The 121896-nt window shown below is 37.2% G+C and overlaps 12 protein-coding genes and 1 pseudogene across 27 annotated transcripts; 8 read left to right on the top strand and 5 right to left on the bottom strand.

Annotated features, from left to right (window-relative positions):
* The first annotated feature begins 6619 nt into the window (after positions 1–6619).
* On the top strand, positions 6620–8505 carry LOC135644879 (large ribosomal subunit protein P3-like). Its single transcript, XM_065162825.1, has 2 exons — positions 6620–6890; positions 8209–8505. The coding sequence occupies exons 1-2, from the start codon at positions 6693–6695 to the stop codon at positions 8380–8382; spliced, it is 372 nt and encodes a 123-aa protein (XP_065018897.1). The 5' UTR covers positions 6620–6692; the 3' UTR covers positions 8383–8505.
* Positions 8506–8655: 150 nt separating this feature from the next.
* On the bottom strand, positions 8656–11271 carry LOC135644223 (uncharacterized). Its single transcript, XM_065161695.1, has 4 exons — positions 10062–11271; positions 9417–9830; positions 8995–9188; positions 8656–8901 (listed from the first exon to the last, which is right to left on the bottom strand). Exons 1-4 carry the CDS (start codon positions 10492–10494, stop codon positions 8656–8658), a joined length of 1287 nt encoding a protein of 428 aa, XP_065017767.1. The 5' UTR covers positions 10495–11271.
* Positions 11272–20762: 9491 nt separating this feature from the next.
* On the top strand, positions 20763–25591 carry LOC103995167 (uncharacterized). Its single transcript, XM_009415694.3, has 5 exons — positions 20763–21364; positions 21998–22101; positions 22595–22771; positions 23140–24998; positions 25357–25591. The coding sequence occupies exons 1-5, from the start codon at positions 21195–21197 to the stop codon at positions 25504–25506; spliced, it is 2460 nt and encodes an 819-aa protein (XP_009413969.2). The 5' UTR covers positions 20763–21194; the 3' UTR covers positions 25507–25591.
* Positions 25592–31911: 6320 nt separating this feature from the next.
* On the top strand, positions 31912–45074 carry LOC135644097 (pathogenesis-related homeodomain protein-like). Of its 4 annotated transcripts, XM_065161542.1 has the most exons (12): positions 31912–32172; positions 32920–33457; positions 34212–34377; positions 34496–34613; positions 36096–36208; positions 36302–36688; positions 38827–39039; positions 40846–40935; positions 42170–42220; positions 44119–44168; positions 44311–44400; positions 44498–44637. In XM_065161542.1, the coding sequence occupies exons 2-11, from the start codon at positions 32964–32966 to the stop codon at positions 44357–44359; spliced, it is 1731 nt and encodes a 576-aa protein (XP_065017614.1). In that variant the 5' UTR covers positions 31912–32172; positions 32920–32963; the 3' UTR covers positions 44360–44400; positions 44498–44637. The 4 variants fall into 4 exon arrangements, with proteins under 4 accessions (XP_065017614.1, XP_065017613.1, XP_065017611.1 ...); XM_065161541.1 differs by lacking the exon at positions 44119–44168 and having other exon boundaries at positions 32904–33457; positions 44498–45074; XM_065161539.1 differs by lacking the exon at positions 44119–44168 and having other exon boundaries at positions 44498–45074.
* Positions 45075–47168: 2094 nt separating this feature from the next.
* On the top strand, positions 47169–52730 carry LOC135644224 (GATA transcription factor 20-like; annotated as a pseudogene).
* Positions 52731–53905: 1175 nt separating this feature from the next.
* On the top strand, positions 53906–58896 carry LOC135644652 (zinc finger CCCH domain-containing protein 40-like). The gene is made up of 4 exons (XM_065162424.1): positions 53906–54085; positions 55162–55431; positions 56844–57067; positions 57945–58896. The coding sequence occupies exons 1-4, from the start codon at positions 53981–53983 to the stop codon at positions 58771–58773; spliced, it is 1428 nt and encodes a 475-aa protein (XP_065018496.1). The 5' UTR covers positions 53906–53980; the 3' UTR covers positions 58774–58896.
* Positions 58897–59516: 620 nt separating this feature from the next.
* On the bottom strand, positions 59517–65648 carry LOC103995163 (histone-lysine N-methyltransferase, H3 lysine-9 specific SUVH1). Of its 3 annotated transcripts, none has more exons than XM_009415688.3 (3): positions 65321–65648; positions 62353–64572; positions 59517–59874 (listed from the first exon to the last, which is right to left on the bottom strand). In XM_009415688.3, the coding sequence occupies exons 1-2, from the start codon at positions 65484–65486 to the stop codon at positions 62399–62401; spliced, it is 2340 nt and encodes a 779-aa protein (XP_009413963.2). In that variant the 5' UTR covers positions 65487–65648; the 3' UTR covers positions 59517–59874; positions 62353–62398. The 3 variants fall into 3 exon arrangements, with proteins under 3 accessions (XP_009413963.2, XP_009413964.2, XP_065018495.1); XM_009415689.3 differs by having other exon boundaries at positions 65213–65486; XM_065162423.1 differs by having other exon boundaries at positions 65184–65463.
* Positions 65649–66252: 604 nt separating this feature from the next.
* On the bottom strand, positions 66253–73688 carry LOC135645067 (uncharacterized). Of its 2 annotated transcripts, none has more exons than XM_065163127.1 (5): positions 73488–73688; positions 69338–69498; positions 67682–67768; positions 67281–67439; positions 66253–66579 (listed from the first exon to the last, which is right to left on the bottom strand). In XM_065163127.1, the coding sequence occupies exons 1-5, from the start codon at positions 73591–73593 to the stop codon at positions 66481–66483; spliced, it is 612 nt and encodes a 203-aa protein (XP_065019199.1). In that variant the 5' UTR covers positions 73594–73688; the 3' UTR covers positions 66253–66480. The 2 variants fall into 2 exon arrangements, with proteins under 2 accessions (XP_065019199.1, XP_065019200.1); XM_065163128.1 differs by having other exon boundaries at positions 66471–66608; positions 73488–73662.
* Positions 73689–75208: 1520 nt separating this feature from the next.
* On the top strand, positions 75209–90963 carry LOC103995161 (alpha-L-arabinofuranosidase 1). Its single transcript, XM_009415685.3, has 18 exons — positions 75209–75540; positions 76076–76272; positions 76729–76783; positions 78734–78945; positions 79438–79559; positions 79653–79806; positions 81787–81856; positions 83316–83461; positions 83650–83695; positions 83774–83826; positions 84307–84451; positions 87232–87350; positions 87468–87539; positions 87659–87762; positions 88097–88153; positions 88581–88782; positions 90341–90481; positions 90657–90963. The coding sequence occupies exons 2-18, from the start codon at positions 76096–76098 to the stop codon at positions 90777–90779; spliced, it is 1998 nt and encodes a 665-aa protein (XP_009413960.2). The 5' UTR covers positions 75209–75540; positions 76076–76095; the 3' UTR covers positions 90780–90963.
* A 1727-nt stretch (positions 90964–92690) lies between these two features.
* Positions 92691–99106, bottom strand: LOC135645248 (proteasome subunit alpha type-3-like). Its single transcript, XM_065163437.1, has 10 exons — positions 98880–99106; positions 98692–98731; positions 98527–98610; positions 97516–97589; positions 97325–97411; positions 97122–97206; positions 96763–96809; positions 96515–96580; positions 93999–94089; positions 92691–93054 (listed from the first exon to the last, which is right to left on the bottom strand). The coding sequence occupies exons 1-10, from the start codon at positions 98981–98983 to the stop codon at positions 92983–92985; spliced, it is 750 nt and encodes a 249-aa protein (XP_065019509.1). The 5' UTR covers positions 98984–99106; the 3' UTR covers positions 92691–92982.
* A 5722-nt stretch (positions 99107–104828) lies between these two features.
* LOC103995158 (G2/mitotic-specific cyclin S13-7) lies at positions 104829–107957 on the top strand. Of its 2 annotated transcripts, XM_018830906.2 has the most exons (10): positions 104829–104986; positions 105874–105982; positions 106067–106102; positions 106203–106254; positions 106329–106517; positions 106596–106721; positions 106798–107046; positions 107113–107271; positions 107347–107525; positions 107606–107957. In XM_018830906.2, exons 1-10 carry the CDS (start codon positions 104923–104925, stop codon positions 107766–107768), a joined length of 1326 nt encoding a protein of 441 aa, XP_018686451.2. In that variant the 5' UTR covers positions 104829–104922; the 3' UTR covers positions 107769–107957. The 2 variants fall into 2 exon arrangements, with proteins under 2 accessions (XP_018686451.2, XP_009413958.2); XM_009415683.3 differs by lacking the exon at positions 106067–106102.
* Positions 107958–109066: 1109 nt separating this feature from the next.
* LOC135644103 (transcription factor bHLH106-like) lies at positions 109067–110655 on the bottom strand. Its single transcript, XM_065161548.1, has 2 exons — positions 110300–110655; positions 109067–109963 (listed from the first exon to the last, which is right to left on the bottom strand). Exons 1-2 carry the CDS (start codon positions 110561–110563, stop codon positions 109508–109510), a joined length of 720 nt encoding a protein of 239 aa, XP_065017620.1. The 5' UTR covers positions 110564–110655; the 3' UTR covers positions 109067–109507.
* A 796-nt stretch (positions 110656–111451) lies between these two features.
* On the top strand, positions 111452–121056 carry LOC135644372 (hydroxymethylglutaryl-CoA lyase, mitochondrial-like). Of its 9 annotated transcripts, none has more exons than XM_065161881.1 (9): positions 111452–111734; positions 113805–114060; positions 114954–115137; positions 116255–116434; positions 116879–116959; positions 117058–117221; positions 120015–120151; positions 120382–120497; positions 120582–121056. In XM_065161881.1, the coding sequence occupies exons 2-9, from the start codon at positions 113894–113896 to the stop codon at positions 120828–120830; spliced, it is 1278 nt and encodes a 425-aa protein (XP_065017953.1). In that variant the 5' UTR covers positions 111452–111734; positions 113805–113893; the 3' UTR covers positions 120831–121056. The 9 variants fall into 9 exon arrangements, with proteins under 9 accessions (XP_065017953.1, XP_065017952.1, XP_065017957.1 ...); XM_065161880.1 differs by having other exon boundaries at positions 113855–114060; XM_065161885.1 differs by having other exon boundaries at positions 113956–114060.
* Positions 121057–121896: the final 840 nt, after the last annotated feature.

Raw genomic sequence — 121896 nt, forward strand, 5'->3', positions numbered from 1 at the left:
ACTGGCTTAGCTTTCAGTAGGCAGTAATATTCCCCATGCAGTTAAAGGATATGGAATCAGATTACACTTGGAATATGAGTCTTGTTAGGCACCTAAATGCTTTTAGAAATAAAAAACATCATAATTGCAAAAAGAAAAAAGAGCATGAGATAGTCATGATTGTCTTAAGCATCATATACTGATAATGAGGGCAAAAAGTACTGGAATGATGTTTGTAGACTTTTCAGAATAAGATACTTCAAAACCAAAAGCTAAGCATGAAGACATTATATACATTTCTATCATTTTCAGTTTTTATTGATAAACAAAAAAGATAAAAGCTCTATAACATCAGATATGAGAATTTTGATGAGGTTCCTTGGGCTAAACTTGGAAGAACAGTTGATTTAGTCCTGGGGTTTTAGTGGCTCAGAAAATACCACAAGGCAAAGTTTCATACCATCCATCCTATGCATTCAATTCTGGATGTTGTATGCTGCAATATAGATCTTCTCATCATGTAGCCATCTATAGCCATATGTGAACCCTTCACCTACCAACCATGTCATGTCCAATACCACCAGTTTCAACTACTTTTCCATTTGAAGCTAGCATTGCTGCCATTAGACAATATTGGACACAAATGCCCCTATATGTCCCATGATGCTATCCAATGCATTTAATATCTGTTCACCATGGTTATTCTGTATAATGAGTCACCATGTATGTGCATATCAGAGTGACACTACTGGATATACTTGACAGTACAGTATAAGAAATCACAGCTTTCCAAATGAACTTGTGGAGAGTAACTACAAAGATGAAATCCTTTAGAATTCAGATGCTTCAACTAAATAGTGTTTTCTGGAGACTATGGTTTCTTTTCTCAGAACAGGCTTAGTTGATCTTGACTTTATTTCTGACACTGAAAAGCCATCCACATCATTACATGTGGCTGAAATTGTGATTTGTATTTATAATTATAAAAGATGAAACATTTTCAAATGCATTACAGGAACTTCAAGCAAGTAGATAGCTGAAGTAATTGGATCTCTCAAGTCAAATCTATACATACTTTTCAACACCATCATTGATGATTGCTGTTTTTTGTGGTGCATTTTGCAATCACATTTTTTAGTTGTTAAACTGATTGAAAGAACTAAGATGGCTTTAAATTAAAAATATACACATACACAACTTTTACTAGATATCTACAAGTAGATTAGACTCCATTATTGCAGAGTCATATACAACAAGACTATTTTGAATCATCCAAGATCTAAAAGCATTATTTTGCAGATAACCAAAGCAGAATACATGTATCAGTTGATTACATGAACTAGGTCCATAATAAGTATGGAAAAAAGGGATCTACTATTTGTTACCATCAACACAAGTTAGCATTTTCAACAATATGGTGTGACCAATGGCCTCAGGGATCAACAAGAAGCCTACTAATTCCTTTGATTCAGGCAATTTGATCAAATTACAAATTAAATAGATCTCTCTGCTGTTCTGGATTCATCTGAAAAGTTGGATTTGGTGTATCAAGCAGAAGATTAAAGGCAACATGATACTTCATTTTATATTAAGTTTAGTTAATAAGCTTTAGATAATAAGGAGCATTAGAAGTTAAAGACATTAATAAATCTGATAGGTACTTGCTGATAACACAAACCTTAAACTGTATAAAATATTACCTTAAAGAGCTATTTGATAAAGAGTAGCTTCCAAATTTAAACAAAACATCTCAGTTAGTGGTTGTTGGCAACTTATTTTGCTGATGCAGAATCAGGTTGGCCACCATAAATACCAACAGGAGATTTAAAAAAAAAATGAAGACCAACAAGCTTAATCCATAGGTGCTACCATCTGATCTACACTAAAACTTTTGGAATGTGGTTGAACAACAGTTTTCTATATATTGTATCACCAGCTAGGATGTTTAGTATCCCTAGGACTTAGAGAATCCATTGGTTCAATAGACAGGTCTCTTGTCTTCTGGGTGTTCCTCAGGGAACACTTAAGTATAGCATGTCTCTTGAAATGAGACCTCATTGTTACCAGTCCTCAGCTGGTACAACAAACCCTGGAGCATGGAAGAAGTTGACCAAATGCAGAATCAGAGAGAGAGAAAAAAAGGCAGGAATCCTCCTCTTCAAATTATGGATCAAGTTGGTGAGAATATTGTACTATGGGGCTTTATAGATTGTGTTTTTTACCAGTCCTTTTGAACCTCTCTGTCCAATTAGTTTGTTCTTTTCTTAGCCATCAGAGTTTGGAATATGATGATAAAACTGAAGGCAGAACATTGTATTTAACACTTGAATTTGCATTTACATCACAGATGAGTTTAGAGATAAAGAGGGGGTGACAAATTCTCTTACTGTAAAAGAACAAGTTCTTAGTTAAATGTAATATATTGAAGAGCACATGCAATGAGATGAATAATGAGTGAATCAAGTGCTGACATTTGTAAATTAGATGGCCTGACATGATCATAGACCCTGGAAGGTGAGGGGAAAGACTCCTTTGATTCATCTATTAACATCACATCAAATTATAAGGACTGCACCTTAGGACCACCTTGTGCTAAAAGGGACTGACCTCTTCTGTGGCATATCCTAAAACTGATTAAAGGAGGCTATTGAGAAAGTGAAGTAAAAAGAATATGCATGGGGAATAAATTCAATAGGTAAATAAACCTATTATCTCTTTTTAAGCAAAGCAATCTCTTAATTGTTTCTTAATTATCTTTTGTCATTATTGTTTAATAAATTATAGCTTCTTAAAGGCATTCTTCTCTTTGAGTGAACAATGTTGACCTTTGAAACTCTGTGGATTGATTATTTGAATTTTCTGAGAGTGTCAGTTGTTAATGCTTGAAAATAATTGAGGTGATAGCGGCTGGCAAAATAGAACATTCCTTGAAAATGCAAGGATCAAGCTTTAATGATTACAGCAGAAGGAAAAAGTTGATGCTGCATATTTCAGAACAGCTTAATCTGGTTGTAGACTGCATAAATTTCTTTGTGAACCTAGCAAGAGCTACAGTGCATTAATTTAGATACTTCTTGAACTCAAAAGAGAAAGCAGAACAGGAGAAAGAATTCAATAAACAAATGCATTTAACTGAGTACTATGGCAGTTTGTTCAAATCATGTGTGACTAAAGAATTCAATAAACAAATGCATTTAACTGAGTACTATGACAGTTTGTTCAAATCATGTGTGACTAAAGAATCATGACATTTTTTAAGGTCAGTTCCTTGAGTATACTGAGTTCTGAAAGTTAATTTGCAGTCTTTTTTTACTCGCTTGAAGAACAGTTGTTTTATAATGTCTAATGACTTTTAATCGAAACTAACAGCTTAATAAAAGCAAGTTACAATTTTTCTAGTGATAGGTACCGGAGTATTCAGGGTCAATATATGCAGTCTTAACTATTCTTTTTATGACTTAAACTTTGATGCTTCATGCCATAAACAATCTTACTATCAAACTAAGTCTCCTAAAGAGGATGATTTAATATATTACTATTGAAAGATGGGTCAGTACCTTCTTTTTTCTTTTAAGCATAAAGGATAGAGATCCCTGGTATTTTATAAGAAGTGAAGGATTTATTGGATGTTTTATTTGTTCAGATTATGCTTTCAAATTAATATTTTTAATTAAAGAGCATAAGCTTTAATATAACAGAAAGATTGTTCTCTTACGATATGAAAGATCAGGTTTTTGAGTCATAAAATTAATTAAAAAAAAAAAACTAAGATAGTGTATATTAATCCTCCCCAAACTTTTCATCGGCGAAAATCTGGTGCATGGATATGTTCTTTTTAATTGATGATCAAAAGAGCCAATCAAAAACATACATCCTTTTCCATTAAATCCTTCTCTTTCTTTTTCATGTTGTCTTTATCTTTTGTCCTAGCTATTTATTCTGGTCCCTCAATTCTTCAAAATTGTACAGTCTCTGTAACAACAAACTGATATACATAAATCCCTTTTACCTTATATTTCCAAAACAGAAAAAAAGAATAAAGAAAAAAATGTCAAATGAGGTCTGGTCCTTTTTGAAAAGTCCAACTTTTGCTTTTAAGACTCACTACTTTTGTACTTTGACATGATTAACTATTCTATAACACATAAAACACTATCGAGTGTGCACAAAAGCACAATTATGTATTGTGACTCAGCATCTCTATTATACCTAGAAAAACTAGAGTATGTATTGATTACACATGCACCACAGACAGCAAATAAAGTTATAATCTATTATATGATATCATTCTCATACTTGGGATCTTCCTCTTTTGTTTTCTTCACTCTCTCTTTTTGTTGGTATAACAAAATTTACACTATTTTATGTGCTCAAAAAGATGCACAGAAGAAAAACCCAAAGTCCATTAAATGCAAGATCTAAGCACCATACATTCATCATTCATCCACCCAACTCCACAAGAGCCAGCTCACTTGACTCAGACCACAATGACACCACATCACCTAAGGGCTGGTTAGCAAGTAGGGCATCTTCCCTACCTGTTGAAGTGGACATTTCATGTTCTTGTGACATTGAATAGGGCCTGAAAAGAATGAAGACAGACCAGGTTCTGTCCCACCTGATTGGTTGATCCCCATCTTTCTTCATCCTCTACAGCAGGAGATCAGCTGGATTAGGTTGATCAGGGGAAATAATAATCATAATGTGTGAAGAGAAAAAGATGCTAGATGTTCAGTTTGTGATTGAGGACATCCATTATGTAGGACAAGCTGGTCAAGAACTAACAAAGCCTTTTCTTTTGTAATAATAGAGGAACGAAAATAAGAAGATAATAAGGAGTTATTTCAGGCAAACAACTCCCTAAAACAAATATCGTATTGCATCATTCCATCTACCTTTTTTGTTCTTTGAAGGGGATAGATTTTCATTCTTGTAGAGATACAATCTTTGATCAAAATCAAATTTGATTTGTTCCTTTTTATATATGTTTGTTTCCTTTCTAATCTAAAATATTAGATCAGAATTATTCTAAACATTCTCATGTGAAAACTAAAACTAACAGAAATCTTCCAATTGATCTACAGTGGCCTTCTGCTGCAATTGGACAGCTGTTTAAAGGCAATTTTGAATGAGGATTTGATTATTTTTTTCACATCAAAATGCACATACAACTTGATCATGTGGAATTCAAGAGCTCAAGAACTCAAGCAGAATCTGATCCTTGTTTTTCCTCACTTTTTATTTTCTGATAATAAACCATTGATCTAATGCTCCACAGGGGTGAATGCAAAAATCTAGTGATAAAGACCCAACACCTGCAATAAACAAGATTGTGACAAGCCATAATCAAGTCATAAATGCCTAACACCAACAACAAAACCACCATATCAGCCAATTCACCATCATGCTATCCTCATTAATTTGCTCATATGCTACCCTGCTGTCCATCTTGTATGTATTCACCAGCATTCTCTAAAAATAATCAGAATATCCATGTAATTATCCAAAACTCAGAAATATCTGCAGAGTGATAGTGACTTGCCTGACAATTTTGCAATCAACTAAAATGAATGCATGAGATGTAATGATATGGTAAATAACAGAGCAAACAACACCTGGATGAGAGTAGCTTTAGCTGATAATGAGGGGGAGAAGCAGTATGGGTTCCTCCCTCTGATGTCTAAAAGATGCAAGGATTGGATGTCACATGAGATAATATTGCAGTGGCCTTCATTATCTGCAGTGGCCTTCTGCTGCAAGCAATAATCTCACATGAGACTTCATTCCAAAACCTCTAAATTAGGTAATATTGCTTAAAAAAATATTAGATAAAGTTTCGAACCTTCAATCCATAATAATTATTAGGTGTATCTAAAACTTCATCCGATAAATTTAGATTCAAAGTTTGAAGAACTTGGAGTTATGATTTGGGCTAAAATATGAACTTTGATTTGGGTTTGAACTGAGCTTGCAGTTTAGACTTGGGCTTCTCCGAGGACCAAGATAATTTTTTTGATATATATACATATATATATATATATATATATATATATATATATATATATATATATATATATATGCACACGAAATGATTTATTTTTGTATCTAATCATCTAAATTTACAGTGGTCCTCTCTCAACTTTATTTGTTTGCACATTTTGATAGGAGGATAATTTTTGTATTTTTCTTCTATAAAATATTTTTTTCTAATTTAGTAAAAATAATATCTATAGCTGAACACAAAGATAGCAACAGGATCAACTCAATACCTCAGTTGAAGAATAGGGGCACATGTGCATCAAATCAAGTCGACGGCTGTGATTACATGATGTTTCTGGTAGCATTTGAGATCAAGTCCAAGTGCTCGCCAAGATTAGCGCCTCGAAGTGATCTGGACTCGTATGTATCTTTGATGTATACACGTTGGCCAATGGTCAATCTAACGACCCATCATATGAATCATGATGTGGTCCATCAAATCAGCAACGCATGATCGATCCGGTCCAATTCAAGTCCCCTAACCAAATCTTCTGTCACGTGATCTGCACGTGGTCGAACTGTATCGGCGAAGAAACTATAATGTGATGGGCTTTTTTGTCCATTCAGTATGGTGCGTCTACTATAAAAGGGGAGAGGTGGGATGACGAGGGCCCGTCCATTCCTAGGGTTTGTACAGCTTCCAGTCGGCGCGAGTGAGGAGACGCGGAAGGGCGATGGGCGTGTTCACCTTCGTGTGCCGCAGCTCCGGCGGCGAGTGGAGCGCGAAGCAGCTCTCCGGGGACCTGGAGGCGTCGGCCGCTTCGACTTTCGACCTCCAGCGGCTGCTCGTCCAGGAGGCGCTCGCAGTTGACTCCACTGGCGGCGTCCAGTCTTCTTTCTCCATGGTCTCCCCCTCTTCGGCCGTCTTCCAGGTGAGAGGCCTTTCCTTGATTTCGCCTAATGTGTGTCTCTACTCGTCGTTGATCGCGAATTAATCTTTATCATAGATAGGCTTACAACAAGTTCTTATCTTCCTTATTTCTTGTGATCAATTATGTTATTAGATTTTTTTCTCTTTTGTAGTCGGGAGGTCATGAGATATGTATCATGTCATTGTATTTAGGGAAAGGTTCGTCCTTTGAGCAAGAGAGGTAAGGTGGGAAGAGGTTTGAGAAAGCTTGAAAGGGCAAATTATCTGGAAGATGCACTATATGTACAGTAAGAATGATCTTAAATTAGTGATGGTTTTGCGATAAGTAAATGCTATCTGGAAGGAGTATGCTGGATTCCTCTATTATAGATATATACTTATTGTATGTTCCAGAGCAACCAGAGATCGAGCTGGGAATTATTGTAATGCTTAAATATGTGTTATTAGTGGCAAAGCGTAGGAGACAGTTTACACTTCCTGAAAGCATACATCTTTGGTTCTTTGAGGCCTTACTCCATCAGTGCTTATCCTAATCTAAGGACGCATCAACCTTTCCTACGCATTATATGTTATATTGGAAGATCAATGGTTTGTCACTCCGAAGATATTACTCTTGGGTTCTTCTTTTTGATAATTATCAAAGTTAATTTTGCCTAGTAGCTGGTTACTGCTTTTTTTATTGGTGTCATGGATCATATCATCCAGCAAATTATTATCCAACCTAAATAAGATTTAAGAAGATTGGTATGTGAACTTGGTTGCTTTACTAATGATTTTTTGTACTGCTTGCTTCTACAGTCTTATAAAATAAATGCCTTACATATGCTGTGTGTTAAGGTTCCTTTTGGTTGCTTGCACGCATTCGCCGAAGTGGGTTCATTCTTGTCTGATCATGTCCGATCACTCAGCCAATTGTATAAAGAATCACAATTTGGATAGTATACTTCAAGCGGCAATGGTGTCCGACCTGTAAAAGCCATGTTGGCTTACTTCTGACAAAATCTTCAAATCAAATAAGTGACAAATCGAAACAGTAGAAAGTTCTTTTTGCTTATTCAAGAGTCTTCTTTTATGCCTAGTGCCGATGGTGATGCCCGCAAGATGTCTCTTTTTATCTTGTGAATCTCTTTTTCACGTGCTCTTGTATGGGCATGTTAAACAATGTTAGAAGCATGAGCTAATTTTGTATGTGTGCTTCTGTTCATCATCATGTTCAGCTCTACTGTGGGCAGGTTGTGTTGAGAGTAATATAAGTTGCTTCATTACAGATATCAGTTTGTGTATCTCCTCTCACGGTTATTTTGCTTCTGGACGTACAGGTAATAATTGGGGGAGGTGGTGGTGGAGCATTTATCGGAGCTGGTGCTCCAGGTGGCCCAGCTGCAGGATCTAGTGGCGGTGCTGCTGCTCCAGATGCACCTCCCACTCCCGAGGAAAAGAAGGAAGAGAAAGAGGAGAGCGACGATGATATGGGGTTCTCCCTCTTTGATTAGTTTACCAGTTTGGATGCTGTGCTATTTTTTATCTTTTGAAAAATTCTTGATTGCTACCTTAGAAAATTAATGAGCGATGTTATGCTTTGATTTATCAATATCAGTCAATAATAAATTTTTGAACTGTCGTAGTATTGATTTATTATTACTATTGTATCATAGTATGTGTCACAATTGGAAGGCCACTACTGCACTTTACAGATCAAAGGTTGATATATTGTCTGATACATGTAGTAATAGAAGCACACGAGGAAAAATAAGCAAAGCGCACTATCAACAGGGGAAGAGGAGCAGCGAGCCATCCCTGCAGAGTCTGTTGCCCGATAGATCGAGCTTGCTCATCTTTTCTTCACACCATAGCAACTGTTCCTTGCTGAGCCGTGCCATCCTCAGAACCCTCGATATGACTTTGATGTCGATGAGAGCAAATAGCAGTTCCACTTCCTCCGTGGTGGTCGGCCAGGTTCTCTTCCTCCACCCTTTCTTCTTTTTGAACAGTTCCTTCACTCTCATCTCCTTCTGCAATTCAAAGCCATGAATCACCAATTTATAATATTTCTACTGATCATTTAATTTGCAGCATGCATCTATCTTCGATCATGTGGCATATACCTTATCAAGTGAGGCTTGCACTTGATGAAGGGAGCTCCGAGGGCTGTGAGCTCGAAAGAAGCTACCTGTTCTTTTCTTGTCCATCTTCAGAAAAAGGCGGAAGGTTAGGATGGAATCCTCCATTATCTTAACTAAGTCGGCCGCAAGAATTGGCAAGTCCGTATAATTCTCCACATTTACTTTCTGATCTATATCTGAAAGGAAAGCAAAAGCATATCGAAGAACAGAATATTGGATTTGAGGTTAGTGTTCTTGCATGATAATACCTATTGTTCTGTCTAAAAGATGATAACCTAGAGATCACTCAGTTTCCACCACATATTATGTAAAAGACAAGGTGTAAAGCACAGATTCTTTAATCTCACAAATGGAATGTGATTGAAACGACTGAAGAGAAGTTTAACGGAGTTGCTTATTTTTACCTAGAAAATTCGGCACCTGAAGCAACTTAGACAGCCAACTCCGGCCATGGGCATAAACCTCCACCCTAGATCCTTGCTCAAATGGCTCATTCTCAATAAATCTCTGCAACAAAACCTGGAACTGCTGAAACAATTGCGCAGCATAGCCATAGGAAGCACCATCCTCCGGCTGCGACGAAATCTTCACTCTCAGTTGCATGTACTGACCATGAAGTGCCTCCCAACTTAAAGAAACCTGCGCTACATAAGCAGCTTCAAGGATTCGGCACCGCTCGTCTTCCTGCTGCGGCAGCTGTGGTTGTTCGCGGTCGTCTGGGTGTTCGTCTTGCCCCTTCTTGAAACGGAGCTTTCGAAGGGCCAAATCTAACTTCTTCGACACAGATCTGAGTGATCGCTGTGAGGTACTCCGAGATCCTGTAACATGTATGTCGTAAACTTGTATGAAACTTGACAGAAGTAGCTCGGATTAGGATCAAACTAATGCCACTAATAAGAGAGGAACATTAGATCAAAGTTAAGAACATGATGTGATACAGAGGCAAAATGCACTTGACGCTCATCATCAAGTATTAAAATACATATCTCTATGGATAATAATATGATTGCAGAATCTTTGAGATGCAGATGCATTTGTTGATGCCATACCAGCTTCATTTAGATGCCGGGATATCAACCTGTCAAAGAACAGCATCCGGTCGCAGTACTGGTCATAAAATGTGTCGAACCCACAACAGGAATACCCAGCACTGGCTTCTGAGGCCCCCCACCCACTCGAGCTGCTCTCCTCCTCTTTCTCTTCCTCTTCCTGCTCTCCCGGATGGCCTTCTTCTGGTATGAGGACCATGAAGCTGTTCTTTCTCAGTTCCTTCAGCCGCCTCTTCACGTCGTTTGTGATGAAATCGTCGTCGTCGTCGTCGTCTCCCCCATCCGGAGCGGTAGCCGACTTCGGCATTGCGTCCAAGGTCTCATCTTTGAGCTCCTCCGAGGACAAGGACAACTGTTCTCGGTCCTGATCTGGGTTTTTTACCCCCTTCAACTTACCAACACGACTTGGAAACCTTGTCTTGAGGAATTCCATTAAGTCCCTTGAGGAATCGGTTGATTCTGAAGCTAAAAGCCCAAACAGATCCCCTCTCGTTCCCCAGACTCACTCAAGGAGAAGGCGAGAGAGAGCGACGAGGCCAAGGAAACCGAAGAGCACGAGAGATAAGAGGAACAAGAAGAAGGCCAAGAGGAACAGCAGCAGAAGCAGGAAGAAATCGCCGGAGAGCCGGAAATCCGCAGCGCGATCGGACCCACGGCTCATCAAACAAAGAACGGGAAGCAAGACGGTGATGAGTTGCAGCTCCCCGGGAGCCCTAAGAGGCCGACGATCCACCGCGTTGGAGACGAAGGAAGAGAGAGGACGAGCGGGCTTAGGGATGGGGCTCGGGGTTTGGGGGCGAGGAAATGGCGACCCGCTCCCGGCACGCTGAGGAGGTCCGGAGGACAGCACGGGGGCCTCGGAAACATCGCCAATTTATCGGGTGGCGGGAAAACAATCTAAATTTAAATAAAGCCGAGAAATTGGGCTTTGTTGGGGCTTCAGAATCGCGAGGAAAAGATTCGGCGATTATTTGACGTAGGCGTCGGAGTTCGCGCGGGGACGTAGTACCGACTACCGACCGTCTGCGTGAAGAGAACGAGAGAGAGAGAGAGAGAGAGAGAGACCCAACTTGGAAGTCCTAAAATGCCCTCGAGCCCTTTCATCTGGACGGTTCATTTGACCCTCTGACTGATTGATTGATTGATTGATGTTTTGCAAGGATCTGCTGCACTTTCCGGTTCAAGATTCAGCCTTCAAGCGGATACGTCACCAGATAAGCTGGACCCTGATTGACGCGAGACAGACGAGCCTCACGCCAGGTGATTAAGGTAAGAAAGAGATTTTGCACACATATCCTTTGAAAATTAGCTTTATATATATATAATGGGCCCCTTCCTTCCTTTTTCGATAATATATATAAAAAGATTAATCACTTTTAAATATGATTAATGCTAAGTAGTTTGAGTTATATACGTGTAATTATATAATAAGTAAATTACTCAATATGTTTAAAGGATATTAGTATCAATTAAAGTTTTCAGATTTTATAACTCATGATATTTTCCTCATTATATAAGGATATCTCTGTACTAGGAGAGAAATCCTCTAATCTGTTGAGTAAAATTCTTCCTATAAATAGGAATACAATTAAGTTTCTTCAATAATTTCTTTTCTATCTCTTTTCTAACATTGTATCATAGCCTTTTCCCTTACAAAGGCAATTCGACTTCTGCTGCTCCTCTAGGTGTCGTTGTGGAAGCTGGAAGGACTGGTGTTGACTTCCTTCCTCCACTGCAGAAGATCGGTGATTCTTCTCCCGCCTCTCCGACTCCATCATCGACCGAGTCGGCCACCTCCTACCCTCCCAAGAACCTCACCTACGTTGCCGTCCTCGTAACTGCTCCCCGGCCAACGACCTCTCCTCCTCATTCTTGCATCTCGCTCGAGCGAGAAGTGCCGCTGTCGCCATCCTTGCTGCACAGCCATCAGTGCTTTCCTGCGGCAGTAGGAACGATTGTAGTTCTTGTAGCAACAGTCGCTTCCATCTACCGCTGCATCTTGCTTCCTCTGCCACAGCAGCTTTCGTTGCATCTGTTGCTGCTATCGCTTCCTGCATTGAGGCCGACAGAGCTTTAGCATATTTCTCACAAGTTTCTCCTACTGCGGCATCACTGTAGATTTCTTTAACATCGCTGCAGTAGCAACCATAGCAATCTGTAGCAGCTGCAGCAATAGTAATGATGTGCAGCAACTGCAGTCTTTAGCAGTAGTCTTCGCTACCGCAGCAAACTTCGTTGTCGTAGCAATCTTCGTTGTCGCAGCAATCTTTGCTGCAGCAACAATCTTCATTGCAGCAACAATCCTCGCTGGGATGTTTTTGTTATCTTCTTTTGATATTCCAGTTCCTATTTCTACAGGGACTCACAATTCTTCTACTACAGGGCTTATCTCCATCAATGCAGTCATACTAATCCCTTTCAAGTTATCAAAGGATGGCAATTATGCGTCTTGACGGGCTCAATTTTCTAATCTCTTATTTGGATACAACTTGCTAGGTTACGTTGATGACTCCTTCAGTTGTCCGCCAGCCATGCTTAACATCCCCGGAGAACCTAGTCCAGTACCTAATACAACTCACAAACTATGGTTACGTCAAGATCGTCTCATCTTCCAAACTATGGTTGCTGGATCCGTCGCTCCGATATGTGGTCTAAACTGCAAACAACATTGGCGAATCATTCACGTACTCGCAAGCTTAGTCTTCTATCCAAGCTGATGATGGCCAAACAAGAGGGGTACTATCACTAATTATCTATAAAATATCAAAGTTATTATCGATGACTTGGCTTTGATAGGTCATTCCCTATGTGACGAGGAGATTATCATCCATACCCTAAATGGTCTTGGAGATGACTACAAGGAGTTGGCAGCTGCAATTCGAGCACACAACTCGCTAGTCTCCTTTGAAGAACTCTATGACAAGTTGACTGACTATGAGATGTATTTGAAGCGTGTGAATAAACTGCCCAGACTATCTATCACAGCTCAAGTCAGTTATAAGTCTAAGAGGAAGAATACTCAGTACCCTCCGAACATCACCAAAGGTATTCTTGATCCTATGGGTCCCATGTGACACCCCCGTTATCCTCCTAACTTCTCATAAAGTGGTAACTCCAATACTCGTCCACCTTGGAATCCTGCCCCTTCAAGCCACCAATGACGGATCATCTGCCAGCTGTGTGATAAAATCAGACACTCCGCTAAAGTTTGTCGGTCTCAACCCCGCCTTCCTGCTCTATCATACTGGCCTCAGGAAAATCTCCTCACTACTCCGACGACTAGCCAGCTTAACTGGATTGTGGCTTCTGGCGCCTCCCATCATATCACCTCTGATATTCAGAATCTGTCTCTCCATAATCCCTATGGTGGCGATGAAGATATCATCATCGATGACGGTAACGATGTTCCTATAACTCATACTGGTTCCACAACGTTTACTTCTTATACTACTACATTTACACTCGATGATGTTTTATATGCCCCTAATATTAAACGTGACCTCATTTTTGTTTCTCAGTTTTGTAAAAATAATAATATTTCAATTGAATTTTTTCATGATTCCTTTCTTGTTAAGGACTTGAGCATGGGGGCATCCTTAATCTAGGGCTTGAATAGAGAAAATATTTACGAATAGCCGTCAGCTCCACAAATAACCCAGCCTACTATTCATTCTTTCATTGTGGCTCTAGTTGATATGTGGCATCGTCATCTTAGTCATCCCTTGTCCCTTATTCACCACAATTACTTTCTAGTTTCTCTTTTCCTATTTCTAAATCGCATAGTTCTATAACGCATTGTGATGTATGTCTTAGTAATAAAAGTTATCAACAACCATTTGGCCTATCTTCCATTTTCACCTCTAAACCATTTGAAATTATTTATACAGATGTTTGGGGCCCTGCCCCAATCTTATCTTTTGATAAATTCAGATTTTATGTCATTTTTATATATCACTTCACTAAGTACGCATGGCTATATCCTCTTCACCATAAATATGACATTTCGATCATCTTTCCCACTTTTCGAAAGTTGGTCAAAAACCATTTTCAGTCTACCATCAAAATGGATTACTCTGATGATGACGGTGAATATCAAGCTCTAGTATCCTATCTCTCAGCTTGTGGTATCCAACATCTCAAGTCTCCCCCGCATACTCCTTAACTTGTTGGCTCCACCGAATGCAAACATCGGCATATAGTAGAAACTGGGCTCATACTTCTCCATCAGGCTTCCATGCCTTCAAACTTTTGGATGACAGCCTTTCAAATTATCGTCTACTTTATTAATAGAATGTCTACGCCAGTCCTACAATACCAATCCCCCTTTGACTCACTATTTCACAAACTCCCAAATCTTCACAAACTCATAGTATTTGGTTGTCTATGCTATCCATGGTTACGTCCCTATGCCTCTCATAAGTTAACATCATGATCTAATCTTTGCGTTTTTATATGTTACTCTCATGAACATAATGTTTTCTACTGCTATAATCTCCACACTTACAAAAATTTTATATCGTGTCATGTTATTTTTGTTGAGTCTGTTTTTCCTTTTCACAACCATACCTCTCCTACTATGCAGACCACCTTATTAACCATTTCTCATTGGGGTATACCTCCGATCCAACCGAACGAGCCTCCCATGACATCATCTAGTTTCTCCTCTCATGATCCACATTATTCCACTCTTCCGGTTTAGCAATTACCTATTCCTCCACTTCTCTCTTCTCCGACTATTGGGGTACTTGGTTCAGGATCATAATCGTTATCTTTACCTCCTTCTCGGTCAAGTGACCCTAACGTACCTCCACCTGACCCGGCCTGTGTCAATGACTCTCAACCACTTCTTCCAACAACACAGCTTCACGGCCCCGATGTCTCCAACCATCCTATGACCACACGCTCTAAGAATGGTATTTTCAAACCGTGTTAGGTCCTTGATCTTCATGCTATCGGATTCCTCATCCACCACCGTTGAACCCACCACCTTCACTCAAGCCCAAAAATCTCCACATTGGCGTACCACCATGTGTGAGGAATATAATGCCCTCCTCTATAACTCAATATGAGATCTAGTACCCTTTTATCATACACAAAATATCATTGGGTGTAAGTGGGTTTTTCGAGTTAAGCGGAACCCCGATGGCTCTTTTGCCCAATATAAGACACATCTCATCGTCAAAGGGTTTCATCAAAGACATAGAGTTGATTTCACTGAGACATTTAGTCTCATTGTTAAGCCCACTACAATCAGACTTATCCTGAGTCTCGCCACCACTAAGGGCTGGCAATTACGTCAATTGGATGTTAATAATTCCTTTTTACAAGGGACTCTAACTGAAGATATTTTTATGCAACAACCTCCTGGTTTCACTCATCCTTAGTATCCAAAGCATATCTGCAAACTTCGAAAAGCTATTTATGGACTTCGTCAGGCTCTAAGAGCTGGTACACTGAACTTGGCTCTTTTCTTACTTCAGTTGGCTTTCTCAACTCCAAATCTGATTCATCGTTATTTTTTAGACAACGCCATAGCGACACAATATATATTCTGATCTATGTGGATGACATCATTATCACAGGCAACAACCCCATAGAAATCCAAGCATTCATCAAACAGTTGATAGATCGATTCTCGCTCAAAGATCTAGGACCCCTGAACTACTTTCTAGGTGTAGAGGCTACATTCACATCTTTCGGTCTCTTTTTATCACAAAGAAAGTACATTCAAGATTTATTATCCAAAACAAACATGCAGGACGTAAATGTGGTTACAACTCCTCTATCTGCTAGTGGCTCTCTCAAATTATCTAATGGAAGTCCTACTACGGAACTCACTCAATACCGATAAGTCGTTGGTTCCTTACGGTACTTAGCTCTCACCCGTCCCGACATCTCATTTGTAGTTAACAAATTATCACAGTTTATGCAGAGGCCATCTACTATGCATTGGTCTGCAGTCAAACGAGTCCTACGATATCTTAAAGTGACTCTCAATCATGGTGTCTTTCTTCATAAAGACTCTCCACTTCAACTTCATGCATTTACCGATGCCGATTGTGTAGGAAACTTTGATGATCAAATATCCACATCGGGGTATATTGTCTTCCTTGACGCTAATCTAATTAGTTGGAGTTCTAAGAAGCAAAAGACAATCGCACGGTCTACAACTGAAGCTGAATACTGTGTCATCACCATTGCCACTACAGAACTCAATTAGATCACAAATCTGCTTAAAGAACTCAACATCAACTCTACTCCTACAATATATTGTGACAATGTTGGAGCTACCTATCTGTGCGCTAATCCGGTATTCCACTCCCGCATGAAACATATTGCTATCGACTTTCATTTTGTGTGAGATCAAGTTGTCCGCCGTCAACTATCAGTTTCTCATGTCCATTCGGTTGATCAGTTAGCCGACTCACTCACGAAGCCTCTCGCTCGTCACCTTTTTGCATTACATCGGTCCAAGATTGACATCCTTGATAAGAGCACCATTGCGGGGGCATAATAGCATATAAGATTTCTCAAGGATATCTCTATACTCTGATGAGAGAAATCCTCTAATCTATTAAGGAAAATTCTCCCTCCTAACTTGTATAAATAGGAGAGGCACACGTGAATACAATTAAGCTTCTATAATTTCTTTTCTATCTCTTTTCAGTTTTAATATTTCTTAATTTTAACTAATATGAGACCTCTCAATTAAAAAGATAATACGATGAGTGTCATGATTTCACCTTTGTTTTTATATCCTAGAGAAGATTTAGAGACTCTCGTGAGGTTTGGTTCTCTGACTATTTTTCAAGATTAATGTAAAAATATTTATTTTACATAATTTTTATATTTTACATAGATATATGATTCAACTTAAATATAGGAGATAAATATGAATTTTTTTTAATTATGTAGAAATATAAAATGTTATTTAGTTGTATTAGTATAATAATATTTTATTTGAAGTCTTAATAATACATGGGACTTCAATTTTGCATGGATAAATCTATTGTTAATGTCATTCTAACAAAGACAATGGCTTCCTAATCTAAATCGAAGACCAAACATACGGACAGTGCAAGTAGCCTTAGCACCGAAGTGAATATTTTAATTTCCATCTTAAACAAAAATACCCAAAAATACTCAACTCACATATTCCTAAGTATCGAAACGAGTAGCCAAACAAAGAGATTAAACATAATATATATATATATATATATATATATATAAGTAAAAATATTTCTCTATAAATAAAATTGATTCCTCTACACAAATCGATCGGATCGTGTGAGCACACGATACCAAAGGAGTGCGAAGACTAGATCGACTTCCCAAGAACAATTGTTGGTGGGCATTGCACGGATCATGCTTTTATTTTTGTCCACTTCTTAAAAAGATTGGAGTTGGTGTTAACAATCAAGAAAAAGAAGAGATCCACATAAAATTTGTATGGAAAATTAGGTGGTGTGATTGAGAAATGCCCACTAGTTGTTGAATGTAGTGACGACATGGACGGTGGGATCATTGGGTAATGCATTAGAAATATGATGATAAAAGCATGGAATGTGAGTGGCATTAATTAGCCGAGGGAAATTTTATGATTGATGTGCGCAATTCTGAGCTACACAATCTTGTGACATGGGATCGTACACTGAATTCCACATAATATTTCTCTTTATTTTTAGTTCCCAACATATATTTCTCTTTATTATTAAGCAAAGAGTTTCAGTTCCTAAGATCTTTTTATTGGGAAAATTAGTAATACTTAAATTTAATAAATTATAGATAATTTTATTGATGATAAGATATTTATCAATAATTGATACCACGTAAAGTGGTATAATAGAAAAAAATATAAATGAGAAACACAAACTTAATTATCTACTTTTTATGACAAGGACAGTAATTCTAAACCTCCTTTCTTCTTCGTTATAATATGAGAAAATAATCATAAACTTTTTTTTGTATAAATATATTATAAATAAAAAAAAGATAATGATAAAAAGAAAACTACTCTAACTCACATTTGGAATGATCATTTGAGAAAATCCCATTTGATTTTGGTCTTTGTGAATATTATAACTCGAAGAGTATTATATTTTCACCTCCGACCAACTTTAGATTTTACTACCAACATAATCTATTTAGTTTTCTATGTGTTATTTTTCTTTGTCGATAATCTATTTAGTTTACTGTAATCATCTTCCTTACTATTCGTGCCATGCCAATTCATCATCAAATCAAATCTTGTTGGTTAGCTGAGTTTTATATTAGAGAATTATGATAAATGTAACAAACATGATTAGAGTGAATTATTAGGGAATCAAGCTCTCAAATCATTCATATACATATGACTAAAAGTGAATTGTGTGCCTAAAATAATAGTGCTTTATATAACTAATATGATATTATTGGATCCAATCCACTTAGGATTTGAATCAAATACATGTAAACATATATTTGTACATGTCAATATTAGCAATGTGATGCTTACTCATCACATCTCGCCCATCCATATATAATAATAATAATAAATTTAACATAAAGTAAGATTGCTCTTTTGTCATCTCGATAATCCGAGCTCGAGTAAAAACAAAAATAAGACAGCATATTATTGACCCTTAAATCTAATTAATCAGAAGCTTTGAGTTGGCACATCATCATCAAACCTCGCACTTATTGTATCACCCGATAACAAATCAATTCTTGCCATCTAAACAAACAAGACAATTCTTAATTGTCCCAAACATAGGTGCACAATGTCATCATCAACATCAATGTCAACAATAATAAGAAACATTGTTGCCGGTGGATGTGTTATAGATCGGCCCACATAGCATTGTCTTAAAGATGCATCTCTTCCAATAATTGGCATCAATCGACACATTTTCCACGTGATGCTACCTCCTCCTTTGTCACCACTAGGTGTGGGTAGGCATGCCTTTTTGTCATCACACAGAGAGAGAGAGAGAGAGAGAGAGAGAGAGAGAGAGAGAGAGAATGTTCTTATCTTATGATTTCTATACAATTTTGTATATCACCAACTATTCTACCTAAATTGATGCTTTACTTGAATGCATATCAATAGAATGTTTGGTGTACCTTATTGCCACACCATAATCAATCCAACAAATCACAAACTACATCCATTCATTAATGTTAGTGCTCAATTTAATTAGGTCATGGATTATCAAAGTAATGTTGTTGGTCCTATTGACCAATTACTAAGTTTCCAAATCAAAATCCTTGTGCATGTGGTGCTTAACTATTTAATCAAATAATTCTCTAGGTTAGGGATTTATGACATCATTATTGTAAATCAAAGCTTAATCGAATAGATTCCATTAGGTTATGTCTAAATATTTGATCAATAATTCTCACAATAAGGGATTTGTGACCTCATTATTAAGAAGAAAGATAAGCTTAATAAATAATATTTTCAGTAATTCCTAAATATTTGATTAGATAACTTTCAAGATGAGATATTTATGACATCATTAATAATAACCCATACATCGTTGATCAAATTTATTAGACTCTATTAATTTTTTAGATAATAAGTATATTTTATTATAAAAGTGATTCAAAATCTTTACATGCCATTTAATTTGGTTGATGTGGAAATCGGATCGAAAGACTAAGTCTGACTTCATTATTCAGTGGCCCCAAAAATTGTGACATAAATGCTCATGTGAAACAATGGGAATCTAATGATGTAACAAAACATAATTTGATTCTTTGAATATGTTTAATTGACACAACTATTAAAGAAAGATATGTTTCATGTAATCTCATTTTATTCGTCAAACTTCATTCTCAAATTTATTTTATATCATCGAGCGAGAAAAAAAATTAGATCAAATAATATTAGTACAACGGTAAGGTTGGTCCTTACGATCTCGGAATCGTATCAAAGTTATAAATACAATCTAAATTAATCCTCACTAGACAATATTAATGGAAGTCACCCCTTTTATAATAATAATTTATTTAAATTATTTGGTAAAGTAGATAGAGTGAGTGTCTTCATTATTTGTCATGCAATAGAATTGTAAAGATGACTAGGAACAAACCCTACACACACCAAAATTTAATTTTCCACTCTTAGGATACTAAATCCCTTGTAATTTCCTAAACAATCATTTGGAGAAGCCATTCATTGTTATTAAAACAATAAAGTAGATTTCCAATCTTTGAACACTTCTTGGTTTCATTTTTGTAAATTATAGATTTGGAAAGCCAGCCTTTTTTTTTTTTTTTTTGCTTGGGACCATCCAATGATTGAGTGTGAAGAAATATAACTCAAATTTTGGAAATAACATAATTTCTTCTCTAAAATGTTATTATTACATGTATATATATGTATATATCCTTCAAAATTTTAGAGTTTACATATTTCTTCAATTTCTTAATTTTTTTTTTCATATATGCTATTTCCATTAAAATCCATTCAACAGAACTCAAATATTAATCATGGTTATCATTGAATCAAAAAATGTAATACCTCTTTGTTTTCATTAATTAATTATTTTATATTTTTTAAAACGATAATATTGGCTTAAATTCTATTATATAAATTATCAACTAACCAACATTAATTCTTATTATCTATTTATAAATTTTAACTTTTGATATATATATATATATTCTTCTCCATCTTATCCTCTCCTCTCTGACAAATAGGCCAAAAATAATGGGAAAAGAAAAAAGCAGAAACTTCTCAATGGTCAGTCTTTTGGCTCCTTAGGAGAATAGAGACAAAGCCTCAATTGCCTGCCATCTTCCACTGTTCCTAACCTGTGAATCCCATCTGCTCTGCCCCTAAAACACCCACCTTTAATGCCGATCCACGCCTCAAGAGTTTGATCTCTCTCCCAAAGCTCTCGCCTTTTGTCGTCCTCGATCGCCAGCAGCCATTTGTTCTCCCTCCCCGCATCACAAAATCCCTCCTTTTCCGTGTTCCAGTTGTTATCCCTCCCCGCACCACAAAAATCCCTCCTTTTTCGTGTTCCTACCTTCCATCTCTGCGAGATAACCCTAGCTGCATACCAAAGGCGGCACCTTTCTGCCGCCGCTTCCTCTCGGATATTGGATCCGCTGGCTGAGTGATAGGGCTGTCAGACGAGGACCACCATGAGCTCGTCTCCGGTCGACGCGTCCGCTTCCGATGCCTCGTCGATGCCCCAGAAGAGATTCTCTAATCTTCGAAGCGTCCGGTGGCGTATTGATCTTGGAGTGCTGCCAAGCTCGCCCCCGGCCTCGATCGATGATATCCGGCGCGTCACCGCGGACACCCGGAGGAGGTGAGACTGGAACCGGATTAAAGATTCGTCTGGGAAATCGTGTAGTTTGATGCATTGTTGCCTTTTCTTTTGCTTTGTCTGCTGTAGGAGAATTGTTCTTTTTCTGCCCTGTGGATTTAATACGCTGCTTATAATACTCTTTCCAATCTTAAAAATAATTTAAACTATCTTTCAATTTAGTTCTTCTTAGGTTGCTAATCAGTGGAGGAATGACATATTCTTATTTTGCTAAAAGAAGTGACGGTATATTCTTCTTTATTACGTTGTTGTTCAACATATTTTAGGCCTATCTGTGAATTACGTTGGCTCAACTAGGAGTTTAGCTTAATGTTTGATATTGCAGTTGCCTAATTTTAGACCACTAATTTTTATTTTCTATGTAGCCCTTGTTTGTTATATGACAGATTACAAATATATTCTGCTTTTTTTTCCTATTTGCTGAATTTGATATAACGATCTGACAAGATCACTTTGGATTTTAGTGGAGCCAGGTAGATGTAGGAATATCAAATCTTTTATCTGTCGGGTTTTTGCTTTCAGACTTCCACAGGCTACTTAAGTTTTCATGTGTATTTTTCTGAACTTCTACATATGTCTATAAATAATCCCTCATGTAAGTTTCTGGGTTCACAGATATGCTAATCTGAGGCATCGTCTTCTGATAGATCATCATTCCCCTAAAAATGGGAAAGCATCTCCTGATCTTACTGTGGACAATCCTCTATCACAAAATCCAGGTACACTTAACTTTTTAGTTGTGCTTGCAGAGAACTATAAACTTTTTAAGTGTCACTTACAAGCCTTAGTCAACATTCACCTACAAGCCTTCATTGAGTTTGCTAGTTATTATTGGTATAATTAGAACACATGCTGATTTCAGCATTTTCAGTTGTTGGTAATGTAAGTTGGGGACGATGGTCCTCCAAAGTGCTTCTTGTGATGGTGGTCCCAGGAAACTCCAACAAAAATAAACTTCATTCTGAGATCTGGGAGATATATTCTTGTATAAGTTTGTTTACTACTTCACTAGATCATCAGAATGGCTCATTTCGTCGAATCCAATGAATTATTTTCCCACTTATTTTTTGTGAATATGCTTGCAACTTTTTTCGGTGAAATCAAGAAATTTCATTTAAGATTAATGAAATAAATTTGCTCCCATGCACTTAAAAAATTTTGAATCTTGTAACTGCACACTTACTAACAACTATGATTATCTACTGCCTACAGATAGCAATTGGGGTCGGTTTTTCAGTTATGCTGAGCTGGGGAAAATGATCGACCAAGATTTGTCTAGGTTATATCCTGAGCATAGTGGCTACTTTCACACTCCTATATGCCAGGCATTGCTTAGAAGGGTATTGCTGTTATGGTGTCTGCGGCATCCAGAGTATGGATATCGACAAGGCAAGATTATGTAGCTTATTCTTATTTTATTTGAATTTTATCTTAATATCGTAATTTTGAAGGTTAATCTCTAACCTATTTCATTGTGGAATGTTTGATAAATAACCTAGGTAACCTTGAGGGAAAAATAATAGTCTACTGCAAATGGAAGCTCATCATGCTTTTCTTTAGCATGAAAGTTATCACTAGTATTTATGTTGAGGTTTTTACTAAATTAAAATTGATATCCTTATCATGAATTACAGTTATCACAAATTAAAGTTCGCAAATTGGTAGTGTTGACTGCATAACTACTCTTTGGGTTTATTCTTAGTGTATTATTCATTTTTTCAATAGTTAAAAGCACTGACACTACTATTTAAAAACAGGAATGCATGAATTATTGGCTCCTCTAGTCTATGTGCTTCATTTTGATCTGGATCACCTAACTCAAGTGCAAAAGCTTTATGAAGATCTTTTTAGTGATGAATTTGACAAAATCTCCTTCCCTGAAGGCGACTTTCTCTCTAGTCACAGGATTAGAAGAGTAAACAACTGGGAGTCTGGGATTGAAATAGAGAATAATCTTTACAAAATATGCAATGACCATAGTCTGGATGAACTTGATCCTGATACCAGGGAAATGCTTTTGCTGAGTGATTCTTATGGAGCAGAAGGTGAGTTGGGAGTTATTTTATCTGAAAGGTTTATGGAACATGATGCTTATTTCATGTTCGAGAATTTAATGTTTGGAGCCCAAGGTGTGGTTTCCATGGCAAGTTTTTTCTCTCCTGTAGCTGGATCCAATTCAAATTTACCTCCTGTCATTGAAGCCTCATCAGCATTATATTATCTACTATCAAATGTGGATTCTTCTCTTCATAGCCATCTTGTTGAGCTTGAGGTGGAACCTCAATACTTTGCCCTTCGATGGTTACGTGTTCTGTTTGGACGAGAGTTTTGCCTTGATGATCTTTTGGTGATTTGGGATGAACTATTTTATTCTTCGAATAGTAGATACATAGACAATGATGTGGAATTCAACTTTGAGGTTTTATGTTCTCCTCGAGGAGCATTTATTGCAGCTTTGGCAGTCTCAATGCTTCTCTATGTACGATCTTCGCTTTTAGCCACTGAAACTGCAACCACTTGCCTCCAACGATTACTAAGTTTTCCACAGAACCCTGATATGAAGAAACTTATAGAGCAGGCAAAATCACTGCAGGTGCTTGCTCTTGAATCAAACATATTGTCCTCGCCATGCCAAACATATTCAAACAAGAATCAGCTCATGATCAGTAGAGGTTACAGTCTTCCATCAGCTTCAGCTTTGGCTAAGACTTCACTTAATGTAATACCAGATAGATATTGGGAAGAGCAATGGAGGGTGTTGCATAAGGATGAAGAACTCAGAAAACAGAGCAATGGTCACTCGAGTTCAAGTGGAATTATGAAAAAGATTTTGACTAAAAGATTAAGTTTCTCTAGGACAAATTCGGAACCCTTCGAGGGGAATAATGCTCATGCTCTGTCTTCTGTTAGGCGAAGACTTTTTGGTGATTCATCTGTAGTTATTGAAGTTGCCAAAGACCATGTTAAATCTGAATGTAATGAGTCTCCTGTTATTTCAGACAACTTAAATGTTGGAAAAGGTTTTCCAGAGGAATTGGCCGATCAAAGGACCTCCAATTGCATGGTTGAAGAAACACTTTTGAGTGGTCATAATGCGTTGGTGGTTTCCACACCTACTAGTCCGCATGACATAGGTAATGACCATGAAAATGAGTCAGAGAAAAGCAGTATCACTTCAAATTCATTTCTTGGTGATAATGATGAGGAAACAATTAGCATGGAGGAGTCTTGTAGTCAAAATAAGCAAGATGAAGAATCAACTAATATGGAGGAGCCTTGTTGTCAAAATCTCGACAAACAGTTGGCCCAAGATGCTGAAGCCACTTCATCTGGCGATGTTGACTCTATACCAGAACAAATAGCAGCTCCAAAGGACCGGAAACCATTTGCAGGTAAATTTCAGTGGTTATGGAGGTTTGGTAGAGGCTCTAAAGAAGAAAATCAAGAGTCAAAAATATCACAAAATGCTGGACATATAGAAAAGGATAGCTTTGACATTTCACATTGTGATGGAACCTATACTTCCTGTGGAATAAATAAGAGGACTGAAGTGGGAGATAAGAAAGTGATGGACACTATAAGGAATCTTGGGCAGTCCATGCTTGAGCATATTCAGGTGAGATATTCTTATTTAAGTTTGGTGAGTATCTGCCTTCCATTTCATCTTATTTCCTAATAAAATTTCAGGTTAAATGACAACAAAAGATTCTGCATCTAAAATAAATCTACTAGGTTTTTGTTTGTTCGACGCTAACATGAACAGCGCACTGTTCATTTGTTTCCACTCGGTTTACATCGCTACTCACAACAATAGTTGGTTATGAAATTAAAAAAGTTGTAATAGTTTTGTCTAATATGATTAAGTTTTTTGAATTCTGAAATGGGATATCACTTACTTACTGTGGGAGTATGATATTCGAAGGCTACTTTTTTATTTTTAGTGCTACTAGAATCATGGTTGTTAGTTCATGTAGGTGATTGAGACAGTTTTCCAGCAAGATAAGAGCAAATTTGACTCATTTGATAACTTATCAAACAACATTCTTGGAGGCAAAGGTCAGGGTACAGCTATAGCAGCTTTGAAGGAGCTACGGAAGATCAGTAGTTTACTTCGAGAAATGTAAGATAGCTGTATATCTCTTATACAAGTTGTAAGTACAGTCTTCTATGGCTTAATCATAAAAAATAATATTTAGATTCTTTTTCCAATTTTTCTTCCATTATTTGCATCGGACATGTTGGTCCATTCAAGTGAGCATTTATAACCAACCATTGTCCATCATGATAGCCTCTTTAACTAAGTAGGGATCGGATCCAATGGCATTACAGCAATCTGTTACCATTATTTCTTTTAAGATGATGTCTTGATGATTTCAACTCATGGATATATATTATCTAAAGCTGATAGTTAGAATCAATGGTTGCAATGTGTTTTTGATAATTGATGGAACAAAATTTTCCACCTTTCTTCATTCTTTAAGGCCATGGAATTCCATCTTCTCGATGAAATCTCTGTGAATATTACACAAGTATCATATAGCAATGTCAACAAAATTATTTGAGGTACTCTGATTTGCTTATGGCTTGGAAAGATCATTGACTTTATCCTTGTAAACTTTAGCTGAGAAAATTATATCATGTAGCTGTTCCCAGATAGTTGGGACATTAGGGCTGGTTGTTGTCCTGTCATAAAACTGGAAGTGTGTTAAGGTGTTATCATCATCAAAATAACCAATTCGTAATTTAGAAATAGATCGAAAAGCAAATTATTCTCATTTTATTTGGTGCTATGTTGAATATCATCAGTTAGCATGTATTCATACCAGCAGCTTCTTTTAATCCATGATTGACGACAAAGGTACGAACAGTCCTACAACAATAACATCAAAGCAAAGTCTCAACTAAGTATGATCGGTCATATGTTCTGGTATTTCACTTGGGCACAATTAAGTCCTTGTGTAAATTTTTTTATGCTTCCCTTCTACTGCTGTCACATTTGGTTGTCCTCCTCCTTTTCTTTTGCTCATAAATCATATTGTTCTGAAACTTGTCATTGTTTAAGAGATACGTATGGAGGCATTGCTATGTCGAAAATATATAATCTTGGTAGTTGTTTTCTTAGATCTGTTGGGAGAAAGAAAAAATGAAGACAGATGAATAGAAAGACAATAGGAACATGTTGATGAGTTTTTGAAGTTTTTAGATTAAAAATCACCACCAATTTGGATTAGATTCTAGCAACAGCTGCCTTATAAGCCCTACATTGTGATGCTTGAGATGATATATATTATCCATTGTGAAGTCTGTTTCTTCCATGCAAAGTTAGTTGTAGCCATTGATTGAAGGCAAAACATTGTACATGTGAGAACACAAAGAACAAAAGGAAGCTGCTCTGGTGTCATGCAGCAGCCAATTATGGCCATGAGAAGAGGTATCTAAACCATGTCATTCTGCATCTACATAGAAAATTTTCTTTCTTTGTTTCATGAGAATGGAAAAGGATAACACACATCATGACATTTCATTATTCACTGGCATTGTTCAAGAAGGTATAATAGTAAAACTCATGTTGTGTTTTTCCCACACATCAAATTACAATTAGCTGTCACCTAGAAATTTGAAAAGAAAAATGCTTTTTTTTTTTAAAATTAGAGTTTAGAAATTATGTTAAATATTCTAACTGATAGTTAAATTGAGATTATTTGATTGCTTTCTGAATCTATAAAAATTTCTGATCAAGTTAAATAGTTAAATAAAAATGTTAAATATTTCTGATACAATTGACTTAAGTTCCAAAAATGAATCTGCATTCTTGTTTGGTATGAAGACTCTATTAAGCCCAAATGTGATAGAACTACAGAATGTGAGATTACTTAGCTCATTAAACATGTAATAACTTTGGTTCCATAATCATTATGCATTACCTTTAAAGTCATGGTTTTCTTATTGTCATACTTCCTGGCAAGTTGAGTCTTAGCAACTACATGCTGCTATCTTGACGTATACATACAGCAATTGCTTAATCTGCTTCCACATTCTGTAACTTTTGAGTTAAAAATATGAGAATTATTTAAATAAAATTTAATTTTTATTTATTACATTAAATGATGTATAAGATATTTGAGCATATGACTTATCAACTATGCAACAATGCATCACTCCGATATCCTTTGCACATAACATTTTTAAACTTGATTATAATAAAATAGATTTATTAAAGATGATGAAAATTTGTTAGTACCATATCGATTTTGATTATCAATTTGATGTGTCGAACCGATCCGACCTAATCTGTTTTTTTCGAAAGACATGATCTTGGTATTATGAACTTGTAATTTTTTGAAAAAAAAAAGTTGTTGTTATTCAAATTTTATTATATTTTTCACAATTTTTTTGGGATTTTGGTACTGTGTTAGTGTAAATTAGAAGAGATGCAGACATACATGTTTGATTTGAAGCACCTAAGATCCAATTGCACATCCATCTCATTTGGTCCTACATTTGTTGTTTGATGTCCACTTAAGAAGCCAAACTTGGTTGACTGACTTGTCATTTTAATGAAACGGGTTACATGTGCAAGTCACTAGATATGTCATCATCATCATCATCAATCATCATGAGAGGACATGTTCAATCAATCACCAGTGGAAGATAATAACAAAACCAAGTTTTTCCTTAGTCTTGTCATTCATATGCATTATGTCATATACAGAACAAAGTGGCACATAAAATGATGCTATGACATCTCAGGTCAACCCAACTCTATTTGGGTCGGGTCAACAATTAAATCACTCATACAAGGATTGACATTGTCTGAAGTATCCTTACATACATTTAAACTCATGAGATAACAATAATTTCAAGTCCTTTTATATATCTGGATAAAAATAATTTATACAATTGATAAAGATAACATTTATCATAAGATAAAATACACTAATTACATTTGCCACATCAGCATTAATCAAAATAGAATATCTTTAAATAAAAATAATTTAAAGAATATTTTATGATCGTAAGTCATTACGGCTCTTAGGCTATTAATAGAAACCCAAACCCTTTATCATGACACATGTTTTTTTCTTATTTTTTTTATTTTTTTACCTCATCTTAGGATTTCTATCCATATCGATTGACTCGACGACTATCGGAGAAATCCTATCGGAAAATTTCTAGCAATTGGTCTTTCCTACGAGGTTCAAGTTCGAAGCTCCTCGATCGTGCTATCATAATTTGGATTGATGATCAACCTCTTGTCTAACATACCTAATATGAACATTTTAGGAATATGTCAAATGAATTCGAGACATTATGCAGTCGTTCATACGATGTATGAAACAAAGCGAACAAGGTAGAAGTCAAACCTCCACAACGCAACAAGTATCAGTTCAAACACTAGAATGAACCAAAGATGGCAGGCGGTCAACGCTGTACGCATGCGTTGTCAACCCAAACAACGGCATTACCTTCTGTTAGATACCAAAATCCCAATTCCATACGTAGACTAGCTATGATTTCTAGCCAACAGTAGAAAAGGATCATGATGTCTGTGGTTGATTTGAAGTTTGATTAATTCTGCTAAAGATTTTAAGAAATCTCATTCATACTTAATCTCTTGAGGTGGTATAGTCCCGAGGTGCACTTGATATTGAGATTGAGCTCCGGTCGATGCAAGATCCTGATTTGATTAATCATGATAGAGACAATCTCATATTTAAATAACTGATTTGATTATAATTTAAGTGATTGATTAATGAAAATCTCTTTTTTAAAATTGAGCGGGACACGGATACGTAAAAATACTTACTACATAATCTTTGTGCGCTATGCATTCTTCTAAACTCACTTGTCCTCGTAGTATTTATCGTGCGAAGGGTTGATCATTCATTTGAATATCAATCTCGGATACCCACTTATCTGAGTGACTCCTTTTCTTACATCTTAATGTATGTTTTTCTTAAACGATTGTGTGTGCTGGTTGCCCTCAATACAATCCTGCTAGGTCCCGAACGTTCACATGTCAAGTATTTATACGTGTGCTTAGGGCAACCCAGCTAGATCCCCAACCACTTATAATTACTCAAATTCTTGTTGCCTTGATTGCTTTTTTTTTTTTAGATTTTTGATTGAATTGAGATGTGATAGTTGGTCTTGTGATATTTTTCATTTCTTTTTAGATGTATTTCATGATTAGTTAGCTCATATAATTCTTCAAATGACGTAGATGAATCTTGTGCTCGAATTGTTACCATAAGTGTTTTATATTCATTTACTAGATCATTGAGAATATGAACAATAATTTCTTTGTTACATAGGGATGACTTGTTAAAGCTAAGTCATCTATAATAAATTTTATATTTTACATATAATCAATGACTCTAGCATCACAACAACGATCATCAACATCTTGTATCACTAATATGGTTTCAAGTAGTGGAAAAAGAGAAGAATCGTACTTGGAATATTTTGATTACTGCATTCAATTTTATCTTTTATAAATAATCTTTCATAGCCGTTTGGGATTAGGAGAAATATTTCGTGTAATGAAAAATATTTTCCATTGGGATTTAACTGACGTGGTGATGTATCGATTGTAGTTTTTTATTTTTTATATTTTTTCTGATTAAGATGTCATTCAGACATACATATTTTCTTTATTGGACCATATTTTCTTGATCTGCTTTTACAAAATGAAATGCCAAATTCCATAGGATTGGAGATAGAATGTGCACTGAAAAAAGTCCATTCACAGTTTTTCTCCAAACCAAGTTTTCCAACTCTCTCTCTATAGTTCTCAGAGTGCAGTGCAGAAAGAACACTGCCTCCTTCTCTCTCTCTCTCGTTCTCAGTACAGAAAGCATTTTCTAATGATTGCAGTGAGTCTGTTCAGCATAGCAACCTCATCATCAAGCTCTCTCTCTCTCTCTTTCTCTCTCTCTCTCTCTAGTCCTCGGAGTGCAGATAGCATTTGCTAGTGATTGCACTATGTTAAGCATAGCAACCTCATCATCAAGCTCTCTCTCTCTATAGTTCTGGGAGTGCAGAAAGTATTTGCTAGCAATTGCGGTATGTTCAGCATTACAACCTCATCATCAAGCTCTAATGTTCCAGCGAGAAGACTCGAGCACTTCCCAACAAGCAGCACCTCATAGGAGAACACATATCTGCATCGAGTGGTGTGTCCACTACTACGGAGAGCACAAACACCATCCGTGATAGCATGTTTGCACTATTAGACATGCTTTCTATCCTTATAAATCAACTAAATTTTCCTCCACATAAACTCCAACTAATTGTCTCTAATCTTTCACCACATTCAGTATTAGACCTCCTTTGATATCATGTATCACGATATAATAGTAGCTTGATGCCCAATTATCACTGATTTGGAAGACTTCGATCCAAATTAATAATAATTGATCAATTTAATCTTATAAACTAACCCAATCTTGATTAGCAGACTAGATTTTAGGTGTTGTTTGATACTAACATTTTTACCCAATTGATAATATAACTATCAATAATGGAGGGTTCGAAGACTCATCCAATAAATTTCAATGATAAAGATTTTGACCATAATATCGTAGGATATATTGGGTAATTTCTTGAAATAAATTTCTTATTTTGATAAATTCTCTCTTTTTTTCAAAAATTCCTATTGAGTGTAATCTTTTTCCTAAAAGATGAATTAGCCCCCTTAGCTTGGCCAATGGTCTCCTTTGCCTTCACCCCGTTGCTTTTACTTTCGTCTCATTACTCTCCTCTATATTACTTGTTATCCTCATTATCTTCATCATCACTTTAGCATAGGGATTGTGGCCGAGGGTGCATGGGTTCTCCCCGTTATTTTCTCATCATCTAAATTATCCCTATTGTGACGGAGGGGATTACGGGTGAGGGCACATGGTGAGGATAACAATGATGATAGAAAAAAAAATAGAGAGAAGGAAGACAATGTAATGTGAAGATGATAGTTGACAAGGTGTGAAGGCAGTCGAATGGAGGCGAAAGCAAACATACCCAGAGGCAAACAAATGAAGGGTGCAAGGTCCATCTATGCGTGTCTTGGCTCACAACTCCTTTCGCCAAGGTGATGATAAAGACAATAGGAATGACGGGACGAGAATGATAGTCTAGGCAATATCATTTTTTAGAAAAAAGATGTCGAATTTTTCAAAAATAGATGTTAACTAAAAATTTATCAAAATATTTTTTAAAAAATTATCCATATATATAAATAACAATGTCAAGTTCTGATGATTAATATTTAACTAGTTGGTTTGATATCATTTTAATGGCTTATAGAGGCACTCCGATTAATTTTAGATTTCCCAAAGCAATAAAGAAAAGAAAAAAGAGAGGATAAGGAGTCCTTCTTATTAGATCCCAAAATTATTAATATATATAATTTATCCTTTAATTTGAGTTGATTTGTGATGTAAAATCTTTATCCCATCGAAGCATTTCTATTTCTATTTCTATTTCTTTTTCTGTCTTCTTTATGCTACATAAATAATAGTTGGCCGTCGGACTAATTTGCTCGTTCCCACTTCCCTGTTCGTCCTCTTCGGCCTCCTCCTCCTCCTCCTCCTCCTCGAAATCCCTCAACCCCCGCGGCAGGCCTTTAGATTTCCTAAAGAACGCGTCTTGGCGGCGGTGCCGACATGCCCTGACTCCATCAGGCGAGGATTTTGGGCAAGATGGCGGTTTTCTTGAAAGACTAGAGAAGGGATTTGCGAGATGATGCGGCGTGGGGTGGGGCGGGACTTCTTGATGGGTTCTTGCTAGAGGTACGAAGCCTCCTCCATTGCGATCCAAACACTCATGACAGGCACCAATGCGCGCCCTTCTTGATTAGGCCTAATTCGATTGGGTAATGGTGGAGTCATGTTGGTCCCGTTGACGATAGAGTTTACCGTTGATATATTATTGATGCAGAGAACAGTGAGTCAATTTGAAATTTTTCTTGGTTTGGTTTATTGGAGGCTGGTGATCCGTGCGCCAAAGGTGAGGTTTTGTGATGCAGAAAGAACCTATTTTGAGGCCATATTAACCTTGTTCTTAAACCAAGTAGTTCGTAGATGCCTTAGCTAGACGTTGCCAATTACCACTGAAGTTGCTAGGTCCTAGTGTTTCCACCTTTTCTGGTAGCAAATCACCAGCTTTTGATTTCGAAGATGGATTTTCACATTTTCTTATAGAACTACGGAAGATTCAAGACAAGCTCTGGGTCTTGTTTTCTATCGGATAATACTAAGCTGAATTGGTTCTCATTCTTCTCGGTAATAGTTTACAGGACCTATACACGATACTTGAAAGTGCTTCATTTTGTTACTATGTCATGTAAACATTCTATTCAGTCTATTGCGACTACTTTGTATGAGGTTCAAGCTTACTGACGTTAGGAAGATAAATTGGAATGGATAAATTCTTAATAGAATTACCATCTAAGCTGTAACCTTGAGATTTATGGTTATGTTGTTTGTTCATTCCTGTATTTGGATTTTGACACTTCTTGTAGATCATTTTATTGACAGAATATGGTATCTGGTATTGCTGAGAGCGGCTGCAGAAGTAAAAAATGAAGACTTCTAGAAAGAAATTAATTTGCTACACACCTAAAAAGTCTTCTCTTCTTGGGAAGGAACTCCATTCTAAATTAGACTCTGAGTCAGCAAAGAAGAATCTTCGCAAAGTTTCCTACAGTAGGAGATGCAGACTTAAGCCTAATACTTTTATGAAGAAAAGGGGAATAAGGAGGAGGAACTTTTTGAATGGGAAACCTGTCAAAACTATGCAGAAAATCTCCCACCATACCTCAGTTAATGGCCAATGTCTCTCACGATTATCGACAAATGGATCTTCTTGTTTGTGCAGTAAAGGGAACCCAGGGACTTCAGATGACAATGGAACAATTAAATTGCATAGAAGGAGAAGGCGTAAACGGAAGAAAAAAACTGTAGAACGTGATGAGGCCTCTTGTCTGCAAAGAAGGACAAGGTACCTGCTAATAAAAATAAAGCTGGAGCAGAATCTTATTGATGCATATTCTGGAGATGGTTGGAACGGCCAGAGGTGTGTAGCCTTTCCAATGATGGCTACTATGTAAACTTTTTATTAGGTTTTATGCTTGATTCTTATGATTGAAAATTTAGCTCATGATTTGAGCAAAAGTTATATTTTATTGTCCCCATGGTAGACACTTTCTTTTTCTAAGATGGTACTTGTTTAGTCTTTAAGCCCTGGTTCTCATGTCTATAGTAGATGGTATGTCTTCGTGCTACCTATGAATTACTTCTTCCGGTTCTATAATACAAAAAATCGGATCCTGATCCGAAATAAACCAAGATTCAAGCATGTCAATTTAATAAAAAAAAAAATTCTTATTTGAAAAGTTTCAAATAGTTGATTGATGAAGTTATAATGCATGTAGTAAATGACAGATGTAGTTATCTTCCTGTTACGCATCTAAGCACCTTTTATCTCTCGTACTTTAGCAGCATGCTAATTAGTTTCAGTCCTATCTTAGACCATATGATTCTTGAGCTGGTCTTGATTGTGTCTCATATTCACAAAGGGTAAGTGGGTAACACTCTTCATTCAAATTACTGCATTTATCTTTTCACTTGACCTAAAGGTGTAGAGAGTCCTACTACTTGGGAGTCTTGGACTAGCATTTAAAATCATCCACTGTAATTCCCCAAATTTGATCAATAAGATTGTAAATTTTAGGATTCTGTTCCATGCAAGTGCTTACACAACTGATTTCTGTAAGAATGCAGATCATAGTAGCTTAACCCTTACTTGGTTCTATGGTCCCATTTGGCAGCCGAGAAAAGATTAAACCCGAAAAGGAGTTGCTAAGAGCTCAGAAGCAGATAGTGAAATGTAAAATTGGGATCCGTGATGCAATTCGCAAGCTGGATTCACTTAGTTGTGTAGGAAGCATTGCAGATTCTTTGATGCATCCAGATGGATCTGTATTTCATGAACATGTATGTATACTGTAATACATGTAAACACTATTATTTTATTTGTCTGGAAATTGAATATACTGCATGCATCGATTATGATTCTTAAATACTTTCTAACAGATTCATAATTTTCCACTAGATCTTCTGTGCAAAATGCAGATCAACTGAAGCTTTTCCAGATAATGACATTATTCTGTGTGATGGAACTTGCAACAGTGGCTTTCACCAAAAATGTTTGGACCCTCCATTAGAAAAAAGTGTGTCATTATCTTTTATATATCACATTCAGATAACTCACATTTATCTTTTATGTTTGTTGCTTCTTATTTCCCAAATATCATTTCTATGCTCTCTTGCTTGATCAGTGAGCTATTTTATACTAAATACCGATGTGCTGTCCTTGTAAGTTGTATCTATAGAATATCAGTTTGTAGCATCAAAGATACATTTGGAAATGAGCACTCTAAATTATGCACTGTGCATTGAGAGTAATATATATGAATGCATGTATGTCATGCATATCCAAGGCAAAATCAGAATCGTGGCTTGTTTTCTAGCTTTAGATCAAGCCCAATTTCGTCCAGAGGCTAGCATGTCCTCCAAACTTCTCCTCTCCTAGTTCTTTTTGCCTTGGCCTCCCCCTTACGGGATATCTTATTTGTATGTCTCAGCTTTATAGATATGCATAGATGAATATTCTACTAGTGAAGATAGTAAGAATGAATGTTCGTGAATCTGGAACTAAAATTGGCAATATAGTTTGAAATCAAAATTTCGATAGACCGGCTCCAGTATCTTGACTATAATTGTATCAGGTTAGGTGGAAGCAGTAGTTGGCTGAAATCAACATATTGTTGATTTCTCAGTTGTCTTAGAAGTAGTTGGAGCTGATTCCATTCACGTTGGATGATTCACAACAGGAACACTCAATCCATTACATTGTGGTTTTAAAGATATAATGGTTAAGGTGATGGTGGGAATGATATATGATAGCTTGTCCCATTGACATGGCTTAATGATGATGGTAGAGACGTCAGACACATGGTGGCTGTTTCGTGGCATGGACTGATAAGCATTGATGGTAAGTAAAGTGATAGCAAGATTTGGTTACCCACTTTGACATAACAGATCGAGGTGATGATAATGATGCCGGAATAATTAGGATAGTGGTCTGTTGTATTTCATAATTAACGAATGACTACCACTATCATGGGAATGAAGAAATTTGATCTATAAAGGTTTTGATTGGTGGAAAGCTACAAATATAGTTGATAGTATTTGAAGTCCTTGATGCTGAATTAGATTAGATGGAAAATTTTGATGTGTTGTCCACACATTTTAGTCTGGTTTATGGTTAAATCACATATAGAACATGATTAAGTTATATTGGATTATTTGTGGTGAAAATCATTTATTTAACCGAAGGAATTTGTTTGTTTTGTAATTGTTGATGTCGAACTGGCGATTTTCCTTTGTGGCTTTTGTTGAATGTATGGTGCCAGATATTGATAGAGTGACCATCATTGATTTCTTTCATCCCATCTGATTCGGCATCATCTTCCTAAGATTGATGGGGACTAGACCACCCAACAATGATAAACCTGGAGACAAATGCTTTAATTGTTTTGTACTTTTTTTTTCCTTTACTATGTAGGTCCAGGTCTTACTATGATCATTTTAGTATTCTTCCAACTCTAGTTGCAATTTTGTTAGTGTAACTAACTGTACTATTGCTTCAGTTCCTCCTGGAGACCAAGCATGGCTTTGCAAATTTTGTACCTGTAAATTTGAAATTCTAGAAGCCATTAATGCACACCTAGGCACCTGCTTCAGTGTGAACAGTAACTGGGAGGTTGGTACCTAGCAGTGATGATATATTCAAGTTGCCTTTTCATCAGAAACTACATTAAGAAACTAGGAGCTGACAAATCTCTCTGTGTAACAGGACATTTTCAAGGAAGCAACTGCTTGTTCTGATGTTGAAAACACAGGCCTCAATCATGCTGAAGTGTGGCCATCGGAGGATTCAGAAGATGAAGATTACAATCCAGAAACAAATGAAAATAGCAACAGCAGATCAGGAATCGAGGAAAACATGTCTAATGACTCTAGTTCGAGCAGCCTGTTTTCTTCATCCGATGGAACTATATCTTATTCTGATTCAGAACATTACAGTTATCTTGAAAAACCATTTAATATCATAAGTAGAAGCAAGAACAGGGTTGACCTATTTGATTCAGTAGGCAACTATGATTCTGGTCCAAGTAATGAATGTGCGATTACCAGCTACCGTAGGCAGCGGAGAGATGTTGACTACAAAAAACTTCATGATGTAAGTACCATGAATTTCAGTTTCAATTGTGAGAATCAACTAGGAAAACTCTATGCAGCTTGTGATGTGGTTAATATGGACTTTTTCTAGAGCAACTTAGAATAATTCTTTATTCAATAAGGTAGAAAGAATTCAGAAGATACAATATTTATGGGAACTAGTGAACCTTCTAACAGAGGCACTTAATGTCATGGAAGATGCCTGGTAAAGATAAAAACTATATTTCCAGGCTTCCAGCTCATGCAAGCTACAAGATGTAACTACTGGACAGTTTACATCTAACGAATGTGAGCATGTAGCCAGATGCATCTTTTGTGATTCTCTCTAATAAGAAAAAAAATTGGGAATTTTCTTAACCTTTATTTATCTATCTTTCCTCTTAATTAGTCATAAGAACTTTTAGGAACATTGCCTTTCATAAAATGTAACTAACTTTTGCGGAATCTAGTTTTTGTCACATGATCATGCACTCAAAATTAAAACTGATGATCTGTATGCCATTCACGTAAGGGGAAATTATTTTGGCTGAATTGCATGTTTTAGTTAGTATAGCAAGATGTAGACAGTTACTGGAGGAGCCCCAACTTATAATTAAGAAAAGTTCATAAATGGGGTCCTGCATCTTCATGATGAATCAGTAGTACACAGGAAAGTATACACCTATATTTAGATTACCTTGTGGAATTTAGGGATCCCTTATTCCTTACTAGGTCACAATTTGATGGAATTTATAAGGTTCTCCAGCTTTTGAGATGATGTCATATCCAAAAACCTAACACAAGAAATAACTGGTGATTTCATCATTTTCATTTAAACATTAAAATGATTAGTTTGTCAGATAATGACGATCAATCTTGTGAAGGATCCCTTGATATTTCTAGTTTTGAGCTTCATAAGTTTAAAAAGTACTTTTTCATGTAAGGTACCATGAAAGTTTATAAGATATGGACATGATTTTGTGTTGAACTTCTGAAAAACATTAAGTTACAGTTCTAAACAAAATTTTAATTTTTTGCTTTTTTTGTCTCAGTTATTCATTCCTATATTGATAGTTTAGCAAAAAAGTTATTTTGAGAATATTTATTTAATAACAATTAGATATAAGCAGTGGTTTCAATAGGCGCTTAGGCGCTCGGGCGAGGCGAAGCGAGGCTCGAGCGTCTCGCCTTATTTCCAGGCGGCGCACTTCAAAGAGGCGTTGCTTGAGCGCTCGCCCGAGCCTAAGCATCGGGCTCTTCGAGCGAGCGCCCAAGTTAAACCAGGTGACTGAACCAGCGTTTTAGGTCTGGTTCGGTCTCCAGTGCTTTAGTTGGTTCGACTGAACCAGCGCCCAAGTTAAAGCACATATATCAGCCTTCCTCTCTTGACTTCCCAACCCTAACCCTGCTCGCTGCTTCCGCTCCCGCTACTGCTACTCGCTGCTACCACTGTCGTCGCTCGCTGCTCCCGCTCCTACTGATCGCTGCTACCGCTACCGGTACTTGCTACTGCCGCTATCGCCGCTGTCGCTGCTCGCTTTTACCGCTACCGCTGTCACTGTCGTTGTTCGCCGCTCCCGCTCCCATTGCCGTTGCTCGCTGCTACCGCTGCCATTGCCATTGTCGTCGCTCGTCGCTCCCGCTGCTCGCTGCTACCGTTGCCACTGCCACTGTCATCGCTCGCCGCTCCTGCTCCCGTTGCCATTGCTCTCAGTCAGCAGCCTCGATCTTCCTCTTACTCAAACTCTTCTCACTTCGATAGTATACTGTTAACAGTATATTAACAGTATACTACTAACAGTATACTAGTAACAGTATTTTTATTTATTAGATTAATAATATATTATTTTGATTTTAATACTATTAATTTTTATTTATTTTAAATTATTGTCATTGTTTTGAATTTTGAGACTTTTTGTTAATGTGATATTACGAGATTTTCTTAATTTAATATCATATTTTTTATTTTAATAATTATATTTATTAATTATATTATATATTTTTATATTTTAGCATCTCGTTTCGTTCGGGCGAGCGCTTAGCGCCTCGGACGTTTTTGGACCTTAGCGCTTAGCGCTTTTTAAATCACTGGATACAAGTATCTTGTTTATCATTTACTGGTTGTTTGCCTTCACACTTACTATTGTTTATTCTTTATAGGAAATGTTTGGGAAGGAACCACCTGAAAACGTGGCACAAAGTGAAGATGAAGACTGGGGTCCTAATAGGAGAAAGAGGAGAAAGATGGAAGAAACCACTAGCACTTGCATGGCTAACCCTGTGAATGAGGATGGATCTTCAAATCTTGCACTGACAGAGAAAATATCATGTGATAAGAAACAGCTCTTCAGAATACCTCCTGATGCAGTTGAGGTAATCAGACTTGCACTCGTGTGGAAGCACTTTGATTAGGTCTTTTATTTCTTTGCTTTTCAGTTTCTTTATTCTACTTTAAGACATTGGGTGAACTATGAGGGAGTTGAATATGGATAAGAGAATTCCTAGATTAGAAGTTGGTAATTAGATTTGCACTATTGAGGTGATACTGACTGGGTTTATCTTTTTATTGCAATTCTGGATGCTACACTGAAGAAAAGATGGCCAAATATCAATATTAGTGTTGCTTGAATCTGGGGACCAGAATCCAAATGAGAGCATATCCAAATGTTTAATTCAGCTGGGGGATGAATGCTGGGATAAGTACTAGACGAATAATTGTTCAAAAATAGTATCATACTTCTCTTCTAATATTGTTTGAATGTAAATTATTGGAAGTTAAAAAAATGATAAAAGATCAGATTTTTGTATTGCTATGCCATTTGATATCTTCCAATAAAAATCTTAATGCACTAGGTTCCATCGGACACTTACAAATACGTCACAGTTGGTGGATCTGACTCATGATATGTTGCATCTTCAAAACCATTCCATAGGATTAAGCCCACACAAAGTAGGCAAGAATACAAACCGTAACAAAATGCAAGTGCTAGTGGTTGCTTCAGGCATCTTTGATGAGGTGATTTTTTTTCAAATTGTCAAGTGTATCTTCTATACTTGACAATCATCTCATCCTCTTTACATCTCTGTTAATCTTCTCGGCCTACCCAAGTATCTTTGATGAGGTGAGAAGGTCTCAAGGCAAAAAGACACGAAGTGGTTGACGACACTGATCTACCTCAGTTTCCTTGGACCTTTTCTAGTAATCTCCAAATGAGAGTGGTGAGAGATCTTGAGGTGATGCTTGGTGGAGTGATAATGTTCCTCAATCATGAGCCATGAGCCAAAATACGTGGTGCCATAAACTAAGAGAGAGAGGTTAAAACAAGTTCCTGAATCACTGAATCAATTTGGAAAAATAAGATTAAGGCGGGATTTTAAATAGTTGAATGAACAAATTTTGAGAGTTTCCACCTGCTATAGGAAAACCTTTTGGGATTTGAATACTCTGTGAAACATATGGGTATCCTATAGGATCTATGAATCCCTCGATACTGATTTTTATTTTTCGTGGTGCTTGATGAAACTGAGTTGAACCTAGTTTGTTGGGAAAAAAAGAATAATGAATATGTATAATTACCTATTTAAATTCAATTTTAGTCCGTGTTTTAAGCCCTAAACCTGTAGCAGATGCAACACATAGGAGTGCCACCACAAAAGATGCCAATCTATGACCCTTCCCCCTTTTTCTATCCCTTTTTGGTTAACCAGCATGTTTATGTTGCACTGCTGCATGCCTACTCAAATTTCATATAGCACAAAATGTTTTTTCAAAATGTCAAGTATAGAAGCTAATATGTGGGCGACCGAAAATCATTAGTTATAATCTCGCCACTAGTTCAAAACTTCAAATAGTTTAATGCTAGTTTTGATTACTTGGCTCAGATTAGCTTGGAGCCATGGTTTCAAATTGGCAGCTTTAGAATAATTTGTTCTAACATTCTGTTAAGAGCGATCAAAGAAGGATTGCCGTTTCAAAAGAAAGGAAGAATGGCAAAGAGATGATAACTTATGTCTATACATGAGTTACTAAATTCATGAAGAGATATTAAGAAATAGAGCAATGTTGTTGACTTTAGTTATGTACTTTGGTTTCTTGTCAGCTCAGCTACCTACTAGGATTGATCGTGGAGTAAACTTCATTTGTTTCATTATCTAACCTTTTTCTATGCAATACAACAGAAACTTCGCCTTGCTTTTGCTGAAAATGAACTTCCTTCAAGATCTGCCAAAGAGAACCTGTCTAAACAATTGGGCATTTCATCTGAGAAGGTATGGTATTGCATACTTTTTATCTGATCAACCTTCTAATTGAATAAAAAACTTACATGTTGTTTTGCGATATACTTGATATTGTGTAAAGTATGGTGTGAGATCAGTCATATTGGTCACTATTCATTTTCTCTTTCTCTTGTTTCATGTTCTGAGCTTTTTCTAAACATGTATGGACTAACTCTGAGAAACGGAATGCAAATGCAAATAAGCTTGAGCGAAACAAGCAAATGCACCTAAATGGCAACAGTGAAACTCCACATGCCTGAGCGAAACAATAATGCAGTAGAGCCTTGAAACCTAGTTCCTGGTAATCTATATACTATTGCTATTAATCATTATCATTATTCAATTGTGATTGTAGTGGAAGCTTTAAAAATTTAATCTAATCAATAACTTCTTTTGTTGCTCTATTTTTTTTCTTGAGTTTGACATAAATTAAATGAAACGTTGTTACAAAATATAAGTAGGCACTAACGTATTAAAGTGGAAATAAGAAAATGAAGGTGGTACTCTAATTTTACCTGGCAGAACAGTATGGATATAGGAGATTTATGTTTGTCCTCAAGCTCTATTTTTGAGCTATAGCACTTGTCTTGTCTGAAAAATCACAAATCAGCATGCTCAGGTTTTATCAACAAATATATTTGCTGGCAGTTACCACATCGTGCCGTTGATGTTTCTTATCAAATTGCTCCTACAAGATGAAGCTGCCCCGTCACTTGTGTGGAACTTGCTAGTACAAAGGCTACCACCGACTGATCTAACATGTGTCTATGAAAAAAGTTTGAGTTAGTTAAGAAATTGAGAAGAAATAAGACTAAGAGAAGAGAGGCAATTGATTCTTGGCAGATCCTCTGCAAGTGCATTACATAAACTTTTTCCCATTGATTGGCAGGACAAGTGAGGGTCTGCATTAGAGTTAATTTGCTGTCCAAGTGCTTCATTTGAGTTTCATTAGGCTTAATTTATACTCTCAATTAGCTGTATTGATCTCCAAAATAAGGAAATAAAGAAAAGAAAAAGAAAATAAATTGGGTGGTGCTTGCGATACCATTGTGTTTATCCTCATTTTAAAGTATTTAGTTGTTGCCTTCATAGTAACCTTTCTCCAGTCTTTTGACAGTGGCCTTTTGCTAAACCGATTAGATACTGCATATGCTTGCATGAAATATTGTCTTTTGAAGTTTAAATTTTGGCCAGACAAATCAAACTTTTTAATTGTTATTTGCAGGTCAGCAAGTGGTTTAAGAATGCAAGATATGCTGCTCTTAGGATGAGAAAGGTCAACTTTGCTATCTTTTTTACTTTTTCTCTTTATATGAATATCATGCACATGATCAAAGTTCAACAGGAAAGGCCATCATATTCTTACTTTTTTCATTTGTATAGATCTATTGTTCTTAAGATGTTATTTAACTTAAGATTTTGCTGCTGCATGTTCTTGATGAATTGTTCTATAGAAATGATTGGAAGGCATGCCTATTACAGGAATTATTTTCCTAAGACATTGAACTTTGTTTAGCATGACAAAATAACTGTTATTTCCGAATGTTCCCATGGATAGCTTGATTTCACTTGAAATGGGGTTTAGCTGTTGATTATTTAATACTGTACAGAGTTTTTTTTCCTTGACGTGCTTCTTTATATCCCTTCTTTGGCAGCAAGGCAACTCTGTGCAACTTTTCATTTGCTTGGCGGAAACTGAATTCAACCCCTAAATGCAAACCTTAGTAGAAAAAATAGATTTCTGTGACTAAGCTTAGTAGGATAAAATTTCTGCGACTAAGCTAAGTAGAAAAAATTGAATTAACATGTTTTTGGTATCTGAATAAAATATCCACTACTTTTTTAGCACAAAGATTCTTTACTTTCTCCTTTCAACCAAAATTCTTTTCAATTTCTAAAACTTGGCCCTAATATATAGGATTTTTTTTTCATGTATATTTAGAAAATAAAATAAAGATGTTCGCTCATGTTCCATGTTTTCAGACTAGATCATTGGTGTAATAACTTGTTTACCTTGTGGGAAAAATTTATTCAGTGAGATCTTTGAATTTTCATATCTGATACCTTGTGCTTTATGGAGTAAGAAAAAAACAGATGTGAAGGGAAAAAGAAGCCGAGAAAAAGATATATCTCTTAATGAATCCATGCATTATAATGGAATTTGTCCTTTCTGTTCTATATGCAACATGACCTTCTTGGAAAGTCAGGCTGATGTAGAATTATTAAAATTTAAATGCTGTCTTTGCTTCTCTGAGGATTATGATCAGCAGTTGATTTGCATATCTCCCAGTCCTGGGGAATATTTTTATATTGGAAACACAAACAAGTAAAACGAGCTTTGTCGAAAATTTTCAAAGCACAATATTAAGGCTCCACTTTGAGTTGGAAAACCATCTAAGAAAAGATTGAGCCCGATCTTTCAAACGGAGTGCTTGCTGATAGTCATCTTTTTTCTTGAAAACTTCCAATTCATGTGGCTATTTTAATTGATACAACCTATTTGGAAGATATTTGAGACAGCATATCCAGTTTAGCAGGTGAAAAGCTGATCTAAAAATGAGTTAAAATAATACTTGATGGTCAAATCTTTTGTCCTTGGCAATTTCATAGCCAAAATTATGTTTGGCTGTCAAAACAATAAATGACTGTGATAGCAAATGTCAGATAGCTTGTAATCTGCTAATATATTATTGCCAAAGGGCAATGTCCACATGTTATTTGGGCCGATTATATTCTTTATGACAGTCCTGAGTGTGTGTTGGAGTGCATGGTGCCCATGCGGTGGCATCTGCTGCTGTAGGAATCATGTAGCAGTCTGGACGTCTACTGTGGTAACAAACTGTGTTTTGTCCAATCCCACCTGGCAGTGTCCTTCAAAGTTCTTATCAGTAGCAGCTTGCTAAACCACAGACAACAGATAGTGGAAACCTACATTTCTTCATGAATTGCATCTCATGGTCCAATTTTCTAGGTATAACTACCATATGTCATCAATCAAGTAATTTTCCTAGAGAATTAAAAATTAGTCACTGAAGAGCTGGAAAATCATATGAAGTGAAGTTACGTCAATTTACAGTTCTTACCTATTACACTTATCATCCTTTATTCATGTGCCTAAAAATTTTAGAAAGATTATCTGAAAGAAGTATCCACAATCAATGATGATAATATCAGGAAATCTGCAGAGAAGAATGGCTAATGAACACTCCTTTGACAAGATCCAGGTATTTCATTAGATGAATGATCTAAGGTGGTTTGCCACTCATTAGAGTTTGATCGAACACCATATCTGGCTCTTTTTCAAGTATAAAATGAAAAGATTGGCGCTAATGTGATTAATTAAATTGATCTCTGGTTGTGCTGCAGAATGAGACAACGAATGCTGTTAAGAACCAGGATACATCTATTTCCATGAACGAAAGCTTGTCTGAGGATTTAGGCCCACCGGGTTGTCGGGTAAGGCACAAATGTCTTTATGAACACAAATAAATTCATTTTTGCTATTATTTAAGTCTTAGCTTAGCTTATCCATTTGCATCATCCTCTATACTAGGTGGGCAAATCATTCAGACAAGTGAGTGGTCGAAGGAGGTTAGTTCTTGAGAGAACATTCAACAAGGGAGGAACAGGTTGCCAGTTGGATGAGAAGACTGACAGTGAGCAGCTCTACTTAACTGAGGTTGAGAGGCTCTGTAGACTGGAGGATAAACTTCAAAGTTTGAAGAAGACATTGCTGTCATGCATGGATGAAGACAAACTGACCACCAAAACCTGTGTAAGAGAAGAGACTGTGATCTATGTTCCCGTTGCTGAGGTCAAGGAGAAGGCATGACACGATCATGACTGTTGTATTTTCTTTCCCTTTATACGAATTTAGAAGGATCCAGCTTCCCATAATCCTCGAGATCGTTGCACCACATGAGCTACACCTGATGTGGGGAAGACGCAAGTCATGAGAAATACAAAATCTGAAACTTCAGCGAAATGAGAGCAGTTAGGGACTAATATTCTTTCTTCAAACTGTGATGTCACTGCAAGCAACAAAGAAAACTAACAAGAAGGAAAATGTTGGACTGGATTGTTTGCAATTTTGCTCTGCTAAATGCTGACAACCCTTTGTTTTTCGACCACATCTCTTTGCATTCTGTTCTCCTTTGTGCTTGGCAAACTGGTCCGGTCCTTCTCAATCGTTTGACTGATGTTGCATAGGTATATGGGGTGTGATAAGATCATCAGCAGCAAGTGTAATTGATATCAAATATTATTGAATTGACTGATTTATGATACCTGCTAATTTGTGGCTCTGTTAATGTTACTGAATTGTACTTTGTTCAATTCAGCAGCAACCTGAAAGCAAATCCACCCAAGTCTAAGTGAGCCAACTTTGATCAGGCTTGGACAAACTTGATGTTTGGTCTCACCCAAAACCTGATGCAAAGTTGGACAAGAGGCATACACCTATTGTGACATAATGCTGGGAATAGAAATATGATGTTCTCAGTAAGAATGTCTGTGGCAATGGAAGAAGCCAAATTTGTGCCCCCCTTAGCAAGTTCTCAGGCTGCTGATCTCTTGCAGCCACTGCATGCCCTCTTCAATAAGTGTATTCTCTCTCTCTCTCTTTTTTCTTTGTGGTTGATTGATCTTATCCCAGTTTCTTATCATATCCAATATTAGATCTTTGATATGAACAAACCCGATGAAATAACTAATAATAGGTCTAAATTACTAATTTAAATATTTAGTACAAATTAACCACAGTAAATTCATAATACCTAATAAACATACTAATTGGTAGAATTAAAAATAAGAGGATGATTAATAACCCTGATACTTTTGTGCACTAAGATTTCGAGGGCAAAGTTTATAATCGATTCTCTTGAAAGAAATATATATAATATATTTTTTAGTGAAAAACTGGTTAAACGTGCACTTGATGCAGCTCATAAAAGAAGAAGAATGCATTACATACCCTTTCCCCTATAATACTGTTGATGGTAATATTCTTATGACAAATGTATATAGTAGAAATATATGAGCGGAGGAAAACAAAAAGTAAAAGTTTCAAATTTCTTAATATGTTTTCATTGTCGTGCGTAAAATTTGTAAAATAAAAAACTGCATATCAGAAAGATAGTTGTGTTTTACCTAAGAATATCATATATCCCTGAAACCCTATAGATTTGTTGGAAAGGATGAAGGAGGTCAAGCATTATCTTCTCTAGCGATGATCCACATAGTAAAACTGTGATGATGCTTCTCCATGTCTGTTATCTGAGGAAGAGAATTAGAAAGGAGAATAAGAGGTATCAATCAAAAAGTCACAGCATTTAATTCTTTTATATTTATTGAAGTCCTAGTTAACCCTAATGAATCTTGTGTACTGAATCTCTATCCACACATACTATTATATTTTATTAAAATCTGTAAATATTGTGATGCTTTAGAATTAAACATGTTGCTAATGTTTGTCTACAATCGTCAGAAAAAAAAAAAAAAAAAAAGGTGATGATCTCCGTTTGCCTCACAGTAGATTCGTTTCATGTCCTGTTGTCCAATCGAGAGAAGTAGCCAACGTCACTTCTGGGATGATTCTATCATCCACTTTTCAGCTTAACTGCGCATTGAACAAACCAGGTTTTGTCTCTGAATTGCTTTTTGGATTGTTAGAAGCTACTCTTTTGCTTCAAGTGAACTCAATGATCGAACACTTGTTTGAATATTACACACCATGCATGATGTCTAAACTTTTCTCTGAAGGATTATATTTCTAAGTGAGCATGTCAGATGATCGATAGATGAATAAGTACGTCATGTGAGCTACGAGTGAGTGATGAGCGATAGGTGTGACGGACGAGTGGATGCGATAGATGAGTAACGAGCGAGCAGATGCGATAGACGAATAGTTTGGAAAGAGAAGAAGGAAAGGAAATCCATATGAAGAGAAAATTTATATAAAATTAATAATTTAAAAATAATAAAATTATATATTTATTTTATTTATTTATATGATAATACAAGGAGAATTAAGGTTAAATATTTTAACTTCGTAGGGATCTCACTATAGATTAGCTAAGGGTAATCTGTAATTACCCCCGACGTTTAAAGATAAATTAAGGTGCCGTCCATAATTTACCACAACCGCACGTTTCGAATTCTACGGTTCAGATTATATATCCTCGGTGGGCGACGTCACTCCCATCATGTCTCCGTTCTTGGTTTCGATTTCGTTAGTACAAATTTCTTCTTCGCTTCTTCGCCGATCGGACACCGAGAATTCTAGGGCTTCTCCAATTCGACTCTCCCATGGTCTTCTACGGAATCGGATCAGTGCCTGTTCATCTACCGATTACTTTCTTCCGCCGAAACCGATCGATTCCGCACATCATCTAGATCGCGGTTACTTTTTTTTCTGCGGTTTTCACGTCTGTGATGGTTAAGCTTTGTGTAATTCGACTAAAACGAAAGAGGCATGAGTGAGAAACCCGGCCAACCGGCGGATTTGAATGCGGCTCGCCTCGTTCGGCAGCCGGCCGCGGCCCATCCGCCCGCCACAAGCGCCGGCGAGGCCCAGTTGATAGCGGCCACCGACGCTAGGACGTTTTATTCGTACGTGCACGACCAGGACATTGATGGCGGCGGCGACGGCATGGAAGAAGATCACGATAGTGCCGTCGAGTAGGAGCGGATAGAGGGAGACGCGTTTCCCGATATTGGCAATTTGGGGGATCCAAAGGCGGGGATCGTGCCTCCGGCCGCCAGCACTCAACTCACTCTCTCTTTCAATGGGGAGGTATACGTGTTCGACTCGGTGTCCCCTGAAAAGGTGAGATTTTGCGTACTTTTTTTTTGGTTGCATTTGTGAAAGGAAAAGCCTCTTATATCATCAAATGCTTTTAATTTAGAATAGTAATAAATTTGCTTATCCTGTAGGTTCAAGATGTGCTTTTGTTATTGGGAGGACGTGGATAACTAGTAGCTTGGCTTCAAATATATCAGCTTCGAATACATCGTTTAAGGTACTTGTTAGACTAAATAATCTTTAATGGATTAGCAAACATGGGTGGTCTCTAATTTTGCAGCTTTGTCTGTTGGTTATTTACAGCGCTCAAATTTCCCTCACAGAGTTGCTTCACAACTGAGGTTTCGGGAGAAGATGAAAGAACGGAATTTTGACAAGAAGATATGGTATGCTGTTTGGAAAGAAGTTGCCCTCAGGTAAGAGGTGATTTTTCTATTATGTTTGTCTGCAATTTTCGTATTAGTTTCTTCAATGCATCAATAGATGGTAATATTCTGTGAATTGTATTTGAAATTGCAGATGCATGTCTTGGGAATTAAATAAGTTATATGATCAATGTGAATGGCCATTGTCCACATTTTAGTTATGTGAAAAATGAAAGTTTCTTTCCAATAGATATTGATACTGTGGATTATATTTAGTTTAGGGGCCTAAAATGTGACATACTTTGTTTTTTCTGTTCTATATACTGTTACAAATATGTATATTTGATCTGTGGCTACGAAGTTCATGGTAGAGGAGGTGGAAATGGGAAGTAGTTCATAAGCATTTCTGAGATGTCACATGGTCTGATGTTTGGGTATGATGCAGTACAGATATTTCACAAATGTTTTGTTTAACTCCATGTTAAGTTTATTAGTCTGGCCTTTTGATATTTTGATCTGCAGCATGTCTTTTGGCATGTAGTGCTCTTCATTACTGTTGCTTTCCTTGTTGTCAGGATGCAGAGGAACAGGGGTCAGTTCAGATCATCAAAATCAAAGCCTGAGGATGCAACTTTGGGTGTCACAAATTGCGAGGGAATGCAACATTAGGGTTCAATTGAAGGTCGACCTCCATCAGCAACTGCATATGTTCATTTACTTTATTTCTATGGCTATTTGAGAATTCAAAAGCAAAATCCTTCTAAATGAAACAATGGCTGTTTGGTGCAACCTTTCATTATATTGGTTTTCTTGTGGTCTTCGTAATATAATATGTGTGTGTATATATATTAACACCCATGGGACAATTTGAAAAGGAAAGACTTTATTTAGTTTCTTGCTAACTTGTGTATGTTTCAGCTTATTATTTTCCTATCTTTCATCTTATTATCTCTCTATTTTTGCATCCAGGATAATCTTCGATTTATCAACCATAAATTCTATTGTTTAAGTTCTAATGCAAGATATATCACAGGATGCTGCATAAGATTTTGCGATTGACATTTCCTTGAAAATTTTCAGTTGTCATCATTGTGGCATCAGTTCAAATTAAACACCAATGAAGCGCCGTGGACCTGATGGACCAAGGACCCTATGCAATGCCTGTGGACTTATGTGGGCAAATAAGGTAGTTATATCTATATGTTGATCAATTTGTTATGGAAGTTTTTATATTTTCATGAATGTTCAGACTAATTATTCTTTGCTTCTATACAATCACCTTCTTGTCTGTGAGCTTTTGTTATTTTTTGTTTTCTGAGAAGCCGAGATTTTTTTTCCATAACTTGTAGCTGACTTAGTTTCTATTGTGCATGTAAGAAAATTTTGATGTTCCCTATTGGTTCTTAGATTCAAGTATTTGCATATCATGCCACAGAATCTGGGGTGGTGTAAATGTGCAAGTTCTTCCATTGACCATGCTGTCAGTTCATGACAACCTGTTGCACACCATGTATGAACATGTGCTGGTTCCTGCCAGTTTATTTTATAGCATGCTAGTGCACCGCATAAAATGACACGGTGCTATAAAATGACATGGCTTATGCTAGGAGAACAACATCATAGTATACATATTGTATGAACCTGTGATCAGCTAGTACTTTGTGCCACAGTGGCACTGCCACCAGATCTTCAGTCTTGGTTAGCAAGTCTTCAGCTGAATATGAAGGGCATGGTTTTAAACAAATAAAGTGTCTTACATTTCATGTTTGGTCATTTTTGTTTACATATAATTGTGTTTTTGATCATCATGGAAAAATGTATTGCACTATCCATTATATGTTGATAAATCATGTGAATTCAGCTTGCTAAAGAGAATCATTGATGGGAAAGTATTAAATTTGAGTTCATTTGGAGATTTTGCTAGCTGTAGCATGTGGATATCATCGGCTATATTCACTTATTTTATGAACTGTTGTGACTGCTTCAAGAACAGATTGTTTTTGAAGTATGTGGATGCAGGCATGTAACAGTAAGTCGAAGGTAAAAGTGATATGGTTAAGAGTTGGGGTTGTCAAGCTTTATAGGATCAGGATTGGTCTGGGGATTTACTATCAGGGTATGACTGGATCTTATTAGTGGATCAGGGTTGGCTATGAAAACAACTGAAAAATAAAGATTGTAAACACATCAAAATGAAAAATATAAAAGTAAATTTGAGAAAACATAAATTATATATGCTATAAGATTCTTTTTACCTTTGTATATTTACACAGCTGCACAACATATAAAATGGAACTAAAATATAAAAGGTAAAATGAAAAACATTGAAGAATAACTTATAATACACATTATGAAATAAATTTAATTATGTAATAAAAAATACTACCCCACTGAAGAGCTGTTATAGATCCATTGTAGAAAAAAAATGCCAAAGTGGCCTATCTAGAGCTTTGAACATGGTGATGGACCCATTGAGGCTTTGATGTCTATTTAATCACCATACAAGTGAAGCATTGGGTAATGCAGAGATAGGCTAGAATAATTAGCATTGGTGCCTCTTTAATTACCATATAGGTGAAGCATTGTGTAATGCAGAGATGGGAAAGAACAGGACTTTTTTAAAAGACTGCCAACTTTGTTGTCAAAGACACGAGGTGAACTCAAGATACCAAGTCTCATGACTGCTCAAAAGCAAGAGGTGTAAATAAAAGTGCAAACCTGAGTGAAGCAAGGCACTACTTTAATTAAAAAGAAACTTTAACAAGAACTAGAGTTATGGAACTTTAAAGTTTGAACTAATAGAATAGCTTGAGAAAAAAAATTAAAGAAGCAGCATTTATTAAAGCAAAAGAAATACTGTAGCAGAATAATTAGGAGTCACTGACCAACAAATTTGGTAAATGCTTACATCTTTATTGTTTGGGCAAGCAATGCAGCCATTGCTGTGCAAGAAGCAGAAATTACCATGGCCATCAAGCAAGCAGCAACAACATTTGCCTCAACTAGCTGGCCAAGCAGCAACAACTAGACAGCTTCATTAGAGAGAGAAGGAATAGAAAATTATTAAACATTGACTATATGTTGGTCAACGTCGATCATCCGTTGATCTCCAGTGGCTGTCTACAATGTCTAGTTATCTGCAGATGATCCATCTTTTTCTCCTACCCACATCTTAGGGCATTATGGGATTTGGATTAGGAAAACTTATGTGTGTTGATATGTCAAGTTAATCAGCAGCCTATGTTTTAAGTTAGTCGCATACTTTACCTAGAACCTAAGCACAAATGGCTTTCCTGATAAAGTGGCTTTGACTTGATGCAGTAGGGACACCATTGGTTTGGGTTGCCTTGCCCAGGAGGCCAGGTAAGCAAGGTGCATGCTTGAGACAACACTGCCCGTAACATCTCCCTTCTTTGAAATGTTATTTCTATTTTCTTAAGTGGCTAAGAGATGCTCTTCTCCTCACTCTCTCTCTCTCTCTCTCGAATCTTTCATCTTTGCCTCTTGCCCTAGGAAACATGAACATTGTGGCATCAACAAACACAACCACAGTTGCTTTTTTGTCACTTTGCAGACCTTACACTCCCTTTTTATTGTTGAAGTTGACAAATGGGAAGATTGGTTAACTCAGCCTAGACTGGTGAATTTCAACTGATTACCATTAGATTTGATTAGCCCAAATCAGATTGGCGTTCACCACCACTTCACCTCCGTTTTTTTCCTCTCTTCTACTACCTCCAATGGCCACATGCCTTTGTTTCCTCCCACCATTGATGGCAGTGGCAAAGGAATTGAATTTCTGGAGAAGAGATTTGGATGGCAGTTGGATTAAATTTTTAGACTGGACATAAATCATAATTGGATTAAATTAGATTGTGAAGCATTGGATTGGTCTGAATCAATTCCCAGCCCTATCGTTATGCTCTGTTTACCAGCCTTGTGATGATTGTATAAATTGATATTATGTTTGTTTTGGATATGCAGTTTTGAGAGATGAATTATATTTTATGATGCCTTTTGTGTGTTTTGAATGTATTTTTTATAATGTGTGTTGAGATGCTATATGAAATATAGAACAGAATCTTTAAGTTTCCTTTGTGTTGTATATGCGAGGAAGCATAAAGTAACAGAGCTTCTTTGTAGCACTGTGAAGAATTGGCATTTATCATCTGTTAACTTCTGATGTTTGAATTATTTGATCCTTATTCTGGATTCTGCAGGGTACATTGAGGGACCTCTCGAAAAATCCATTTTGCTTACACAAAGTGGCACGTCAGAAGGAATTGAAGTGGTAAGTTGTTTTATTTTCATCTAATGAACTTTATTGCTTACACAAAGCCTCAAAGTCGCTTGATTGACTTTTCTCCTTTTGGATGTCGCAATTACCATCACAATGCTGTGGGATGTATGCACATAGAGCTATGTCATGTGAATGGTGCCTTTAAGTAAATTAGAGTTCATTTTCTGCCCAAAGTTGCAATTTCTACCTGTTTCTGGCTTTCTTCTTCCCAGTTGCTGTCACCAACTCTTTCTCTCCTCAGAATGGAGCTTCTGTGAATGTAGCTGAGCAGCTGCCTCCTGCGAACACTGCCAATGGCCATGACTCATCCTCCTCATGAGAGGAATTCTGGTTTGAGAGACTAATAATTATGAGTGAACTCTTGTGCTTGTTTGATTTATTACGATCTTAGAGAGTACCATACATTTGCCTTTGCCATATATCTTCTCATGGTGTTTGTCTCATGTTGATGAATTAAAACTACTTGACATTGTCTTGTACTCACCTTACTCTCTGGTCTCTCTTTATCTTTCTATCCAGGCTTTCACCAGTGATGACAAGTCCAGCCATGCAAAGGATCACATTTTAAATGCAAAGGTGCTTCACAGAGTAAGAAGTTAAATAACTAGTAAGAATCAGTGATGGATTACTGCCTAATTAACAACCGGGCTTGTCATTTTTCCATTGTGTTGAAGCCCACTTCTATTGGATTTAATTTATGAGGGTATTTTAAACGTTCTTTGCAAGTATGAAACTGTTTACTCTTGCTAATTTATTCATTTGAGAATTTTCTTTTATGGTCATTCTTATTATTCATTACTAAAAGATTAAAAATAGAAACAAATACAAATATAATTATATATAAGTAATTTATTTGTTTCTATTTTCAATCTTTTAGTAATAAATAATAAGAATGATTATAAAAAAGACTCCTAAAATGAATAATAAGAAATTAGCAAAGTAGTTTTATACTTGCAAAATCGGTTTTTTATAGCAATATCGAATGGTATATATATATATATATATATATATATATATATATATATATATATATATATATATATATATATATATATAATCTTGACATCGTCTTATAATTATTATTTTAGCTATTAAAAAAAGAAAGACATTAAGAGTGAAAAATAGAATATTGTCAGTGTATGAGATACTCATTAATGTAAGAAATAAAATAGATGATAAAATTATTTTTGCCCCATCCTAACGTGAATAACATATGGGAAGACACGTTAAATCATTGTATATAGTTTTAGTTATATTTATAAATTAATAAAGAATATATGTATGAGGACTGGACAGAGTGAGACAAGTGATACTATTTCCATCTCGATTAATTTTTAGAAATGTTTTAGAAACGAAATCATCATTTGCCATTTTTATGCGAACAAAAATGTGATAAAAGTGTGACGGGTCGGGTTAGTTGGAGTTTGGGCCCGATGGGATTTTGAATCTGGACCGGCCTAAATTATTCGGGTCGAGTTCACTTCGATTTGATCTCTTTTGAGCCCCTCGTAGTCTCCATATCACGTGACATCATAATTCGCCCTCTCTCTCTCTCTCTCTCTCTCCCCGATGGCGCACCGGCTGCTGAGGGACGCGCAGGCCGACGGATGGGAGCGCTCCGATTTCCCCATCATCTGCGAGTCCTGCCTGGGCGACAACCCTTACATCCGAATGGTACGCTCGATCCATATCTTGAATTCGTATTCCTCCTTCATTGTGCCGCTCGATTGGTTTCTCTTGCTCTTTTTCGTAGAGGAATCTATGTGTTTTCGGAGGTACTCCAATGATTCCGTCTGAGGGAAATATAGGTTCTAATCTCCGAGCGATTCAATATGTTTAGGTCAAGGGGATATGAGTCGGTTGATCTCTGAAGTACGAGATCTTACTTTGTGAGGTTTCGGGTTAAAGATTAGACTCTTTTGGAAGCCTATTTCTTAAGGTTGGTAACGAGACCGCAAATCCTGATCTTGTTTCGCGTGTAACATTATAAGGCTATTTTGGAGAGTCTCCTTTGGTTTAGTTAGGTTCTCGATCAGGATGATGCTTCATATGTTGCTCCGCTCCCTCAACTTGAGGTTTGGATCCGACAGTTGCTGCGCTGGATTGGGGCTATTGTTGCTATTCGGGTGAGGTTTTGGTTGAGGAGTATGTTATTTCCTGTACTGTTTTCATTTGGATCTCTGATGTGGTCCGCATTGTGAAGTGGAATCTGAGGTTCTCTGCTGATGCTAAAGTTCCAAGGTTATTTATGTGCTTGGCTTTGGTTAACTTTGCCGTCCAAACGTAGTGCTAGAAACCCACACTACTAATAGAAGAGTACACAGAACCCTTTTTCTGTTCTTTCAAATGATTCCCTCGTTCCTGGTTTTGGCTTGTTATCGATTTTTTTTTGTTGCCACTGCTAAGAATGAATAAAACTTGTGGCTGTTTTGGTTATTATGGTGGTTGAAGTACATCCTTAAGTAAGAAATAACTTGTACCTTGAGTTGTTCCATGTTTATAGCATGTTGTTTACTTGGGGTGGGAATGTAGGTTGCCACCAATATGTATCGGGTTCGTACATACTGGTTGCTTCCACGTCCATATATTTCCATTATAAATTTGAAATAATTTTAAAAACTTTCATGGAGGAAAAGTGCAGGTGTCCTTGCACTGTGGACCTCGTCTTCTATATTATGGTCTTGTTTAACTGTCTATTGTGTAATTGGAAATGTGTTTCTTCAGTGGCTTTTTTCTTTCTCATTGTTCAGACAAAGGCTGATTATGACAAGGAATGTAAGATCTGCAAACGGCCTTTCACCGTCTTCAGATGGAGGCCTGGACGTGATGCAAGGTACAAGAAGACAGAGATCTGCCAGACATGCTGTAAGTTGAAGAACGTCTGCCAGGTGTGTGTCCTTGATCTTGAATATGGTCTACCAGTTCAAGTTCGGGACACTGCCCTCGCTATCAATTCTAATGATGCCATCCCAAAGAGTGATGTGAATAGAGAGTATTTTGCTGAAGAACATGACCGCAGGGTATGATAGTCACTTTTTTTGTTCCTTTGCTTGCCATTCACATCAGATTATTATGTTTCAGTTTTCTTCTGTGGAGTGTGTGTTTGTTTCTCTGCCTGGCCAACACTGGTGTGTTTGTTTTCTAGTGCTTTTTATTCATTCACCTGGACTCCATGTCATGTATGCTTTATCAATGTTGTTTACTGTACCTATTGCTTGCAGTGTACTTTATTATCTGCTTTTCTGGTACAAGTGGATTTTGTAAACATTTACCTTGTTTAATTGTAGTGGCTGGTAGAATAGCTAACTTGTGGGGTAGAAATAGTCAACTTGAATTAGACCTTTTTATAATTTTGATTCATTGGTTGGCATTTGGAATTAATCTAGTTGTGTGAAAGTTCAAGCACTTCCAGAAAACAGAAAGTCCTTAAAACAGATTAGTTGATTTAATTTGACTCAGTAGAATACATGAGTATTTTTCATGTCCGTCCACATCATGTCTTCAAAGCCCAAAGGGGTTTTCCTGTAGATTGAAGTGCTTTTATGATGATCAAGCCTGATATGCAAGTTGAAGAACTGAAAACACTTCCAGAAAACAGAAAGTCCTTAAAAAAGATTAGTTGATTTAATTTGACTCAGTAGAATACATGAGTATTTTTCATGTCCGTCCACATCATGTCTTCAAAGCCCAAAGGGGTTTTCCTGTAGATTGAAGTGCTTTTATGATGATCAAGCCTGATATGCAAGTTGAAGAACTGAAAACAGGGAGAGATCTTAGATTACTTGAGCATCCCTTTGTTCTTTTCAGTTGGTAGATTAGAAGAGAAATGTAACTGAAGGGTGGAATGGAACAAGTCTTGGCACCATGTTAAGGTTGCTTCTTATCAATTGGGTTGACCAAGGTTCAAATCGTCGAAACAGTCTTTGTATTTGTAAGGATAATGTTGCTTATGTTGATCCTTCAAGTCAGCAACGGCAAAAGCCTAGTGTATCAGGTTGTGCATCCTTTAGAAAGAAACATAGTGACACATAAGAATAAGTCATGATGTAAGTTTATGATTAAAATAAAAAATGAAAAAAATTAATCAGTAATTTGGTTTCTAAAATCAGTTAATACAACTGTAACTAGTTAGTAAATTAGCTAATTAACAACTTAATTTATTCATAAATAGGATGCAAGCTGGAGTTGAGCCTATAGTTCTGCTCTAAACAGCTTACTGTAGATTGTCTTCTCATCAGCTACCAATATTGCTTCTTTGCTTGCATTTTTTGCTTCTTAATAATCTCGCTACTATGTTACGCATATATTTATTGCTTGTTTTTGTGGTATTAGCTAGTGATATGTTATTCTTCGTTCTTGTCACACCAATCCAACAGTATATTGTCCCTACTTCTTGTTTGTGTTAGTCTCTGCTGAAATTTTCTTTTTACAGGCCAGAGCTGGCATAGATTACGAATCTTCGTATGGAAAAGTGCTTCCAAATGACACCATCTTAAAGCTTCAAAGGACAACACCATACTATAAAAGAAATCGAGCCCATGTTTGTAGTTTCTATTTGCGTGGTGAATGCACTCGTGGAGCTGAATGTCCATATCGACATGAGATGCCTGAAATTGGTGAATTATCTCAGCAGAATATAAAGGATAGATATTATGGGTACGTATACTGGCTAACTCTATGTTTAATGTAAGCAATAATGCAGCACAAGTGGAGAAAATTTATCTGGAAGTCAACACAATCGATATCTACATTACCAATAATTTACCTATTCAAGGCATCAATTGCTGGCTTTTTACAAATCAAAATGGCAGCAAAAGATTTATATAGCCGACTTCAAATAGTTGGGGCTTATAGTTTTATTATTGTTCTTGTTGTTGTTGCTAGGTATCAATTGCCATGGTACAGTGGTATAATGCCTGGTATGTGCAAACTTGATTTGGTATTAGTGTGCAGTTTTACCATGTTATTAGACCAGTATATGTTTCATTAGGCCTATTGATGGGTCATTTCACTAGCTATTTCTAGTCAATAGGAGTAAATTGCAGTCTTTGCTATATCTATATTATACTTCTAATATTTCAGATTGTTTTCCGTTATAGCAATCTGCATCATGATGTTATTTGTGGTACTTTCATAGTCAAAAATTCCCTTTAAAACAAAAGATATGATAGAAAAATATTAGAACCAGATATGTTGATTTTGGTACAATCTCTACTAAATAGAGGTTTGTTGCATTTCTTATCTAGTTTATCCTGTGGGATTTGCCTTTTTGTAGTACATGATTCCTGGGGATAGCAAGTGTTTCTAGTTTAGGTTTAGTTTGCTCTAGAGAATGGTTAGGGATTTCACTTTTCAAGTAGAATTAAGTATATAGCATCTGAATCAGGAGTTTGTTCAGGCAGCACTGCATCATTCCATCTGCAATTTGCATTCTCACTCTTGTCTGTAGAGACCTATTTAGTTCGAGCGACATTTTTTATTTTCTCTTGAACAGATGAATTGATTGTAATGACATTCTTTTTCTTGAATTCAGAGTGAATGACCCTGTTGCTCAGAAGCTTTTAAGCAAGGCTGGTGAGATGCCTTCTCTAAATCCCCCAGAAGATGAGAGTATAAAGACCCTATATGTTGGTGGCCTAGATGCCCGTATTTCCGAGCAGGATCTGAGGGACCACTTCTATGCCCATGGTGAGATCGAATCCATCAGGATGGTGCTCCAGCGAGCATGTGCATTTGTAACTTACACAACAAGAGATGCTGCTGAAAAAGCCGCAGAGGAACTTGCTAACAAGCTTGTCATAAAGGGTCTCCGATTAAAGCTGATGTGGGGAAGACCACAGGCCTCAAAACCAGAGGGAGAGGCACAGGATGAAGATGCTGGAAGACAGGGGGTTGTCACACATGCCGGGCTGCTTCCAAGGGCTGTCATATCTCAGCAGCAGAGCAACCATCAGCCGCTACCACCTGGCACCGAGAACCACCAGCAGCCTCCCCTCAACTACTTCAACATTCCCGCGCCACCGCAAGCTGCACGGACATTCTACCCATCCACCGATCCTCAAAGAATGGGCGCGCTAGTCCCAACACAAGAAGGTAGCAACAACAAAAGCGGGTCGGAGAAGCAGCCAGAGCAGCAAGCACCAAATCTTCACGGGCATGCTTTTCCCATGGCTCCTCCACATCCCCAAGGGAGTCAGTACCGGCCGCCATATTATCCACCATATGGGTACATGGCCCCACTGCCACCGCCATATCAGCAGTACCCTCCATACCCACCGATGATGGCTCCACGACCGCCACCACCATCTGCACCGCAACCTGCAGTGCAGCAGTACACTCAAGGCCCTCCCGGACCATCTTAGAGTTGACATCCCTTTGTTTGTGAATCTTGTTCTTCTTCTTCTAGATCACTGTCGATGAAGGATTCAAATGGAATATGAACTTGTATTGAGCTTAAGTGCAGTGTGCATCAAGAAGGTTTTTGAGGTTGGTTGTGAAGGAAGCATGCAGGAACTATTAAGCTTGTGTTGTCACCACATTGGGTAAGTCGTCCATGATATGATCACCAGACCTGCATTCAAAACAAGGTTTTATATCTCGATCCATTATTGGTATTATAATCTACGGACCAATATAGTTCGTTAATGACTCTGTATCAGAAGATCATGTTCAATATTAAACGGTTTTTGAAACCTTCAGTATTTATCGCCCACCACAGACTTTAGTTGTTGTTGAGCTACTCTCTCTCTCTCTCTCTCTCATGAATTGGCAGTACTTCACTGTTCAGTGAACTGATGCCACAAAATTCCCAGGCAAGACAAGCCCAATGTGCTGTACCATTTCAACATCAATCATCTTTAAAATGAAATATATTAACCTTTTTAGCTGATAAATAATTCTGTGTTCACCACTAGTCTTTGCATCGAAAATAGGAAAAAATGAGTTCAAGTAAACAAAGAGAATGTTGTGGTTGAGTTGGCGAGGAAACCAGCTCAATCGCCTATGGTATCAGATCTGTTGAAGCAAATGAAAGCTCCCCGAAACCACCGGGGAGAAGTCGAAACTGCAGAAAAAATCACCTGCGCCATGCAATTACCAGACTCTGTTTGCCCCAAAAAAGAAACTAAGTTTAAACTTGAACTACCAATAATGTTGTACATGGAGGCACTAAGCGGGAATGCATCCCTCAACATTCTACAATGCCTAACATAATTCCAGAGCATGTCGGGCACCAATGTTTCACTGCAGCAGTAATACTTCCTGCACAGTGCATCCTAAAGGCAACCATGTGGTGAATACATATAACAAAATCTGCAGTCAGTAGTCTACACTGTATCTGCCCCTGCCTAAAATTTGCTGACATTCAAAAAGGTCACAATGCCACAAAGCTATGACGGCGACAATGCCACAGCCTCTCGAACACCATCTCCCATCATATGCATCAAAGGTATCAGCACAACAAACTGGAAAAGAAAGACCCAAATCACAAGTTAAAAATCATTCATCAAATGTGCACTTCTTTCGAAAATTTAAAATCTAGAATTTACAAGACTAAGAGCTTGATCAGAACGTGCACATATCTTTAATTTTAAATCTAGCATCCACCCTACCATTAATTTTTCTCAATGAAGGTAAATTAACCTAGTAGTTCCGTTGGTAATGCTGACCAACATTTGGCAATCTCGATACTAAATTAAGATTATTGGTCTATAGTAAGGATCAAGATAACCGACAGTACCTGAATTATTCATCTTAGTGTAAAACGAGTTCACTAATATTAAACAAATAAAGAGAATGAGCCACAGCCGATAGGCCTCTTTTGACAGCCAATCTTTGTGCCCTGATCATGATGTACTAGGGTTTGAAGGCCTAAAAGAACACTGGAGGGAGACACAAGATGTTTTCAAATAGGAAATTCTTTAATGGAGACCAAATCCATATGTTTTCTATTTTCTTCAATGAAATTACTAAAAATAAGGTAATATATTGGACATGAAATTTCCTAATAGAAGTTCTAGCTGTAACCCGAAGGCAATTGTCTAACTCGATTCCTTGTGACTACCTCCCAAGGCTTTCAGTCAGTGTGACCTCTGCTTGGGAAGGAAATTAATGTGGCAGCAATACAGATGCCTCTAAACAATGAAACATGCTGATGATAGCAAATATACAAAAGCTACAAGAAGAATTAGCAATGACTAGTTTCATGGTTTCCCACAAGAGCTGGCTATGAGCTGACGGAAGCCCTGGCGAAGGCCAGCTTTCTTTAGGCTTTTGTGTCATCAACCCAAATAGTCTTTTGGTCTGACATGGTCTCAGGTTCTGATCATGCTCACCCAGAATCACATAAATCAGTCCCAAGATGTCTCACCCATTACTTATCCTAATGTCATTGATCTTTCTACACTTCGCAGCCCTTCTAACCATTGTCATTGTTTGTTTTACAGCGACAACTTGATATTGCAAGTAGAGGAGCTCCACCAATGGAGGATGACACCCCTTTAATGGTCTATTATGCCATCAAAGGCAGAGAAGCCAAGAAAGGAAGGCAGTGGAAGCAACCTCAACCAAGTGAAAACATTTACGCAAACTCTGATGTCATCATTGAGGTCCAAAGAAAGAGGATGATTATGGTGCCAGTAGAATTTTTCAAAATTTCCATATATGACTCTGCTAATAAAGGCACTCCACTGAGAGTTAAGATAACTTCCAGGAGGACTGATGATAGGTTGGCCGTGAATGATAAAATGCATCATTCTAATATTTCCCTCATGATGGCTGGATGGACAATGAAGGGACTGCAAGGTACAGGCCTGTACCAAGCACTGAGCTTTTATTAAGTTTGACATGACAGGCTGAACCAGATGCCATATCATATGGGCCAAGCTTAAACCCAACTCCCAGCCCAACACTTATAGACATAAGGAGAGATATTGTAGCACATCAGTATTTGTGTTTTGTACATGTTTTGACTCCCATGATTATCAAATGGCATATCAAGGTTCTTCCATATATTAAAACATACAGCAAACATATCACTGCTGCTCTGACTTCATTTGTCTAACTAATTGGAATATAGTTTTGAGTTCAAAAAGACATAATTAAGAAAAAAGCATTCTTAAATAATAAATTACAACATTTGGGAAGAATGCCATAGCAAAATATGAAGGTATATACGGTAATTGAAAGTTTATCCTATTTTATGATGCTTTGACATCTGAAAATATATTCTGATACAAACAAATGTAAGCTTTTATCATTGGAGTTGCATGTTTGTTCTGTTCTCTAATTTTACTCCTACTGCATTTTACCTTATGAAGATGCAAGATAATTAAATAGAGTATGTTAACGTGTGACCTTAAGTTGCTAATTATACAATGTCAAGAATTCTAGATGACTGAGGTAATGAGCACAGTATCTTTGAGCAAGTTGTACCCATAAAAATCAAATTTACAATGGTGAACTTATAGGTTGTAGCTAATTTCAATCACCTCCCCACAAGGACACGAAACCCCTCATTCCTATCCTAAAACAATATCCTCCCCCGGATGCAGTTATCTTCATCGTGATCAGAAAAGGTGTCACATGTCATCCATCAGGGAAGAGGCTTGAAATGGAAACTAGTAAGGAAGGAGGGAAAGATCAGCTTTTCTAAGAAAATGTGTACCCATTTATTTATAAAGCATATTCCCTGTTTACAATGTATTAAAAAATCCTACCAGCTCATTATCAAGTCCTCTTGAACTCATATGTAGATAGCAATCCAACTGACTAATTAGATTTTTCAACAACATGAGGCAAAAAACAAAGCCAATAATCGCCATAAATAAAATTACAAGGATAATGCGAGACAATGAGGTGACTACTTATTTATCTAGTTCAGCAAGATTACCAAGATGCATGATATCACCGGAAAGAACAAACAACAGAAAGCAGCCCCTTACCTTGAGAGCAGGTAGATGCTTATGTACTCAATATTGTTGCTCAAAATTAGCCAAAATAGCCTCGACAATTTGGAGATCCACACAGGCACTTCTTAGCTCTCTGCGATATAAAGCCAGTTCCAATTTTCTGTTGACCAGCTTCATCTCCATGCAGACCATAATCATATGTCAGTTCAGTCATGGGAGGAATGTGTTTGATTGCAAAGAACATTATATGTGGATAATCTTCATCACCATGATCATATAGAACTGGTTGCCAAAAGACATTAGGCGAGCAGCTATGATTCATAAAACGTGCTATGTTTCCTGAATTCTTTGCACTTATCGTAATAGGAAATGGTCTAAACACCTCATTTGAGTTATTTATATCTGGATCTTCTAGTAACTCAGGCCCACAATTCCATCTGGAAGCTTTCTCACCAAGATATGTCGCTTGAAAAATATACTCATCTTCTTCACCATCATCTTCAACTCTGGTTTTACTGATAACCTCGCCTGCATATTCACAAATGAATGTACCTGCCCTGATAGGGTCCCAGGAACGTAGACCCCAACCACGGTCCTTTGTCCTGAAAACTTCAAAGTGGAGCCTAATTCCCTTTTGGGTCACCCTATTTCGGCAATTGAAAGAGCATTGACAAGAAACACTGCACTCATAAATCAGAGGCTTCCGTCTCACAAGAAGCCCCATCGAATTATATGGTAAATCACCATCATTTTGTTGTGCACAAAAGCAGTTGGTATCACCAGGGAGACACACACTAAGACACATGCAACCCTCTAAAGGCTTCTTTGAGATAGTATGACACAAATGTTTAACGGTGGTTACATATACAAAATGGTTTGGACCTCTCTCATCATCAACATCATTGATAAGGCAAACAGGTATGTTTTCTGCACCTGATGATATGTCAGGCAGTATGACTCTGCCTCTAGATGATGGGTTCTCTTTCCACTTCTGGATCATTTTCCATACCGCAATTCCATCAGGCTGCCCTGGTTCTCTCAGCAACTTGTACTTGAAAATATTGAATCCTGTCTTACCTTTCTCAACCCATGAGTCATCAATCTTATAAAGACCATCATAGATGTATATTTTGCCAGTTGGACAGCTAACATCTTTGGTACTACGTACAACCCGGATCTGATTCTTCCTGTGCAAGCTTCTTTCGAGAGCAAGGTTACCCCTTTCCAGTTTCTGGTCATCTGGTTGCTTCTTATCATGCTTACCACTACCTCCCTGGCCGCTGTAAATTAAAACATCGACATCATCATCTTCATTCTCATAACCACCAGCCGAGACAATACAAATGGCAACAGGCTCATCTTTGTCAGAAAAACTAGCTGTCATGTAATCAATACCGGCCATACTAGGAGCATGCAATCCAATCAAGCACATCTCAAACCTAAAATAGAAAATATCCCCAATTTCAACTCCTGGGACAGGTCCGATCCTCTTTCCTGCATTAGCCTTGAGATCCTTACCAGACATGATGGCCCCAGCCTTCAGATCTTGGCGCCTGTTTACATCTTTTGCTTCATCCAACTGCAGAAGCCTCCTGCGAAGTGCATCATAGGTCATGAGGACAATCTCCACAGACTCCCTGGGGTGGTTTGATGAAGAGGGCAATAGGGGAAGCTCAGTGTTCAGACTCTTATTAGGTCGTTTGCGCTTGACATCTGTCCCTGAGCTGCCCGCCTGGTTGCTACTTCGGCGTCCTGCCCTCTTAGTCTTTCTGCCTGATGCTGGCATATTGTCATCAAGAGAAGGGTCCTCATCCTCATCTATGGAAACATTGGTCGCTGATGGTGTCCAAAAAGTACCGGAGGTTGGTGTCTTGGCAGAAGTGGAGAATGGAGAGGCCCGCAGAGAGCCATTTGCACCAGGCGTCATTGCAACATGAGCATCTACAACACGAGTAGCAAAAGTGACAGGGTCAGGGTTTGATGGCTTTTGGTTGGGAGCTTCGTGAAAGCTGAAAGGGGGGAACGCCGGTGGGACTCCTGAAGGATATGATGAATCAGAGCCAGCAGGGGATGAGCCAAAGGGGGTGACACAAACAAAGGGTGGGACAGTTGACTGTGTAATAGCATTGAAGCCGAATGGTGCAGGGAACATCGGAGCCAAAGATCGTAGTGGTTTCACATCCAAGACCCCATTTTCACTGGACGAAGGAGTGCAATTGGAATGCCTTTCCATGGCAAACAAAACACTGGAAGCTGCAGAACAAGAAGAACCAATTTAATGAAGTACTCAGGTAATTTCCCTTCTCTTTATAACAGCATGAACTACTATAAAAAACAAAATAAGCTACAAGCACGCCAAATCAGGAGTAAGAAAGAACTAATAAAATAACAACGAGGCAAAACATCTTAGCGATCTTTGAACAAGCCAAGGAAAACCGCTAAGTTCATCAAAATCGAACTTCGAAAAGCTAGGAAGAAAAAGTTCCTTTTTCCTAACAGAATGAACTACTATGAACTCGATTAAGAAGTGCAAATAAGCCAACATCACTTAAAGAATACAAAGGAAAAGAAAACAAAACAAAAAAAAGGTTCTTTATCCAACTTCAGAAGGCAAGACGACTGCTTTTGGAGCGGAGACATACTTGCAGCTATATGTTTAGAAGCTAACAAGCTATGACAAAGGTAATAAAAGAAAAACAAGCTAAAAGCATTTGACAAAAGACATCAAAGCGGTAGAAGCAGCAAAGAATTAACAAAAGAACATCTACGAAAACCCTTCAGGGATCTTCGAGCAAGCCAACGGAAATCCCAGAAGTCGATCAAAATCGAATCTTGAAAAAGCTCGGAAGCACAAAAGCACTAACTTGCCGCAACGACACAAAAGAGAGCTCACAGATTCGACAGCGGAAGCAGATTCCTCGACCAAATCTCTCGCTATAATAGTGGTCCAAGACAGCAGCAAACTGGGAGAAAAAGGGACACTAATCGAAGAACCGATTACCGGTAACAACCAGTAGCAAGGTCAAGGATCGTAGGCTACGGGTAGAGATGCAGCAATCCTCACAGACCTCGGGCGGTCTCGGCTCCTCTTGCTCGCATCTCTCTCTTCGCCTTGTGCACCTGGAGGTCTGGGAGCGGGGTTTGGTCGCTCGGTTCCCCCTTCGCATCTTTATTGTTCTCCTCTTGTCGGAACCTAAACGGAGCGTGAGAGGAGGGCGAAAAAGGTAGGGACCACGTCCGTGCTATCGTGGCAGCCCGGCAGCCCTTAGATCTTCTCGGATCCTTGTTTCGATAGCGAAATGGGGAAGCGGACGTCGACCCACAAAACATACCCAAGCGATCCCAGCCGTCGAATCGTATCTGCTGCAAGACCAAAAATTAAGGTTAAGACATAAAGTAATATTTTGACCATAATAGAAGGTTCAATTTTAGGCAATTTTAGCAAATTCATGTGGCAAATATGATGTATTATATTGATCTTTTTTTGTCAAAATATGCACATGAACTCATTTGAACTGATTCCAATTTCTTTTGACAAAATTCAATCCCAAGATCTTATTATTGACAGTCAAAAGTTGAGATATTCTCAAAATTAATTGGATAAGATTTGAAATAGTTAACTTTTGATAAGTAAATCTAATGCACCACATCTCTCTCCCTTCAATTTATAGTCACAAGATCACAGAAGTGAAATTATAGTCACCATGCAAAAGAATATATATATATATGTTAGCATTTGTAAGCACCATCAATGAAGTCCCAATATCTCAGTATCTTTTTATGCATACACCAGCTGAATCCCATAGTGTGAAACCACAATTGGAAACTCTACAAATCATGGACATGAAGACAATGTCAAAGCTGATTTATATTTTAGAGGAATTTCAAGGGAACTTCAAGGAGAATTCCAACTTCCATTAGCTTTAATTATAGTAAAGAGAAGTAAGAAAGTGATTTTATTTTTCTAATTGGATGAAAATATTTCAATTAGCCATCCAACAACTGCAAACTATACAACAGATGAAGATAAAAGAGCTCATGACACATGGTTTCACGTTGATATTGGTGGGAGGATGACAACATATGTATAAGAATGCAGATGCTTTGACCTTTCTTCACATCTGGCTCTATGGTATTATCATCTTTGGATTTGGAAGAACTTCAATTAATTTGCTCACCACTTGCCAGGCGTCTCTTCTCTTCTTCTACTTGCTCGAGCAATGCCTCCAGTTCAGCTTCAGTAAGTCCCTCTAAACGTTTCTGGAATTTAGGAAACTTTCGTCATTTATCTAGTAAAAGAAATTTATCAATTGTCATTTTATACAGTCATTAAATCCCATAAGATCTTCTAAAATTTCTCTAAGACACTAATGGGGATCAATGTTCCAAGATAAATTTGAACAAACATATTCTTGGTATTGAAAATTATAGTTTTACCTTGATATAAAAAACAACACTCTTTGCTAATGTCCATGGACCAAAACCAAATTTTTCATATTTTTAACTTAATTCAGACATAAATTCCCTTTACACAACTTCTCATATAAACATGTTTATAGAATAACTTTTTCTTTTTCATAAAAGTCTTTTCTATAATTGGATTCCTTGTCATCCAGAATACTGGTTTTAGGAATCAAAAAACACTTACCAACTCCAATACCTCAAATACCAAAAGCACCTTGTACGCTCGCTTACTGCAAGTCTTAACTTTCTAGGAGTAATCTTGGGTGTGCATTTTCATATTCATAGAGTAACATCACAACTTTAGAAATTTGACATGGATTCGTTTTATTTTCAAACATTTCAAGAATACCATTATCAATCTCAAATAGATAAGCAAACTCAAAAGAGAAATTTACATCCAAAAAGTCAAAGTACAAAAGAAACAGATGTACAAGACAAGCATTTGTGAGATCAACTTGGAGGAAATAGTTTTCTGAACTGAAGGAAGCATTACTGACCTCCATGACTTTCTTTTCATAGTCTCTTAACTGCTGAGCATAAGTCATATCTTTGTTTGCAACTCTAAACATGTATGTAGAAATCCATCCAACTGTTAGGCCCAGGACAATAAACAATTGAACCACATTCCCTGCTTGCAAAGGATCAACCCCAGCAAACTGAAGCAAATGAAAAAGATAAGATTAAAAAAATTGCAGCATGGAAGTTCTTATACAAAGTAACAGATGTCATCTGTGTGTGCTAATAAGTAGATTAGATTCTCCACAATCTCATTAACTTTTTCCTTACTTCGTCAAGGTTCCAGTCTTCCAGATAAGTTCTACCAACTTCTCATCTAAAAAATATGGTTGCATAGATTGGATAATCTGATGGAGAAACTGAGTTGAAGAATTAGCATTACCTCCAGTCCACTTTTTAAACCAATGCCTGCCAAGGTGACTCCAAGACCAATCAGTAAAACATCCTTTCTTGTGTATCCAAATGGAACCTGCACAAAATATTAAGTCTAAACATCACTTTCACCAACCTTTCATCTCGAAGAGCTGATTAATCAATCAGAGTCTACAGCAAAGAAAATTACACGGTGGGATAATGACTGCTTATTCAATGAAATCCTGGTGGGAAAGATCCAATAATTTTCAAGGAAAAGGAAGGTAGGATATTGATATTGTGGCAAATTCTGGAGACTTTGTGCTGTGCCAGTATTGATAAATGATAACAAAGCACTAAATAATTAATTACAGCAAAAACAAAGACTTTCTCATGTGCTAGTATTAATAAAAGCATTACTCCAAATCATGGGCATCTGTTCCCACGCACAATAAGTGGAATAATCTTTTAGATGTCTTTCCAGTACACAGTACTGCAGATCGGATTCAACAAGATGACTTAGATCAGAATCAAGAATCACAACAATTACAAGAGAATTGTGTGTTTTGAACGAAGTTGTAATGTGATCTTGGTCCTGAAAGACCATGTAAAGGTCAAACAACAGTAGAATCAAGTTCCAAAGAAGGCACCCATAAATCTTGTCAAATAAAATCAGAAATATATTGTTCCATGTGTTATGGATGATTAAGATAATTGTATATCCAAAATATTTACAATTTTTAAAATAAATATCATGAGAACCTCTAAGGTGATATATAAAGAGGAGAACAGCTAGACATGTATGTATAATGGCTAAATGACCAAATAGAAAACCGGCATTAGCACAAACAGGAAGAGAACTATACCAGCTTTAGAAGTTATCCATGGTACATCTGAGACCAATCATTTTTCTTACTAACACGATCTTGCATAATGCTCACTGATTTTCTCCTAAACCAATTTTTCCTTATTGCTTTCTATAAGATTTAGGGACTAGAATTAACCTTTGCTCATGTTCACATGTTTATATATGTCAATATTGGGCAGCAATAGGACCACAATTTGGAAAAGGTGTCAAAATTTAAAAGCCAGCATTTGTGAGGAAGTAGACTTTTTTTTTCCATAATACTGTAGCATGGGATCAAACATGGAAAAATCTTCAAGGAAGAATTGACATAACCTGTTCTCACCTTCAGTGAACTAGAAAAAGGTCCTAAATAAATGATCAGATTGTTGCATCCTCACATTCCATCTGCCTGGTCAGGAGGATACAACACCCTCATGTCAAAGAGAATATTTTGAACATGAGGTTGAATCGCTCAATTGGCATTGTGAAATGAAAGAAGAAATCAGTTTTGCTCTATAGAAGATGTACCCAGTCCATGAAGAACTTCCCAGATGTCAAATATTATACCCAGCCTGGAAGAGTTTTGTAAACATGAGATTTAGTTCACATTTTTCACAATATTTGCATCGGTTCGAAGTATTTGCACAGCTGGATTCATTCTAGGTTATTTCAGTTGCTCTGTCAGACTTTCATGCCTATTTGTTCATTTTTTGAGAAAAGATGTGGGAGTGACTACATGTTTATGATACGTAGTGTTTTCTTCCAACAGAAAAAAAAATCAGATGCATTAACAGCCTATTGGCACTAAACACTATAATATGCATCTATTGTGCAGCGTACCTCCTCTTTGTCTGATGGCTTTAAGTCATCTGGATTCCCTCCTGACGATGATGAACCAGTGCTTCTGGGAACCCCAGAGAACATTCTTCTCCTATTCAATCTGGAAAGCTCTCTTTTTAAATAAGTGACACTCTTGGCCCCATATGTATTTTGACAGCCAACTGCAGCAGCAGAGCATCAGCTTCTTTTAGGCTTTTAAATGTCAACTGATGAAATAAGTCCATCTAATCAATGAATTCTTGCTTTATATTCAGTTCTAACTACAAGTAACAAATGTAGCTGATAAAAGGTAACTCTTAACTATAAAGAACAGCATCATATGGAGAAAAGCAAAGCAACTATTATGTAGAAACAAGATTGCCTGGGTTATTCCCCCATTATTTCAGTTGAAAGTTCAATTCAGAAAAAATATAATACAGCCATGGACTAGACTGAAATAGGATATGATAGTTCAATACTACAAAAACTTTATTTATGACCACTTAAAAAGAGCCACACTATAGCAAAATGCTCATTCTCAGACATCAAATTTATTTTCTTAAAAATAAAGCAAACATCACTCCATTTGGACATATAATTTTACTAACATATGAAGGTACAAACTGTGCCCATTTCTATCTAGGTTGCATGAGGATGGCAGAAGCTAATCAGAATCCTAAGACTCGCCAAGCATCATTAGTACATAATGAGTAAATGAAATACAGATCCAATGAGAAACACTTCTCCATCCAACTCAGCAAAACAAATGGTTGGTTCAAAATGAGAGTTATTTCCCCTATAAAAAAGATCCAATATGTTAACTACTAGTCTACTATTATCAAGATATTGAGAGGATCATCTACATCCTCTCTCACAAGTAATTCGCCTCTTGAACTTATATATTTTGATGTTTGGGTCCTTCATCAATATAATCTCATGATTACTATCTTATTTTTATTGGTCACTTCACATAGTATATGTGGTTATTTCCCGTAAAGCAAAAATTTAAAGTATTCATCATTTTTCCTAAGTTCAAACTTATTGTTGAAAAGTTCTTTCAACGATCCATAATTTCATTCTACTCTAATAATGGTGGTGAATTTCAAAAGCTTCGTAACTTTTTTTGAAACCAATGGAATCTTTTATTTTCTCAACCCTCCACATACTCCTGAATGGGACCGCGGAACGTTGTCATAAGCACATTGTCTAAACTGGTCTCACACTCCTTACTTAAGCTTCCTTACTTTTTTTAATTTTGGTCTTATATATTTGTTACATCAACTTATCTTATTAATCACATGCCCACTCTAGTTCTTAATATGATTTCATCATTTGAAAAACTATTTAAATCCACTCCTAACCATAGGAAATTACGTGTTTTTGGGTATTTATGTTATCTATGGTTAAAACCTTACACCTATAACAAATTAGAATCCCGATCAAAAACATGTGTTTTTCTTGGATATTCTACTAATCAAAGTGCCTTTAAATGTTTTGATCCATTAACCAAAATAATTTTCATTTCTCGTCATGTTGATTTTATAGAATTTGTTTTTTTTTATAAATAACTTGACTCTTCCTTACCTAGACGAACTTCCAATAACTTTGTTAATTGAGTCCCCCAAATTCATAAGCCAACTCATATTATCATTCTCGTTCAAGTTGAAACATCAACCCCAACCACCAATCCAAAAACTCTATCCACTCAGAGCCTACCAGATCCTTCCTTAATGGTACATGATGAACAATATGTTACCTTATTCATCCAGCTGCCTCATGAGAGTGTCACGCATCAATAGAATTCACGACAAGGTTTAGTTTCAACATCTCCTATTTTAAATTCTTCTTGTCCAACACGTCCTAGAGATATCATTGACCCTATACCAATTAATCTGATGGTTACTAGATCGAAAAATGAAATCTCTAAACCAAATAAACATTTCTTTGTTTTCGTAAAACAATCTCAAAAATTTATTTATGGGCTTTCTACTGTCAACCAAGCCTTAAAAATTCCAGAATGGTGAGCGGCAATGACTAAAGAATATAATGCTTTATTACGGAATAGTATATGGAACTTTATTCGGAATAGTATAAACCTTATAGGGTGTAAATGAGTTTTTCGTATCAAACGAAATCATGATGGGTCCATTAATAAGTATAAAGTAAGACTTATTGCAAAGGGATTTCATCAATGTCAGACCTCGAGTACCATGACACCTTTAGCCCAATTGTGAAGCCAACAACAATTCATATTATTTTATGTCTTGCCTTGTTTAACAATTGAGGACTTCAATAGTTGGACGTGAATAATGCATTTCTTCATAATCATATTTTCGATGATATATTTATGAGGAAACCTCCAAGTTTTATTGATCAAAATCTTCCTCAAGATATATATAAGTTACGTAAGGCTCTTTATGGTTTCAAGTAGGCCTCTCGTGCTTGGTATCATGAACTTCAAACACATTTAGTATCAGTTGGATTTCATAATTCTCAATCTGATAATTCGTTATTCATTTATTCTCGTGAGGGCATAATCTTTTTTTTACTAGTTTATGTTGATTTAATTATTACTGGTAATAAATCAATAATAATTAATCAGTTTATTTAGTAGCTTGGAAACAAGTTTACAATCAAAGATCTTGAGTCCCTCAACTATCTTCTTGGTGTTCAAGTCATCCACACGGCAAATGGTCTATTTTTTTCTCAACAGAAGTATATTCATGACCTTTTAGATCGCATCAAAATGTTTGAAGATAATACTGTTACCATGCTAATCTCTACAAGTGTTCCTCTTACTGTATCCGATAGTGCTAATCTTAGTGATGCCACTGAGTATCGCCAAATTGTTGGCAATCTACAAGATTTAGCATTCACTCGTCCGGACATTGCATATGCAGTAAATAAATTATCTCAATTTATGCACAAGCTTACTTTCAACCATTGGACAACCGTTAAACGTCATTTGTGGTACTTAAAGGCACTATTAATCATGACTTATTTCTCCGAAAGGACTCCCCTCTATTGCTTCATGTATTTTCGAGTGCTGATTAGACAAGTAATAAGGATGACATGATATCTACTAGTGCTTATGTCGTATTCCTTGGTCACAATCTAATCTCTTGGAGTTTCAAGAGACAACGTTCTGTTGCAAGATCTTCTACGGAGGCTTGATATCGAGCATTTGCTTCTACAACTGTTGAACTTTGTTGGATTCAATCATTACTATATAAACTATTTATCACATTTTCTGATCTATATATCCCATCTATATATCATGACAATATCGGGACAACATATCTGTATGCTAATCTTATATTTCACTCTTGAATAAAGCATATAGTTATCGATTTTCACTTTGTTCATAACAAAGTTCAAAATGGTGAGTTACGTGTCTCTCATGGCTCATCTTCTGATCAACTTACAGATGCTCTTACCAAATCTTTGTCTTACCAATAATTCCTCCTACATCGATCCAAGATTAGTGCCTTTGATAGGAGCACCATCTTACAGGAGCATATTAGGAAGGATATTATTAAGAAAAATAAATCATTATAAGATTATCATGATCTTCTCAATATCTTGATAATATATTATAATGATTCTAAATCATAGAAATTATTAGAACATATTATCATGATTCTATGAATAATAAGGATCATGGTCTCAATGTGATCTCCTACGTTATGAAATGATTTAGAAAAATATTTTATATTTATTATTGATGAAAAAATAATGTAATTATCCTATTTTTGTAATCTCTCGTTGTGGATATAAATTCATACACGCTATCAATAAAAATTCAAGCCAGTCATTTCTTTCAACTACGACCAAATATTTAACCAAGATTCTTGATATAACCGGGGTAAACTATATAGCCGGTAAGAAGAAGCTGCAATTTTTCGTGGGCTTATATGCAGCTCTGGTGTAACTGTTCCCGCCAGCGATTGATATCATAATCTCTCAAAACAAGAAGGTGAAACATGTCTTACAAGTTCCGTAATCGATCCTCATTCAAGCATAACCCAAACGCGAGCAATTCTATCGAAGGATCCTTCAATTTCAATCTAATAAAAACCAACATAGCATGCCGACAGATCGGAAGCGAATATTATGGTTCCTGAACCACTACGGAGAAGGCAAACAGAAAGGGAAGAGACGAAAAGAAAACCTGAAACCAGGTTGCTTCTTGTAATCGAGAGGCGTCCATGGGCAGTAAAATGCACAAGCGCTAAAGCTGGATTGAAGACCGAGACGCTCGAACCCACGGCAGCCATTTGGGATTTGGCAATTTGGTGGTAGGGGTCTCGAGCTCCACTGTCGCACCAGAGAAGAAGCGAACGCGCAATTTATAGGTCGCCTTTTGCTTCTTATCCGACAAAATATCTTCTGGGCCGTCTTTGGGGCGTAAACCGAACCTCACCGGTCGCTATGTTTTATAGACCGAACTAATTAAACCGGACATTGAGACAGCAGTTAACCGGTTCAGCGAACGAAATACTGTACAGTTATGCTATGTACCAACGCTAATTAAACCGTTTCAGCGTCTGTTCGATAGGGTCGGTCAAACTGTGTCGAACCGACCCGAGAAGAAGCGAACGCGCAATTTATAGGTCACCTTTGCTTCTTATCCGACAAAATATCTTCTGGGCCGTTTATGGGTCGTAAACCGAGCCGCACCGGTCGCTACTTTTATGGACCGAACTAATTAAACCGAACATTGAGAGAAGCAGTTAACCGGTTCAGCGAACGACGCTAATTAAACCGATTCAGCGTCTGTTCAATAGCGTCGTTCAAAGTTCAAACTATGTCGAACCGAACCGACTTGATCCATAACCAATTTGACCCGATTCATCAATGGTTTTGATTTTGATGACTATAAGCTCTTGCCCGGTTCGATCAATCGATTCCAATCGAATCGAACCAATCGAATCGATTCTACGATTACAAGGTTCTGAAATAGTGCACGTGCCTGTTCAAAATCTATTATAACACAAAAACAATTATGAAGATAAATATATCTAACACATTGATCTGGTCGTTAATTAGCTTAAACATTTTAAATATTATTAATAAGACATTAAGATCATATCTCATTTTTACCATTTATCTTTGATGAAAACAAAATGGAAAAGCATATAGAAGCAGCAGCAACTGTTCTTCTTCGGTCACCTTCACTGCACATGCACAAAGAAGCACGGAGGGCACGAGGATGAGGGTGGCCGTCTCAGGAACATACGCTACTGCTTGTGAAGACCACGATCGCTTGCACGCTCGGTTGCGGTTGTTGGGATGAGCGGCTTTCACGTACGCAGCGTCGTCAGAGGCGTCCAATTGCCGCCGGGGCTGACGCAGGTCTTGGCATCCCGTGGTTGGCGTAGTGTCGGCATTTCAACAAACACTTGTGCTCCATGCAGTGTGGGTAGCGTCCACGCTTTCTTCTCTCTATATATGTTGCCGTTTCGTACGATTCAATACATATGACATGACAAGCCATCAATACACGAATCAAAGATAAATCGATCGGTACAATATGGTATAATATGATATTGGTGCACTGAATCCCTAATTAATACAGTGGTCGAAATTATGAACCGCGCTTCAAACATAATTTTCGTAAGAGTATATTCAAATCAATCACTATTAATCATAATTATCATTGTAAAATAAATAATATTTTAAAATTATATATAAATATAAATATGATGTGATTAATATTTTAGATCATTATTCGTATTTCTAAGCACTAATTTAGAGGGAAGAATGTGAAAACCACTAAATAAAAAATTGTTTTTGGAAAGTACAATCATATTTATGATTATTTGTGTAGATAAAAACAAACAAAAAAAAAGGAAACCACTACTGTCACCGGATAAGGGGGATTGACAGCATGGCCGGGCCCCGCCGGGGATTAGGCGGAGGCTTGCAAGCAATGAGACTTTGAGTGCGGAGGTCGCCTCCGGTCTCCCGATCCCCATCCGACGGGCCCTGTTCCATCCGTCGCCACGAGGAACCGCTGCCTCCCCCGACATGTACCCGTCGTCGTTCTCGCCCCGGTCGACAACGTTGGCGTGATTTCAGCGGACATCCCTTCGAAGGAAGAGGAACCGCTCCCCTACTTAATCTCCCTTTGCAACCACAGCTCCGCACTGCGCCCTCCGTTGCGTGTCCAATCCGATCCTTTGCTTCCTCGATCCCTCGCCCGTTCTTGCGGTCGGAAATCGGTAAAAGACTAGACCTTTATCTTAGCCGGCTGCTAATTTTTTCGGCGCCGTAGTCAATTGTACGGATTGATGATTGCGGAGAATCTTTGTTTTGTCTTTTCTTTGTTGAAGTCGCGGTTTTTTTTTAATGTATTTCGATGGAGTCCTTCGCTCTGTTGATTAACCACGTCCCACCTTCGACTTCAATTATTGTAAATGTTCGAATTTTGGACGCTTCTCAGTGTTCGAATTTTGCACTTCCGGTGAGCCTTGTATATTTATTTGTTATTCGTGTACTCTGGCTTGGAGTTGTGGCTCTTGAAATGGCCATTGTTTTCACGTTTTGTTATTGGCGTGTACTTTGTTACGTTTAGATTGCATTGTGTTTGTTTCCTTTTATCTTTTTCTACTAAGGCATGGTAATCAACTTAGTAGGATCTTTACCGATTTCATTCCATATGTATTTTCATCTCAATTATGCAATTAACTTTTAGCGCCTCTAACGGCTTTTGAACTTATATTTTGGGTGTCACTGTTGTTTTTCTGGATACACCAGATTCATGCTCTGATATTGTAATGGGTGTTGGAGAAACATCTTACGGTGGTATGTTATGCTACATTTTCCTCCTATTTGCTCTTCCTTGGTGCTTTGCCCATGGGTTAGAGGCAAATCAGTCTGCGCTGCTGACAGTAGATGCTTCGCCACAATCTGGCCAAAAGATTCCTGATACTCTGTTTGGTATCTTTTTTGAGGTTAGTAATTCATTTGCATGTATCTTTTTCTCTATCTGGCCACATGACAAATCAGGGAAATGCCTCTTAGGTTCTGGAAATTAATATTATTGCTGTTTTCTGGTAAATTTCACTTCTGTTGGAATCTTAGCATAAAAACAAGAGGAAAATTGAATATTTGAGTGCCACTTTCAGCTAAATTATCAGGTTGATAAGGCTTCATGTGCATTGAAATAGTTGTATTCTGACTATTCTCTTAATCCTTGGTGCGATTTTTTTGGGTGGAAGTTGGTAGCCCATTTATCTATTGGTACTTTGAATTCCTTTGCTGGAGAAATATTCCAAGTGTATATATGGTCTATTTGAAGTCTTGTATAATATTTAAACCAAGGTTATAAGGCAACGATAATTAGATCATTATATTATTATTTGTAAAAATCACATGTTGTGAACTAATGAATTTTTACATGAATTCAGGAGATTAACCATGCTGGAGCAGGTGGAATATGGGCAGAGCTTGTGAGTAATAGAGGTAATTGAATCCCGAAATCTTGGAACAACAATAACAGAGCCGGAAAGCCCCAAGTATTTGGGGTTGACTAAATGAATCTTTTGCCATCATTGAGACATGTAAAAAATCATATATTTATTTAACTTAGGAAGAGTTTTTAAATATTTATTTATAGTTTCTATTAAGATCTAAAATCTTCCTCCACCTCTCCTCGTATCATTGATAGTAATCATTTCACCTCTTTCAACTATCCTAAATTCTAAAGCAAAACAAAAAAGTTTTCTAGTTGTTTAAAGAAAATCACCAGTTGTCTTCTCTAATCGATTTGAAATGAAAGGATACTCACTATTCTATGTCCTATATGACTTTTCAACTTCCATGACCACCATCACCAGTGGCGATGGAGGATATATATAGGTAAGCTGAATGTGGGGAAAGGTACTTTTTTGAATGAATATGTTGCTACTTTTTGAATTACTAATTTACACTTGTTGTATCTGCTGTAGTCGTTTGAAAAGAACTGTTTTTTTTTCTTTCAGCATCTTTTTTGCTTAGATTGATGGTGAAATCAGTCCACACCATGCTATGTTGTGCCAATGGTGTTGGACTAGTCTAAACCACTTTTCGGCTGGTGTCATTTGGTGCAATGGTGTGCCAACTGGCTTAGTCTGGTACCATATCATGTCAGGAAGGTGTTGGCATTGCTCTTGTACCATGAAATGATAGATCTTGCACGGAAGATAATTGAGTTTGTGATGAGGAGAAACATGTTTGGAGTTTCAGCAAGGTTTGTCGTACCACGATGTATTGCTCGGTACGGGCAATACATACCAGTCCGATAGAGGACCGGTATGAGTGGTACATACTAGTTTGTTAGTATATCCCACCGTACCATGTGTCCGTACATCAGTATGTACCGTACCAATTACTGGTTGGTACATCGGTATGGACCGGTAAGGCGAACCATGAGTTTCGGCAAGTTGATGTTTGGGTTAGAATAATGGAAGGATGGGTTGGTGTAGGAAGTGGAAGTCCAAAATTTGGTAGGTTTTTGAGTTCTAAGTTTGGAGTATAGACAAGATGGTGTGAGATGCCATAGAGAGAGGAATAAGTAGCTGATGCTGCCTTTGGATACCCTAGATCATGGAAAAGTCAGGATGCAAGATGGTGTGATGGAAAAGCTAGAGATAGATGGGTATGTTGTTTTTGTTAGGTTTGATTTTATAACAATGCTATTGAGCACCAGGGCCTAAGATTTTGGTTATGTTAATGCATTAAGTGTTTCGTAACTCGAGGCACCTACTTATATCTCTGTGAATATTAAAAATTCAGATATGTACTGAACTCTATAATCTATGGCATTCTGATGCCAACAGGCCCAGCCTACCAAGAAAAAGTGTACCTTGTAACACAACCTTATCAAGACAAATATACGTGAAGATGTTTTACCTTCTCAAAAAGAGGCCGAAAACAAAAATCATAGCTTGGTGTCTGACCGTTGACATATTTCTTGTACCAGAGTTTGTGCACATCAATTTTTTTGCCACTGGTGCTGCGTGAGCTTTTTCTTTTTGTGGATTTTTCTTCCAGCCAGGGGTTTTGTCTTCATACAATATATCTTACTTACGATGTTTTCATACAAGAAGGCACATGAGCGGCATCGAAATTGGCAAATGTTAGTAGAACTAATTCAGTTGGTCTTGTCATTTCAGGAAAAAAAAAGGAATTATATTACTACAATGAAATTATACTGCTAGGCTATTTATATTATAGTGAGTGGTGTGATAAATGTCAAAATATGATTAATAAGATAATGCAACTAATCACATATGTGCTTTGTTTAATTTTATTCCCGTTGCTGGCACATGAAAAAAATGATTTTTTTAATAATTGTTTAGCTAAAAACTAAATCTTGTTTGGTATGTTCTTTATTCTTTACATTGTCAATTCTCTGAACAATATCTTTTTCAGGTTTTGAAGCTGGAGGCCCTAACACACCTTCAAACATTGATCCATGGTCCATCATTGGGCAAGAATCTTTCATTTATGTGTCAACTGACCGAACTTCTTGTTTCCCTCGTAACGAGGTTGCACTGAGAATGGAGGTACTCTGTGATAACACAGGATCTGTCATCTGTCCTTCTGATGGTGTTGGCATATATAACCCTGGATATTGGGGCATGGTATGTACTTCTTGTACTGAATGCAATGCCTCTTTCTTGATTTATTTGCAAGTAACACTAATAAAAGAATAGGGCTGATTTGAACTTGAAAGAATCTGCACTGGCCTACCTAATTGGAAACATGACACAGTTATTTTTAACCTTCTATGTGGCATTCCACCTCTTCAAACTTTTACTTAATTTCTTACTTCTCCTGTCTTCCATTTTAACCAATACAGCACACTTAAGATAATTTTAGTCTATGTGAGTGCTTTGAAAATTCTATTTGACTGACTCGGTGCTATTGGGATCACTGCACCTATACAAATGTACAGACATACATGATTTCTACATGTATAGACTTTTTGTATAAAAAATTGAGGGCTTCTGCCTATTACATGTGTTTATAAATCATTGATTCTAACTATTGGAATATACAGTAATTTCCAAACAATTCAATAATATTCTCTGCTTAACATTTTCTCTCCCTGCTTTGTCATTGGGATATTTCAGAATATAGAACAAGGGAAGACATATAAGCTGATTCTGTATGTCAGGTCACTCAACTCAATTAACATATCAGTTTCATTGACAAGCTCAGATGGATTGCAGAAACTGGCTTCTGCCAGCATATTGTGAGGATCTTTGTAGGCTTAAAAATTTACTAGAACCTTTGAAAGTCAAGATCCTCATATGTAAGAGCTTCTTTTTTTTTCCTTTATTTTCAGAGCTGATGCTTCAGATGTATCAAACTGGACCCGGGTGGAGCTTCTTTTAGAATCTGTGGAAACAAACATGAACTCGAGGCTTCAATTGACTACTACAAATAAAGGAGTTATATGGTTTGATCAAGTTTCTCTTATGCCATCAGACACTTACAAGGTATGCTTTTGCATAGTAGATTGTGTATATTTACTTTTTTCTTTAACAAAGGAAAGACATTATATTGAGTTACAAGTTCGATACAAGTTGCACAGCTAATGGATCAGCTACAGTCCAAACAAATGGAGAACCAAGAGATCTCCCAAAAATGGCAAGTTTGTGAGGCACTGTGTTAGAATTCCTAGGGATATGATTAATAGAGACATCAATCAATTGCAAAGGTCAAAAATATCATCCAAAAGATTCCTAATGAACCAGGGGATTGGAGTAAATCCATAGCAAAATTAAATATCTCCATTGAGTCCAACTGAACCCTTATAGAAGAGAGATTCAGCTCGTGAGCCTTTATTAAGCCATTCAAAAGTGCCAAGGCTTCATTGGCAACCGAAGAATCAACCTTGCCACTACCACCTCCAACTCCAAACGGTCCAGTGAAGCACTCCTCTAGGTAAAACCAGTACCTGCAGGTAAGCAAGAGGAGACAAACGAGCCATCAATTTGGAGAATAAAATCACACCTGACCTGTTCCAGAGGAAGAGGTATTGCTTTTCTCACTGACAGTTCCTCAGACCCCAGGGAGGAATCAAAGCTATCATTGGCAAGGGCTAGGGCTTTCGCAATCAAATAAGAAACATTGGAAGGGTGGTTGCGAACTTTGGCATCATTTCCGGTTGTCCATACGACCCATAGGTTAATAGAAATAATACAAAGCAGTCTGCTATTGGAATCTTTATTAAGTTCTTTTCCCTTATCAAGCCAAGACCCCTCAGCCCTTTCATTGAAGAGTTTGAAAACATATCCAACCTGCTGCTGCAAGTAAGCAGGACAGTGCAAAAGAACACTCAAAAGAATATATGTTTAGCATAATCAGCATGAAGTTGACAAAGGAAACATTGATCAACTTGACCACAAAGAATGCCCGAGATCCAACTCGATGTGGGAAATTTGTTCCAGCAAAATTTCCATAAAAAGACTTTAATTTTAGGGGCCACTTTAAGATGCCAAATGGCCTTCTAGCCCCACCAGTTATAATCATCTAATCCTAAACCTTTGCTTAAGCAGTGATAGGTGCTACTTACCGAAGTAATGCCACTTGGACTAAGAGTCCAAACCCACGTTGTCTTCCTTGGGACATTGTGAGAGATGAATATACTGAATCCTGTCGATCAAAGAAGCGTGAAAGATGGAGGTTAACAGGGATATATTCCATTGTCGGTTTATAATTAAATCAAGATCCCTACCTGATGGAAGCTGTCTCCAAGGATGGATATCCCCAGATGGCTTTTTAACAATACTGAGATCACTAATGCCAAGATTCCCTTTGTCTTTAGGTTTAACTATGGCATCCTAATAGAAATGTCATTCCCAATCAGTTTCCTGAATCCAAAATTTATCAAACGGACCAAGCTAAAAACTGCTTTACTGGATCTTGAAATCCTACCTGAAGGAAGCTGTTTCCAAGGATGGATATCCCCATATTTAGATGAGAAGACCCTAATGCATGATCTATCCTTCTTGTTCAAACTAGTAAGGATGCATTTGGTACAAATGTCTTTTTAACAATAGTAGGATCTCTAATGCCAAGATCCCCTTTGTCTTTAGATTTAACCATGGTATCCTAGTTGATGAGATGCATTTTCCTACAGTGGCGATCATATTCCAAAAGAAACTAAAGTGTATATTTACTTTTACCATATGCAAAAAAGCATTAGTTTAGAGAAATGCAATAATTTGTATGAATAAATAGGAATAAGAACAAAAAGGGACAACTAAGGAATCATCCATACATCAAACAGTATATGTTGTAAGTCACAAACTTCTGCCTATAAAGATTTTGTATTTTCCCACACAACTCAAAGTCCAAGGATTCTCGAAGCAGGATAAAAATCCACGGTCTCACATAGAAGGAAATTTTACATTTTGAACTTGCCATTGTAACTTGGTTTATACTCTTTTTATTGATGGTTTTCTATTGAACAGGGACATGGCTTTCGTAAGGAACTAATATCAATGATTGAAGATATGAAACCTCGGTTCATAAGATTTCCTGGTATGAGAATAATTAAATTTTAGTCTTAGTTTTAAGAACTTCCATATACTGTTTGTAAATATTTATTTGCCCATTGATTACTGCAAATTATATTTACATACATATATATACACACGATTTTTTTTTTTTTTGTGTGTGTGTGTGTATATATATGTATGTATGTACATACATACATACATGCAAAAGATACCATATACACTTCTCTTTTTTGCTTTAAGAACTGAGCAGCCAATTTTTCGTTTATGACCATGCATGCAATTATTGTAGATGAGCAACAGAATTGGGTTCTGTTGTGGGGTCTTTGTGCAAATTTATCTTTGTCTAGTAGGAAAAAAGACTAATACTGAAAACCCACCATGAATTTTCTCACTTTAGTATAAGAATATTACCTTTTTTGTTTGGTCAAATTTAGCATTTTGTTGTTCTTCATATATTTTTTTTGTTATCAACTATGTTAAGGGAAAATGCATAATGTGTTTAATTTTGTCTATGGTATCCAGTAAGTTTGTGTTAAGCCATCTTTAGCAAACTATTACTCCAGCATATTATGTTTCTTGGACTTACTACCATATGGACTCTCAACGTGCTTTGCCACAAATTGTATACATCCATTTACCGGGTTCACATTTTACTCCTGATAGATCAAACAGGAAAAGTAGACAGACAAACTATGAGAAACTGATGTGATTGTTTAAGTTTAACAAGTGGTTGACAATGTTATATTATCTATTCCATGGAACCATGTATATATTGTATGTTACTTATTGAGAGTCATTTGTTTGTTGACAATAATATTTCTACATGCTTCTGTGTACTCTCGTTAGTGACGTACATGCTTTGCTGCATGCTAGTGTATTTCCTGGTACAAACTTGTTTCAGTCAGTAAAGGTAGATTGATCAAGCATCATTTATAACAAAAGCTGGTTCAACCACACAGACAGCAAAAAGATGCCCATGTAAACTACAATAGGATCTGGTTTAGCTCAATTTTAAATGCACTATGGCATCCTGATATTGCAACCTGTGAAACTTCTCTTCAAAGAAGTCCCAGCATGAAGGGGAATACTGTCATTACAAGTCCATGATGCCAATGTTGACTCAGAGGAAGGAAGTGGGATAATTTTGTACTTCTTTGTGTTCTCTCTCTCTCTCTCTCTTGTTTTCTTTTCATGTGTCACTCTGGCATGCTTGCATTGGCACAGATATGTGCTAGATCATGCTGACATTCATTAGCACTGGGGAAACTAAAATCCTGTTTTTTAGAATGGAAAATCTGTTGGAAAGTGTAGAAGAACTTATTAATTTATTTTTTCTTGATTCTTGTAGCTTCTTGTTGTTGATATGCTTAAGTTAACTAATTGAAATGTTATTACTACAGTAACTCACAAGATCTTTATCTGTTGTTTCTTTCCTTCACATTATTGACAAACTTATAAGACTTGAATCTTTATTATTTCAGGAGGTTGTTTTGTTGAAGGTGAATGGCTACGAAATGCATTCCGGTGGAGAGAAACTATTGGTCCATGGGAGGAGCGACCTGGGCACTTTGGTGATGTTTGGATGTACTGGACTGACGATGGACTGGGGTACCTTGAATTTCTTCAGGTTGGATCAAGATAGTTCTTTAGATCTCAAGTTTGAGGTTTTGTGTCTGTATGTGCACCTGCACACACACACACATACATTATATATATATATATATATATATATATATATATATATATATATATATATATATATATATATATATATATATAGGAGTCTGCTTAGCTTATTTTCATGGTTTACTGCAGCTTGCTGAGGACCTTGGTGCTTCCCCTATATGGGTGTTCAATAATGGTACTTTCATCTGCCTTGTAGATAAAGGGCTTGAATAAGCAACATTTACATTTATCCGTTGCACTTGTTTTGTTACAGGAATTAGCCATAATGATGAAGTCGATACTACCGCCATCCTTCCTTTTGTACAGGCATGTCTTGAACATAGCAGTTTATATTATAATGGCTAAGTTGATCATTACTAGTTTTTATATTAGTTCCTGATGAATTTAAAGGACAATTGATGGAAGTTGTATCGAGTTATCTACATATGTATAACCAGAAGTACTTTGCTACAGTTACTAGTACATGTATTAGTTCCTGATAAATAGTATTCTTTGTGTACACATGCTTACAGTGAATTTTTCAGAAAATATAGCATATGGATACAGTGATCTAATTTTTCCGGCATTATGTTGTTTAATTAGCTGTAACTGTTAATAAAATCTTGAATTTTCACTTAAAACTTCTTTACAGCATGTGAATAAATAAGATCTGTTCTTTTATGAATATTACTGCTTCCCACATGATTTGCCTATGAAGATATTTTTTGGAAACCATTATTTTCCTCACAGTTTTACTTAAGCCACACTTTTTTTGCATGAATTGCTTATAATTTTATTTTATTTCAGGATGTCCTAGACAGTATCGAGTTTGCTAGGGGAAGCCGTGATTCAAAGTGGGGCTCTGTTCGGGCAGGAATGGGACATCCAGAACCTTTTCAGTTAGAATATGTTGCTATCGGAAATGAGGATTGCGGGAAAAAATTTTATCGAGGTATGTTGTTGTTGTGTTCTATTGTTTGTTATGTCTTTATTTATCAATTAATCGGTGACCATACCAAAAATTCAAATATTAAACAAGTGTGCATCTATTTCTAAAAAAAATCCTATATGTGAATGAGATAATCTAGTTTTATATCAATAGGATTTTGTAATAGTATTATACTTATGAGTTCCGGGCAATTTTACTATTGTTCATGTCAAACTCATGGATTTTCTTGTGCGTGAATCCTTGTAATACTAAGAATGATTGTTCCACAAAATTAAGTTCTGGTTACATTGACTTGATTATATCAGCAATTTGAACCTTCAGTAAAATAGAGTCAACAACCACCCAACCCAATTGATTTCATATGATTCTATGCCATGCTAAGCAAAAATGTATTACCATAAGAGAGTACAAGTCATGGAACTGATTACTTAAGTTCTATTAGTTTCTTTTTAGCTAGTCACTTGAGTCTATGTATCTACAAGTACCAAACACCAACTCATGCTAAAATAATAAACATGTAATAGTTTAATTGATGATTTGAGGTTTAACTAATCAATATTGGCAAACCAGTGGCAACATGTTTATTATTAGGGTAATCTAAGAGTTTAACTTCTATCTATTCCAACTGGGTTTTTGATGTGACTGCCACTGCATTAGAGTTTGGTAACAGGTTTGAGGGGAAAGAACACCGGATACTGAGGCTCATATGAAATATGTATTATAATCATGCTATCTAGTAGCTCCAACCAAGAGAAAACTAATACCTTTTATACAGAGACACATAATTAGCAATGGTGATTATGATCAACTCCATAGATTATTGAGTATGGAATAAACTTTCCTTTGCAAAAGTATTTCAATTTTCATACTGATAACATATCGAGATGAAAATGTTTAATGCAGTGATGTGACCAATGTTTTTACCAAATTGAGACTTGATATATGAAGTTTATAGCAAGGTTCATCATACCGTGACATATCGCTTGGTATGGGCGATACATACCAATCTGATAGAGGACGAGTATAGGCGGTACATTGGTACACTCCCATATACAATGTGTCGGTATGCTCGGTACGACTCGGTACATACCATATTGACAACTGGTCAATACACTGGTACAGATCGGTAAAGTAAACCATGGCTTATAGTTTATCATAAAATAACGAGACAATAAATCCAATGTGGCTTATCATTTCAAAGTAGACCACAATAAAAAAAAAATCTGAATACAAATTTATTCAGATAATATTTTCTTAATCACAAGAAGTTAGAATCTCAGTTCATAAATTGGGACCTTATTTTATATATTAAAATTATGCTATCCAGTAGCTCCAACCAAGAGAAAACTAAGACCTTTTATACAGAGACAAATAATTAGCAATGGTGATTATGATCAACTGCATAGATTTGGACAGTTTTCTTGAAGTTTCAGAATGATTTGATTACCTATTAAACTAATCCAAGGTGGCGGGAAGTCACTGCCTTCAAATTTATGGTTATATTTTTCAATGCAATATTGAATTCTAATTAGTTCCATTATCTTGGTATTAGGAAGTAGTTTACAGATGTATCTAAAAAATCTTTTATCATACTAACAAACACCTTTTTATTTTGCTTGCTGTGATACTTTAGTGCATGGATTAGCTGCCGATTTTTGTCAGTGCATTTCTGTGCTTTAGGCATGCCAACATTGTGCTTGCCTCTCCTTGAGTTGGTGTAGATTAGCACAGATTGACCATTCCAATGTGCATGTATCATACAAGCACATTATCTGCACGCTCATTTGTCTTGGAATTTTAATTATTCTTTAGTGCATAGTAATTTTTCTCTTAGTATGTCAGCAGCATATGAACATTAATTTCAACTCGAGACACTTGTAGCTTTTTTAACATGCGAGAAAAGAAATTGCATATGCTATATTTTTATTGCAATCATGTATCTTGAAGAACAAGTCAGTAGTTCAGCAAGTACTGACCTTAAGACTAAATTAGATAAAATTAGGGAGTAATTGAAGATTGCAAGCAGTTATAGGAGGTATGTTGATATAGTTTCTTAGGCACTGGGCTTACTGTATACTTTAGTCATCGTTCTTGTAGTCTACTCATTTACATTTTATGCCAAAATCATTCATAATTTATTTGCATCAGACATACTAGGCATTTATTCTCAGTTCACTTAGCATATTGTACAAAATTGCAAATTTAGCGGCTGTTGATATCAAAATTCTTTGAAATAAATTAGAGGTTCAACTTTGTAGTTAGTAAATAAAATGCTGGTGAAAGATGCTTCTTTAGAACAGAGTTCCATTCTTGGTTGTGATTATATTAACAATCTTCAAATTTCAAGAATATAGTAGCAAAATATTATATACTCTCAAAGCTTCCATTTGTTACATTTGAGTTTAAACCTTGTAACTAATGAAAACAACTTATTGTTTTACATACATTTTCTTTTTAGTTATTGCTTGTACATATTTTTTATGTTCTTCCAGCCATGTAAGCAATTAAAAGTAAGTTCTGTCAAATAGCAGAAAGTGATGTATTTGCAAATTTTCAATCGTGCATGTTGATTAATATTCTTTCTTTACTGTGTATTGATGTATACAATTGAAAATTGAAGTTCCAACAAGAATATGTCATTGAATTGAAGCTGTTTTTAGGTTCTCAGAAGATCCATTTTTCTGTTGTGATTGGGTGGCTTTCTCGTCTATATTATACTTAGACAATTGCAACAATAAAATTTGAAAAACTAATCTGATGATTGTCAAATTGTCCTTGGACAGGAAACTACATGAAGTTCTACTATGCAATAAAAGCTGCCTATCCAGACATTAAAATTATATCAAACTGTGATGGGTCATCTAGACCATTGGATCATCCTGCGGATTTTTATGATTTTCATGTAAGAACTGTTTTGAGTGCAGTTGGGAGAATTTTCTCTTCATTTTTTATTTTCGTTGATCATGAATACGCTGAGTTGTCTAGTTTTCAGTTACTTAAGATGACATTTCCTGCATAGGTTTATACCTCTGCCCGCAACTTGTTTTCAATGACCAATCATTTCGATCGCACATCACGCGATGGGCCTAAGGTATTGCAGTTACAAATTTTAACACTTTGTTTGAGTGTTTGATGCTTTCTGACATACTCATAATTATGAGACGAGCAAGGATCGTGTTTGATTCTTATTTTCTGTTGAAATAATTCCAGGCTTTTGTTAGTGAATATGCTGTGACTGGATCAGATGCGGGTACCGGTAGCCTTTTAGCTTCATTAGGAGAAGCTGCATTCCTCATTGGACTAGAAAGGAATAGGTATTTTCATCATCAAGAATATTCTAGATATATGTCTGCATTCCTCATTGTGTTAGCAGGATGTGTATATTTACATGCTCAATGATTTCTTAAGCTCATTTTTAGACATATGGCTTATGATTGTTGACTATCCGATGTTTATCTTTAGCCATGCATAGTAAGTTATAATGTGTAGTTTGAGCTAATTGTTATGCACAACTGAGAGAAATATGCTTAGGCAGTGTTTTCCTCTCCCGGTACAATGAAGGATACTAGAGATGATCTTTTTTCTTTATCATAACTATTGACAAACATCGCTTATCATCAATTTCTTGTGTTGTTTCTTTGAATGTAGTGATGTTGTTGAGATGGCGAGTTATGCTCCACTTTTTGTCAATACCCATGATCGCAGGTAAATGTTGGGAATATTACATTAATTTTCTCCCTCTGCACATTTTTCTGATGTTTAGTCCTTAGGATTGCCATACTGGCTTCTTAGGTGTTTGCATAAATTTGCTTTTGTTAATGTTTCATATATGGAATGCACACATATAATGGGATTAAGAATAGATGGCATTCACAAATGCCCCTTAAAAGTTTCTTATTGTATGTCATTTTGAATGGTCATGCAAAATCATGAAAACTTGGAATTGCATCAGTACCCATATTAAGGGAATATATTCTTAGAAAGAATAGTGTAGATGCAAAATTAAATTTTTGAGGGGCATCTAAGGTTTTTTTGAAGGCCAAACATATAATTCCTTAAAAGAATTCATGTCTTCCTTACATTTTCAACAGTACAAGCAGTGGTAATTGAAAGGTTAATTTACATTCTGTAGGTGGAATCCCGATGCTATTGTCTTCAATTCATGGCAGCAATATGGAACTCCTAGCTACTGGATGCAACTGTTCTTCAAGGAATCCAGTGGTGCAATCTTTCACCCTACCAAAATCCAAGCCAGCTTCTCTGGTGCTGCATTGGTTGCGTCCACAATAACTTGGCAGGATCCAGCTGACAACAGCAAAAACTTGAAAATAAAGGTGATCCCTTTGGCCTTTATGTGCTGCCTGTTCTTCTCATTAGCTCTTGTTTCATATTGGTTTGGTTGCTGCTAACTTGATGCTGGTAATCAATTATTTGTTGGACCTTCTCTTTTGTTTCAATAATAAATCATTTCTGTTCTACGTGGATTGCCATTTTATGCATAAGATTGTTCACTCTTTGACTAATAAAATCATCAAAGAAACTTCCATCATTTTGAAGATCTAATACTTAGCGCTGTAACCTGTAGTCGCCGTAACCTGTAGTCGCCTAGCTTAGTGCTAAACCATATTTGCTTATGTGGCTCATCAGCTTCGTATGAATGACATATGTGGTTTTCATTTATATTCAGTTCACATGCAGGTTAATTTAGTCTGGATAAGTGTGTTCAAATGGAGAAGGTGCTATTTAATAATATATCTCTTAACCGCTGATTAGGCTCTGTTTTAGGTGTACAAAAAGAGGTAAGTTTGACCAAGGCAAAAGAGATGGTTATTTAGCATGATGGTGACCTAACATGACATGTGGAGGGTGTATCATCCTTCGTTCATATCCAGTCCCCCACAACTTTTTCTACTAAATAGTTTTTGACTCAACCACCTTCACCTCCTCTTTAAATTCCTCGGACTTCATCTTCTCTTCATCTGCTCCTTTTTTCTAACTTAATCCACCCTTCCACCGTCCTCTTTGTTTCTTCTTTTATCATCTGATCTCTTCTTCGTCTTTGTTATTAGTCCTTGGTCTCCTCGTATTGCTTACACTAGCTTTTCCCAACTTTGTCATCCCTCATTTTTTATGTTATTTATTCTGTAGTAGATCTTCATGCACACTTGCTTATGCATCCACATAAAGCCAACTCACAGGGTGGCACCTTGACAAGCCTTCATAGTTCCAATTAAACCTGTCATGAGTTTGTTGGTCAAGAAATGTCCCTTGACCCTGATGTGGGATCAGTTCCACTATTATTCGGAAAATCATTTCGCTTGAACATTGCTAATACTAGTATGAAAAATTAAAAATATATATGATGTGAAAATTATTTCACTTGACCCTGATGTGGGATCAGTTCCACTATTATTCAGAAAATTATTTCATTTGAACATTGCTAATACTGGTCTGAATTTAAAATTTTGTCGCCATCGATCATTGTGAGCAGGTTAAACTGTTGGAGCTTTCACATCATTTTGTATGTCATTCGTGTGACTTTTATCGGCTAGATAATTTGAATCATGCAGACATTTTAGTGTACCTGTACATGATGAAACTCATTTTTCTACTCAGTTTGTCTACATAGATACCTATGCAACAACACTTTATTATTCACATTTCATATCAATAATAATTAGAAGATGCCCATAATTGCTTCTGTTAGTTAGTTTTTTCATTTCAGAGTCTTGTGTCTAAGAATGGTTGCATTTTAACATCAAGTATGGCTATCTAATTTTCTTTTCATCGTGTGTAAACGGGAAAAGTCATGAATTAACATTCAGCAAATTCATTTTGGTGGTGTGGTTGAGATTATTTTCTGACAAAATTGGATCCAAATCCCTTTTGCAGATAGTCAACTTTGGAAGCGATACTGTGAATTTGAAGATCTCTGTGAGTGGCCTAGAAGCTGGCATCAACACATTAGGTGCCACAACTGTACTAACATCTGGTGATTTAATGGACGAAAACTCCTTTGATAAACCAAACAAGGTAATGATAAATGAAAATTCTATTCGGTACGCTTTGGAGATTTACATTCACCATTTTTTTGTGGAACATTTTATCCATGTAATGAAGCTTCCGTTATTTCCAAGTTCCTCGATAAGAGTAGCACTCAATTTTCACTTTTGGATGCTTTGATACATCTGCATGTTGAATTATGTAGGTCGTCCCAGCCTCAAGTAAGCTACCAAATACTGGAACGGAGATGGATGTTGCGATTTCGCCGCATTCCATTACTTCATTCGATTTGCCGCTGATCCCGATGGAATACAGATCTGCAATCTAAGCATTAGGGGATGAGAAGTGGCTATAAAGCCTATGACATGGCTGAATGAATAAAGGGTTGTTTCGTGTGTGTGTCTATATATATATATATACGAACCAAATGGATGTGTTGCGTGCTAAGATGTGGATAATTAATTCTATCATCACATCGATTGGAAAAATAAGATATTCACGTGTGTTATTTACGGCTATCATGTCTTTTTATGTTTTATGTCATAACGTTTATTATACCGATGCATCATGTTCAGTACAAACGAGATATGTACCCGTTCAACTGGATATCGATACGTGGACTATTCGCTATCAAGTGGTACTGATCACTTGATCTCGTATTGGGCGATATGAGATATGTACCGGGCAGTAATGATCGAAATCCAATAGTTACCAACCTCTATCGATCGATAATGATCATATTTCGATTGTTATTGATCAAGGGTTGAGATCGTTCTATTTCAAAAGCCAATTTGATTTTTTAGACTTAGAAAAGAATTTTAAAATCCTTTTCTTCCTCCTTTTTCAACTTATTTTATTATTTTAATCTTTTAAACTTTCTTAAATTTTTTTTCACTCACATCTCTTTTTTATTCTCAAGAGTAGCAGTATTTTACATATCACCTAAGATTTAAATCATGGAGCTCAACGAGGTATTAGTCAAGTTTATGCACGAAAGAGAAAGAGAAAGCTTGTGGATGATTTTAACTAGATACGACAAAGCTTACATAATGTAGACACATAGTGAGGCTTATCGTATTCACAATCATCGTATTATGAAGAATCTTACAGTTAACAATAATATAATAATAGTTGATCATACTTTTTTTGAGCAATAGCACAATGATCAATCTTACAATACGGAGTAACAGATCAATAGCAAAAGTAAAAGTTCTAATATTCTCTATGCTCCGCATCATATATTTGTCATTGTCTCAAGAGCCACCTCAGACATGTGGTTTATGATAATCAGATTGACTATCACCATATTAATACATCAATGACATATAATGCATCGATACATTATGTCGTAGGATTAATTTCAAGATTAAATTCAACAAACATATATATATATATATATATATATATATATATATATATATATATAATTTTATATATAATTCAATATTAACGGAAGGACGATCTGGAACATACAATAAAACTATTTTTAGATGTTTTTTTTAATATTTTGAACATATCAACAATATGCCCTGATGCATCGTCGGCACACCTCGATATAAACCGTACCAAGCCTTTTATCGAGCAAGGATCGATACATCCATGTGGATCAAAATTGTAATCCTGTGTTCTTATGAGGTGGTGTTTCTACTAATGTTTGGCATTTTAAGGATCAAATTAAGGTAGGACATGCAATCTTCTCTTTCGATCCAGCATAAGAATCAAAATTTGTTGATGAGTCATGCAGATATGAACAGGAAATAGAATAGAAATGCAGATCTAACAGCTCTCATGAGAGGGCAGAAGAGAGAAATGTGAGACATCAATATCCATCTCTCTCTCTCTCTCTCTCTCTCTCTAAAAAACTGAATCTCCAATTTTTTCTCGGATTAAATAAAGATTTAAAACAATCAAATAAGGACTTAGATTTTGAATTAATTTGTCATCAATATATGATAGAACAGCACTACATCCTATCCGAAATCGAAATTAAATCGATCAATGATTTACGGTTTCGAATTAAACCAGAGTTGAATTCCGATTCCAAATCAAAACTGAATGCAACAAAATATTAAATGGTATAACTAATCACATGATTCACAATAGTTTAGCAAATACTTTGTGCATTGCATGTTTCTCTAATATATTTTAGAAGCTAAAGAAATACTCAAAGCCACACTATGCTGGGACAGGAAGGATGAAACATGATTAACATTAACCAGCTAGAATTGAATCACACAAATAAATCCCAGAGTTAATAAATTCTAGACATTAACATTCTGTACAACATGATACAATATTCAACTGCGGTAAGCAAGCATGCATCCAAGATTCAACCAAGCATGCTATTGAGAATTCAAAACACAAAGAACAAGGTTGAGATTTTTCTGTCAATGCAAAATGTATTCACTTACAAAGAACACAGCTTTCCCCATCGACCCTCTGCAACAACTAGGATCACTCAATGTCGGAAAAATAGGGTGAGACATCATTTAAATTCAACCTATAAAATACTGAAAGTTTATTTAGTGCCTCTAATCTGCATCCATCTCCTCCAGTGCAGCTTTCGCGGCTGTCTTGGCTTCCTCCAATAGATCATCTGGAACCTGTGATTGGAAAAAAATTGCATAGTTTGAGAATAGCAAAGATTTGCCATGTCTTTTTTCTTTGACCCCATCAAATCAAAGGGAGATAGCAAAAAAACAGAGGTTTATGTGGCAGTTCTCACGTGATAGGCGTGATGTGAAAAAAAAATAAAACAAAGGGAAGAACAGGCACGAGAACTCAAAGAAACTCCTACCAAGGGTTCCTTTTTTGGCTTTTGAGAACTGCAAACAAGATTTATCAGACTAGATGTGTTGACCAAGATTGAATTGTTCAGAAGACACTATAAATTAGAATTGTACAAACATATCCCTTCTTAAGAAGTAACTGCAAACAGAGATTTTATGGAATTATTCATGGTAACTTTGTGGAATTATGGTGTCAAACAAAGGCAAAAGATTCAAAATTTATGACAGCACACAAGTGATAGCAACTGGCTAGTAAACCCAAACCAGCAGATGGCAAAAACATTTAAACAAGCTAAAAAATGAAAAATGGATCTGTGAAATGAGAACTAATTTAGTTAAAGAAATCATTACATTGAGACATCACTTGGACCAAGTTTGCTGTTAATGTCATCATTTGCCTCTTTTAGACAGCACAGATAAATAACAGCGAAAGATCCACGTAGACCAAGTTAACATATAGACGGACCACTTATGCAGCCAAGCAGGCTAGACATCTTATATCTCAAGAATAGTCAGAATAACACCTGACAATCTGATTCCGATCCATCCACATATCAGAGAAGAAGATTATGAAATTATCTCAAAATTTGCATTTCTAAGGCAATAATAAAGCAGGAACAGTATTACCTTTATATTTAGGAAAGTTTGTGGTGAAACTAATGATATTAAAAGATAGCCACCACAAAGCAGTAATTGAATCACAAAGATCATAATGTATTATCTATCATGTAGACCAGTCGAAAGTAAACAACAATCACCTTCTGATGTTGGCGGTTAGATTCATCACAGATCCAGCTCATTTCTAACTCAAATGCTTTATCTTTTGCCTCATCATGCACTCCATAAATTCTGCATGTAGGAACAACGAAAAGAAAGTGCAAATGTCAAGTTGTAAAGTTCCAAAAAACTATACATAGATGTATATATTGAACTTCAAAGCCCTCATTTAAAACATTAAGCTGCAAGATTTAATAATCATAAAACTTCTTCTCAAATCCTAAAGTATCAAAAGAATCAGATTCAGTATTTTTCAGCTGAATAACAACAAAAGCACTCAACTTTATTCCCAACATCTGGCAAATTTCTTTTTGGATCAAAGAACATAAATCATATGCAAAGCAAAATGATCAAAGGGAAGAACTGAAAGATTGCCATCCTTCCCTAGAAGCACTACTATGCCCATAGAGATTGAACAGTACTATGATCTTCAGTATTCTACATATCCAACAAAACAGAACCATCAAATTTAGTTCTCATATTTGATCTTTATAAATAAACCATGAGGCACGTAAACAACCTACCAAAGAACACAAACAGTTATATCAAGTACAACCAGTAATTAGAGAGTAACTGATAATCATGACAGTGCAGAACAGTTTCTTTAGCAGAAGTTACAGATCTGACAAAACTAAAACATTAATGATTAATTTCCAACAGAAGGAAACATGACCATGATTTGCAAACTGAGCAGAAATCCCTTTTCAAGGAAATCTAAACTTCAAAAACCACAGAACAAGAAAAACTGGAAAAGAAACATGCAAAGTATAAATATGTTTTGCATGGATCGCATTACCGGTCTGTACCGGTATACCGACCAATCATGTACCGAGCTGTACCAAACATACCGACACATGGTACACTGGGTGTACCGATGTATCACCCGTACTGAGAGAGATGCGTCGGTATGTTAAACCTTGATGTTTTGTCAAATGCTATCAGTGAATGTCGATATTGTTTTATTCTGATTCACTTATAATTTAATCTCATCAGCCAGATTAATGACCACAGGAAAGCACACATTTTGCATTACAAAACCCAGTGACTTAAAAAGGCGCTCAGGCGAGGCGAGGCGAGGCCCGAGCGCCTCGCTAATCTCCCAGGCGGCGCGCTTCAAACAGGGAGCCGCCTGGGCGCTCGCCCAAGCCCAGGCGCTGGGCGCTTCGGGCGAGCGCCTGGGTTAACCAAGGCGACCGAACCAAGATTTTAGGTCTGGTTCGGTCTCTGATGGTTAGTTGGTTCAATCGAACCAACTAAAATCGATATAAGTGAGAACCCAACCCTAACCCTCGCCGTTGCCGCTGTCGCTCCCGATCCCGATCTAGCTGCTCGCCGCTGTCGCTGCTCGCAAACGCTTCCGTTGTCGCCGCTCGCCGCTGTCGCTGCTCGCAAACGCTGCCTCTGTCGCTGCTCACGCCTCCCGCTGCTCACCGCTATCGCTACTCACAAACGCTGCCTCTGTCGCCGCTGGCGCCTCCCGCTGCTCGCCGCTCACCGTTGCTCGCAAACGCTGCCTCTATCGCCGTTCGCGCCTCCCGCTGCTCGCCGCTCCCGCTCCCGCTCCCGTTGCTCGCCGCTCGCCGCTGCCGCTTCCTCTTTTCTCAGTCAGCAGGCTTATACTATTAATATTAAGTTTATTTGAAATGATTAATTTTCAATACTGTTAATAGATTAATAATATATTATTTTGATTTTATTGTTGTTAATTTTTATTTATTTAATAACATATTTTTATTTAAAATTTTAAATAATTATATTTATTAATTATATTATATATTTTTATATTTTAGCACCTCGCTTCGCTCGAGCGAGCGTCTCGGGCATTTTTGGACCTTGGCGCCTAGCCCTTTTTAAATCACTGACAAAACCATCTAAAGTGTCATCCCTAACTAATGACTCACACTAGGGCCCTTCTTTCAGCCTCCAAAATTGTGGGTTCGATCCACTATATGGCCCAGGATTTTAATAGCACACTAAAACACTCACACATGTACAACAACCCTGTGTTAGGATTTGGCTAAGGCATGAAAACTTGTACTTTCCTTTGTTTCCCTAGAGGAGTTTTCTCAGTGCACTCCAAAAAGGCTTGACAGCATGGGCATGAATACAATTATAACATTTGAATACAATGAAATACTACTATATACAAACTAATGATACATAATGCTGCATTAAGCAGAGCAAACAATATACATCATACAAGTAATTCCAAATAATGGAGCAGATGGCCTAGTGAGAAAATGCAAACTTGTAAAAGATAATTTTGTGTGACTAATGAGATGAGAGAAGGCAACACATACTGTATAATGGTATTCATGACATCAATTAGTTGGAGATGCACCCAATATAGCCTAGTGTTGCAAACTTTAACTACCAATAAATTGTTATCACAGCTAATTCTCTACTGTGGGTGAAAATATTTGCAACATGAGTAAATATGACACTTCATTAGTTAACAATTATAAAAGAAAGCAGAACGAATCATCAAACTTCTTACATCTTGGCAACTTCAATGATTCCCTCCTTACAGGTCATCTCAGACAGCTTCAGCTTCTCTATCTCCCTGTGGAACAATAATTAGAAATATTAGGTTCAAAATATAGAAAGACAAAAGACCAGTGAAGAAAAGTTGAGTTCGCACATTAATTATAAGAAAGTTTATTTGTGTCAGTTGATGAAGATTTGTCAAATGAGTTGCAAGTAAAATAAATAAATAAATCATATATGTATAATCATTCAACTTACGTCTTGGCAGCTTGTCTTCCCTTCCCAATTGCAGCACCAAAATACCTCTAGATGGTTCACATTAAACAAGCATAAATTCCAGATACTTGAAGAAATTTGAAAAAAGTAAACAGCGCTAAGATAACAGCCAAGCTTACTATTAGTACTGCTCAAACACAGGGAAGGCATTCATATGCATTCTCAGAAATAGACAACTACAAACATCCAACCAATTCATCCACAATCAACATTAACTTCACCAAAGCTTCCATTACTCTACTTATACTTAGTCATGTACAGTATTTAGACAAGAGCTGCTAGAAAACAAATTCCTATTCTATTTTAAGTACAGGTGCTTGGATAAGAATTTGAGAACTCACATATGATACTCCAGATGGCTCAATCATGTAAAGCTGAGGTCCATCTCTGTCATAACCACCAAGAATAATCCCACTGCCAAAAGGCCTGCAACAAGAAATCATTCTCCTCAATCAAAGTTGAAACAATAAGGAAACAAACAACGACAACTTACAAATAATCCTCAGAAATAAGTACCAATATGTGCAAGATTCTGCAATCTTACCTGAGCCACCAATAGAGTGTACAAAGATGAACATAACTGGCAACACGATCTGCAAGTTCCTTGACAGGTATGGGTTCACCATATACTCTTCACATGATACAATAATACAATAGCATGTCACACTAGGTCATTTAGGAAAAAAGTGAGGCAAGTAAAAAAGCTATCTGCTTCAATGTCTCAAGATTACTGACCTCTCATAACTGGTTGCTTCGGACTTTGCTCGTGCAACGATTTGTCTGCCATCAGCAGCTAAGCCTGCCACAGCCTGTGTTTACATGAGTCAGCCTTTGAACTAAGAATTGAACTGTCACAAACGAATACCACCATTGAAAGTTTGAAAGAATCGGTTACATTCTGTTAGTACGTAAGGAATCCCATAGTGTCACAAATAAATAAATAGATAAATATGTATATATATATATATATTTATTTATATATACATATATATATATATATACATATATATTTATATATATACATATATATACATATATATATATATATATGCGTATATGTATGTATGTATGTATAGGCATTTTACCAATCATGCAGTTCAATTTTAAAAGCATTAGAGTCTGATTAAACATGATCACATGGTGATACGCAAATGACATTTTCCCACTGATTTCCTCATAAAAAGAGCTCATGTTCGAGATAGATGAATAGTCATTAACATAAATGGGTGACATTAGACATTCATAAAAGTATGATCATTTCCCTAAATTATGTGCAGGTGCTTGATAATGACATCAACAAAGTGTGTTGCTGCCAAGTTATGCATCATAACATTTTCTACTCTCAATAAGCAGATGATGTTTGCATAACCTTCCTATAGGAGTCTTAGTTTCTAACCTCTTCCTTGCCCCAAATGATGAATAATCTAATGTGTAAAGTCCAGTCTAACCCAAATGGTACTGGAGTAAATTACATCAATTCAAGTTAATAAGAGAAAATAAATACCATGGTTGGAACCTATTCTTCTTTTACTCATGGAGTTGCACGAACCATAAAATTCAAACAAAATAGTTCCATCTAAATTCCACAGTTTGACACCAATATGATTGATCAGATCGTACCAAGTTAATGTAATTACTGCGACCTCCATAAGCCCACAATTGAAGAAGGAATTCTAATCCACAGTACCAGAATAGAATAAGAAATCCACCTCAAAAGACATAATTTATCGATCTGTGCAAGCTTACCATGCCAGAATGGCGGTGAACAGCATGTATTCTCCTGTTAGATCCCGCCAACATCATCTTCGACGAGATCAGCTTCTCCACACCCTAATTTCCACCAACCAGAAAGCTTCAACCACCGACACATAAACAAGAAAAGAAGAGAATCCCAGTTCACAGAACCCATACCATCACGATCCCGTCCTTGCATTTGATCCCAATGACGGTCCTGTAATGTCCAACAAAGGGGGCAAAAACAACAATCCAAAGTTTAGCTCAAACAGACACCGAAAACAATACAACAAAAGCACAAAACCGGCAGCATCGGGAACAAAGATCGCGAGAGGTAGAAGGCGGGGCGTGGGATCAAAACGGACCCGCTGTTGTCGACAGCCTTGGCGGCGTACTCGATCTGGAAGACCCTCCCATCGGGGGAAAAGGTGGTGACGGAGAGATCGTAGCCGGTGCCGATGCTGCTCATCGTGCTTCGCTCCTCCTACGATCGTCAGGTCCTCGAATCGGATGGAATCAACACAGCGAGCGAGCGAGCGAGAAGCACAGAAGAGGGGGTTTCAGTAATACCATATAGCGAAGTTGGGGATGAAGGGTTTCTTGCGCCTCAAGTTGGAGAAAGGCTAAGGATGTTAACGGATCCAAATTGAACCGAACCCGACCCGAAGTTTCCAAAATGTCGATCCGTTGTTATCACTGAATCATATATGGATCCGAATCTGGATCTGCATGGATCCGATGCCCAATCCGAAATGGCGGTCCTGGATTCTTACTTTTCATCCATGAGCATATCAAACTCGGATCCGGATCCTACATGGATCCAATATGAAAATACATTTATCTGCTTGTGTGGCCAATAATTAGATATATTTTAATTCATAATTAGTGTTTGTCTCATAGTTAATTATTGGGTGAGTTTCTCTTTTTTTTTTTGGGATTTTCTTATAAGGTACACCTAGTTTTTATTTTTTTTTCATTTGGTTTTTTTTTCCAATATAGTAAGTGTCTTTTGCTTTACCTCTCCCCCAACTCCCTCGTGATATTATTTCGTAAGGAGATGTGGATGATGATAAGTTGTGTTATCAACTATGTTTCCTTATAAAATAGTGGAAATGAGACTCCCAAAACCTTTCTTTGTGTTATCGACAACCATCACGTGTCAAGTCTGCTTTGAATAAATGATACGGGAGATCCATTGGAAAACATCTCAGGCCATTCATTCTTAAAGGTCTTCTTCTCATTGACAATGAAAGCATGGACAAGGATAAATTAAGGGGATTAAAGAAGGTGAACGATAGAGGTAGCATAGCGGGGTAGAGGCGAAGGTGGCCACAATGGTGGTAAAAGACAATAAAGGCATTTATAACAGGACGAATGCCGACGAAGGTGGCCATGGTAGCCTACAATATAATGAGGCAAAGGTGGCTATTGTAGGACAGAAATAGCAATAGAAAATGTCTACCCAAAAAAAGAGATGAAAATGATAAGGGCATTTAGGGTGTTAAGAGATAAAAGAGGCACCAAATGAAAAAAGAAGTCTACTATTCATAGCCTCCTTTTTACTATTAACAATCCTTTTAAAATAATAAATTATTATTTTTAGAATTGGTAGCCCTGTATTTCGTATTTTACCTTTTTTTTCTTCCTAACAACCTGTTGCTCCTTATTAGCAGCATCATCCTCAATGCCGACACTGCCAACTCTACTTGCTGTGAACGTCGCTCACTATCCTCTCCATTGCTTCTCCACTCACTATCTCTATCGTTGATGCTCATACGATGACCCATTGTTATTATTGCCAATGTCTTTCAGTGTTGACTCCACTATATCACATCCTTAGCTAGAATTGCCTAAGACATACGATACCCAAGCGATACTCGCTAGCAAAGGTAACCTTAACCTTGTGTAGTCCATAAAGGATCTATAAAGAAAAGTTTAAGAATATGAAGCAAGTAATTTATCATCATCATCTACAAAAATGAAAAAATAATTGGGATCATATAAAGGGGACTCCAAAAGTAGATGCAAACCCAATGTTCACCTAGCACTTCTGTTAAATAGAAATAAGCACACTAAAGATATTATATCATCTCTTAAATATATATCAAAAGCTTCATCCATCTCGATGTCATTCAAGGGTTTCTAAGGTACTAAGACGACTGAAGTTTCTCACTTTAGGTCGTTAGCCAAAAATCAGCCCATGTCACATGACAACGATGCTGCTTTGGGCCACTTTGCATGGCATGACTATAAATATTTTTGAGTATTATATAATAAAAACATAAAACAAAAACACTAACAACAAATAAAAATGAGACTAATAAGTGTTTTCTAACCCTAACATGTTGTATATAAGAAAACACCAAAAACATACAAAAACAATAAATAAAAACTAAAATTCATCGTGAACAAGTGTCGAACACCTTATTGCATTGCTCCATGATATTCTCTCATACTTATTTCTTTAATACTCTCGTTGAAGTTAAAAATTGATCATCCTTAGTCGCAACTTATTTGAGCTTATGTTGAGTTATCAACTTTGATCCATCTAATTTGTTGCAACTCGTTGCTAAGCTGGTTTAGTTGGTAAAGTTTGTTGAGTTGGAACACTTGGTGCTGATCGATAAGAGAATAGCCTTCATACTTGCATTGAAGCCCCTTGGAGGTGTCACCTTGCAAAAGCTTAAATGTTGTTAGTTGGAGCTTCGCTAATGCTATATTGTAGAACTTGAAGAGTACGTGGCTTTCTCCTATAAAGTTGAGGAGAATTCGATTACTTAAAATAGAATTCGCTAATGCCATATTCCATTTGAAGTAACTTTCAATTATTGTAGAGCTTCATTGTATAGGTGAAGAAAATTTGATTACTTAAAATGGATTCACCCAAATTCCTTGGGTTGTGTCCTTTGCTTCAAACTACTTACTCAACTTCGCCTACTCTTTGCTATCGCACTTCTTGAGTATTATAAGTATTGCTTGATCCTAAGGTTAGTTTCATCCTTGTAGAGCACTTATGCAATAACTTTGGCTAGCTTTTGGAATTGTCCATGCCTTATTTATAGTTGGAATTGTGGTCTCTCTCTTAGAGCATAAGTTTGGTCAAGACTCATCACAGTAGTATCATGCCTCATCTCCTAATGTTTATGGCTTTTAGTCCAACTCTTTCTCGACCAAGTTCTTAGGTAGTCAAGACCTCCATAGACTCAAAGTCATTATATTGTATTGCCTTGATTAATTAACTACTTCTACACACCCTACAACTTATGAAGAATTTCACTCTTGATCTTCCACCAATCAGATGTTATAGCATCTCTACCAACTTTGATTCTTTAGTTGTTCACTTGGCATTGATGTTCACTCACCCAGTTTTGCCTCTCAAAAGCACTGGGATATTTATAAGTAAAAATAAACTTTAGAATAGTTTGAGAGGTCCTATAGATTCTTCCACTTCGAAAATGATACGCAATGTAGATGATTAATTAGATTTTTAACTCATTCACTGAGTTCAAATTATCATTCCACCTTGCACTTTCGTAGAAAGGGCTTTAGCAAGTTGTTAGTATATCAGTATATTCTTCAAGTGCATCTGTCTTGATGGATCCTCGCCCTGCATTGAGGCCTTCTGACTCCAACTGTATCATTGTGGGATAAGTCTAGTCTTCACACCTCAATTTTTTCATCACTTGTATAGCTAAGAGTATATGTATATCCTTCAATGCTCTTTTCAAATGTGTCATCATATATAGAGAGTTATTGTTCATCAAAAGTTGGTGCTCATGCTCCAATCTCCAAACTTGATGTCAACTCCCTTTGCCAATCCAAAAATAGGTTCTGCCTTTAAATTGATTAATTTCATGTGGCTCAGACCATATGCTAACTTCAATCCAAATCGCTTTGTCTCTCAGTTTGCTATGAAATTATGTATAGCTCCTATGTCTACCAATGCGTGAGTCACCTTCCCATTCAGTTTAATGTCCAAGAACATCAGCAGTTTGTCATGTGCCTTTCACCTCTTTCATCATTGCTTGATATTACTCCCCTACTTGATTTCGTAGTACATTCAATAATTAAATCACCCCCATGTGAGATTATTGTGGTGATCATCTATCATTGCTTAGACTCTAACAAACTCGACCTTAAAAAGTCAATCTTCTTCTTTGGCCTTTACCGAAGCTTCTCTAGAACTTCACCTTATAATGTGTTCAGCAAACACACAACTCCTATGTGAGGTCTCGACGATGAATCATTGCTACTCGAACACTACCTACTAGTGCCAGAAGATTTTTACTTTATTTTTTCATCATATAAAAGGTATTTGCCAGATTTTGGGATGTTCCCTCTTGGTCCATGTCTTATCGAAGCGCCTTTGTTCTTTGAGTCAGAAAGCGAATCAACTTTTGTTAAATATGAAAAGATCTTGAAAACTTCGAAGGTAGATGTAGGCTCAATGTTCACCTAGCACTTTTATTGAACAGAAAGCGAGCACACTAAATATGATCACCCCTCAAATATATACCTAAAGTCTTATCTATCCTTGTGTCACCTAGGAGGTTCAAAGGTGTTGAAATGATTGATGTTTCGAAATGCTAGGTTGTTAGCTAGAAATGGCATATGAGAATGTTACTATTTTAGACCATTTTCCCTTCGTGTGATGTCACATAATCATAAACATTTACAAGTGTTATACGATGAAAACATAAAACAAAGATACTGACAACAAATAAAAATAAGGTTGATAGTATTATTTTTTTACCTCGAATATGTTGTATACAAGAATACATAAAATAAAAAATAATAGAAAACAAGAATAAAAAATATCATGCACAAGACATTGAACACCATGTTTGCATTATTCCATGACAGCTCTCCATTAACGTTTCTCACCATCGTTAACATTGCTCATTATCACTGTCAATATCTGATATTGATACTATCTAACCCTATTCATCATCCCCTTGATGCCATCCTCGAGGAGAAAGAAGAAAAAGAAAAAGAGAAGGAAGAATGAGAAAAAAATGAGAGGAAGCAGTTTAATATTTGTTAACAATTTTTAAAATAAAGATGTAAATAATAAAGAGAAAATTGTAAATAGTAATCTCAATAAGAAAACTAAAAACTAAGGGCACCTTATGAAAAATGTTCGATCTTTTCTAGCAAATCATATTTTAATTATTATAATTTTAATAATTTACTATTCATCATCCACTTTTTACTATTGATAACTCCTAAAAAATAATAAAATATTATAATCCTACTATTACTTATTTTATCTTTTTTTTTTACCCATAACCTGTCACTCCTTATCGATGTCGATGTTGCTCGTCGTCAATGTCTCTTAATGATGATGTTGTTCGCTGTTGACATCACTCAATGTTGTCAACCCCACTCCCTTCTCCTTTGAAACTATCCTCTAAGGAGGAAGAAGAATAAGAGGGAAAAAAAAAGGAGGGGGGGGGGACAAGGACAAAGAAAAAGAAGAGGAGGACGTAGGAGAAAGGAAGAGGAAGAAGAGAATATTTACATATATTTATAAAAGAGATGGTCTAAAAATATTAAAAAATTTAAAATGGAGATGCAAATACTAAAGAGAGGATTGTAACTAGTAATCTCCATGAAAAAATTAAAAACTTGGGGCACCTTTTGGGAAAAGTCCAAAGAAAGCTTTTTTTTTTTCTAGCAAATCGTTTTTAATTATTATAATTTTAGAAATTTATTATTCGTAGTCCCTTTTTATGATTAATAACCCCTTAAAAATAATAAAATATTTTTTTTAATTTCTTCACCACAACCTTATGCTCCATACCAATGTCAACACCGACGTTACCCCATGCTCCTTTCGATGTTGTCATCGATCATCATCGGATGCTCGTTATCGATGCCAATGCTCTTCGATGCGCTCTATCAATACCATTATCAATTGTTACCCCCTTCTATCTTCCAAGAAGAAAAAGAAAGAGAAGGATGAGAAGGAAAAAAAAAAAATTTGAAGTCTACTCCATTTACGAAGGGATAATTTAAAATTAAAAAAAATAAAAATAATATAGTAAATATTAAAGAGGGGATTGTAATTAGTAATTTTCTAATTTTAATTTTTCATGTTCCCATCCTACGATGTTTTTTTTTATTTTTTATTTTTTAAACAATCGTTAATAATATTATCTTTTGTTACTTCATCCGACGGCTCGTTTTTGGGCGGTGCACCTTCTCAGCCGTAGGATCTCCAAGATCGGACCGTTGCGAGTTCGAAAAAATTTGACCGTTGGAAGTTGGGACTTTCTTTTCAACTCGTCTCTGTTCTTTTAACCCTGCACCAAATATACCGAAGCCTAAAGGAAGAGCGATCGAGAGGGGAGAACGAGCTCGAGGTCATTTCTTCTTCTTCTTCTTCTCTCTTGAGGGCTGGAATCCATGATCGGAAGGGAGGAAGACATGGCTTCCAGGAGGCAGACCGTGGTCTCTGAGCAGCAGAGAGGTACCTACGGGCTTAGCCACGATGACTGCTTCTGTCTCCTAGGAAACCCTGTTATTGATTTGTGTTTTGGGTCTTTTCTTTTCAGTTTTCCTTCTTGTTTAGGTCTTATGGTCTGTCTTCGATCAACTCTGTTCTGCTTCTGCTCTTCTAATGATGTTGGTATCTCGTAAAGAGTTTGTTTTCGTGGTTTTGCTTCTTGGTACTGAATCGGCTCTGCCGTGGGTTTTAATCTCTATTAATTACATTAGGTCTCAAGATGGCATCATTTAATTCCCGTTTCGTATGTTTTCCTTATTTTTTATGCCTCGCAAATCTTTTTTTGCTAATTTCTGGTTGTTTTCATGCGATAAAAATCTTCTATTTTGCCTTGAATAATTTCTTCAAGCTCTCTGTTCGAAAAAAGCTTTTCCTTTCCTTTTTCGTAAATTTTCTTGATTTTAAGACTACCTTTTTCTTGATCTAGAAGCATTTTTTCTAAACAAGTTCATTGCTGCAACACAAATCTTTTTGCTGATTTCTGGTGGTTTTCATGCGATAAAAGCTTCCCAATTGCCTTCGTGAATCATTTCTTGATGTTCTCTGTTCGAAAAAATCATTTCCTTTTCTTTTTCGTAAATTTTCTTGATCTGGAAGCACGCTGACGAGCTCCATGTTGCCACCACAAATCGTTTTGCTGATTTCTTGTTGTCATCATCTGACAAAAGCTTCCCTTTTGCTTTCGTGAATCATTTCTTCAAGTTCTCTGTTCAAAAGATCTTTTCTCTTTTTTCTTTTCCCTGAATTTTCTCGATCTGAAGAATTCTGAGGAGTTCTTTGTCCTTATCTTCTTGATTGTGTGCATATGGAACCAAGAATTTGACCTAAATATTTCTTCAATTTATTGTTAGGTGGAGCTGTGCCTGTGGGGAAGCAGAAGAATGTCAATGCGGCGGACGCAAAGAGCCGCCGAGCGCTGGGAGACATTGGCAATCTGGTCAACATCCGAGTTGCTGAAGGGTAAGAGCAGCAATGCTTTATCTTCCTCCTCCAACCCACGATTCATTCTTTTGATAACATCCTACAATGCATTCATCTCATCAGGAAGCCGGAGCCCCATATAAACCGTCCCATCACTAGGTAGTCTCAATCAACACGATCCATTCTTCGTGAACGTGTTTGCAGTTCTTTCTTCCCCATTTATTGCAAGAATCGTCTTTGATCGATCATTTTATTGCAGAAGTTTTGGTGCTCAACTTCTTGCGAATGCACAAGCCCCTGCTGCTAATAAGGTATGATGATCCCTTTTGCCCCCTGTTTTCTTAGATCTTCTCTTACAACACAATCTAAATGATTGCAATCTCAGAAACCTGTAGCTATTCCGGCTAATGCAGCAGTTGGTAGAGTTGGCACAAAACCAGTTACCAAGGCCACTGCTGACACTGATGTGGCGAATGAAGAATTAATGCAAACATCTGCGAGCAGTGGTTCCTTCACCAAATCCTCGAGAAAGAAAGTTACCACACTTTCATCTGTGCTCACAGCTAGAAGCAAGGTACTTGACGAACATGCGCTTGCTGTGGTTTGCAGGTGAGCTGTAACATTGAATACCTGCTGTCTTCTGTTCTGTAAGGTTGCTTGTGGACTCACTGATAAGCCGAAGGAGCTTGTTGATGACATTGATGAAGCCGATAAGGAAGATGAATTGGCCGTCGTGGATTATGTCGAGGATATCTACAAATTCTACAAATCTGCTGAGGTAGTTCGAATGTCGTCTCTCTGTTTCCTTGAATCTTTATCTGTGGTAATGGTGTTTCTTTCCATCGTGGATGCAGCACTACAGCAGGCCTCACGGCTACATGGACTCCCAGGTGGAGATCAACGCGAAGATGAGAGCTATTCTTGCCGACTGGTTGATTGAAGTGCACCACAAATTCGAGCTGATGCCTGAGACACTCTACCTGACGTTCCATATAATCGATCGGTACCTCTCCATGGAGACGGTCTTGAGGAGGGAGTTGCAGCTTGTCGGGGTCTCCGCCATGCTCATAGCGAGCAAGTACGAGGAGATATGGGCACCGGAGGCGAGTAATTAGATTGTGTCAATTGCTGTCGAGGCATTGTCGGCTGAACTCGGAATCTGGTTGCAGGTCAACGATTTCATTTGCATATCAGACAGGGCTTATACCAGAGAGCAGATTCTTGGAATGGAGAAAGGTATCCTGAACAAGCTCGAGTGGAACTTGACTGTGCCAACTGCATACGTCTTCCTCGTGAGATTTCTGAAGGCTGCATCATGCGACAAGGAGGTGAGACTTCATGATCTGGTCGACTGAAAACCTCAGGTCGTGTTCATGGCACGATGTCATGTGATCACAATGCAGGTGGAGCACCTGACGTTCTTCTTCTCCGAGTTGGCTCTGACGCAGTACTCGATGTTGAGGTACTGCCCATCCATGGTGGCTGCGTCCGCGGTCTATGCGGCCCGGTGCACTGTCAAGAGGACTCCTCTGTGGACCGAAAGGCTTGTGCGCCACACAGGCTTCTCCGAGCAACAACTGCTGTACGTGACTGGTTAAGATTGCTCATTGACCAGTAGAGTTATGACCTGCGTAACTGAGCAAGATGATGATGATGATGCAGGGACTGCACAGGAATTCTGGTTGACTCCCATTCGTTGGCTCCTGAGAGCAAGCTCAAGATTGTGTACAAGAAGTATGCGCGTGAGCAACTTGGAGCGGTGGCGCTGCATCCACCGGCAACAACATTATTGGAGGAGTTGAAGGCTTCTTCTTCATGGAAGTGATCGGAGATTATAGCATTATCTCTCGTATATGTTCATGCTCTTCGTGAAGTATTGCTTTCTGTGAATAGGCAAATGTCTGTGAGTGTGGTGTGGTTGAAGCTGTAGAACGCAAACTTGATGGTGTGTGTGTATATAGCATGAAAACTATGGTTATCATCTGAATGCGAAAGTAACCCAGTTCGATCGCAAGGTGTTTGTTGTTTTGGCTGTATGGGGAAGGGTAGACGGCAGTAGTAACACTGCACTCGCGCATACGTCGAGCATCGACGGCCATGAAGTCGGAGTGTGTCAGGAGAAGGAAGGCGGAAGGAGCAAACCAGCATAAGACACAGCGCAAAGCCACGGGCAGACAGTGCAGCTTTACCCACTCTGGCTGGCCCACACTGTAGCCGACAAACCACCACCACAGCTCCCCTACTCCATCATGGCATCTTTGTTCTCTCTTCTTTTCACCCCCCCCAAGCACAAGCACAGTCGATCATTGCTCTCCAGCGCGCATGCATGTCAGCTGTTCTCAACCCCTCGCCCCAAAAAGACAAACACTCGTGAGGAAGAAGCGATGGGTGCTCTCTTCTTTGGGGGCACACGAACAGGCGGCAGCGCAAGCTCATAAGCATTCCCTCAAATGATTGCGGGTTCTGACAGCGCTCCGGCACGCGCGAGCAGGCGCGCTGCAAGTGGCGAAACCCAGTGGTCCCTCCGCCCCCCTGGCTACATGGAGCGCAAAGCAGCAGCAGCACACGCGAGAGAGAGAGAGAGAGAGATGTAGGCCTTCATGAGGACGAGAGGTTAAAGCTGCATGCTCTACTCATCTTTCCCACAGAAAACTAGAAAAGCTGCGACCATCTTTACTTGTTACGATGGTCAATCGAGCAGCAGCATCAGCAGCATCCCACCTCGGGTCCTGAGAAAGCAACAAAGCGAACGAAACACCGAGGTTTGTGGCTTGCTTTGCCTGCTTATTAGCATCGAAAAGGCTCATGATGGATCAACAGCTGATGTACAGGATTGCTTAAGCTTCTGTCTTCAAGCTCACAACACTTGACAAGACCTGTTTAGCTTGTAATCCAAGCCTGTCAAAGTTTGGTTCAACGAGGAAACTGTATGTGTCTCAGAGATTTCAGGAGGCCCACTTGGAAGCTGCAGCTCCTGGTCAATTCTCATTGTTCCTCATAAAGTTGCCAACTAGGGCATGTTTGACATTGTTCATGGTTTCCTAGGAACACAAATAATAATAATAATCTCCATGTTTTACACCACTTCACAATTGTTTTCAGCAACAAAACTTTAAGAAGATGTTCAATAAGAGCAATTTTTACAAGTTTCAGAAGAAGAAACTTTCTGAAATCACAAAACTCGTCATGCCAAACACCAAATAAGAGCTTTAGATCAGAGTTCAGAAAGTGAGAAGCTACAACATTACATGCATGTTGTAAACCTAATGGTCATTGGCGCAAGTGTTATGGTAGAATAGGAGTACTAACATCAAGACTATGACCATTTCACACTGCTAAAGAAGTGCATAAACTATATATACTATCTTCCATCTTCCATTCCCCATGGTTATACAATTAACGATTACTGCACGCTTCATCTCCACGCTGTTATTGTAGTAACAAGTTAATTCATTTCTTCTTACAATATTGCATGCAACCCTAAGCATTCACACCAAGCCTTAAGCCACCACGAAGAAAGCGGAAGCTGCATACCAACCACAAGGAGAGACGGCTGGGGAACCCTTAGGACGGATTCCGGTCGACGAGCCGCCGCCTTTTGCAACGCTCGGCGGGGAGCGACCGGTCCACGAGAGCCTTGAGAGCGTCTCTCAGGAAGGCGCCGCCGGAGTCGCCGTCGTCGTCGTCGTCGTCGTCTGCGTCCTCGTACGCCTCTTCGTCCTTGGCGAGGATGAGGACGTTGCGCACCCGCCCGCCCAGCGTCGCGATCTCAGCCCGCAGAGTCTTGAGGTGGAGCGACCGCAGGGTCTCGATCAGCTCTGGCAGGAGATCCGACCTGTCCTCGCAGCACAAGGAAGCCTCGAACGTCGATCTCTGGCCGCTGATGGGGGCGGAGGACGGGAGCACAACGATCTCGTCGGTTTCGGTGGGGAAGAACTGCGTGTCAGCGATCTCTTCGGTTCGTTGCTTCAGATCTTTCATGCGCTCGACGACCTTCGCCAACAGTGATGCTTTATCTGTCTGCGGAGGACATGAGAGGAGTTGAAGCTTAAACGGAGGGGAAAGAAAAGCCTAACCCTAAAAGCAACCCTAGAAATCATAGCTACTTTCTGGTATGACGCTTCTTCCCAACCCTAACCCTAGTCTCCCGATCAGCGACGGATTCGATCTAGCGCAGTGAAGAAGAAGAAGAAGAAGAAGAAGAAGTTTCCCTAACCCTAATCCTGTCATTTCTTCTTGGGAAGAACAAACACTACAACAATCACAAACCCTAACCTGATCTCTTCACCAAACTGACAAACCGAAGCAAAGCCAAACTCGAAGCAGGCAAGTAGTAGAACAACGTGAGAGCAGGACCTTGGGGTCACAGGCAAGAATAGATCGGAGACGGTCGAGGTGGGACTTGATCCTCTCCCTTCGTCGCCTCTCGGCCTCCCTGTGGTTCCTGGTCGCGGCCAGTGCTCGATCCATGGGCGTGGCGTCGATGGCGTCACCGCTCATCTCCATCTCCATCTCCATCTCCATGTGAGGGTAAAACGAGGACACAAAGTATGCAGGCAAACCGTTCGACATCGCCGCCTGATCTCTCCCTCCTCGGCTCGCCGACAGCGTTGGGTACATGTCCCGAGCTCTACAGATCAGAACTCATTCTCCTCATAGGCGAAATATATAAGTGGTCGGACTCCTGGATTCCACTTTGCCGTGTTTATCGCGCATCAAAGATTAAAGGAGCTGCCACGCGAGAGAGAGAGAGGAAAGGTTAGCTGTCTGCATCATTCTGTAGAAGCTCTTGGGAAAAGCAATGGTCCACTGACATGCATGGGTAGAGGTGGCATGCAGTAACTCTTGAGGTGTGTAGCAAATCTTTCCATGTTCTCAAGACAAGAGGAGAGAGAAACCGGGACTTGCACTAACTCCATTTTTGCTGCTGCACTTATCAGCTAATCCCTCTGCACACACCAGTGAATTGACTTCAGTATGGCTTTGGAGCTGACATGGGCGGATCATCTGCAGGTATACATGCAAAAGGAAGTCACACTTTTGAGTTGCTTGTATTTGTCCATTATGGAAAAGAGTGATATATAGGAAATGACATGTACGAGACTTGAGACGTATGGAAAGCTATGCTATGACTCCTATCAAGATGATGACTCTCCACTGCTCTGTTCTCTCGAGGCCTCAAAAGGAAGAGAACATTGGCTTATGTACGTGCTACAAAGACGTCAATTAAATCCAATCTCAAATATGACTAAGAGTAAAAGAAAAGGAAATGCGATTTAAACGGGTCGAGAAATGGACGTGATCCGCTAAGCAATGAAATGGGAAACGCTACCAAATCACACGGCCCACCATATTCTGACTTACACGTGGTGATCATCCGTGCCTCGCAAAAAGAAACCTCGGCACTCAACATCCTACGTCCGAGTCGATGAGATCAACGGCTGAGATTTGATGAATTTTTAGCGCTTAAATAGGTCTTCCCCGATACGTTATTACCAACGCGCGCGGTTGCCGGCGCGTTCGGGCTTCTCTCACCCCCACCGAACTCGACACCCGGTTTTGTTTGCGGAGGAGGAGAGGCGAAGCGAACGGCGAGGCTGAGCCAACTCGATCGCTCAAATCTCTCCTCTCCCAACCGACCCCTTCTTTCCATTTCCCTGTCATTTATACTCGATCGCTTCGCTCCGAATCAAAGAATCAAAGAACTCTTATTGTATCCGATGGTGACTGGAATTAGGAAGGGGAGGAATTCCTGATCGCTCCTCAGGTTTGCTTGCCGTCTTCGTTTCAGGTGTCTTTCCTCATCTCTTTAGTCAAAATACCGTGAATCGGGCATACTGTTTCTGTTTGACTTTTTCATTCGAGTATAATGATTGTGTTGGTGTTGCGTGTTGTAATCAATTGATAATTGAGAATTGGTAAACCTGATTCAATCGCCGAATTAATTCTTGTTGTACGATCATTCTTTGTTTAGCTGGATTCATGAAACTCTCTGCGCGTTAGGATTTGGAAAGGGTAGACTAGCCCAGCCGAGGGCAGGATGATGAAGTTCTCACAGCCTTGTCGATGATCTTATACTTGTGATGACACAAGAAAATTTTGTTTTCCTGTAGTTCTGGCATTTTGCGAGGAGGAGTTGTAACCAATAACAACAGGGAATATCAAATGCGCTCTTATTACGTCACAAGATTAGCCTCATATAGCAATGATGTTTTCTCCACTAGACTTTTCTCCTGGTGGCAATGCAGTTGGTATAGCCTGTCTTGGATCTTTTAGACTCTTCAAAGTAGGTTATTCATGATTTGCTGCTAATATGAAGACTCTAGCATTGCCAAGGGACAATTTTTTGAAAGATTACTTGAGTCACTATACCATTTACATCCTACTTATGCATATTGTGACGTCTCTGCCCTTTCAGTAGCTTTATTGAATCATATCATGAATAGCAGTAGCAAGTACACCTGTTAATGTGCTCTTGGCAAATGTCCTGGACTATCCTATCAGTCCTCTGAAATTTGGTTTAAATGCCGGAATACTGTGCTAGAGATATATATGGAACTCACTTGAAAAGGAGGAGTTTTCAATCAAGGAATCAAGAAATTTGAAAGGCTCTTTTAGATCCTTTCTTCTACGTGTGTTGTCAGGAATATATTCACTACTTTCCATTGTATGTTAGATCTTTCTTTCAAATGTTCAGAACCTTTTCTTATAAATCTCACTGGTTGGTGTTTCTGTTATCTGTTCTCCTTTTGTTCAACATTTTTTGAACTTGTAACTTGCTATGAGGCTGATTATGACATGTTACATTGCACTTGATTTATGCTAAAAGGAAGTTATATAGTTCATACTTGTTGATCAATCATTATTATCGTTAGATGTGAAAAGTACTAAAAGGTCATACAGTCACTTATCCCATATTTAACGGCGGTTTGCAGCAAGTCCAATCCCATGTCTCAGTTAGTATCTTTAACTTGTACTTCACTACTGTCATGTTGAGATGGCAATTCTATTGATTAATTGATTATTGTATACAATAGGTTAATTTGTCTATAGATATTAATGCCTTGAAAAAAGTCTCCCGTAAATCATTTGGAGATAAGATTTGCATCTGTTGACACCACAAGTCATCCAGAAAGATGAATTTGACAATTGATTGATAGAGCGGCTGTGAAAATCTTCTCATGAACTAAAACAATCTGTGGTGATAACTAGTTGCAGTTGGTTATGCTGATCTTCTCTGTGCCACTTATCTATACTAGATTGATGTCCTCAAATTCCAAGTCCATCATATCTTCTCTCACTATCTTTGAACTCTACTTCCTTTCTTAGCAATTGGTATTTGGATCAACTTATTTTTCCTGTCATGGACTTAATGGTCTTCTCTGAACATGTCCAAACATCCTTGAACAATAACCTCTCATTGTATCCCCAGCTGGTGCTATCTTCAGCTAACAATTAAGATGAGATACATGATGCAACCTGTTGACTCATAAAATAATGAATTATTACATACTCTGAAATGTAAATATTGAAGCAATATTAGTCTTCTTTAGTATGATAATGTGGATGGCTTACAAAGTTAGTTTTTTCTGTTTTTGACAACTGTACTGATAGTATCAACATAACTTTTAAATGCTTTATACTTGCATAATATTGATATTCCCAAATATTTTGTATTTAGTTCGATGTTACAGGGTAGTACTTGATGGATTGCTATAGATTTTTACTGCATAGTTTGTTACTTCTAATTTGATCTGTTTACAATGATACAGGTACTAAGTATGTTACTTTTCTCTGAAGTGCATCAGATTGCCGTGCACTGCTTTTGATAATAATGCTGATACAGAACATTTTCTTTAAGTTTGGGCGCTGGACTAGTTTCTTCTCATTGACATTTGCTCCCATTGCCAGTTTTCCATCCACTTCAAAAATGTCAAGCATAGAACAGTGATGGGTTTTGACAACATACCAAAATTGAGTGTTATGGGTAGGATTCAACATTGCAGTTCCAGTGCTTGCAGGCACAGGGTTGATGAAATGGAGACGAGCAATTGCTTAACCAAAGGAAGAATGTGCAGTTCATTGAACAGCTGCACATATGTGTTACTCCAGCCAAAGTTTGTAATTAACAATCCTAGTAAAGTGAATGTTCATCATCCTGCTTATGTTTTGTAAAGATTTTTGTTTATGGCATTGCTTTAAGTTCAAATCTTCTTTCTCCCTTAATTTATTTTCTTTTACTTATACTTTGTAGCAAGGTTTTAAACCTTGGTCAAATACTGGTTTTCACACATTTGGATCGGCATAGTGCCAGTACACTAGGTGGTATACTGATTTTTCACCTCTCAGTATCATTGAAAAAATAATAAAAGAATAAATACTAACTGGTACAACCTATATGGTCTGGCACCAATCCCTATAAATTCCCATTGGTATATATCAGTTCAATCAGTAACTGTATCCTTCCTTTTCAGTACCATTTTGTTTTTATCTCTTTTCAGTTCTTTTCTCCGTAACCCACTAAGATATGGTTTTTGGTGCATGAGTCATAATTGGATATGAAGTATATTATAATGTTCAATGTGGGCTTAATGCTGATATGTGCTTGTCTAGCTTGACCATACCTTGTATTGTTAGGCTCAGGTCAACCACAATCAACAAGCTTGTATTATGTGTTATTATCTCATTCAGTTGAATTATAGTTTGGTAGTTGCTATTTGTGGCACTTGTTTTATTCATGGATAATTTATGTAATGTAGATGCACCAAGAGAGTTGCATATGATTTTAATAAAGTTATGATATGGTTTCTAAAGATAACTTTTGGTAGGATTTAGAAAAGAATCATGGATTTTAGAAATTATATATTAATGTGATAAAAGTTATGTCTTTATATTTGTCTCTTGATTGATTTCTAAAATCATTCATATATTTTTTTGCTAAAGTCATTACTCCATTATTGTTCTCTCTGATTGATTACTAAAATTATTCATATATCTTTTCTCCTTTCAGTGAAGAATATGATTGGAGAAGACAGCCAAGGGATATATTTTCCAGAGATCTGTTAATCTGGAATATGCTACACACTGATAAGAGCCAGTTTATATTCTCCAGTGTTTGTGATTCACAGCATCTACATGATCCTCAATATAAGTCCTCTTGCAATGACATGGAAATAGGAGGTGTTGCAAGCAAGGTGCTTAAATTGATAGTTTTACTCCATTCCAACATCAAAAAGCTTGATGGTTTTTAGTGTTTTGCTCCATGTCTTGGTTGGCAGTAGTGTTGGACAATTTTATAGAATATATCCATATGAACCGTGTGGTGCACCACACATTATAAGGTTCTTTAGGTTCTTACGTGCTACCTGAATACATATTTTTCTATTGAAGTGACTTTCTACTCCTCTGTTGAATAATTAAATGTGGGGTTTGTCCTATTATGCAATGAATCTGCGATGTAAAACGGTAGTGCCAGTTGGATATTTAGGTCTTTCATAAACGTTAAAGAACATGCAGTTAAAACTTAAAGGGAAGAGAGGAAGATTCACTTTGTCTATTTATTAAATTCATTGTGACAGGTTTTAAGCTAAACTAAGCCTCTAAATTGTATGACATTGTGTTAGTTTCTAAGACCAAATTTACACACTTCTACTGTGTTTCACTGTTTGCTTAATCTTGCCTACTAAAAGTTTGGATTTAACACACTAAAGTCGAAATGCTAATATCAACTAAAAAGAAGATTTAACCGTGATGGAGAACAACCTTGTTGTTGAGTGATACGAGATCTTATATTGCCCAACCTAACTAGGAATAACCATGAAAAATATATATTTGATGAGAACCTACATTACATCAAATATGCCTTTTGTATCCTTTTTTGATGCACTTAATGGCTTGGATGAAATTGAGAAACGCTCAAGACTGCTAATATGAAGGATCAACAATTGCTGTTAGGTTTGACAATCTTCAAAAATTAACTGAACTTTGTAGTAAACTAGAAATCAAATTGCTTGGGCTTGAGTCACTTTGGCCATTTATGGTCATGATTTAAGTGCTGATCCAGTTACAAAATCTATCAGACAAGTACATCCTGGTCAGAACAGCAATATGATTCATAAGCAAAATTACATTTTGCAACTTATTTGGTATTTTTTATGATTTTTTTTTTCTTTTTAGTTTTGATGAGTATTGGCCATTTCACTAAGTAGATATGAAATTCTGATTTATTAGTTTCATGCTGATGCTTGATTGCTATGCTTGTCCAATTAGGTGAACCAAATAATTTTGAATTATTTAACGTGTTGTTTGCAGTTCTTTGGATTTATGCCAAAATTTGTGAAGATAGTAGAAGTTGGACCTAGAGATGGTTTACAAAATGAAAAGCTCACTATACCTGCAGCTATAAAGGTTCAATTGATACAGAAGTTGGTTTCCTCTGGATTATCTGTTATCGAGGCCACAAGTTTTGTCTCTCCAAAATGGGTACCACAGGTAATATGGATTTATTCTCTCATCATTAAATAGTCCATATTAGCATAGAAATTTGTTCTTTTAGTTTGGTTGTTCTCCCAATAATCTTTCAAGAACTTAAGAACATAATTGAAGATTCCACAATGGTACCTATATGTTCTTTCATGTACAGTTCGTTGGCATATTATAAAGTTGCATACTCTTTCACAACCAGAAGAAAGAATGCAATAAACCATGTCCTATAATTCATAATGAACAATGCTGCACTGTTCAATACATTTAGCTTTAGTGAGATCTGTAATGGAGAATAATAATTTTAATAGTATATGTAATTCTCAACTATAATATTGTAAAGCTCAAAGTGTTGTGATGAATATGAAATTTGTGCATCTATCCGGAGCCAGTTTATAGATGTAATCCTTGTAAATTGTAATATTATTTAATTGATTTTGTATTTTATTATAGCTAGCAGATGCAAAGGATGTCATGCAAGCCATTCATGTTGTGCATGGTGTCAAGTTTCCTGTCTTAACTCCAAATCTCAAAGTAAGTTTCATAGATCAAGTCTTATTTTGACAATCTGAAGTAGCATGTATCCATCAAAGCAAGAGGCAATAGTTGATAATTACATATGAAATATGCAGGGTTTTGAAGCAGCTATTGCATCTGGCGCCAAGGAAGTTGTCATATTTGCATCAGCTTCTGAGTCCTTTTCTAAGTCGAACATCAATTGCACCATTGAAGAGAGCCTTACTCGTTATCATGAAGTTGTTGTTGCTGCAAAAGGACTTGCAATACCTGTTCGTGGGTATGATGCTCCTACTAACTTATAGTAGCATATTTTCATATTTTTAAGAGTGATAGCTTTCAGTTTATTATACAAAGGTTCTGTAGTATTCACTTGAATTACCTTTCTAGAATGTTATTTTTTTACATCTTTATTATGTTTAGTCAAATGGGTTTTAGCTCAAACAACCACTATTTCAGTGACAGCACATTAAATATTGTAAAATCATCTCAAGTTGTGAAATATAATAGATGGAACAAAGAAATTGTAGGGACAGTGTAGGAAAGAGATCAAGTCATGAAAGGAGAGAGGATTTGAGCAATGATGTGTACTTTTCTCTTAGATGCCCCAATATATTGCACAATATGGGGCATCCATTCAAGACTCAGTTCCCCAACAGCCGGTGGAATCTTCAGTTAGTCAAACCTCCCTATTTGATGTGTAATAGAGGAGGTTCATAGGACAGGCTGTGGTGGGAGGTGAGAGAAAGAGGATCAGAGGAAGAAAGAGAAGTTAAAAAATAATGATGCAGCACCAGTCAAAGATATTTCTTCGTGAACCAACAGTGAGCATGATAAAGAGGCCTGAGTTCAAATGCATCAAATTCAAGCTTCAAATAGGTTCAGCTGAAGGCCTGAAATTGCAGTATAAATAAAATAATAATAATTTGGTTAAGTTTCATTGAGTTGATAGAAATCAGTCATTTAAGTTTATTTCAGCCATTAGTTAAGGCTTAATTGACTCATTATAGCAGCAGATTTTAGCAATAAATGGTAGGCAAAATTTCTTTGTTCGGCTTCCCAATATTAAAAGTAATGTTTGTGATCTATTTCTTGCCTTGTATAAGAGATAAACTTTTGTCAGCAAAAATATTAAAATTGGCATAAATTTTGGAACTTCTCCTCTAATTGGTGGTATCCCATTAAAAGTTACTTGAATTGAATAGTGGGATGCAAAATAAGTTTAATGAAAGGAGGGTTTTTTTTTTTAAAATAAAGAATTCTGAGGGAAGGAAATTGTCTAAAACATAAAATATGCACTTACAATTTAATGGCCTGTATGTTTGTTCATGAGAAGAAATTGTTTTCCTGGTTTTATGCTCTCTTCTCATCTAATTTCATTATTCTTTTCACATCTACTTCTCTTTTGTTTGCTATCCCTAGCAAAGATAATATTTTTCATTTTGGAAGACCTTAATAAGTTTGGAAGCCATTTTCTCATTATTCCTGAATTGGAAAGGAAGGAGGTAAATAAGCCACAGGCATTCAAACTCACCTTGACATGTCAAGTGAAGAACCTTTGATCTTTCTCTTGTAGAGAAAACATAAGAAAGGAGAAAAACTATCAAATTAACTTTTCTTTGCTCAGTTCCCAACTAATAGTCTCTTGTTTTTTTTTGGCATCCAAGAGCAATCTGGAATCTTCATAATCTGGTCTTGCACATACTTTGGAGAAAAACCCACTCAATTGGGAATCTTGGTTGAGTAATTGGCTGTCAATAGCTTGCTTGCAGGTTTTTCATAATTTCCTCAAAAGTTATGGCAAAAGAGATCTTTCGAGTGTCAATAGCTTGCTTGCAGGTTTTTCATAATTTCCTCAAAAGTTTTGGCAAAAGAGATCTTTCGAGTGTCGTGTGTTCTTTGTGTATAGCTCCAATTAAAATTTACTCCAAGATTTTGCATGAATTTGCTAACATTTTTAAGTCTCAGCAAAAGTTAGAGACCACAAGATTGTCATCAAATTTATGGACGTACTTGGTTCACTTGATCACACTTCATTTTACCCTTACTATTCTAATGGGTGAGGAGTTATGACGTGTCATGGACATATAGGCATGACACTAATCCTATATCCAATAAGAAATGAATATAAATTGTATAATAACCATACACTTGTACAGTTATTGGGAGAGGTATAGATAACATAATGACCAAGGGAGTTACAACTCTGTGAACCCTGTGAATGTGCAGAGCATGCTGCAGAGTTTAGAGACGCAAAGAGGCCAGGAACTCTAGTAGACATGGAATTTGGTAACATTAGTATTTCTGACACTATAACATGAGGTGCTATGGACTATATTCCTTGTTGCATCAGTTGTATTATTAATGATATCTGATTATTTGTAAGCTAGAGCAGCGGTCATCTATTTCTCAGACCTGCAACTTATTCAGATTAAAGTTATACTAGTTCATGATAGACTATAGATTGTTAATTTTAGAGTTTGATTTTCTTTTATTTCACTCTAGTATGTGTTGTCAGCTTATTTCTGGATTAGTGAACCTGCTTCACACAACAGCTTTTAACCAATAAAAAAATTTCTTGTGAAAATTCTCTTGTTGGATATAGCGGCTAGCCCAAAATGATAAGCATTATTTTGTTCTTGGATGAAACTAGTCCTCTCAATGAGAACATATGGAGACTGAAGGACATTGCCCAAATAGACAAAATGACAGGAAGGATCCATGTAGCTGATTGCAATTAGTTGGGCCTAGGGCAGGGTTAGTTGCTTTGGAGAGTATATTAAAGTTAAGCGTTGCCAATAATGCCTATAATCCTGGATGACTGATGCTAACTTCGAACTTCACTATGCAGATTCTTATCATTGTGCTAAAACATCTTATTCGTTAAATATATGCACCTACAATTTAGATCTTTTTTTGGTGGCATATGTAACGTTGTAATGCATAAAATCTTATTAATCAATGTTTTGATTTTTGAAATCATGGACAATAAATTTAGATCCTTTGTTGGCATTTGCAGCATTGTTATTTGGTATAACACGTCTGATCTGATGTTAGCAATATTAATTGGTAGGTATGTGTCTTGTGCCATGGGGTGTCCTGTAGAAGGAACAGTGCCTCCAGAAAAGGTGGCATATGTGGCTAAAAAGCTTTATGACATGGGCTGTTCTGAAATCTCACTTGGTGATACCATCGGAGTCGGTACTCCAGGTAGGATTCGTCCATTTCTACCACATACGGTATCTGTATTTATAGTATATGCTGCCCGAGAATTAACAGCTACTACTGTCCATTTTGGCTTTTACAGAACCGTGTTATCAACATAGTATTTCATCAACAGGAACAATTAAACATGTTATGATGCCTGCTCTAGGATTACAACAAAGTGGTACTTTGCTGCTGGATGCCACTCTGACATTAATTTTTTTTCTTCCTAATAGGGACTGTGATTCCGATGCTCAAAGCTGTAATGTCTCTCATTCCAGTAGACAAGCTTGCAGTCCATTTTCATGATACTTACGGCCAAGCGCTCTCAAACATTTTGGTTGCTCTACAAGTAAGCAAACTCCGATCCGTGTCAAGCATGGATCTAAATCCAAACGTCTGTTTGATCTTCATCTGATTTCATTCCTACGAACAGATGGGGATCAGTGTAGTCGACTCATCTGTGGCTGGCCTGGGTGGATGCCCCTACGCCAAGGGAGCTTCAGGGAACGTGGCCACCGAAGACGTAGTATACATGCTTAATGGCCTCGGCATCAAAACCAATGTGGATTTGGGCAAGCTCGTGGCTGCTGGGGACTTCATCTGCAAGCATTTGGGACGCCGGTCCGGATCAAAATCTGCCACTGCATTGAGCAGAGTCACTGCAGATGCCTCCAAGATCTAATGTAAGATGGCAGTAAGAGCACCCATTTGCTATGTTATGTTATCAACCATTGGTTACCTCCCCTAATATAGGGGTTCAGTTGGGATAATCGATCTGCTTATACCTAAATGGAAGAAATTGTCAACTTGTTTAATGTACATGAAATAAATGTTCCACAATGTCATCAGTGAACTTGGATGCCAAACTTGAACTTCAATGAAGTTATGGAAATGTTTGTCTTCTTTTTCTTCGATGCTTAACCTGGTATGGGATGACATTGGTGGCATACTAACTAGCCTAATTTGATCTTGATCTAACTTGCACTATGAGCCTTTGGTCTCATTTGAGGTGTATAGGATTTCTGACTTGATACATTCGATTCGATTCGACGTTTAAGTTACGACTTTGAAAATAAAATAGATAATAAGGAAGGGATAGATCTCATAAATCATGATTGTGTTTGTTTATAATAATTGACTTTTTATTCCGTATACAGAAATTATTAGAAGAATATTTTTTGTTTGGGTTTCAAGCAATATGGCATGTTGGGTGATTTGATTACTTTGTTCATTTGGATGCTACGTATGGAGTTATTATTGGAGATAAATATTTTTTTATCATTAACAAAACAGGTATAGTGATTTATTACAGGAATTGAAGGAAGTAAAATGAGACCTAAGAAAGCTCGATAACGGGAAAGGATCTATACGACAATCCTAAATAGTTAAAATTTTACGACTTTGATATAAATGATTAGACTTCAAAATGGCTCTGTCGAATGTGCTTTATATAGTACTACTACATCCATGCACGTGCTTCATTTAATGCGAGGAAGGGAGCCGCAGGACATGCGAACGTATATTTTAATTATACTTGGTTGGGTTAGTTGTACTAGAAATGTCGATCCGACGCCATCTCCATTAATTGCTTTGGCAAATAATATATATTTGAACCTCTTTCACTACATGATTAGTTGTACCAGAAAGGTCCCACCACACTCTCTCTCTCTCTCTCTCTAAATTTTATTGTGACATCCTATTTGTTGCACCAAACAATGTTAATTAACGCTTCATCTCTCTCTCTCTCT

Source organism: Musa acuminata, chromosome BXJ3-8 (genome assembly GCF_036884655.1).
Source record: "Musa acuminata AAA Group cultivar baxijiao chromosome BXJ3-8, Cavendish_Baxijiao_AAA, whole genome shotgun sequence".
Lineage (NCBI taxonomy): Eukaryota > Viridiplantae > Streptophyta > Magnoliopsida > Zingiberales > Musaceae > Musa > Musa acuminata.

What these genes read in the sequence shown, in the direction of transcription:
- LOC135644879 (XM_065162825.1), top strand. Translation starts at nt 6,693, where the DNA reads ATGGGCGTGTTCACCTTCGTGTGCCGCAGCTCCGGCGGCGAGTGGAGC. An exon ending in CCTCTTCGGCCGTCTTCCAG is followed by an intron (nt 6,891 to 8,208) that starts GTGAGAGGCCTT and finishes CTGGACGTACAG; the next exon opens with GTAATAATTGGGGGAGGTGG.
- LOC135644223 (XM_065161695.1), bottom strand. Translation starts at nt 10,494, where the DNA reads ATGGAATTCCTCAAGACAAGGTTTCCAAGTCGTGTTGGTAAGTTGAAG. An exon ending in CCGGCATCTAAATGAAGCTG is followed by an intron (nt 9,831 to 10,061) that starts GTATGGCATCAA and finishes TACATGTTACAG; the next exon opens with GATCTCGGAGTACCTCACAG. An exon ending in TCAGGTGCCGAATTTTCTAG is followed by an intron (nt 9,189 to 9,416) that starts GTAAAAATAAGC and finishes CTTTCCTTTCAG; the next exon opens with ATATAGATCAGAAAGTAAAT.
- LOC103995167 (XM_009415694.3), top strand. Translation starts at nt 21,195, where the DNA reads ATGAGCTCGTCTCCGGTCGACGCGTCCGCTTCCGATGCCTCGTCGATG. An exon ending in ACCGCGGACACCCGGAGGAG is followed by an intron (nt 21,365 to 21,997) that starts GTGAGACTGGAA and finishes CTGGGTTCACAG; the next exon opens with ATATGCTAATCTGAGGCATC. An exon ending in TCCTCTATCACAAAATCCAG is followed by an intron (nt 22,102 to 22,594) that starts GTACACTTAACT and finishes TACTGCCTACAG; the next exon opens with ATAGCAATTGGGGTCGGTTT.
- LOC135644097 (XM_065161541.1), top strand. Translation starts at nt 32,964, where the DNA reads ATGAAGACTTCTAGAAAGAAATTAATTTGCTACACACCTAAAAAGTCT. An exon ending in GTGTGAACAGTAACTGGGAG is followed by an intron (nt 36,209 to 36,301) that starts GTTGGTACCTAG and finishes TCTGTGTAACAG; the next exon opens with GACATTTTCAAGGAAGCAAC. An exon ending in TGGGCATTTCATCTGAGAAG is followed by an intron (nt 40,936 to 42,169) that starts GTATGGTATTGC and finishes TGTTATTTGCAG; the next exon opens with GTCAGCAAGTGGTTTAAGAA.
- LOC135644652 (XM_065162424.1), top strand. Translation starts at nt 53,981, where the DNA reads ATGGCGCACCGGCTGCTGAGGGACGCGCAGGCCGACGGATGGGAGCGC. An exon ending in CTGAAGAACATGACCGCAGG is followed by an intron (nt 55,432 to 56,843) that starts GTATGATAGTCA and finishes TTCTTTTTACAG; the next exon opens with GCCAGAGCTGGCATAGATTA. An exon ending in ATAAAGGATAGATATTATGG is followed by an intron (nt 57,068 to 57,944) that starts GTACGTATACTG and finishes TCTTGAATTCAG; the next exon opens with AGTGAATGACCCTGTTGCTC.
- LOC103995163 (XM_009415688.3), bottom strand. Translation starts at nt 65,486, where the DNA reads ATGCGAAGGGGGAACCGAGCGACCAAACCCCGCTCCCAGACCTCCAGG. An exon ending in CTTGCTACTGGTTGTTACCG is followed by an intron (nt 64,573 to 65,320) that starts GTAATCGGTTCT and finishes CTTGTTCTGCAG; the next exon opens with CTTCCAGTGTTTTGTTTGCC.
- LOC135645067 (XM_065163127.1), bottom strand. Translation starts at nt 73,593, where the DNA reads ATGGCTGCCGTGGGTTCGAGCGTCTCGGTCTTCAATCCAGCTTTAGCG. An exon ending in AAGAAGCAACCTGGTTTCAG is followed by an intron (nt 69,499 to 73,487) that starts GTTTTCTTTTCG and finishes CTGCTGCTGCAG; the next exon opens with TTGGCTGTCAAAATACATAT. An exon ending in GTTTAAAAAGTGGACTGGAG is followed by an intron (nt 67,440 to 67,681) that starts GTAATGCTAATT and finishes CATTTGCTTCAG; the next exon opens with TTTGCTGGGGTTGATCCTTT.
- LOC103995161 (XM_009415685.3), top strand. Translation starts at nt 76,096, where the DNA reads ATGGGTGTTGGAGAAACATCTTACGGTGGTATGTTATGCTACATTTTC. An exon ending in CCATCCTTCCTTTTGTACAG is followed by an intron (nt 83,827 to 84,306) that starts GCATGTCTTGAA and finishes ATTTTATTTCAG; the next exon opens with GATGTCCTAGACAGTATCGA. An exon ending in CATCACGCGATGGGCCTAAG is followed by an intron (nt 87,540 to 87,658) that starts GTATTGCAGTTA and finishes AAATAATTCCAG; the next exon opens with GCTTTTGTTAGTGAATATGC.
- LOC135645248 (XM_065163437.1), bottom strand. Translation starts at nt 98,983, where the DNA reads ATGAGCAGCATCGGCACCGGCTACGATCTCTCCGTCACCACCTTTTCC. An exon ending in AGCCATCTGGAGTATCATAT is followed by an intron (nt 96,810 to 97,121) that starts GTGAGTTCTCAA and finishes TGAACCATCTAG; the next exon opens with AGGTATTTTGGTGCTGCAAT. An exon ending in CTAACCGCCAACATCAGAAG is followed by an intron (nt 93,055 to 93,998) that starts GTGATTGTTGTT and finishes TTCCAATCACAG; the next exon opens with GTTCCAGATGATCTATTGGA.
- LOC103995158 (XM_018830906.2), top strand. Translation starts at nt 104,923, where the DNA reads ATGATCGGAAGGGAGGAAGACATGGCTTCCAGGAGGCAGACCGTGGTC. An exon ending in AAGCCCCTGCTGCTAATAAG is followed by an intron (nt 106,255 to 106,328) that starts GTATGATGATCC and finishes TTGCAATCTCAG; the next exon opens with AAACCTGTAGCTATTCCGGC. An exon ending in TGCTCACAGCTAGAAGCAAG is followed by an intron (nt 106,518 to 106,595) that starts GTACTTGACGAA and finishes CTGTTCTGTAAG; the next exon opens with GTTGCTTGTGGACTCACTGA.
- LOC135644103 (XM_065161548.1), bottom strand. Translation starts at nt 110,563, where the DNA reads ATGTACCCAACGCTGTCGGCGAGCCGAGGAGGGAGAGATCAGGCGGCG. An exon ending in TTCTTGCCTGTGACCCCAAG is followed by an intron (nt 109,964 to 110,299) that starts GTCCTGCTCTCA and finishes TGTCCTCCGCAG; the next exon opens with ACAGATAAAGCATCACTGTT.
- LOC135644372 (XM_065161881.1), top strand. Translation starts at nt 113,894, where the DNA reads ATGGGTTTTGACAACATACCAAAATTGAGTGTTATGGGTAGGATTCAA. An exon ending in TATGTGTTACTCCAGCCAAA is followed by an intron (nt 114,061 to 114,953) that starts GTTTGTAATTAA and finishes TTCTCCTTTCAG; the next exon opens with TGAAGAATATGATTGGAGAA. An exon ending in TAGGAGGTGTTGCAAGCAAG is followed by an intron (nt 115,138 to 116,254) that starts GTGCTTAAATTG and finishes TGTTGTTTGCAG; the next exon opens with TTCTTTGGATTTATGCCAAA.